Here is a 144,179-nt window from a genome sequence, read left to right on the forward strand (position 1 = left end):
ATAAATACGAATTAGAGGACAATGCAAAAGGTTCAACAGCACCAACATAGCTCATAATTCCAATTAGAACAAATCAGCAGGCAGGAGCAGATATCAACGCGGACGGACACAAAAAGGCGCGAAAATCAGATCGCCCCAGCAGTACAACAACAACAACAGCAGTACCACCAAAATCTACGCGGGATTATTAACCCACGTCAGGTTATAGTTATATATATATATAGTATATATATTTTGAGAGCCAAGTATCGTTACTCTTGGTACCAATTCGTACATACACTTACACATACATATATATATTCAAATTGCTCATAAGTACATACTTACAATATAACATAAAACTTTTGAGAGCCAAGCAGCGTTACTCTTGGTACCTATTCGTACATATACGTATATATATATATATTATATATATTCAAATTACATTACCCGCTCTGTTAAATATTCATTGCTAGTGCATTGCGAGCAAGCAAAAAACCCCGTAGGAAAAAATTCAAAAGACCCAGTAGGAAATTTTTTCGTTCATCGGAATTTCAAATATTATACATATATAAGACCCACACAAAAAAAAAATTTTTTTTTGGAAATTCGCCAGCATTGGGGAATTTACTTGTTAAAATTTAAATAAAGAAAAATTACTTGAAATTTATTATTTGTTTCATTTAAATTTCATAAATTGTTGAGATATAGACATACATATCTATATAACAAAGAAATAAATAAATTTTTTATCGAAAATGGAAGAATTTAAGTTCTGTATTTCGGATTTATTCGAATATACCGAAGAACATTACGAAACCCACCCCGAAGATGAATCCGTTTATACTCTGGAAATAAAAAGAATTGAACTCAACGCTATTTACGACAAGGCAAACAAGTCGTACGATGCCTTTCGTAGAACCCCAAAAAAACCCGGTGAGACTATTGACTTCTCAAAAGTTAAAGAAAAATTTAAAATAGTACATCAATTATATTTGAAATATTTGGGATCCATTAACCAAGTTATAGATGATCTTAAGACCCCAACCCCCACAATAAAAGAACGAGCTTCAGATGAAAACACATCGCGGGACATAGGATCTTAAATTCATCTACCCCCTTGTGACACGGACATATTTTATGGCGACCTGGCTCTCATTCAGAGACAAGTTTACGGCCATATATGTAAACAATCACAAAATTAGTAACGTGGGGAGACTGTTTCACCTGATTCAAAAACCCGAGGAGAAGCAAGAGCAATAGTTAAAAACGCACCATTAACAAATGATGGTTTCTTGATGGCATGGAGGGACCTGGTATCGCAATACGAAAACAAACGAGTTCTAGTCAACGCGCAATTAAAAAATTTTTTCAATTTACCCCAAGCAAATCAGGAAAGTGGAAGCGCTATTAAACACCTTCAGAGGACCGTCAACAATTGTCTTACAAATCTTCATAATGTATACATAGACACGACTAGTTGGGACCCAATCTTAATCTTCTTATGTGGATTGAAACTACCTAAAACTTTACTTCATCAATTTGAGGATACCCTAAAAGACAACTCTGAAATACCTTTCGACGCATTTCTCTCCCATAGATACAAATCTTTGGAAGCAGTAGGAAATCTAACTGACCTCGTTTCAGTTACCCAACCCAGTTTCCCAGTGGGCCTTATAGAAAAGGAAAAGACAGGAAATTTAATACCTTGCACGCGAACGTCTCTGGAACTTCGAAATTGAGTTTTTCACACGCTAGCGAAAACCCTGTAAGAGGCAGCATCATCTCAAAAAAATCCCCAGGACATTGAGAGTTCTAAATTGTGTAGAAGTCAACATTCCATTCGAGAATGCCCAAAGTTTTTACAAATGAATGTCGAGACCCGAATAAACGTAATAAAAAATAATGGTTACTGTTTTAATTGCCTTGCATTATCGCATAGCTTCAAGGATTGCAAGAGCAAATACTCATGCAGAACATGTAGAAAGAAACATAACACTCTTCTGCATAGGGGTGCCCCATTCCGCTCCCAATCCCTCCCGCAAGGATCAAGAGCCTCGAACCCGCCTCTTGACTCTACCAATAGTAGTACCTCCCAAACCCTTAATCCCAATACAAATCCGCAAGCCTACACAACCCTTTTACAGTCCACTGAAAATAAAACTCAAGACCCACACAACTCAAGTAGGAAGCAGGTTTTGCTAGGTACTGCCATAGTGCAAGTTTCTTATAAAGGGCAATTATATACAGCTCGAGCACTAATCGACTCTGGGTCAGAAGCTACGTTAATTTCCGAGAAGTTCCACAGAAAATTGAACATACCCACATTCAAGAAAAACGCACAAGTGACCGGATTGAACAACACAGTCTCCGCAACAGCTCCCAAAACTTGCGAACTCACCCTTCGTTCACCAACAAAAAGGGAATTTAAGATAACAACCCACGCGTTTATCTTAAAAACTTTAACCGATAAATTACCCACTCACTCACTTGATAGAATAATTTCTAATAAAGAATTCGGTTTTAGCTTAGCTGACCCTCACTTCTATAAACCCAGACCTGTCGACATCCTTATCGGAAGTGATCTGTACCCACAAATAATTCTCAGTGGCGTACAGAGAAATGTCCTCGGGTCATTACTAGCCCAAGAAACAGAATTCGGTTGGATTCTTTCCGGACCCACACCTGAAAAATCCATCTCACCCTCAATATTGTCATTTTTCAATAAGACGACCCCAGACAAGTTGCTCACACAATTTTGGGAAGTCGAAGAAGTTCCGAAAAAGCCTCTACCCTCAACTTCGGATATATTGTGTGAGCAAAATTATCAAAAAACAACCCGAAGACACTCAACTGGGCGCTACGTGGTAACATTACCCTTTAAAACCCCAGAAAAAATAGACTTGGGCAACTCAAGACATATAGCTTTAGCTCAGTTTCTAAGAAATAAAAAAATCCCTATCTAGAAAACCTAAAATAAAAACAGAATACGACAAGGCCATCAACGAGTACCTGGAACTCGGTCATATGACCAAAATAGAATATGACCTCGCAGAGAATACGAAAATATACTATCTACCTATCTATAATAATACTGCGACGCCACCTCAAATAGTAACAGCCTCAACGATGTACTACACACTGGACCTATTCTACAAGCAGACCTGGTAATCCTGGTGGTAAAGTGGCGTATGTTTCGAATCGTACTTGTTGAAAGAAAACACACCCCATTTCAAAGAATCTTATTTAGAAGATCGCCTAATGACCCCATAGAAGATTTTTACTACAAACTGTTACGTTTGGTATTAACTGTGCCCCATATTTAGCTATCCGTACCCTCCTCAAATTAGCGGATGATGTACAAGGAACCCACCCACTGGCAGCAGAGATACTTCGAAACGGAATGTACGTCGATGATGTACTTGCAGGAGCATATGACGTAGCAACTGCAAAGATGGCACGAGACGAACTTACTTCATCGTTGGATTCCGCAGGATTTGTTCTACGCAAATGGACATCGAATGACCCAAAAGTCTTATCTGGAATCTCACAAGAACACCTGTTACTTATTCAGTTTACCGGAATCCAATAGCACAAAAACACTGGGGATCAGATGGAATGCAAAAAAAAGATGCATTCTTTTTTCTCATCAACTCCATTCACGATAAGACATCGTTTACTAAAAGAGAAGTATTATCGATTATAGCAAAATTGTTCGACCCAGCTGGTTGGCTCAGTCCCGTTGTAGTCAAAGCCAAAATAATAATGCAACAAATATGGCTCGATAAATCCGATTGGGATGAAAGTTTAAAACCCTTAACTCTCCATGGCTGGAAAACCTTCATAAAGGATTACAAAACCCTAAATCTGATTGAAATTCCTCGATGGACCCACTTTTCGACATTCGCGATCATCAATTTCCACGAATTTTCTGACGCATCAGAAAAAGCTTACGCAGCAAACCTATACATCAGTGTTTCTACAAACACAAACACCTGAACAACTCTTTTGATATCCAAGACTCGTGTGTCCGCAATAAAAAGTATATCTTTACCAAGGCTAAAACTTTGCGGAGAGTTTCTTCTGGTGAACCTAGTGGATGTGACCCTACCCCAATTAAACATTATTCAGTACCGCACTCACCTTTGGACGGATTCTTCAATTGTCCTTTCTTGGCTAAGCAAACCCCCATGCTCATGGACCACCTTTGTATCCCATCGAGTTGCCACAATTGCAGAAAAAGTTGGAACCGAAAATTGACGTCACATCGAAAGCCAGGACAATCCGGCTCACCTCTGGAAATGGTTAACAATGACCTCTGGTGGCACGGACCCCAATGGCTAAAACTCGACCCGAAACATTGGCCAATTACCCGAAAATCAATCGATACAACACTGGAACTGCGGCCAATCAAGACTTTCGTCAACACAACACAAGAGGATATACTGGATAGATTTTCATCACTATCCAAAGCCATTCGAGTCATAGCATATTTATTCAGATTCTGCTCAAATGCGTCACCCAACAGATCACAACAGCCATACACCACGTTGGAAATAACTCCAGACGAGTTCAAAACTACCCGCATTAAGTTAATTATTTTAACCCAAAGAAAGCACTTCCAGGAGGAGTATGAAGCTTTAACTCAAAAAACCAGCATACACAGAAAAAGTACAATTTTGACCCTAAACCCTTTAATCGATCCCAAAGGAATAATGCGCATTATCATATAACAAGCGTCATCCGATTATACTACCCTATAGCAGTCGATTAACAAAACTACTCACCCAATTTACTCACTCAATTACCCTACATGGTGGCAACCAACTAGTTTTACGACTCATGCGTATGGAATTTTGAATACCGAAGCTTAAAACGCTCATCAAGTCCATTATCCATCAGTGCAAAATTTGCATCTTACACAAGAAGATAGAAACTACTCAAATAATGGCAGCTCTTCCAGCGGAACGTACCACCCTAACCCGCCCATTCGCAGCAACAGGAATCGACTTCGCCGGTCCCTATGACATAAAAAATTACACCGGCAGAGCGTGCTTGATCACAAAAGGTTATGTATGCGTATTTGTTTGTTTTACAACCAAAGCAATACACCTGGAGGCAGCAAGCAATCTCACCATCCAAGAATTAATGGCCGCATATGCACGATTCTTTTCTAGGCACGGATGTCCCGCCGATCTCTATTCTGACAATGGTACTAATTTCGTGGGAGCGTCTTAACTCTTAATCAAAGATCGACGAGAATTAATCACTAAAAACACAATTAACAACAAGTGAAGCACACCAAAACATCAACTGGCACTTTAATCCTCCAGGAGCTCCACACATAGGTGTCTCAGATTCAAAAATTCACTTTCGAAGAATTATCTACCTTTCTAACCCGAATCGAAAGCTGCTTGAATTCTCGACCTTTAAGGCCACTAAGTGAAGACCCCAGGAATATAGAACCTTTAACTCCAGGCCATTTCTTAATAGGTACCCCTTTATTAACCTCAGCAGAACCCAACTTAGAAGATACGCAGCTAAGCATCGCACATAGATGGCAAAAGTTAAAGATACTCCATCAACACTTCTGCAAACGATGGAAAGAAGAATATCTAAAAGAACTCCACAAACGGTATAAGTGGAAATACCCTCAACGCAATATAGAGGTAAATGATATGGTAGTTATACGCCAAGAAACTCTACCCCCAAATAAATGGAAACTTGGTCGCATTGAAAAAACCTATCTCGGTGCAGACAATAAGACCAGAGTAGTTGACATACGTACTTCTCAAGGAACAAATACCCGCCCAATAACCAAAATAGTCACTTTACCAAATAACTAATCTCATTTCTTAATAGTGACATGGATCCTCAAAATAGCATCAAATCAATCTGCAGCCGACAGAGCAGCCCAGCCTTGACCGTACGATCACTCAGCGTCACCCGAAGCATCACCCCACTCTTCGACAATGGGACCCTGGCTAGACGCATACATCGCTTTAAAGCGACCCTCTTCCCCATTCAAGAAGAAAAAGGAAGTACCCACCGCACGGCTCGGCGTACTATCACCGATTCATCAAAACGCGTACATAAACACGTCGCCTGTGGATTGTGCAAAAAAGATTACCGGCTGGCGACATATTCAAAATTTACTAAAATGAACATTCACGAAAAGTTGCTTGGCCAGATCGCACTCAACACAAAGATGCAAAAGCGCAAAACGATGCAACATGTGTAACGGGGTGCACCATTCAACCCTACATGGACACCCGAAGTTGTTCTTCAAAGAGAAAACCAAAACAACAAAGAGCGACGAACGACTGCACAAAGATCACGAGATTCCAACACTACTGGCCAAGCCGACCCTTATACCCACTGCCATGATAAAAATAAAACACGATGGCAAATGGAATAAAATACGTGCCCTAATTAACCCGACCCGAAAGGTGACAATTATTGCCTTGGAGCTAGTTCAGAGATTGAGGTTACCGAAAACGTACCTTGACTCTCACCGCATATGTAAAATCGTCATAGGGTCACTAACTGATCCCAACTGGCATGTCGAAGTCAACTGCCTTATGATGCAGGAATTACCGACCCGACCCTACAATCGTGATAGAGGTGGCGAAATCTTTAAGAGATTCGACCACTTAGTCCTAGCCGACCCTATGTTCCACATGGATGATAAAATCATGATGGAACTGGGAGCAGACATATACCCAAGGATAATGAAACCCGGATTATTCAACCCAGACAACAGCACCGTGATCGCACAAAACACCGCACTTGGTTGGTCTCTAACCAGTGCTTGATTAACCCAAAGCGAAATAGATCTAATAACTTTTTTATTCGCAGACCCTGCAAGGCGGCCGGGATGTTCATACCAAATGAACACTACCCTGCATTGTTGATATAAATACGAATTAGAGGACAATGCAAAAGGTTCAACAGCACCAACATAGCTCATAATTCCAATTAGAACAAATCAGCAGGCAGGAGCAGATATCAACGCGGACGGACACAAAAAGGCGCGAAAATCAGATCGCCCCAGCAGTAAAAAAACAATAAAAGCAGTTCCACCAAAATCTACGCGGGATTATCAATCCAAAATTTAATTTATAATTAGTTTATCTTATTTAAGTCTAACTTTTAAATAACACATAAATTGAATTATACATACAAGTATAACACTTAACAAACACACACATAATTATTGTACAATTAACCCACACAAATTGTCTATATTTCTACCCTATATACTCAAATTAATTAAAGTTACATTTTGTTGAATTTTAATTAATATTTTATTTTATTTGGCACACCGGCAAACTCAACGTCGAGTACCCCGACAATCTTGTTGGAACCAAAACGTCGAAGATAATCCAAGATTCTTTGCACATTGTTTCAAATTGTTTTTTAAAATGTTCAAATAACCCCACTTATCCATTGTGGATTAAATTAATTCAAGCTGACCCACCACTACCAGCCGCCATGCAACCCCACACCATAATTCCGCCACCTCCGTGTTTAACTGTACCAATAAAATTTTGCTTTTCAAGGGCAATTCCTGACTTGCGCCACACAATTTGTTAAACTAAAACTTGGCTCTCGCAAGCAAATGCCCTGTAATCTTAATTTCACAAATAAGCAGAAATACGAGTAACGTTACCGTTAGTGGATGTGTAGACGGTAAAAAGCGCATACTGACTGTGGATACGGGCGCATCACATTCCATAATTCGATCTGATATGTTTAAGAAAGAAGTGAGATCGGTAGCTGGGGCAAAGTTGCGTACTGCAACTGGAGAAGATGCCCTAGTTCTCGGAAAGGTAACGTGCGAGATCGTAATTGGAAAGACAGCCGAAGACGAAGTCATAATTGGAACAGACTTTCTAGCGAATCAAGGAATCGAAATTGACATGAAAAACAGGATTATGACTTATAGAAATATGGAAGTGCCACTTATGTGCGGTTACGATAATAAGTACAACGTTAGACGAGTGATAACAACAGAGAGCCAGCAGATTCCACCAACATCAGAAGCAGTTATTTGGGCAGAAATAGATGGAAACTATGGGTCAAACAAGTGATGGATTGTTGAGCCCACAAAAGAATCTACACCAAACTTACTTATAGGCAAAAGTGTGCTGGCTGTGACAAGGCAAGATAAACGTGTTCCAGTAAGAGTACTTAATGAGTGCATGTTACCAATCAAACTCTCCAAAGGAGCTGTATTAGGGCAGTGTCAAGATTGTGGCCGTGATAAATTGCGAAATAGGTCTTGAGGAATATTCCATGGACGAAAACGATATATCAAGTGAAATTAACACATGGGCCGAGGAACTAGAGGCAAACTATCAAACTACGGCTAAACAACTTCTTCTCAGATACTCTTCCATATTTGATAAAGACGATGCCAAACCAGAAAAAACCAAAGTTGTGAAATATTTTATTAACACAGGTGATGCAAGACCAATCCGCCAGGCTCCTCGGAGCATTCCTTTAGCAAAACGTGAAGTTGTAAGCCAGACCATACGTGAAATGAGCGAAAGCGACGTAATCGAACCATCAGAGAGTTCGTGGAGCTCACCTGTAGTACATGTGAAGAAGAAAGATGGCAACATGAGATTTTTTGTGGACTATAGAAGGTTGAATGATGTAGCGAAGAAAGACAGTTATCCACTACCTAGAATCGATGACACACTTGACTCGTTATCAGGCACAAAATGGTTCTCAACACTTGATGTAAAAAGTGGTTAATGGCAAGTGGAGGTAAACGAAGAAGAAAATAGAAAGACGGCTTTCAGCTTTGCAGATGGTCTATGGCAATTTACTTTGGATTATGTAACGCTCCTGCTACTTTTGAGAGACTTGTGGACCAGGTATTAAAAGGATTACATTGAATGACCTGTTTGGTATACCTCGACGATATCATCGTGTTGGGTAAAGGCTTCGATGAACACCTTAAGAACTTGGAAGAGGTTTTCCAACGGATAGCTAACGCTGGTCTGAAGCTGAGTCCAAAGAAGTGTTCCCTTTTCAAAAAGGAAGTAAGCTACTTAGGACACAAAGCGACAACGGAGGGCATTTGCACAGCTAATAAAAAGATCGAGGCAGTAAGAGATTGGCCCACTCCTAAAAATTTACAAGAATTGCGGAGTTTCCTTGGACTATGTACTTATTATAGACGATTCGTTCCAAATTTTGCCAGCGTAGCTAGTAGCCTCCATGAACTCACGAAAAAGAACAGAGTTTTTGAACGGAATAAAGAACAGGAAGTGGCTTTCCAAACTCTGAAGAAACGGTTAAGTACTGCGCCAATGTTGGCATACCCGGTCCCGTATTTTGGATACGGATGCTAGTGGATTTACAGTAGGAGGCGTTCTATCACAAGTCATTGATGGGCATGAGAAAGTGGTTGCGTATTACAGCCAGACCATAAGCAAGCCAGAGAGAAATTATTGTGTTACTCGGAGGGTATTACTGGCGTTGGTGAAGTGCATCAAACATTTTCATAAGTACCTTTATGGCCAGCGATTTCCGGTGAGGACAGATCATGCAGCATTAAAATGGCTTCTACAATTCAGGAACCCAGAAGGACAGTTGGCACAGATATGTTTTCCTAGTCATGGACTATTTCAGCAAATGGCCAGAGGTATACGCAATTCCTAACCAAGAGACAGCAACAGTAGCGGATGTATTCATCAACAATTGGGTATCAAGATATGGTGTTCCAATAGAATTACATTCTGACCAAGGGGAAAATTTTGAATCAGCTCTAATACAGGAGATATGCCAGAAGCTGGGTATCTGGAACACCCGTACAACTGTACTACATCCGCAGTCCGATGGCATGATAGAACGATTCAATCGAACTTTGGAAGAACATTTGAGGAAAGTTGTGGACAAGTATCAAAAAGATTGGGATACCCATATATCCTTGTTCCTGATGGCTTATCGGTCTGCTGTACATGAAACAACGGGGCAGACTCCAGCAAGGGTAATTTTTGGTAATGATCTTCGACTACCGATTGATTTAAAATTTGAAATTAACGCCAACGGAGGAAGGAATACTAAGGAATTCAATAGCATCCTAGAAGACGAGATGAGGGATATACATGCTATGATGATACAGCGCACCAAAACTATGAGCGAAAAGATGAAAGCAAAATATTACAAGGCAATAAACTCTGAGGGTTTTATTGAAGGCGATTTTTATATTTATTTTCGTTTTTCTTCAAATCAAGTTGAATATTTAAACTTATATTATTAATGTTATATTGTTAATGTAATTAATATTCATGAACCTGATTCATGTACCTGATTTTATGTATAAATCTTTACGAGTTATAATTGTTATGAAAAGTAGATTGTTTTAGAACTGTATATATTTTATGGGTGAATATAGGTCTCCTGGGGAACCGAACACCCCAGATATGGTGAGGAAAAGAAATAAATACATATTAATCTTTTGTTTCGAAAAAATTCTTGAAAGTTTTCATTATTATTTCCATTACAAATACATGTTCATAAACAAATTGTTAAACTACATCCTTTTATTTAAAACTCTGTGTGAAAAAAAGCCATATTCGATCAGGTGATCACGGGTGTTTCACAAACATAGGAAAACAGCTGAATCTTGGGTTACTTGTATGCTTATACAATGTATATGAGTCCCCTATGACGAATCGCGAGTCGCTTAGTTGAACTAGGAAAATTTTACAAGCCTACAAGGAATCAAGGAATCAGCTGTTTTCCTATGTTTGTGAAACAACCGTGATCACCTGATCTAATCCGCATTTTTTTGACACAGAGATGTAAATAAAAGGAATGTTTTGTAGTTTAACAACTTGTTTTTGAACATGTATTTGTAATGGAGAATATTAATGAAAACTTTCAAGAATATTTTCGAAACAAAAGATTAATATGTATTTATTTCTTTTTCTCACCATATCTGGGGTGTTCGGTTCCCCAGGAGACCTATATTCACCCATAAAATATATACAGTTCTAAAACAATCTACTTTTCATAACAATTATAACTCGTAAAGATTTATACATAAAATCAGGTTCATGAATATTAATTACATTAACAATATAACATTAATAATATAAGTTTAAATATTCAACTTGATTTGAAGAAAAACGAAAATAAATATAAAAAATTAGGTACAGTTCAGGAACAATAACAATAATCAAAACAATCTACTATACAATAAATAATATTTACAAAATATTCTTAATCAACGTTACACAATGATATATTTGATAAAACTATGTAAATTTAATCTTTAGGAATAAAAACAACCGAAAAATATTATATTTGAATATGTAATAAAAACATTCTTAAAGTTATAAATTTTAAAACATAACATGGCAACACACTATAGCAGATTTGTGTCATTTGGACGTTTTAGTAGCAAAATATTTGTTGGCACCCCATACCAAGTGGGACGTTTTTGCGTGTAGATTAGTGAAATCTTAAGATTTTTTGTTTGTAGATTTATACAATGCCATTGTATAATCCTAATGATAGCGCCAGATGTTATTTTATATGAAAAGTAAAATGGACATAATAAATAAAATAGGAACTAAATGGAGAGAGGCGGCAAGTTTAATTATTTTGGTGAAGGATCAAAGCATAAAAGATTTTGGTTGCGATTTTCGAGTAAGATATTGAACATTTTTTACAAATGAGCTTTTATTATTTTCTATATAAACAATTTTGAGGTGTTATTATTTAATCGTGCTGAAAAGTCAACATTCTATCCAAACTCTGCCGTTTTTCCCGGAGGTGTACATGAAATCGGCGATGCTTCGCTGTTGTGGCTCAATTATATAAAAAGCTTTGGCCAAAGTACAAACCGGGATTTATTTCAGTGTAACTCACCACGACCTGCTATATTTACTAATAAAATGAATGGTCAAATCCAAAGGTATATATTAATACGTTTTAAAATGTCTTGGTTTAATTTAGTTTTATTTGATAATCAGAGAATTTTCCTTGCGTATAACAGCTATACGAGAAACATTTGAGGAGACAGGAATACTTCTATGTAAAAAACGGCTTTCTGGTGTAAAAGAATTATCCCATAATTATAGCCACAGTTTTGAAGACTTTGACCGACTATATTGGCAGAATCTGGTACATAAGGACCATACCCAATTTTTTACGCTCTGCAAGACCTTAGAAGTGATCCCCGATTTATATTCTTTGTTCGAATGGACAGCATGGCTTACGCCAACAACATTTAAAAAAAGGTACTAAGGTTACAGTATTACTTCGAGGTCGGCTTTAGAATACCTTTTAAAAATTTAGTTCATAATATTTTGTAGAGGGTATTTTTTAAATTTATTTTGATTGCTTTCATTCGTTTGGATATGGCAGCTCTTATTATTTGTCACCATGGAACCCATTTGTTATTGTGGATATAACGAAAATTGTATAAACAATAAATTGCTTATTTAAAGCCAATATAAAAATAATTGATATAAAATAAATACTTAAAAACAATGTAGTGAAAATTAACTATAAATCGAGAAATTGCTAGATAATTGTCAAATTTTCGATTTAAAATGCAAACATCTCGAAAATTATAAGTTTCCGGTGGCTATAATTAAATATATTCTTCATCTTTTACCTTTTCTTTGAAACATTCAAACAAATTTTATCCCCATTCCATAACGTTACTTTATACCAGTTTTACGACTTTGAAGTCCACTCTGTTGAATTAAAGTTAAAGCAGTTCAACTTCAGATAAATCTAACTCTTTTAATATTACAAACATCAACTATTTTCAGTCAACGTGTCATTGGTGTTGGCAACCTAAGAAGTGAAGATTTGAAATAATTAAAACAGCTGAAATTTTCTAAACGAAAAACCAAAAAGGCCAGTTGTCACGCCATACATAGATCTACTGGTCCTTAGTAATGTCAGATGGAGGTTCTGTTTAACTAGAGGTGAAGTATTCGTCATATAGGATGTCAACGCTTTTTGCGAACTTAAAGAGCAACTTGATATCTAAGTTTGATACGTCTAGTCCTTTGAAATGCCAAGCACCTAGATTTTTAGACGATGGATGGTAATGGACAGAGGCATAGGAGGTGTTCCAGCGTCTCGCTCATGCCTGCTTCTCTGCACTTTTTGTATGTATCCTCGTTATTTATACCCCTCCGGCGCGCATGTGATGCCAGTAGGTTGTGACCTATCAAGAGGTCAACACCCGTCCGGCAGTCCTTTCAAGACCGTGTGAGTAAAAAGTATGCGAGCTTTCCTTCGGGGCTCATGCACATGATATTGGCGATTCTGCATTAAGGCATTCCGTCTCGCCCTTATCCACCTGTCAGCCCTTCCGGAAATTTCATTGCACGTCGTTTTTAGGCAATCTCCTCCGCTATTTCGAATCCCGGAATCCCTGTCTTTGCAGCCTTTTACCGACAGCCGGTACATCTACTGCCTCCCTGCTTCTAAGGACATTCTCTGACGTAATGTGATGTGAGATTATTGCCTTGATTGCCGCTTGGCTATCGATGTATATATTTATCCTTTTCATGTTGTAACATGCGTTGTTAGCTATCTCCGCCGCTTTCCTGACTGCAAAGACTTCCACGTGAAAGATATTGCAGGCTCCAGAAGCTTGAAGGGTTGCCTGAGATGCAGTTCCGAGCAATAGATTCCGGCTCTCACTCCATTTGTCGTGTGTATAGATGTTGTCAGTTCCGCAAATGAGTTGTATACTCCCACGCCATCCTTCCTATTTTATTGTGACCTGGAACCTCTCCCAAATAATGCGGGAGGGTATGTGAACAAATTTGTCCATCTGCCCCCTGCTTATTGAGCTATGCCCGAAGGTTCTTGTAGAGAAAAAAGCAGCCAATTTTGCAGCTGATTTTGCTGCATAGCTTCCCACTGCAATGTCGATTTATGGTAGGTTGAGTAGCCTTTCTAATGCAGCCGTTATGCAGAGAATAGCACTCCAACGGTTTTCTGTATGAAATTTTGCTAACATCGGTCCTACTCATTAAAGCACCGTAAAGCAAGATTAACTTGACTACCGTCGTGTAATGTCAATGGGTCTACGTAACCGGAACGAACCAGGACCGTCTTATTAATTTGGAGGATGTAGTTTTGGCTACCATCCACCTAGTTGGAGTTGGTGACCTTCAGCGCCCTCCAATCCTCCGTCGGCACATTAGGGTTCTGTCTCCTGAGGAGCTGCAGTGCATCCTCCGATATCACCATTCGAGGTATGAGAACCTTCGCCTTCGGAATGGAAGGAATGCAACTACAGTCCACTATTTCCATGACGGCGCCCTCCCACAGGCTTTGAAACTTCGCAGCTACTTTCTTTACCCATAGCAGTGAAGGGTTGTCCGTACATTTTTAGATCTTGCCCCAACAAGCCAGCCCGCACCATCGACTGTTGGTGTAGGCGAGCTGGGGTCTCCAAAGGCGACGAGCGCATTCAGTAGTTTCAGCTCTACCGCTTTCCATTTTTTTTCTGTTATGTGCGCAAGGGGGTTGCTTCTGTCAATAAGTGCCACGATTAAATGCCTCTTGGCTATCTCGCTGATAGTCGCTGCCGCCCTCGACGTAGAGCGTCAATTCCCACAACAGCCGGTTCTGCGATACCGGAATTGACCCGGATTTTATCCGGCCAAGGGCTGTTATTTCGACGATCTAACCCTGTTTGGATCGGTAAGTTTTAGATTAAGTTTGTCGTCACTGGAGCAACGCCTAGCAGCAGGGTTGCTCCGTATCCTCCTGACCCGTGCTGGCATCGAGTCCAACCCGGGCCCCGAGGTATTCTACTGCTGCGTATGCGCAAAAAGGCTCCATCCAAATTCCACCTCGGTTAGGTGCAATACATGCAATGGATGGAGCCATCTTAAGACCTGCTCGGGCCTTAAGACACACAGGGAGTGGACCACGAGTTACGTGGCCCCATGCTGTCAACGCAATAATGCGACATCTGCCTCAACGGCCGTGCAACCTGCACCATGTTCGCGCACTGCGCTGCCACTCCAGTCGAGTGGCCAAGATAGGACCTCCACGGTCCTAAGGAGCTCACAAAGACAGCACAACTCCCAATCTGAACCATCGACCGCAGGGACACTACCCTAGAATGTCAGGGAATAGCTGTCCGGTCAGGCGATGTCGAGCTCGAAATATTTAATATATACATCCCCCCAGTTACATGTTGCCCAACAGGATATCACCCGAATATAGATGCGCTACTTCGTGGTGAAAACCGTCTGGTGCTAGGCGACTTTAACGCGCATCACGATCTTTGGCATTCCTGCCTGTCAAACGATCGTAGGGGGATGGAGCTGGCGGAACAGATAGACGATTCGACATTCTGCACAATGAATGACGAAGCCCCCACCAGAATTATGGGCACCTGTAATAGCTCGCCAGATATTACCATCGCTAGCGGTGGTCTGATAAATAGTATAACCTGGCGACCTATGCTAACTCTTGCATCAGACCATCTGCCCATAATTATCTCGATCGAGAAACCTCCTGACTTTATTTCTGTGGATAACCGCACCTATGTTAACTTTAACAAAGCTAACTGGGTCGGCTTCACAGAATTTACTGAGAGCACCTTCAACGCACTATCCATTCCTACGGACGTCATCGTTGGCGAGCGTCAATTCCGCAAGGTGATCGCTGCTGCTACAGCTCGCTTCATACCGGCTGGAAGAATAGCGGAACTCCGCCCTAATTTCCCAGCCGAAGCAGCTGTATTAGCAAATGAGCGCGACACCTTACGCCATGCCGATCCCTGTGATTCCCAAATAAGGGATCTCAATTTGGAGATTCGGCAAATGGTAAACCATCATAAGCGGACAAAATGGATAGAGCACCTGAAGTCCTGCAACCTCTCCACCGGTGTGAGTAAGCTTTGGACTACTGTCAAGGCCCTGTCAAATCCGAGGAAACATGACGATCGGGTTGAAATCCAATTCGATGGCCATGCCTCCTCGGACCCGAAGAAGTGCGCGAGCTACTTTAGCCGGCAGTTTATACTGCACCCTTCGACCGACAAGGCCAAACGATGTGTTACCCGATGGTTGCGCAAAATGCCAAAAGACTGCGCACCACTTACTTTCACCGATGAGGAGGTTCAGAGTGTCATCAAAAAGGCGAAATCGTCTAAATCCATCGGCCCTGACGGAATAAACATGCTGATGTTAAAACATCTAGGCCCAACGGGAGTAAACTACCTCACCAAGGTCCTCAACCTGTCGATATCCACTCTTCAAATACCCGATGTGTGGAAAGTCGGAAGAGTGGTCCCACTACTGAAACCTGGGAAACCCGCCAACAAAGGGGAGTCTTATCGCCCGATAACTCTCCTTTCCCCAGTAGTGAAGACACTTGAGGCCTTGTTACTCCCGTCATTCACCCACCACCTGAGCCTAGCAGACCATCAGCATGGTTTCCGTAAAGTGCACAGTACCACCACAGCACTTAGCGTCATAAACGCCCAGATAGTTCATGGCCTGAACCAGAAGCCACCCTGCGAGAGGACGATCCTCGTAGCGTTGGACTTGTCAAAAGCTTTTGACACAGTCAATCACGCAACGCTACTTGAGGACCTGGAACAATCAACGCTCCCTCCAGGGCTGAAGCGGTGGACCATGAACTACCTGAGCGGTCGACACTCATCCGTACTATTTCGAGGTCAAAACTCCAAACTCAGGAAAATTAAACAGGGGGTTCCGCAGGGCGGTGTCCTCTCCCCGCTACTGTTTAATTTCTACATTTCGAAACTCCCCCAGCCACCAGCGGGAATTTCAATGACCTCGTACGCAGATGACTGTACGATATTGACGTCGGGCAAGGGAATCGATGGCATGTGTTCAAAAGTAAACGGCTACCTCTCCGATCTTTCTCGCTTCTTTTCTGCAAGGAACTTAACACTCTCCCCCACTAAATCCACAGCGACCATCTTCACCAATTGGACGAAGGAGTACAGACTGGACCTGAACATTTCAGTCGATGGCACAAAAATTCCGACAGTAAATAACCCTAAAATTTTAGGCGTCACTTTGGACAGTCTGTGCTCTTTCACTCCTCACACGACCGCGATAACTGCCAAAGTACAGAGCCGCAACAAAATCCTCAAGTCGCTTGCCGGCAGCTCATGGGGAAAGGACAAAGAAACGTTGTTGGCAACATACAAGGCAATCGGCCGGCCGGTCCTCAATTATGCAGCCGCAATATGGTCGCCTGGATGTAGTGACACGCAGAATAAGAAGCTCCAGACTTGTCAGAACACTGCACTCCGGACTATCACGGGGTGCCTCTTGATGTCCCCAATCGAACACCTACACAGCGAGGCCCGTATGCTTCCGGTTAAGGAACATAATGAGCTCCTCTCCAAGCAGTTTCTGCTGGGATGTTTTCGCAGAAACCACCCCTGCAGACGCCTGCTTGCAGCGGAGCAGCCTCCTAGGAACATCAAGAGGTCCTTCCTTGACTACGTCGACGACATCAGACAGCACGTCGACCAGACTTCGGACGCAACTAACTTCAGACAAGCACTGACCGCCATTCACAGTGGAGCCATTAACACCTTCACCGACTCCCTTTCAGTGAATGGCGTAATACGAGTCAAACCACCACCCATTGCAGACACAGAGCTCGAGTTGCCTCGCGAATCTAGAGTGACCCTCGCGCAACTTCGTTCTGGATACTGTAGCAGGTTAAACTCCTACCTATCCAGAATAGACCCCGACATACTAAACACATGTCCTGCATGCAATGAGTCTCCGCATGACACTAACCACCTCTTTGCATGCCCTACAAACCCCACTCATCTAACACCCCTTTCCCTATGGTCCGACCCCGTCGAAACAGCTCGTTTCCTGGGCCTTCCGTTAGATGACCTCGACGACAACGAATCTAGAATTTATCACCCAAACGGGGATTAGATAATCGTTATAACAACAACAACGTAGAGCGTCTCTCCCGATCGAGCCTGACAATTGGCTTAACAGCGGTCATTTAGCTGGACCCGCTGTTTCGCTATCAGCAGACCGTTGCCTTTGGCTGCAATTCCTCCCCGATCGGCTTTGCGGTTTGTTCGGATCCTTGGATGTGAGTTGCTGTCTCGACGCATAGTACGCTCAGCCTTCTTCCATTCTTGCTGTAGCCCAAGCTAACCTTTTCTCCTCCTCCTTCGTTCAGTTGGACTTGCAGCTAAGCCTTTCGTGAACTTTTACCGCCGCTTTATTGGTAGCAGAGCTTTCTCTTCCGTAATGTTGACGCTTTCGAGGTCTTGAGTCTTTATGGACTGTAGCACCTCTACGTTGCAAAGGGGGTTTGACAGTAGCACTACAACCGCTGTAAACTGCTCTCCTCACGGACAGAGCAAGTAAACTCACTGCGCCCGCCGGTGGTAGCAGCCACTTCCCGGTTTTTTCCTTGTCGACCTTCATGTTGAGTTTTGTTTTCAGGGAATCTCTACTCAATGAGTTTTATACCTACCGCCAGGCACCTGTTGTTGTTGTTGCACCTCATTAGCAATGACAAAAGTAGATATACAGAAGAGGAGAATGGATACGTACCCCTGGCTTAGCATTTTGTTTTTTCTAAATGAGACGAAGGAACCTTTTCACAAACGTGTGCGAAGAACTTTCGTGCTTCTTATAAGGAAATTATTAGCAACTCTCCATTTCCTTACTGAAGGTAGTTATCAAAACTGCAGTGCATTGTTGTAGGGATAGTAGATTGCATCGACTCCTTATGCTCTCCAGTTTCGAGATTTCTTGTAACCCTTTTTTTTATTTATCTGTACAAAATTACTGATTAAAAATAATTTGCTTAGCCGCTCTCCATTTTGCTTCAACCTAAATGCAGTTGGCTTAAATATTCGCACTGAAGTAGAATCATAAATGAAAACAATGCTTTAATAAACACTTTAAAATAAAGATATTAATACTAAAAATTTTATTTTAGATTTCAAACGTGTTTTTACTTAGTGGCGATGCAGAATATACCAGATGTGATCCTGGAAAGAAATGAAGCTGCAAGTTTTTCGGTTTGTTGTATGACTTAATTTAAGAACTATATGTAATTCTTACTTATTGTAGTGGAAAACACCAAAAGAATTCATTGAGGATTACTTTGACCAAAAGCTGTATCTTCCTCCACCGCAGTTATATGAATTATCAAGACTACTTAATTTCGCATGTTTAGATGAATTAGTAAATTTTGCGCGTGTTCGTTCTACGAAAGGAATTACCCTAATGCTTCCTGTCATTCAGAAATGTGCTGATGGTACCGTGAGCTTAATGCCAGGCGATGACCTATATAGCATTAATACAGATGAAACCAACCAAAAAAATACTGAAACAATAACAATTGACCAATATCGGAAGAGAGTAAAGAATTTGCATCGTATAGAATATTTCAATAATGGACGTGTTTTTATACAACATAATTGTTCACTGAATGATGGACATCTGCCACCAGTAAAAAGTAATATTTAATTGTTAGTGATAAATATGGTTGCAGTTAAAGTTAGTCAACTTGAAAATTTAATTCAAATTAGGCGTGTTCTATTTGACCAGCACGTTAAGCTATTGGCTTACTTTGTATGGACGACGTAGCCAACATTTTTAAATTGGGTTGTCAAAACCTATCTTAATTTGTATATTGAACTAGAATCATTCCTCGTTTTTTTTTTATTCACATTAGTAAAAATTTTGCAGAAAACCTTAGTTTGACAGATGAAAATGTAAACAAACCAAAATTTTAGATTTCCGTGGATGGGTATTAAGTTAAAATTAAGATAAAATAGGAACATTGTTTTCAGTTTTTTTTTCTATACCTCAAATGAACTTAATAAATATTTTTGCTTAGTATATTAATATTCTGTTTGCAAATTTAAAAATTCAAACTAATCTCTTCTCCATGTCACACATTTTGAAATAAACTGCTGACTGCTCACGCCCGGATTGCCAACACAATTCAGAAATATGGAAAATAATATTTGTCAACGATTTAGCTAATAGCTTCTGACGGTCAAATAAAGCACGGCTATTGTTTTTGTTTTTGTATTTGTATTTACTTAATAGAAAGCAAGGAAGAGGAATATCAGCTAACACTCATGTCCCCATGATCCGACCCCATCGAAACAGCACGTTCCTGGGCCTCTCGTTAGGTTATTTCGATAACAACTAGCTCGAGCTTTGCCACTCATACGAGAATTAGATAACCCTTACAATAAATATTGGCTAAAACTAAACAAATTTTCCCTTAATGATGGTTTAAAATAATTAAAAAAAAAAGTACGCTCCAATCCCCGTACGAGAACTATAAGGTAACATCTGTGCCTTTGCACAGTGGCTGCTTTCGTAAACGCAATATGCAAAGCATACAATATAACACAATGTTGGGGCCAAAACTGATATGCTGCGAACTTTCTAACACCAAGTAAGTCAAAGTTTTATTCACAATTAAATTGCGTTTGTTACAGATTCATAAGTTATTTTCGTTTAAATTAGGAGTCATTTTGTTTTACTAAATGAGATGAAAGAACGTTACCACAGACTTACTGCTGGAATGGTTGTTTCAAAACCTGCTTTTAAATATTATGAACACTATACTTGGGCGCTGTGGATAAAACACCAATGACTGAAGAGGAGCAAAACGCTTCAAAAATTTAATTTTACTCAAAAGGTATATTCATAGGAGTAGTAGATTGTAACGACTCTTAATGTTTGAAACACTTCCCACGGTCCCCTAGAGGCATGTTTTGAAAATCGGATCTGTTCGGATCCGAAATGAAAACTCGTACGATTTTGTTTTAGGTGTTCTACAATTCATTCGATTTCATCGACAAAACAAATAAAAAATAATTTGTTGGTTCAAAATTTAAAATAAATTGAAATTAAATAGATTTTGTGGGAGTTAGGCAGTGGATGAGGAGTTAATTAATTTAATTAGAAATGTAATTCGGGTATACGATAACAATTTATAGTCGTGTGATATACATGAGTTACTTGTGAACGACTTCTATAGATATATATATTTAGTCTTTTCCCTGTTTGCTGTTTCGGTAGATCGACGTCGTCGGGTTGCTCAGTAGCACTGCTCGCGGTAGTGTACGTGAATACGTTGCGTATATGTATGTGTGCGTATCACTATATTCCACACTCTCCCTCATTATTGCGGAATCTCACCCATGCCCAGCGCTCGAGTGAAGTATTCATGCCTGGCAAAGTTTTGGTAAATATGTCTGCTATCATTTCTTTAGTTTGCAGATGCACGACATGGACTTGTTTACCTCCTACTGATTCTCTGACGAATTGAAAGTACATTCGAGCGTGTTTGGTGCGCTCGTGGTGTCCCATCGATGTTGTCAATTGCACCGCGCCTAAATTATCACAGTAAATTAGACCGTTTGACAGATGAGATAATCCTATCTCGCCGAGTAGTCCTCTCAGGTACATGGACTCTTTTGTTGCTTCAGTCAGTGCTCTGAATTCAGGTTCTGTTGTTGACAGTCCAACTGATGGTTGCTTTTTTGCTTTCCAACTGATAGCCGCTCCTCCCAGCATGAATGCGTATCCACCATAGGATTGTGAGTTGTTGTCGTCTCTCCTCCATCCTGCGTCTGGGTAGCCAATTAATTTGTCGATTTTTTCGTTGAATACCAGTCCCTTGTCAGGTGATCCATTCAGGTATCTCAACACTCTCTTTGCTGCGCCCCAGTGTTGTTCAGTGGGTTTTTCATTGAATTGGCTCAGCAGGCTCACTGTGTGTGCAATGTCAGGTCTTGTTGCCACAGCCAAGTACATCAGGGAGCCTACGAGTTCTCTGTACTGTGGGTTCTTTGTGGGCTTGTTTGGATCTGTTGACGCTCTTAACTTCGATGTCGGGCTTGCCGGTGTACGACGAGAAGTGCAGCTCTTCGTACCGAATTTTTCTACCATTTCTCTTAACATATTGCTGTTGATTTAGACTTATCCGTCCAACTTGTTGCTCGAACTCAATTCTCAAGCAATATCGAGCTTCTCCCATGTCTTTTATTTTTAACTCTCGGTTAAATGCTATCTTGAAGTCTTGGATTATTTTTGGGTCGTTCGCTGTTGCCAGTGCATCGTCTACGTGAATACCGACAATTAATATCTTGCTACATTCTTGTCGTGTAAATAAGCATGGATCTGATATTGTTGGCTTTAAACCAAATTTAGCGAATATTGCACATAGTTTCTTGTACCATTTCCTTCCCGATTGTTTCAGCCCGTATAGTGATTTTTGAAGTTTACATACTTGATATCCTTTTGTCAAGTCCTTCAGCATTTCTACTGCTCGTTTTTGTATCTCTGAGTCGCGTCATTCATCTCTTGTGATATCTTGAAGAATTTCTCTCAGCTTTGACGGAGTTTCCATGTATAATTCTTCGTCAAGTTCAGCGTTCAAGTATGCTGTAACTACGTCCCATTGGTATATTTTTGATTTCATACCTGCTGCTAATGATGTGAGTAGTCGAATTGAACTCAACCTGATTGCTGGCACGATTGTTTCGTCGTAGTCGAATCCTGGTCGCTGCGTGAACCCTCTGGCTACTATTCTTGCCTTCCTGCGCTCTATTTTTCTATCAGCAGTCAGCTTGTTTTTCAATATTACCTTCTTCACTAGTTTCCAGGTGCCATGCTCCAGGTGGGAACGAATTTCATCGGTTAATGCACGCTTCCAGTGATTCGGCTTCGAGTGATTCGGCTCCATGGATTGCATCTTTTAGTTCTTCTCTCTGCTTTTCTCAATAATTTTTCCCGTGTCGTTTCTTCTTATTCTATAGACTTTTGCCGTGCGTGAATATCCGACTAGTTCGCCTTCAATATATTTTTCATCTAGTTTTCGTCGTCCAGGTCCTTTATCAAGTACAATGCCTTTGATCCGAATACTCTAAGGTGACGTAGGAGTGGTCTGGTACCAATCCACAGCACATACGGTGTCATCCGTTGGTGACTTCTGCTTGGGCTTCTGTTCCTCAAGTAGTTCGCGGTCAGGATAGCTTCACCCCAATACATTGTGGGCAATTCTGATTGGATTAACAAGCATCTGGCCATTTCGACGATCGTTCTGTTCATACGTTCAGCTACTCCATTTTGCTGAGGTGTTTCAATTCTTTGTATGCCTTCCTGCTTCAAGTAGTCGTCGAATGGTTTGTTGCAGTATTCTCGACCATTGTCTGATTTCAATTTCTTAATCTTCTTTCCTGTTTGACGTTCTGTGAAGTTTTTGTATTGTTTGAATGCTTGGAATACTAGATCTTTGCTTTTTAGTAAGTACAGCTCGCACCAGCCGCAGTAGTCGTCAATGAATGTTACAAAGTATCTGTTTCCATCTTCTAATTTAGTATTAAATGGTTGGCATAAGTCTGAGTGCACTATCTCGAGTAATTTTGTGCTCCTCTCAGTTCCTGGTTCGAAAGGTTTTCTTGTCATCTTTCCTCGATGACATATCAGAATGTGTTCTTCCAGAAGTTAATCTCTTGATTCCTGTTGCCTGTCCTCTTCACAACAACTGCGTCCATGTGTAGATGCCCCAGTCGCGCATGCCACAGCTGAGCATCTGTAGTACTCGTTTCTTGTGGTTTCACAGCTTCAGCTCTTTCATCAGGCTCTCGTAGGTAATAAAGGTTTCCAACTCGATCTGCTATCATTACTGTTTCTCCTTCTAGGTCCATAATAATAGCATCATCTTCCCTGAATAGTACCTCTCGATTGTTTCCAGTGAGTTTTGCCACAGAAATTAAATTAGTACGGAGATCTTTAACTAGTAGCGTATTACTTAAGTTTAACAAGCACCATCTGGTCGTCGTTGTCATGTTCCTTACCTCTTCAGGTTTTAATATCTCCATGTAGTTGCTTTCTACCTTCTCAACCTTTTTAACTGAGTTTTTACCTCGTTCTGGAAATTTTGCTGCCCAATGTCCTGTTTTACCGCATATGTATCATGGCTGTTTGGATTTTGCTTTATTTTTACCTGGGGTGTGGTATTTATGTCGTCGATCACCTGCATACAAAGCATTATCTTCGTTGTCAGCTTCCGTTGTCTTTCTGATTCTTTTTTCATCCAGAATTTTACCAATTAATGTTTCTGTATTGGGTAATTCATCTTTGGATCTTATTGCGCATCGAAAGTTCTCGAAGCTTGAAGGTAGTCCTTTGAGAATTAGTACAACTAACATATCACTTGATATTTCTACTTTCATATCTTCTAAGTGTTAGACGGCACTCACGAAGCTGTCCAGGCGTTCCCTGAAGTCGTCGTCCTCGTCGATTTTGAATGATGTGACGTCGGTCAGCAGCTCTATCTTCCTAACTGGACCTTTTGACGCATGTACTGACTGTAATTTGTCCCAGACTTCTTTAGATGTCTCACATTTGGACACTGTTTTAAGTTCAGCGTTTCCTATCGATAGTAGGATGTCCGCCTTTGCTTTTTCATCTTCTTTTCTCCACGATGAAATATCACGCTCTGTCGCAGCACTTCCTACAGGTCTTGTAATTTCATCGTTTACATATCCCCATCGATCATGCTTTACTAGAATTGATCTCATACGTATTTGCCAAACTTCGTAATTTTGCTTGTCTAGAATTTCAATTCTCGATGATCCGTTGTGTGCCATTTTTAGGTTATGTTTTTCCACGCGGTCAATTACGCGCCGACTTTTTTTCTTTTTCTTATTATTTTAATTTGCACTTTACTCGCTGCGTTAATCTACAATCACTGGGCCCATAACCAGTGGGAGTTAGGCAGTGGATGAGGAGTTAATTAATTTAATTAGAAATGTAATTCGGGTATACGATAACAGTTTATTGTACGTGTGATATACATGAGTTACTTGTGAACGACTACTATAGATATGTATATTTTGTCTTTTCCCTAGAGATCTTTCTAATCCCCTATTTGCATCGGAATTTACGGGACTTTCTTTTTTGCTTCAGGTGTGTTTCGAGCTATCGCTTAAGTAAGCACGTATTTTTAGAAATACTCAAGTTTTATGTGTTAAGTTTTGCGCTGACGGTTCATATCAAAACTTTTATCCGAAATGATTAATGTTTTTGGAAAATATTTTCTGTCCTAAGTGGATTAAGCTTCAAATGTCAGAAGTGGATTCCAGAAAAGCCAAACTTCACTTTGTGCAAATTGTATGCATTGATTTTACTCATATATGTAGCTCTGGTAAAACCCTTTTTTAACGAACATCTATTTTTTAACAAAAAGGTGTTTTTAGCATAAATACGATGATTTTACGAGTGAATTTTTATTATGTTTGTAACCTTCTAATTTTACGGCTTTTGATTTACAGATTTGTTATTCTGATATGGCAACACGAGTAGTATCGCCTCAGCGCATGCCGTGATGCTTTTGTATTCAGTACTACCAGTGCCAAATAATATTTCTCGCAGTAAGTAGCTGGTAATCGAGGTTCTTGGTTACTGGGAGGTTCTGGTTTCGGTATGGAACCATTCTAACTTACTCCATACAGAAAATCCAAGCCAGGATCACTAGAACACAAATTCAACCAGCAACACGCAAAGGCATCGTAGAGCGCGTTATGGGAATTCTAAAAAGTCGTTTTCGTTGTTTAAAAACTACTTTGAACTATACGCCATTAGAAATAAAAAAAAAAAACAAAGTATTGTAACGGACTTCTCGATAAATCGTCTACATTGTAACTCACTCTTGAGTTCGAACACTGAATTGTTAAATAAAAGTCCCAATTTAATGACTATACACTTATCTTTATTTCCAATTCCAGTAACTTAAGGCTTTACTACTTATTATCCGAGCTTACAACTTCTGGCTTATATCTAAATTTCTCTTAACACGACAACACTCTAACTAGAACTGTGTGTGCTGCACAGTCTGACAGCCCTTATATAGTAGATCTTTAACAACACTACGTCTCTAGAACATTCTGGGAACTTTGAATTCGCTCCATCTAAGTCTGATCGTCCCGATTAGACATATTTGTCGTACCAAACACAAATCATTTACGTCTTTCACCTCGTCTTTTAGGATGGTGTTAACTTCCTTAGCAGTCCTTCTCTAATTGGAGTTAATTCGATCCGTTTTTCCAGATACCCAGATCGAGATTCCATTCTTGATCAGAACGTAATTAAATTTAAACACCGAATCTCGTTACCCACTTGATGAATACGTCCGCTACTGATTCAGCCTCTTGATTAGGGAAATTCGTTGAACTGGTCCTTGACTACCAAAACATGACTATTTTCTAATTTATTGGTGGAAAATGGACCAATGCTTCATCTGACCATGACTCCTGGACATTGACTCTTTAGCTATAATGCACTCAGCATATTTTACTATCCTCTCTTTAGCTGATGGACGACAACCAGTCCAATAAATAGGGTGCGTTCGAGCTACGTAATAATTGCAGCAGTACAGCAACTGTGTTACATATTTACTGATATTCTACTGATGTGCAGACAAAAATTTAGTGTTGCCGATTATTTGCATAAATTGCGTGCAAAAAGTGACAGTAGAACGTGATGCTGTTGCAAGGGTTGCCAGAAATTCACGCAGAACGTGATACTTTGATAAATTTGCAACACTGCTGTCGTGATTGCCATCTCGAACGCACCTATACTTCGCTTCAATTTTCGAGGAAATAGCTGAAAATGAGGAAAGCAATAGTTTAAATATTATTGGTCAAAAGATAAGATTTAAATAAAATACATAGAAATTGTAGGTGTATAAGTAATGTAATGGCGCGTATTTATTTTGATAATTCAATTTCAAGCATTTTCATTGTAACTTTTTCGTGTTGCTCCATTCTTATGTGATGCCTTCTCTGTTCCTCTTAACTTTGAGCTTTTAGGTGATTTTGATCTGCTAAAAAATAATTTGGTTTATCAACGGTTCGGATAGCCGTCGAATATTGTTTGCTCCTTCTTCTTGATATGTCATCATTTTATGCAGGCACTCACTAATATCATGAAATATTGTGGACATTTTTCTATACAATTAGATTATGTTGTCATGCACGTTAGTAGGGAGTCTAGATTTTCGGGAACTTGTACTCGTTTTGATGCTCGTGGCATTTTTCCCCCGATTCGCTAACATTGAAACTTGTTTCTGCCCCAAAACTGCGAGAACCCCTCTTAAAGTTTAAAGAATAACGTTCATACATATATTTTGTTTATTTTTATTTTATTTTATTAAAAGTATATTTACATTGTAATAAAAGTTACCTGAACAAACCCCTGATTTTAATTTAAAATCGCTATCGTTTAACTTGGCGAATTTGAATCTAGAAAATTGTAACGATTCCGATTTGTAGAACAGGGTGACAAAACGATTTGCTGATATTCAAAAACCAAAACGAAACGATTTACAAAACATGTCACACTATTTGAAAACGGAAAATGTGAAAATATTGCCCGAAAACGATTTTTAGAACATGTCTTATAATTTTATTTTTTCGGGATTTTACTCCATGAACTTAACAAAATTTTCACCTTTCTATGAATTTGTACATAATAATTGTTTAAAATAGTTTGAAATTATAAACAAAATTGTTTTTTTTACCCATTTTCCATTTTCTATCAATATTTTTACTAGAAAAATTCCTTTTCGGATTTCTTTTTTTTTATAATTTTATAGGACATAGTAGAAATAGATTGCCTTTTTTTACACGACTCATTTTTTTTTTGTATCTTTCTATTAGAAATCGATCAATTTTGCTATCTAACTCGTCAGTGAGAGTATTAATAACAAATATTTCGCACATTTTTATGTTTGAAAATGCTATTTTTCAAATGCGCAGTATTTACAGTTTCATGTAAAGGAATTAGCCAGCATAAAAGCAGCAGTGCAAACTGCGCAGTTTTGCCAGTATTTACTGCATTACCGAAAAAGCTCATTCGTAATTGCCATTGCATTAATTTGCGCAAAGTAAAAAATTCATAAATTCATGACAACCACATTTCATGCTCATGAGCTGTTAAAATTCGCACGTTTTGCATTGAAAATATTCAAAATGGAAGGTTCGCCGATTAATTAAGTAAATTATATTAAAATATAAGTATGTTATTTATTAAATGTTAATTGTTATTTCATATTTTTTTTAAATTTAATTTTTATCTTTTTTTATTGTTTATTTATATTATTATAAGTTCAATATAGAGGGCATTTATAAACGTCAAATAAATCCATTGCATATTTTGGTAAAGCAGAGTTGTAATGCATAAATGCTTTGCGTGGTATGAGCATATGATTTAAAAAAGCTGTGAAAATTGCGTTTAGGAAAGCAACCGGTGTGTTCTGTGTGTCAGTTGGTAAAACGAGGGAGTATTATTACACCAGGAAGGTACAATCCCTGCTCCAGCTGAAACTTTTCCGACATGCACCGGCTTGCGCATCACACGTAAATAGAGTGTGTCTTTCGTTGCCCCATGCTAAAGGAGTTTGTCACCGTAACCCCCTTCATTGGGGTATTGGTCAAATAACATCATGATGCGACAATCTCCAATGCGTGTACGGCAGCAGCAATAACTTCTGAGTAGAAAAAAATAGTCGATTTAATAAAGCAGACCAATATGCGACTTCGGCCGTATGAATAATACCCTAAAATAATATAGCAGAACTTTTCGGTCAGGTGATTTTGACGACGACGTATTAAGAATAATTGGGACAAAATACTTGTATAAAGTAATCCATTTTGGAGTTCCCTTTACCCGTTTATTATCGTTCGAAAGAACATTCTTTGGCATTTATTTTTTGAAGATTATCTCTTTCAAATGTTGGCCGCAGCTACGTCTCAGATGGTCTGCCCGTTGAGTCCAATTTTCGATGACTCGTTCGAGCATTTCGACTTGTAACTGCCGAATGACATGCGTGATGTTTTGCTCCAAGGCCTAAATCGAAGCGGGATTGTCCGCATAGACTTCAGACTTTACATATCCCCATAGGAAAAAGTCTAAAGGTGTGAAATCACACGATCTTGGTGGCCAATCGAGCGGCCCAAAACGTGAAATTATCTGCTCACCGAAGTGTTATCTCAATAAATGTATTTATTTGTGCAATGTGTGGGAATTGGTGCCGTCTTGTTGGAACCAACTGTCGCCGAGATCACGAGCTTTAATTTTAGGCATCATTTTCGAAGAAATATGGGCCGATGATTCCACCGGCCCACAAACCACACCAAACCGTTGCTTTTTATAGATGAAATGGCAGCTCTGGAATCTCTTGAGGTTGCTCTTCGTGCCAAATGCGACAATTTTGGCTCCAAAACGGCGGTTTTTCTTGAAATTTTTCAAGAGCCCATAGAGAAAAACGATGTCGCTTGGGGGGTCAAGCGGCTTCAGTTCTTGCACTTTCTATTTAAGATACGTCAGTCCGAGTTACAGCGAACGGCGCCGAATCGACTCTTTACGGTCTTCGCTAAGAGTGGCTCCGGCCGCTATATTTTCTTCACTGCGTGCTGGATGTGGTCTATTCGGTCGAATATTATACAATAATGAATGCTGGGTCTCAAGATGGGTGATGGTGTTGCGAATAGTACGCTCCGTAGGCCGATTATGTTGACCATAAAGCGCGCGAAACTGAACGATTTTTAGACGTTGTTCAGGCCTAAGTTGTTGCCTAAAAAAACGTCTATGTTAAATTTTTGAAAAAACATTAAATATTTTTTTTACGATATCCCTGGACGGCGCTAAGAAAGGTCCTCCACTGCTGCAGCCATTTCGGACTTTTGTGTGAATGAAACTTAAATATAAAAAGTTCTCGTTAAACTAGAAGATATTATAGATCATTTTACCCCAAATTTTGATAGGTTTTGGGCGATTTTTCAGCAAATTCGTAAAATTTTGTTTCGAGAAAAACAGGTTTAAAGATAAACTGATGGAACTGATTGATCTGGGTGGCTACCCTGTATATGGCTGTAAATCAAAAACTATTTGAGATATCGATTTGAAATTTTAGTATTGTGAGGAACACGGTGCCAGAACAAAATAGACAAGCGATATTCGTAGTTACCAGAATGTTCAAGTGGCGAAGTTTAGTTAACGATGTACTATATAGGGGCTGCCGGATTGTGCAGCAGCCACAGTTCTAGTTAGAGTGCTGCTTAGTAAAGAATAATTCGGATATAAGTAAGCAGTTATAAGCTTGGATAATGAGTAGTAAATCGTTAAGTTGTTGGAATTTGAAATAAAGATAAGTTTATAGCCATTAAATTGGGACTTTTATGTAACAAGAACTCAAGAGTGAGTTACAAGGTAGGCGATTTATCGAGAAATCCGTCCCAATATAATGGAATACTATCAACAAGGATGACATGCTGCGAGATTCTCGTTTTCATTTATTTTTCCCCCATTATCTTTCCCTGATTATGAAGATTAGGAAATTTTTAACAGCTGATATCAAAAAAAGCGGGCTGCCAGAAATAAACTCGCTAAAATAGCTGACAAAAGCGAAACGAAATATCAAGAAACGACACAAATACTTTTGAATAACTTGCAACTAAATTTTTTTGCTATTCTTTGTAAATGGGAAATATTTGCATTTAACAATTGCGTCGCTTTTCAAATTCTTTGTAAATGGGAAATATTTGCATTTAAAAAGTTAATCCTAAAGTTATGATATTTTATTGTGAGTTGAATTTGTTTCTTTTTAATGATTGTTTTATTTATATTGTATTGTGGTGATTGATGTGCAGGAACGATGCGCACGCGGTGGCTGCCAGCAGGAGAAGAGGCCGTTAATCGTGTTGTATCGTCTTTTATAATAACAGCAGGCGTCCTCGAGCCTAACTGTTGACTATGTATTTGCTGTTCCGTTTTGTGTCGTATTCGTTTCAGCGTTCCTTGTAAGCCAGGATCAGCTGACTTGCTGACATGGTGTTGCCATGTTATATTGTTATATATAATATTATATTGTGGCTCATCCCACAAGTACTCCCCTTCTCGGAGTACGTTATCGAAATCATTGATAATTTAAAAAGGTGATCAGTAGTTCAGCGGAATCTGACGCGTCTCTTGGGTAACGGTGTAGGTGAGCTGAAATCGGATTCTGGTGGGCGGTATGATGACGACGAAAATCGAGATGTCCCAGATTCGGATGACTCCGGTGAAGTTGATGTAATAAGCGTTGTGTTGTTGTCATCGTCGTTGTTCTGCTCACTGTCGTTGAGCTTATCGTCAGGAAGGAGGTAGACAGGCTTTAGTCGATCGATCGAAACTGTAGTGTTGTCGCCTCTGACGTTTACGATGAAATGTTTCTCATGCCTTGAAATGACTCGGTGAGGTCCTTCATACGGTGAAGTGAATGCGTGGTGTGGAGCGTCGCGGCGAACAAAAACGTGTGAACATGTCGATAGTTCTTTAAAAATAAATGTTTTCCTCTGACCATGTCGGACGATAGGTTGAGGTGCGAGGTCTGCGAAGTAGTTTCTCAAACGTTCTGCCATATTGGATGGTGGCAAACCAGATAGTGGCGAAGGAGCGAGGAATTCACCTGGTAGACGAACTGGCTCTCCATAAACAAGATCGGCAGGAGTTGCGCCAAGATCTTCCTTCCAGGCAGCGCGAATTCCAAGAAGGACGATTGGTAGCATGTCGACCCATGAGTTATTTTCGTGACAACGAATCGCATCCTTCAAATGACGGTGAAGACGTTCCACCATTCCATTTGACTGTGGATGGAAAGTGGTGGTGTGTATGTGTTTACTGCCGAGGAGACGAGCGAGAGCGTTAAAAAGTTGACTCTCAAACTGTGTACCCTGGTCGGTCGTGATGCGTAACGGTACTCCGTAGCGGCATATCCATCCGGCGAAGAGTGTGCGAGCGACACATTCGGCCCCGATATTATCAATAGGAAATGCCTCTGGAAACCTGGTGAAACGGTCAATGATTGTCAAACAGTTACGATATCCTCTTGATGGTACGTATGGTCCAATGATGTCCACGTGAATATGTTCGAAACGTCTTGTGCGGCATGGAAAGTTTTGGATTGGTGATAAAACGTGGCGTGATACCTTATTTCGTTGGCAAGCTAGGCACGTTCGGGCCCACAAACGGCAATCGCGGTTAATGCTGGGCCAAACGTATCGTTGCGTTAACAATTTGGCGGAGGCTCGTGCTCCGGGATGACTAATGCTATGAAGAGCGTCGAATATTCTCTTCCTAAGCGCTGCAGGAACGTAGGGACGAATAAGGTCGCTAGAAACGTCGCAATAAATTGGTTTATTGCAGCCTGGAATGTTGACTGGTCGTAAGTTCAGTGAATCGTGCTGTTCCCTTCGTATACGTTGCTGAAGTTCCTCGTCTTCAGCTTGTGCTTGAGAAAGTTCGTTTGAGGATACTGCCGTTGATATTTCTTCGATGCGGGAAAGAGCATCTGCGACGATGTTGTCTTTGCCGGCTATATACTGGATATCGGTTGTAAACTGGCTGATGAAATCCAAGCGGTGGAATTGCCAAGGTGTCGCTCGATCAGGGTCCTGAGCAAAAGCATGTAGCAAAGGTTTGTGATCCGTGAATATCGTGACATGTCGTGCTTCGAAAATATAGCGAAATTTTCGTAAAGCTGCGTAGATAGCGTGAAGCTCACGGTCGTATGGACAGTGTTTCCTCAGAGCGGGTTGAAGCTTCTGGCTGAAGAAAGCCAATGGTTCCCAGTGTTGTCCACGTCTTTGTTGGAGAACGGCGCCGATAGCATACTCGGAGGCATCAGTAAATATTGCCCAAGGAAGCGTTGTGTCTGGGTATGCTAATATCGTTGCTTTGCGTAGCTCTTCTTTGCATCGGACGAACGCTGCTTCTCCTTCTGGTGTCCAGGGGACCGGATGAGAACCTTTTATTGAAACCCCTTGAGTGTACTCGTGCAGGGGTGCCTGAAACTTGGCAGCATTTTTAAGAAATTTACGATAGAAATTTATCATGCCGAGGAACTCACGCAGTTTTCGGATCGTTGTTGGACGAGGAAAGTTAACGATTGCGTCTACTTTACCTGGAAGAGGTAAGATTCCTGTTGCTGAGATGCGGTGTCCCAAAAAATCCACTTCAGACAGACCAAAACGGCACTTAGCGGTGTTAATTACGACACCATACTTAGTGAGCCGTTGGAAAAGCGAGCGAAGGTGACTGCGGTGTTCCGTAACATCCTTAGAAGCGATTAGGATGTCGTCTATGTATGGGAATACAAAGTCATCTAATCCCCGTGTTACTTCGTCGATAAATCGTTGGAATGTTTGCGCAGCATTCCGAAGTCCGAACGTCATGAACGGAAATTCGAAAAGACCAAACGGTGTTATAATTGCAGTTTTGTCGACATCTTCTTTGGTGACAGGTATTTGATTAAAAGCGCGCACGAGATCAATGGTTGAAAATATTGTTTTGCCGGTTAGATTGGCAGTAAAATCTTCAAGAACACGAACAGGATATCGGTCTGGCAATGTACGGGCGTTAAGTCGTCGATAATCTCCACAAGGTCGCCACTCACCAGACTTCTTTGGAACCAGATGGAGCGGAGATGACCAGGAGCTCTTCGAACGTTGAGCGATTCCTAATTGTAACATTTTTTCAAACTCTGTCTTAGCAATTTTGAGTTTGTCGGGAACAAGTCTTCGGGCCTTACAGGAAACAGGAGGTCCCGGCGTAGTAGATATGTGGTGCTGCGTCGTATGTTTCGTTGGCTGACAGATTCCTTCCGGCTTTGTCAGATTAGGGAACTCCACTAGAGTATCTGCCCATATAGGGTCGACGGGCAGTACTTTAATTTCCGAAATGATGTTGGATGCTGATAATTTACATGCGACTTTTAGTCCAGTGATCGAGTCGATAAGGCAGTTGTTCTTTAGGTCGGGTAAGATTCCGAAATGTGCTAAAAAGTCTGCGCCAATAATAGGTTTTGTTATGTCCGCCACTACGAAGCGCCATGTAAAATTTCGTCTGAGGCCAAGGTTTAGTGATAGAGTTATGAAACCGTACGTGTTTATCGTAGACCCATTTGCTGCTGTGAGATTATAGTTGATTTTTTCCGGCGACCAAGGTGCGAGAGACTTGGGAAACGTGCAGAGATCAGCGCCAGTATCCACCAGAAATTGGATTTTGGTGGCACGATCTGTTACGAAGAGGCGGTTTGATTCGAGTGAGGAGCCGTTAACCGCCACTAACGGTCCGACGGTAGGTTTCCCTGAAATGTGCAAGGTGACCGGCAACGTTTCGCTTTATTGCCGAAATTTTGATGATACCAACACGTGTCGTTGTTCGGTGCTGGAGAAGATGTGCGCGAACGAAAGCGATGACGAGAACGGGAACGAGATATGACTTGTCTCTTAAAACTGGAAGCTAGCTCATTAATGGAAGCTTCGAGACGAGAAATGCGCGATTCGACTGCTGATGTTGCTGCTGGTTCTTGGACCGAATTGATTTGTGCTGCTGGTAATGCGATATCGTGTATTTTGTCTGCAAGAGATGCGAGTTTATCGATATTCATGTCTGCTTGGGACGCAAGTATAGATTGGGTTGTCATCGGAAGTCTGCTGAGCCACTTAGTTCGTAGAATATTGTCAGGAACAGTGTTGTCAAGGCTTCTGAGATGTCGGAGAAATTGCGATGGTTTTCTATCACCCAAGGTTTCTCGATCGAGAAGCTGCTGTAGTCGTGCTTCTCGAGAGAGCGTAAGGCGTTCGACCAGTGTCCCTTTTAAGCGAGTGTAAGGCGTTTCTGTGGGAACATTCAAAAGAAGATCTTCCACTTCTGCGGCGGCCCTAGCGTCAAGATGTGAAGAAGCATAGTGGTATTGCGTAATTTCATCGAAAATTCCGGCGAGATGAAATTGTCCCTCAAGTTGGGCGAACCACAAGGCTGGTCGTTCGGAATTGAATAACGGACACCGTATAGAAACACGTTGGAGCGGCGTTATACTGTCGGCCACTTGCACGTCCACGCTATCTGGCATAGCGATTTTTGCTGAAGAAAATTAAATGATTGGAACGTTTTATGCGCTGCGCTCAAAGCTGTGAAGATTAGGAATGCGCGAAAACTCCAGCTGTCCTCCAATCGGTCGTATGCGTGGGCAGCCACGTGCGCGATTATGCACAAAAACCAATACACAAAGTGCACTATAATCGCAAATTTATGCACAAGTGTTGAAACTTGAAAACGAAATGCACTGTACACGAATTAATCAGCGAATTTTAAAATTATATTTACAAAATCGCGGAAAAATTATTAAATCACGTCGGGGTCACCAGTTGTGGTGATTGATGTGCAGGAACGATGCGCACGCGGTGGCTGCCAGCAGGAGAAGAGGCCGTTAATCGTGTTGTATCGTCTTTTATAATAACAGCAGGCGTCCTCGAGCCTAACTGTTGACTATGTATTTGCTGTTCCGTTTTGTGTCGTATTCGTTTCAGCGTTCCTTGTAAGCCAGGATCAGCTGACTTGCTGACATGGTGTTGCCATGTTATATTGTTATATATAATATTATATTGTGGCTCATCCCACAGTATATTATTTTATTATGTTATATGATTTAAAAAAAAATTATAATATGAATATACGTATTTGAGGCTGTATAGGCGTAATATATGTGGATCTACTCGGGAACCGAACACCTAAAAATAATATCGAAATGCAAAATGCACAAAAGTAATTTTTAAAATACCCAATCCATTTTCTTTCGCCAGTGGCATGATTTTCAAACAACGGTAACATTTTTCTCGGTGTTGAGTTGGGGTGAAAAAATTTCCTATAGTGTAAAGAAATTTTAAATTTTGCTGTGCTAAATGGACAGTTGAAGTTCAAAACAAACGCAATTGCGTCGTTTGAATGTTTGCCTTGTTATTTAAATTATTAAATATACTCGTAAAATGAATTAAATGAAAAGCAATATATGCTTGCTAATAACAATATTAATGAAATCAGAAAAAATTCATAGATTTCAAGATTTGCTATTAATTGAGAATATTAGGCAGCGTGCTAGGCTACTACGACCTACTTGCATGCGAAACACATATATACATATGTATATGTTCATATGTATATACAATGATAGTATTATATCTTTCTAAATACATTTACATAAAGTTCTTTTAATTAATCAAATAATTATTTGTAATATATTCTTTTTACTTAATTCTTTCATCTTAATTTTAATTTGCAATATTTCGGATAAATTACAAAAATTCAAAAGGAGCCAACAACTTTCCTTATTTAGAGTATCATTTCTGTATTGAATGGAATAAATACTAACATAAACAAATGAATAATTACGAATTAATAACATACTTGTTACGTATGCAGCGTCAAATCTTACCTAGCTCGGGAGCTGGGTAAAATTCTGACATTCGGATTCACCACGAAAAACGTCAAAATTTTACTTTTATCTGTCAGAATTTTAATTTTTCTACCGTTTGGCTCACAGCCTTATAGTATGTAGAAAATCGAGGAAAAGATCTTTTTAGCGAATCTTTTAAGAAAATAAGTGTAATTTATTATTTAATTATTTACGAACGCTGCTAACTGAATAATTTACCTTTAAAAAACCGTTCGAGCTACGTAACAATTGCAGCAGTATAGCAACTGTGTTGCATATTTGCTGATACTCTGCTGATGTGGAGGCAAAAATTTTGTGTTACAGATTATTTGCATAAATTGCGTGCAAGAAGTGACATTAGAAATTGATGTTGTTACAGTGTTGTCAGAAATTCACGCAGAACTTTAACAAATTTGCAACATTGCTGTTGTGATTGCCACCTCGAATTAATTAATATGTGTAATCGTAAAATTATGCTTAAATGATGGGTTTGTATAAAATAACAATCAGTAAATAATTTTTAAGATTATTTGAATATGTTAATATTAATCAACTTGAAAAACTGAGCGAACTCACAAAAATTTAGTAATTCAATTGTATTAAACATATGTAGCTATTACAAAAATGCAATAAACGAAATTATTTTACATTTTTTTTCTTTATTTTACGATTTATATGAAAAAAATGGTGCAATGCTGCCAAACACTTTGAACTGTGCTTATCCAAAATGTAAATTCAGGATTCCAAAAAATGTGAGTTAGGATTGTTATTTGCGTTTTAGAGTAGATTGGCTGCTGTAGCCCTCCGCGAATAATAATCCTGCTATAGTGTTCAACGCAAGCATAACAGAAACTATAATCCACTACTCTCCCTCAATAGGGGTTTAAGATACAAAACTGTTGGTTGATACAAGCCATCGAAGTGTGGAATTTGTGGTATGGATGTTTTTAAAAAGCGGCCGTGGTCCCAAATGAGGTTAACATGTCTCACAAACCACAGAGCTTATATCAACCAAACATACTCAGGACAAGTTTTTATAGTTTCTTCATATACAGTATGAAAATGGATAAAACCAGATGATCACCATTCGAACCTCCATATGACGGTTGTAATCATATCTACTAAAAGTCTGATAACTCACTAAGAAATCAGAAGCATTAAATATTTTAGTAAGGTTGTTACGGAGAGGACACATAGTTTGAAGTTCAGTCTCGCCCCCAGTTCTCCTAGCCGCAATATCCCCAATGTAGTAGGCCCTTACTTTAAACCGTTTGGGGTGGTGAATTGTGTGAAATTTTATTGAAATTAAGTAGACATGAATTAAATAGACTTGACTTTGGTCTAAATCTCATATCACTGATATAATGATTTCCAATCCTCTGGTTAACTTTTTACTCATATACCCAATATATTAAATTTAACGTCTTTATTTGAGTTTTCATCACATGCATATGTATGTACATACTTATATGTATATGTTTTGGGTGTCACGAAAACCAATTTTATCGGTTTCGTTATTAGAAACACAGCAAGACAGATTTTAAATATAAGTTAAGATATTAATTTATATTATTGTTACGAATTAATTTATCTTTATTTCTAAAGGGGAAAACATAATAATTAATTATCAATTTTATCAGTTTCGTTATGTTTAAATATGAAATGGGCATTGGTGGCAAAGTGCGTCACATATTCGGTGCTCCGCAATATAGGTAATATTTGTTAGTTTAAGTGTTAGTAAAAACATGTAATCTCAATTATTATAAGAACACATACATTCCACTCATTTAAAATAATTACTTTGTCCTCGGTAATATGTTCAAATATCCTTAAACATGTTTATCTTCTACAATGCCGAGACAATACAGAAGATATAAACAAACACAAAAGAAATCTATGCAAATTAATTTACCGGCGTTGACCGGTATACTTTTTTCTCATATCTATTTAAAGAGTCAATTACTTTTCTTGCGTTCTTCTTTGTTATAATTATTATTCTTATGTCTTCTTGTGAGGGCCATTATACATTTTGTTTACTTAATACTTTTTTTTACATAGTAATAGTTGTTTTATAATATGTGTTAATTCCGTTATTGTTTTAAATTTCTTGTTATTGTATTATATTATGTCATTTACTTTTTTGTTATTTTCATAAAGTCGTCATGGTCAGGTGTGCCTGAAATCCATTTCCAAACCGTTTCTATTTCATTAACCTTTCTTTTTATTATATTATATTATTGCCAATCATTAATTGTTTTAATAATGTTTCTATTATTCATATTTCTGAATTTATACTTGAGTCATCAACTAGTACTATTTCGGTATCAGTTTTGTATTTGGTATAACATTTTCAAATATTGATAAATTCGTCAAATGATATATTGAACCATATAAGTACTTCAAAAATTACTGCATCTTTTTCTTCAATAAGTATATAACTTTCTCTTGTATAGTCTACTATGTCCGGTTTGATAGTAGTAATATATAAAACATCAATGAAATTTGAATATATATCTTCATAGTGCCTATGAAATAGTAGATTTAAATTTTAATATTATCTTTATGGAGGATTCTATTTCTATTTGTAGTTAGAGTTAGTTTTTTATATTTATAATTTAATTTATTCCTTTCTCCATATATTTTTTCGTATATGGTTTCTCCTTTATGATAATGAAGCCATTTCTTGTTATGATACTGTAACATCTTTTCCTGAACATTCTTTAATGTGCCTTTTTAAACTTATGTGGATCTGTTTATTAAATAAAATATTACAAGGTATTTCGCCTCTTACTTAGTGTATAGTTTTATTTTATTGTTGAACCACTAAATTGATAGATTCGAAGTTACTTATTAAATTATTTTTTTTGCTTTAAGCATCTTGTAATTTCTATTAATGCTGAGTGACCTCTTTCTATTTGTCCATTACTAGTACTCTGACGTAGGGTACAATAATAAATTTGTATATTTAGCCGTTTCATTAAAGACTTGAACTGGTTTTTATTTAAGCCTGGGTCATTATTTATAACTATACTTGTAACATATGGAACTTTATCTTCTAGATTTAATTTATCTTCAATATGTCTCACAACTAGATATTTAGAGTAAGAAGAACTAAAGAAGTTTTAATTTTTGTGCGAAAAAGATATCGATGTGAAGTTCCTCTCCCTCTTTTTCTGGTATATTGGGGTTTTTTTCAGAAATGGCAAATGACAAAGGTTGATGGTCGGTGTGTATTTCCAAATCACTAATACCGTATAAATAATTACGTAATGGTTTTAAATCCCACATTATGGCAAACAATTCTTTCTTAATAGTTGCATAGTTTAATTCAGTGGAATTTAATGTTTTTGAAATAAATATGGTAAACCCATTATATTTATTTCAAAAATATATCCTGTGATAACACAGCACATAAAGCTAAATTTGATCCATCGGTAGTCAAGATACATTTTTTATTATAGTCAGGTTGTGTTAGTTCCATTTGTTGAGATAATTTTTCAACGTTTCATAAGCAGCTACCCTCTCTTGATCAAGGTGAATCATTTTCCTTTTTGAGATTTTCATTTTGCAAATGTTTTGTTAATGTTTCCTATATTAACCTGTTAATCCTAAAAATCCTCGCAATTAACGAAATATCTTTGGTATTGGGTTATTTTGTATGAATTCTATCTTTTTTGGATCCATTTTAATAAAATTTTTGGATATTACATATTCAAAAATTCCACCTCCTGTTGGTAAAATTTTGACTTTTCAGAAAATATTTTCATATTATATAATATTTGCTTCCTTTAATATTTTAATTACTCAAGTCAAATGTTTTTTGTGTTCCTCTAAACTTTTTGAAAAATTAAACCGTCGTAAACTCTTAATACGATATCTCTAGCTCGTTGAAAAATGCTTGATGCTTTTTTAGTCCATATGGCATTCGTAAAAATTCATATTTTCCATTGTTTATCGAGAATGTCGTTACCTCTATTTCATTCTCCTCTATATTTGGTAAACCCCAGACTCTAAATCGATTGTGGCAAATATATTTTGATTTTCCTAAATTTGTAAGTATTACTTCCGAGTTTGGCATTGGATATCTATCTATGGTTTAACGTTAATTTTTTGTTTTTTTATCTATTACTAATCTTAATTTCGGACTGCCGTTATCATTTATTCCCTTTTTTGCAACAACCCATACTAGAGAATTGTATGGACTTTTACTTTCCCAATTTTTTTGTTTTTGTAAAAAGTTTTGAATTTCGTTATTAACAAAATTATTTACAGACATTGGATAAGGATATTGTTTTAACCAATTGTTAAATCTAAATTGATTTCACTATGCAGTGTGAAAATTTCATTACTTATGTCATCCTGTAAATTTTTAATTAATTCTTCTTTTTTTACTTTCTCCGAAGGATATTTGTGAAGGTTTTGACCTTAAGTTATTTAAAAAATTTCTATTTCAGAAACATCTTTATCTTTGTTTTGTTTTAAATTTTTTTGTTTTTCCGACATTTATTTTCGTTGACACCTTAGGATTTTCTTGTCCCAAGGGGTTAAAATTTGGTTTCTTATTAATTTTATTTGTTTTTTTTTTTACTTTTTTTGTTTTGTTTTGCCGGTAAAAACTTGGGACTTTTTTGTCCAAAGGGGTTTCTTATAATTAGATCATTGAGAAAATATATTTTCCAGGTTTTATTATTATTGTAAATACATTTTCTACTTTTGGCACCGATTCTAATTAAGAAATCGCTATCTAGTTATCAATTTCATAAAATCGTGCTGAATATCAAACAGATGGATAGAATGGATTTGTTTAATATTACCTTAAACTATTTTGAAAATTTGAAATTCTTCGATTAGTTCGCGGGTGGTATCTGTTTTTTTTTTATTAAATTGCAGAGCAAATTGTGCTCGCATTTGATACGAATGCAGCTCTTGCTCTTTAGCAAGAGCATTGGGTAAATCTGTAGGGGATAAAGCGAAAAGTATTCGGTTTAGTGGATAGTTTAAACCAGTTATAAAAGTTATTAAAGCAGTTTCACGGTTCTTGATATTTAATTGTTTTGTAATTTCAGAGTTTGTCGCGTGCGTCATTATTGTTTTTGTTTATTAATAAAGTCAATTTCTGATTGACTTCATTATAATAGTCTATTAAGGATTTCGATCCTTGTCTCAAAACACTTATTTCCCGATCAATTACGTGAATGTTCCGCGATTCTTCAGAATGTGGTTTGCATCTCCTACAGTTTTATTTCGTAGGATTGTCAGTGCACCGAAATATCGTCTACTGCCTTCTATATAAAGGGTCATTGAAATTTTTGCACAGATTTACCAGAAAATTCTGACAAAGACATGAAAATATCTAATCTTTCGTTGTAAGTTATACAGTTCTTAATTGTTTGGGTTTTGTATTTTGTCACCTGTGTAGCATTTGTCAATGTACTAACTTGGTTCGTTAATTGAGCTATTTCAGCTCTTAGATTAGCCGTTTGCGCACCTACTAATCTAGTTATGTCCTCTGGGATGAAATTACTAACAGACATTTTAGAAAATTGATATACTATTTCGTCCACTTTAAAAATTCAATCGTGTTACACCTTACCCTTTTAATATATTTTGCTTTTTACACAGCACAAGTTGTAAGCGTTTCGAAGGTAAATACAGATAATGTAAATGAATAGAGAAGGAGCAAATGTTAAATGAAATCTTTTTGAGTACTAATTTGTAATTCAAGATGAGGGAACATCGAAAAATATTATATAACTTTGAAAAAGAAAAATACACCACGCAAAGTGCGAAATGCTATAAATAGACACAACGAATATTCCTATATGAAAAATCGTTGCGCATACCTAATTAGTTTTTTGTTTTCAATTTCTATGATATGACAAATTTATAATTAAATAACCTTTGATATGCAATTTTTCCAACTTTTGTATGTGCTTAAGCAACATACTTTTTTAACAAATGATAATAATAAAACTGTGGCTAAGCGGTCGCGTTTCCATTTATATATTGGCTTAGGTCGTAGGCGTGAAGGAGTTAAGCTTAATCCGAATACGAGCATATACGTTCGAATCGTAAAATACATAAAATTAAAATTTTATTTAATTTTTTTATTTTATTAATTGGAATTAATTAGCATATCTCAATTCAATTACTTAAATAGCATATTTTACTTCCTGATATAATTAAAATATATCAAAAAATATGTTCATATGTTTGGGTTTATTGCATATTCCCTTATTATGCGTATTTACACAAATGTGATAATCACACATACATTCTTAAATACACGTACGCTGATGCTTGCTTCTTCTTGCCCCGCACAAGCAATGACTTTTGCCTACACTTTTCGCGAGTTGAACGATCGCTGGCAAGGAGGGATTGGGGCGCACTGCCACATAATTATTTCAGATATACTTTTTATTCATCGAATTTAGTTTAAAAACGATTATAGGTATAAATATATGTGTATATATATATATATATATATATATATTATATTACGAAAATAATTCATAAATGCATCAGTATTTTTCAATACAAATTAAGCAACATAATAATATACTAGGAGTCCTCAGTTAGAACGCCTCTGTGTATGGTGGCAAGCCAACGAAATAACGGCGAGTTCGCCCAGACATTGTGTTGTTGAAAAAAACCAAATGACGACTTTGTCCACAAAGTGCACTTTTACATTGGGACTCAAAAGAGTCTCAAACCAGTTTATTGTGGGCGAGGGGACGACGAGGAAAGACGAAGGGACCGTGCCACTTGTGTTCGGGTGGCACGCTTTGTGTTCTTGTTCGTAACAGCTCGCTGCTACCCCTTTCAGCATTCCTTTTCACTTTCAAATCCTTTGAATAGTTGCAAGAGCGCTCGCTTTCAAATGAATTCGATTGCAAATTTGAATTCTGTTATCTATTTTTTGTATGTAATATGCAAATATGTATGCATAGAATAATAGAAATATTTTCAAAAATTGTAAATAAGGAGAAAATTAAGATATAGATTATGGAGTAAAGAAATTATGAAATTTTAATACTTAAAGATTAGGAAATTCCTATTATAAATTTGGCCTTGAAAATATTAGTAGCGGATATTCAATACATTCTTGTGGATTAGGGAATTCCCGTTTTAGTATTTCTTTGAAACTATTTAGCGGGTAGGTACTTGTATTATGCATATTGTTCTACCATATTCATGGTAATTCATTGCAAGCAAAATGTGTGACCATCATCTCAACATACAAATGAAATACGCAGCACGCAGTCATCGTAAAAGAGGAGTAGGGAAAGAATCAGCTGATCGATGTAAACAAAGCTACAGCTGAGAAGTGTCCATGGAGAATCGTCAAGTCCGCCTAGGGGTTGAGTTTCTACTGACAGCCAAGATGGCCGACTTTTAACCGGAAAATGGTCATCTTGCTATTTTCTTTTAATTTATAAAAAAGTTGTCCAAAAAATATTGGTTATATGTAAAACTTTAATATTTTTTCAAAATAAAATAAGTTTATTTTAATATATGTTCTTAAAGGAGCGGCTATTATTGGCAAATTTTAGAATAATAACGATATATATTTATGCCTTTTTTTAACTGTGGTAACTTAATATATATTCACCACAGAAAAATGTAAGGTGCAATAAGCAACCATGTCAAATAACAGGATGCAGAAAATGCTTATTCAACGAAACTGAGGGCAATGTTTATAAATTTGCAACACAATCTTCGTAAAATAATTAATATTTAATATTGTTCCTGATAAAACTGCTCACACAAGAATTTTAATCAATATGCAGTTGTGTATTAGTGCGTTTGACTAAAAGTTGTTAATAAATTCAAATGCCAGTATTGCTACTGAGCATTGCGTAACAGTGTTGCGCAAGCTAATTTTAAATTACTTTTTAAAAACCAAATATATCTACCGTATTTTATACTCTTATACCATGTTTTATACTATAAAGATATTGCAACTTCAACAAATAATTTATTTTAGGAGTCTATATATTTAAAAACTAAACATAGAACTATATAACAATATGGTAATTTATTTATGTAAAGAGTTATATGTAAAATATTGTACATATTATAATCGCTACATGCTGAAATACAGAGACAGCTACCTGATATGCCTACCGTATTATATACTATAAAGATATTGCAACTTCAAAAAATAATTTATTTTAGAAGTCTTAATATTTAAAAACTAAACTAAAAACTATATAATATTATAGCAATTTAGTATGTCAAAAGTTGTAATAAACTATTGTACCTAAATCCACCGTTAATTGCTGATATACAATATAAAACGTAAATAAGATTTGTGATTAAATAAATCTTACTTAAATTAAAGAAAATATCGGCACAGTAACTATTTCTTGATATAAGTCCAATGATAAAATTTGCTTTATTGTTTAAATGAATTATTATCACTTGTATGACAATGATAAGTTTTACTTTTTTGATTATAGAAATTCTTATTACTTATAATATCAAATTCTTTTACAATAGTTATTTCTTCCCGTCCGCTCATAGTTAAATTGAATTTTCAGTTTGTCCATTAATAAGTTATTTAAATTGCTTAAAAATATGCCGCATATTTACTTATATCAACATGGTATAATATCATATATTGTTAGCATTAAACATCAATTAATAACCAAAATTTAATATATTTATAAATAATTATTTAGGCGTTTTCTGCTATGCGCAACCCGTTTTAACTCCTCGCCACCCTAACTCACCATGGCCACCATGTTTGTTTTATTGTGAACGTACGCCTCAAAGGTGGCGAAACTATTGTGAATGGGACTTTCGCTACTCTCTTATACCATGACGCAGTGTTGCGCAGTCGAACCGCACAAATATTTACGAAAATTTTGTGAAAAGGAATGCAGAAAAACTAGACTCGATTTGCTGGACTCTTTTTGACCGTGTGAATGCACAGAGCGACACCAAAAGAGAATTTGAAAAAAAATGAGACTCTTTTGAGTCCCAATGTAAAAGCGCACAAACATACATATGTGTATACATACATACATACATATGAGCTCGCATACAAATTGACGCCGAATTTTGCGCCAGGGATAATATGGCATTAAATTAAAAAATTTATATAAAACTGACATGTATGTATATAAAATCATTAACTACTTCTATATACTCTAAGCACAGTCCATATAGTACTTTTATATGTTTACTTATTATCATTATTTCATAGTTTGTCGATTTAGCCCATTTTATCTAAATACGACGCTATGAAAATGCAGCCCAATCGGTAATCGCAATATTTCAAAAGAGCATAAGTCAACTTTCAATAGCAAATCACTGCAAAAAAGACAAACGAGACAACATAGCCGACCGACATTGTTGTAAAATTGTCGATTCAAACAAATTTTGTCAACCCCGCCACGATGCGCAAAGTTCGGCGTCAATATGTATGCGAGCTCATATGTATATCTGTATGTTTGTCGACAAAATCGTCATTAGGTTTTTTTCAACAACACAATGTCCGCGCGAACTCGCCGTTATTTCGTTGACTTGCCACCATACACAGAGGCGTGTCAAGTGAGGGCTCATAATATTTTAATATGTTGCTTAATGAGTATTGAAAAATACTGATGCATAAATGACTTATTTTCGTAATATAATAATAATATACGTAAAAATATAAATACACATAAATTCATACTTATAATCGTTTTTAAAATAAATTCGATTAATAAAGATATACATATCTGAAATAATTATGTGGCATTGCGTCGCTTACCCCTCCTTGCCAGCGATCGTTCAACTCGCGAAAAGTGTAGACAAAAGTCATTGCTTGTGCGGGGCAAGAAGAAGCAAGCATCAGCGTACGTGTATTTAAGAATGTATGTGTGATTATCACATATGTGTAAATACGCATAATAAGGAAATATTCAATAAACCTAAACATATGAACATATTTTCCTGATATATTTTAATTATATCAGGAAGTAAAATATGCTATTAAAGAAATTGAATTATGAAATAAAAAAAAAATTAAAAAATTAAATAAAATTTATTTTACATGAGTTTTAGGTTCGAACGTATAGGTTCGTATTCGGATTGTGCTTAACCCCTTTCCGCTTACGACCTCAGCCACCACAAAAGTGGAAACGCGGTCGCTTAGCCACTGTTTTATTGTTATCCTTTGCTCAATAAGCAATTACTCACGCAACGCACATACATAAGTTGGAAAAATTGCCTATTAAATGTTTATTTTATTATGAATTCTGGGGTTTTTACCGGTAATACAGATTTTTAATTCAGAAGGCTTTTCATACTTATAAATTTGTCATATCATACATATTGAAAACATAAATCTAAATAGGTATGCGCAACGATTTTTCATTTAGGAATATTCGTTGTGTCTATTTATAGCATTTCGCATATTGCGTGGTGTATTTTTCTTTTTCGAAGTTATATATTTCGATGTTCCCTCATCTGGAATTACAAATTAGTACTCAAAAAGATTTCATTTAACATTTGCTCCTTCTCTATTCATTTACGTTCTCTGTTTATATCTCATCGCAATGGAGTATACAATATTTTTGATTAGTACGTCATTAGCGAATACAAACAAACTAGATGGTTTGCTTACGTGAGAACATGCCACATAAAGTTGTCCGTGGGAAAAGCATGGACAAACAGACAACGTTTAGCTTTATGGGTTATTCATCACCACTGCGAATGTCAGTTTAAATTTACTGCGTTTTAATTCAATAGGGACATCTGTAAAAAGCATAGGTATTTGTGGTAGCAATATATTTTCACCTCGGGACTTGCCATTTAAAATGTCGTTAATGTTTTTCCTTAATTTTTTAATGACTAATCTTGTGTAATTAAAAAGCCATGGTGCATTCAAATTCCGAAGCAAAATAACCGGAGATCCAACCTTCAGTTGAAAATGGTGCAGTGGCATGCCCCCGCATATCCATTGAATTCAAAACCTCAATTGGATAATTCACAGCTTTGTTGTCATCGCAAACAACATCGTTCACAGATTTGTATGACACTAAGTCCCCTGGCAACTACTGTTGTATCTTTGAATTTAATCCATTGACATCCAAATTTTTAGTTGCCAAAATCGATCTTTTTAATTTCCTTTCCAATGCCATCTAATAAAGTTGCTAAATGCCAGATGATGCATCGGCCAATGCAATGCTATTTTTTGATCGTATCTCAACAAAAAGTAGCGAAATAAGGAAGTTCCTCCTGAAGCCTAAAAAAAAAAAAACAAGAAGAATTTTCCTTGCCCTGCCGAAACCACCAGGATAATGCGGTCGTAAATTGTTTTTTGTTTATCATTTAGTAGTGGAATATTGCGAGAAACTGTCACTGCCAATTCGAATGTATCATACTTCATTTCGCGATTTATATCTGAGCTCAGACCGAAATGACTGATTGGAAAATTCGCAATAAAAATGCAATGATTCGCATTCAATGCTCATTGTACATTGTGTCATTTAATGATATAGTTAGATCCTTGCACCTTCTTCGATGTCGGTACAATATATCGTGTGCAGTATAATGCTGCTTCAGCTAGAATACTCTCCCAATGATTGTCATCTTCTAGCAAGCTCAGTGCAAGGCATGCATTTTTATACGCCTTATCTTTATGCTGTTGTCCAGTTACATTAAATCTTTAAATGACAATGGTCTGGTGACATTAACCAACAACAGTCGCATATAAATGCACTCAGTCAGCCCTGGATTGTTTGTATATACCTACATGGCTCAAACTATTTGATTTGAATAAACCGGGTGTGCCTTGCTTGTGGGGTATCCATTTTTCAGATTGAGCCAATGTAAAATAGCGTGGTACTTCTGAATTCAGGAATATTTGTGCAAAGTCACCAAAAACGTCCTCACAATTCGGTGAGCGTAGTTTTAGGTGGATTTATAGCACCATCAAGTGCTTTTTCGTTCGTGAGAAATACATATTGGCCGTTTCCGATAGTTGATAGATCTAACATATATATAACTTTAAATTCGATTGCCATCTTGTGGATCTGTGAATGGAACAAATTAATAATATAAAAAATGGCGATAAAAACTCAGGGGTTGATCGTATAACGGTGAAATTGTGAATTGTATGTATTTTTCAATGCAGAACCGTTAAAAAATAATAACAAAAAATTTTGTTCAAAAAACAAAAAGAAAAGTATTATTTGAGGTTGACCACCCTTAACATTAAGTTAACATTAAGGGGTATGACAAAAAGATGTTGACCGATTCTCAGACCTACCCGATAAGCACACCAAATTTTATCAAAATCGATCCAGCCGTTTCGGACTAGTTTGACAACAAACACCGTGCCACGAGAATTTATATATTAGATTAATAATAGTTCAAAATTCATATATACATATAAAGAATGATATTTATTCGTAATGATGCATTTATTTATTCCATTCAATACAATAATTCTACTTTCAATAAGGAAAGTTCTTATCATCTCCGGAATTTTTGTTATTTAAGTAAGAAGTAAAGCAATATCTTAATGTACATATATTTTTGTAGAAAAGTCGAAAAAACATTTCAAACTAAAGATTGGATAAGCTGCGAATCTCAATAGAAGAGTTTGGTTCGCTTTAGAATATCTATATGAACATGCGTCGGGTTGTAATGGAAATATTTAAAAAACACCCCTACTCAACACAGATAATAATTTTACCGTTTGGCACACAGTCTAACTCAGTTTTGAATTATTTGGAAGGCTTTATGTTTTACTATAAGCCTAATTGGTTAAAAATATCGCGCTGCTGGCGAAAGATAAGAATAAGAAAGTGGAACAGTGTCATTGGCTCTATATCAACATTATATTTTATTGTCCATTTACCTCATAAGGCGCACATTTTGCGCGATTTTCAATTAAAATTTCATTGCTTGATTAAGTTTTACTTGCCGACTCGGCCAGTAAGACAAAAAATGTAATTTCATAACTTTGCGGTATGAACTGAATTTCTTCTTAAGTGTTTGGTTGTACTGAACTTTGGTTCATTTCAAATCGTACATATTTGAATGTGCAAACAAATACTTTAAATATTTAAAATAAGATGTTTATAAATTCCACCTTTATTGAATTTTTGTCATGTAATATTGTCTTCCCCTTGTCTTGTTTTTGATAATGAGATTTTAAACAGCGAATTTAAAATTTTTAGCTGTGATCGAAAAGAACAGAATCGGTGGAGGTGTTCTATTTGCCGTGCATTCCTCTATCCCATCTGAAAATGTTTTTATTTCAGGGACCGGATTTGAATTTAAATGTATTAGAGTCTACATTAAGAGTTGCTTTATTTATTTAACCCTATCTTATATACCACCCCATTCGGACTTATTTGTATACATGCAGCATGCTTCTTTAATAAATAGTGCTACCTTGATGCCAAATAATGTAGATTCAATAATTGTATTGGGTGATTTCAATTTACCGTGTGCTTCGTGGAAACCTTTCGATAACTATATCGTGCCGATTTGCAATCGGTCATGTTTTAATGAGTTTTTCGGTCTGAACCAAATTAATTTCATTCCGAATAAATTTGGTAAATGTTTAGATTTAGTATACGTTGATACCTCTTCAAAGTGTTCCGTTATTCAGAGTAATCCTCTTGTTCTACCAGAGGACTCATATCATCCTGCTTTGGAAATATCTGTCGAAAACTCAGGCAATGTACCGGATAATAATCATCAAACTTCGTGCTTCTGTACTCGGTTTAACTTTGCAAAAGTTAATTTTAACAAGTAAGGAAGGACTAAGTTCGGATGTAACCGAACATTTTATACTCTCGCAAAGACAAATGGTATACTCGTTTTAGATTTCTTTGTGGAGCTTGCCGCCTTGTTCTATATTGACCGATATTTTCGGTAAAAAGTCAGCTATAGCCACTGGGGTCCACATATTCATTACCTAGTAGCTTGTACAGTTTTGGTTCGATTTAGACAATTTTTGGTCAAAAGGTGGCATACTTCAAACGCATTATTCACGCAAAGTTTTACCCCGATACAATAATTTTTGCTTGATATGCATAGTGGAAAGTGACAGAATCAGATGGAATTGAAAATGGTGTTAAATGGGAAATAGGCGTGGTTGTAATCCGATTTCGCCCATTTTCGCACTATGACATAGAAATATGTTATGCATCGAATTTGGTTGAAATCGGTTAAGCAGATCACAAGATATGGGGTTTCACCTAAAAGTGGGCGGTGCCACGCCCATTGTCTAATTTTGAACGCGATTCCTATAAAGTTATCTCATACCATCCCAGTGATAAAATTTAATGGCGTGTTTAGTGCTTGATTTATTGCGCTTTTAGTAGTTTTTAACAGTACCGTTATATGGGGAGTGGGCGGAGTTGCCACCCGATTTCAACTATTTTTACACTGTCAATAGAGGTTCTAAAATTCATTTGCTCTCAGTGAATTTGGTTATTATAGCATTAGCGGTTTAGGAGATATGCACATTAAACCTAACAGTCTTATATCTTATTGCGGAGCTTAGTTATGGCAATTTATTTGTTTTTGATTAATGGCGTTTTGTGGGCGTGGCAGTGGTCCGATTACGCCCATCTGCAATACCAATCGTCTCACGGTACCAAGAAACATGTCTACCAAGTTTCATAAAGATATCTCAATTTGTACTCAAGTTAGAGCTTGCACGGACGGACAGACAGTCACCCGGATTTCAACTCGTCTCTTCATCCTGATCATATATATATATATAACCCTATATCTAACTCGATTAGTTTTAGGTGATACAAACAACCGTTAGGTGAACAAAACTATTATACTCTGTTGCAACAGGTTGCGAGAGTATAAAAAGTTAAATACAGAACTTTCTACAATAACATGGCCTAATTATAATGGTGACATTGAATTGAGTGTCTCTCATTTTAATAACATTATTACGAGATTATTTGAAAAGTATGTTGCAATAGTAATTGTTAATAAAAGTAAAAGTAGAAGTCTGTGGTTTTCGAAAGAGTTATATAAATTGAAAAACAGAAAAACTCGAGCCTTTAAACATTTAAAAAAAAACCGGTTCACTTGTCGACTATTCTAAATATTCGCTATTGCGGCGACAATATTTTGACCTAAACAAAAAATGTTTATAATAATTACATAAATAAAGTAAAAAAGAATATTGTAAGTAATCCAAAATCGTTTTTTGATTTCGTCAACTCCAAACGCAAGATTTCCAAATTTCCGTCCGCGATGAAATACAAATCTATCATTTCAAGTGACAATGATATTATATCCAATATGTTTGCAGAATTTTTCAAGTCAAGCTACTCTAATAATTCTTCCAAAACTTTTTCTTATCAGCTCGTGCTGTGTTCGAATACTTTAATTAACGCTCCAATTATTTCTGAAGAAGACGTCCTACTTAATTTAAATAAGTTAAAACCATCTTTTAGTTACGGCCCAGACATGATACCCTCATGCTTTCTAAAAAATAGTGCCAAATATATTTGTTTTTGACAAAGATATTTAATTACTCTCTTAAACACGGTATATTTCCTTCAATATGGAAACAATCATTTATAATTCCTATGCATAAAAGTGGATTTAGATCCAACATTGAAAACTATAGAGGCATCGCAAAACTATCAGTTGTACCTAAACTTTTTGAAGCTATCATCACTGATCATATAACCTTTTCGATTTCTCCGTTAATTTCCTCATCTCAGCATGGATTTCGAAAAAGTAAATCAATCGATTCTCATACATAAACTTGATCTGCTGGGCTTTCAGCCAAGATTCCTTCAATGGGTATCTTCCTATCTCTATAATAGAACACAACGAGTGATATTTGAGGATACACCTTCAGATACAATTAATGTTTATTCAGGTGTTCCGCAAGGTAGTCATCTTGGCCCGATTCTGTTCTTGTTGTTTATTAACGATATCTCTTCAGTAATAGAATTCTCAAAAATTTTATTATACGCTGACGACGTAAAGCTTTTTAAACCATACACTTCAACTGAGGAAAGGTGTCTGTTGCAACAGACTTAAACAATTTGGTTGCATGGTGTGATAGAAATGATTTGCCATTGAATTTCAATAAATGTAAGATGATGTGCTTTTCCCGTAGATCTGTGCACCACTCTTCTTATGTAATAAAACACCATATTCTAGAGAAAGTTGTTAACTATGTTGATTTGGGAGTTAATATGGACCCTAAGCTTATTTTTAGTCTTCATATTGATACCATGGTCCTGAAAGCAAAAGCTGTCCTCAGTTTTGTTAAACGTTGGTCTAAAGAATTTAGAGATCCATATATTACTAAAACACTTTATACAACTTTGGTTAGACTTATATTGGAATATGGCTCTATTGTATGGAACCCTAGCTACCAAATCCATTCTGACAAGTTAGAATCTGTTCAAAAATCTTTTCGCCTTAGCTCATTTCCGATGGGATTCTAGGGTAAGTCTACCTCTATACACTAGTCGTTTAAAACTTATTAATCTACCTACACTTTCTAGTCGTAGGGAAATGCTTGGCATAATATTCATAGTGGAAATTTTGAATGGAACAGTTTGCAGTACTTTTCTCCTGTCTGAAATTAAATTTAATATCCCGGTTCGCTTTTCGAGGCAGTTTAGACCTTTACTGCTAAAATCCTGTAGATCAAATTTTGAACTAAACGAGCCATTCCGCCGTATATGTCATGATTTTAATTCTCATTTCAGCACATTTGACTTTTCTGACTCACTTTTCAAAATTAAAAAGACTTTATTGTTTTCTCTTAATAAATGAAAATGTAACAATTTATTATATTGTAACTATAAATCTTAGCTGTTGAAATTTTTGTTTCGGTAGTTGAGCAGTTTTAGATCTCAACACTTAATAAACTCTCTTGCCTTTTCTGACTCGGCTAATTCCGCACGTATGCGGATTGCGCCCCTCGCGTCGGTTGGGCGGGAGGAGGGTAATCGTTGGGTTATTATTATTATTACTGTCCCATTAGTTTATACTTGTACGATACTAATAATCATTGTCAATTTTTTAGTAATTTTACATACAAATGTTCATATGAAATAATATTATTTCTTAATCTACAGTCAATCCCGGTTAATAACCACTACGCTTAAGTGCCAAAACATCCTTATCTGCCTATGTGTTACTGAATCTCAAGCCTTTTTTGTAATACATAGAAATTATTTTTTTAAGTACCACTCGCTTAAGTTACAAACATAACACTCGCTAATGTTCCACACAAATTTTGTACTTCATATAAAAAGTTATTTACAAATTTCTCCTCTCATGTACCACATCAAAAACCTTTATTTTATTTCTCACACTGTGGCAACGTGAATAATCAATTGCGTAGTATTTCTGTTTACATTGGGACTCTTTTGACCCTCTTATCGGTAAATTCTCTTTTGGTGTCGCTCTGTGCATTCACATGAGCAAAAAGAGTCCAGCTATTCAATCGAGTTTTCCTTTTCATAAAATTTTCAATTTTCGCAACACTTAAATGCATATTTCATTTGTATGTTTGGACGATGGTCTCACATTTTGCTAGCAATGAATTACCATGAATGTGGTAGAACAATATGCATAATACCTACCCGCTTAATAGTTTCAAAGAAATACTAATATTTTCAAGGTCAAATTTAAAACAGGAATTTCGTAATCTTTAAGTATTAAAAACCCATAATTTTTTATGCCATATTTTTTTCTATTATTATAAAACATCATTGAATTAGTTCTTGTTTCAAATAAAATGATATTCGAACTAAATTCTTTGCGGTTAAGCGGTATGTTATTAAAAATTAAAACTGAATTTTGAGTATCTTAATTTTCTCCTTATTTACAATTTTTTAAAATATTTCTATTATTCTATGCATACATATTTGCATATCACATACAATAAATAGATAACAGAATTCAAATTTCTGAACGAATTGTATAGATTCATTTGAAACCGAGCGCTCTTGCAACCATTTAAAGAATTTGAAAGTGAAAAGGAATGCTGAAAGGGTAGCAAGGAGCTGTTACAAAGTGTGCCATTTAACTAATATATAGTATGTACATACAATTAATAAGGATGACGAGACGAGATGAAATCTGGTTAGCTGTCTGTCCATACGCCCGTCTGTCTGTGTTAGCGCTAAGTTGAGTAAAAATTGAGATATTACGAAAAAACTTCGTAAACATGCTTCTTGGCACTATGACAAGATTAGTTTTGTAGACAAACGAAATCGGACCACTGCCACGTCCACAAAACGCCATTAATGGAAAACCATAAAATAAAGTATCAGTAATGATATTCACATTAATACATACATAAGTATATAAAACTGTAAAGAGGAGGTTCTGTGGTTTAAATTTTTATAGAAAGTGAGTGTAGTCCCGCCTCTAAAAGGCCAGTTTTAAATTCCATCTGATTCTTTAACTTCACGGTGTACAATTAAAGCACCAATGAGCGTATCGGGTCAAACTTTACACAAATAGTGCCCTTATCATCTGAAAATTGTCAAAATCGGGCCATAACTTTTCAAACCCCCAGATACCGAATATGTGAACTCCATCCATACTACATTGCTTACATTGTAAAGTTCTAGTGTTTGGTGACATATATCTGGTATTCGTTCGTAGTATGGTATTGTTACCACACATCCGTCACAGGCATTAAAAGTGTACTATCAGTTTATTGCTTGTATTTAGTTATTTTTTAATATTTGGCTTTAAAGTTCTTCATTTTAGGTTAAAATAATGTCGCAATGATAAAAAAATAATAAAGATCAAAACCGGCGGCATATTTTCAGGTATTGGAAAAATTTTATATTAAAAAAAGTACCGAAAAATTTCAATATTTGCTAATCTGCGAAATTATGACAATTCAGTTACCCAGTTTTGACACCAGGGTAGATTATTATCCGAAAAGATTCTCTCTGAATTTCAATAATATATCTCACATAATGATCGATATTTGAAGTAAAAAGTCAGCCATTTGAAATTATTCCAGTGAACCAACATTATCATATTCCTATTTTGGCCTTTACGGTTTGATAATTGTCTTCGCCCTGGAATTCAAACCGGGTTAAAAGCACTATTTTAACCGACTGCCATGTAACCTTAATAGGCTCTGCTCTTAAAATTCATTCTGTAAGTAATAATGCGCTATGAGCCCAATTTGCATTGAGAGTATTGAACGAATATACTAAACGTTAGAAATTGAACGCGTTTTTCTGTTATTTAAATTTTTTCAAGTACTTTGGAAAATGTTTTTGAACAGAGGTCAAGTAAGTATCAATTTTTAATTCCATGAGTGTGTATATGCGGTTGCGAATAAAAACAATTATAAAAAAAAAAATTAAATGAAGAGGTATAATAACTACCATTAAATAAGAAACACCGACCCTATTAAAAAATCGGGTAACTACTCATTTGTAAATTTGAGCCCAATGAATACAGCTAAAAAACGAAAATAAAATAAAGCACAGTGGAAATGCGAGCACATTCAGGAGGGTGGCTCAAGCATCTATATTGCCTCCATTGAGCAGGTGTTCGCATATGCCTTCACACACTGATGCATTGGCCTTCAATTACTGGTGATGTTTGGTGAGAGTGATTGGTGGTGGTAACAGTATGGTGTTGCGTAACTTTATAACTACCACGTACCAACTGCCTGCGTTTTGCACCCAGTCGTGAATGAGAATTCTGTGGTGAAGTGATTTAAATGCGTCCTTAATGGGATAAAATGTTGTCTGATTTGCGGTTTCGTAAACGTTTTAGTGTCTGATGCTGTGCTGTTCTTTTGTGCGCCAAATGATTGCCCTTTGCTTTCAAACATGCTACGCAAAGTTACACAACAGTGTATTAATTTACCAGTAACCGCATGGCCTCTGCCAAGATTTTAAACTGGTGTGATATTCACGGAAGCGTGTTTATCTAAAAATTTGAAGAATCTGTAGCGTAACATAGAAGGGAAAATCATGATTTTAAATTTATTAAGTGCCACCCTCTCGTTGACGTTAATGATGGTGATTTTATAGAAACATATGTATGTACATATGTATATGGTAGATAGTGCGTGATATGTCCATATTATGTAGATGCCTAGTTTGTGGAAAATAGTAGAAGCACTTGCTTCCCTTTCGAATTAGTTATAACAAAAGTATATATGATAAGTGATGCCATTGAAGTGTGTGAAATATTGTATTTATTGGTATTTATGAGTCCTTTAGTGGTGGCCTTAATACAATTAACTCCTTATTTTTTAACTTAAAGATTCAATGTCTACAAAATTATTAAATACAGTATCCAGGGTAACCGGTTTTCCAGAAGACTTTTGCATAAATTGTAATTCAGTAATGGTTTGCTTGATATTCTTTTAAAACTTTAAATTTTTGGTTTTTGTATACTTAAAGTTAATATAAGTTGAGATTTTTTTTGGGCGAGAATATATTAAAATATTTGTAAAGACATCGCAAGTAGCAAACTTAATTTAATAAACATATTAATTTGTTTGTAGAGAGATTGTCCTATAAGTAAACATAACCTTAGGAACGCTCACTTGTTGGTACTTGTTCACAGAAACGCTCTTTCAGAAGCGGGCTATCCAATAAACGGCCTTGAATATTCACACGAAATATTCCATTCGTATCGGAAGCTGGGGTTCTGAGGTCCTTCACAGAAAACTTAAACGCCGTTTGCTTTACGACAAAAAAACACCATGATTGGATACCGCAAGAAGACAATAATCCAAAATATAAGAATATGTGCTCAATGGAATCTAGAAGACCATATTGCTACTTTAGGCCATCACAGTCACAAGACGCCAATCCAATAGAAAACATTTAACGTCAACAAAAGACTTCATTCGGCTACTCCAAAATACCTGAAGGTCGCTCCTTGTGGAATATGCTAAAATTTAGTTGCAAGTTGCCATCAAATATGTCAGGCTATAAGAAACAACGTTGGAGATTGGAGCAAGTATTGAGTAAACGTTGGCTTTAATTAAACAATGTATTCTCTATAATTACAACATTTTTCCCAATAAACGCTACCTACTCTTTCGACAACGAAAACGTTATTTTTTGACTGCACTGTATATCATCAGTTTTAAGAAAGCGTGAAAATATTTTTTTAGACGAATGCCGTATGCTGCAGGAGATACAAATTGTAATACCGGACAATATACTCGTAGTGTTTCAGTCGATGGCAAACAAGATTTATTAAAGATTGCGTTAGAAATATGGCCATGACTGAAAAATAAAAACATACATATTTGACGAAAATCGTATATTTTATTATTGTGACATAATAAAGGACTTTCCACTCGTTTTTATAATCCTTCTGCCTCCTCCTTTAGACCCGGCAGGTCAAGTTTAGGAGCTGTCAGATGCGTCATTGAAAGTGTAGACGCCGCTCAGCGCAGATATCATAGGTACAAAAGAATAGTCTTGCTGGCGACCTTAGATGTCCAAAACGCCTTCAACAGCGCTAGATGGGTGGACACGATCGACGCTCTTGAAAGAAGCTTTAAAATCCCCGACTACCTCAGGGCGGTGGTGCGGAGATATCTTAGCATGAGAAAATTGTTGTACCAAACTAAAGAGGGATCACGACAGATAGCGGCTACGTCAGGAGCAGCCCAAGGATCCATTTTAGGCCCAGACTTGTGGAACATCAGCTACGACGCCATACTAAAACACGACATGCCAGACGAATCTTATTTAATTGGCTACGCGGACGACATCGCCGCAGTTATTACAGCCCAAGACACAGAATATGCACGAAGAAAGCTAAACCAGAACCATGATACGGACGCAACCAAGTCTTGACTTACATAACCTACAGCTTGCTATCGAAAAAACAGAGCTACTACTGATGATAAACAAGCGTATACCTCTCAAAATAAGTATGCAAACGACTACGGATATTCTAAAGGCACAAAAAGCGGTAAACTACCTAGGCGTCAGACTGGACCCCAGACTAACTTTCTGGGTACAAATCCAGCACGCCGCAGGAAAGGCAGCGAAAATAACCTCCCAACTCAGCAGACTAATGGCGAACATAGGGCGGCCCCGGTATTATCCCAATTGACCTCCTGGCATACCAAAAGATAGAGCTGTGGGAGCTAAAGAAAATATCTGGGAATAATAAGAGGGCAATCGCAAATAAAAAAGATACGATGGCAACGAAGATGAGAGAATGAGAGCCGCGGCAGATGGACTGCCAGACTCATAAAAGATGATGTGTGGACAAGCCGGTCACGGATACTTAAAAAAGTACCTCCACAGAATGGGAAAAGCCGAAGAGCCATCATGCCCATACAATGACGCGACAGAAGACGACGCTGAACACACATTCTTTGAATGTACGCGGAACGCACCGCCGTGGAAGACCGGGTTGGCCCAATAAACATGGACAATTTAATCAGCGTCATGCTGGAGAGCGAAGCAAACTGGGGGATCATCCAGAATTTCGCAGCAAATTTGCTATGCAGCAAAAAGCGGGACCTAGACGCAGGTGCGCAGATGTAAATGTCTCAATGAGAAAAATGGAACGCCACCCTGAAGTAATTCAAACGCGGTCCCAGGGTGGGCGACATTTCCTTAGAGGGGGGTTTTTAGTGACCTGCAAGCGGCACATGCTGATGTGGAAGGCATTTTTCACCTCCTCATCCGCAAAAAACAAAAAAAAAATAGTCTTTCTGCTGTAATAAAGTGACCAAATTGTTTGCTTGTCCTCCATACAATTATTAAAACTTCATATGAAATGTAACGTTTATTATATTTTTTTTTACTTTTATACACTGAAATGTTTTAACACATCGAAAAAGGTTAAAACTTATACATACATATGTGTCTATATTCATGTGTACATTAAGAGTATACTAAAAAATTCAATGTTAATAGTTTGACATATGTATATACGTTATGTTATTATGTTAACACCTTAGTTGATTGCTACAATTTGTCCACCAACTTCTGTGACAGGTTAGGTGACAGGATCAAATCAACAAAGAGTCACTAGCAGCATTGCGGAAAATACAAAGTAATGTTATTTGTAACAAATACCCCAGGGAACATTTCAATAACAATAACAAGAAAAAGCAATGAAAAAACCCTGTAACAACCTGTATGTATTTTAAGGGAATTTTTTTTTGTGTAGGTGTGTGTTATACATACATTTATACATACTTGCGTGAAATCTAACAAAACAAGTAGAGAAGGGCTAAATTTGGATGTGACCGAACATTTTATGCTCTCACAATTTGCAAAGATCAAAGCCGGGGAAATACTGTCAGGCTTTTGCAAAATTGTATATTAAATAAGTAAGGAAGGGCCGATTTCGGGTGTAACCGAACATTTTATACTCTTCCAAATTTGACACCGGCAACTTAAAAGCCCTATTGTACTATCTCGGGTGTAAAATTTTATGTCCTTGAAGCATTTAGTAATGGATTTATTGCCTTTTTTTTAGTTTTAAACAAAACCGTTCTTATAGGATTTGTCCTCAGCGAATTTGGTTATTGTAGCTTTAGTGGATTTTTAGATATTTTTAGATAGATTAATCCTATTATATGGCGAGGCTACTCCCATTTTTTCAAAATTTTGAGCCCACAGGTGTCCCTTGCTATTACGATCCCCTGTACCGAAGTACAGTTTTATATCTTAATTAGGAGCTTAGTTATGGAATTTTATCGGTTTTCGATTAATGGCGTTTTGTGGGCGTGGCAGTATTTGGATCACGTCCATATTCGAAACCGTCCTCAATTTTTTGCTAAGAAACACGTGTACCAAGTTTCATTAAGATATCTCACTTTTTATTCAAGTTATGCTTGCACGGATGGACGTACAGACCCTCACTCGGACTGCAACTCGTTTCGTAATTCTGATCATTTATATATACGTATACAACTCGATATCTATCTCGATTAGTTTTTAACAAAACCATTATACTCTGTAGCAACTTGTGGCAAGAGTATAATAACAAAAATCATTATAGGTAGTATATGGGAGTGGGGGTAGTATTAACTAGTATCTATTTTTGCCAATATTACATACTAATAACATGCCACGAAATAATAAAATGGATTCATTAAGGTATATAGGGGCTAAGTTAAATTTTCACCAAATTTTATCCATTTTAGGCCACTGTTATTAGAAAAACACGATTTCTTATTTTTATTGAGATAACTCACATATAATTTTTACATTCAGATATATCGCTATCAGGAAAGGATTCTCTCCGAATTTCAATTATTCATCTTATACTATGTTCGCACCGACACAAAACTCGTGTTTTCATAGACAAAAGAGGTTCTCATGCGAAAACTTGTGTTTTCATCCATACAAAATCTGTCAAACGAAAACACAGTTTTCGCTGAAAACGCCTTGAAAACTTACATTCCACTCATTATAATCGGTGCCTGCTCTAGTTTAATCGATATTATTAGATATATTAGCTCTAGTTTAGTCGATATTATTAGAAGACATATTTTGCCAGTCTTAAATGTCAGTTAACAATTTGCTTACATTCCATAATTGGCCTAAACGTACCCTACAAGAAACTGCTGATGGATTCACCAATACACTCACATTTGATATGTCAGTACTGTTAATTTACATTTGCATTTTTAAATTCAGAACTATCCACTAATTGGAGAAAGACGTACGCAGAGCTATTGAGAGGAGGAGATGCCAATCAAGTGACAATTTATTTTTATATATTCATATTTTATTATATTTTTTGTTGCATTCCTATTTATATTTAAATGTATTAATATAACTAATTTTCATTAAAAGTTTGAAATTTATTATAGAAATAAAAATTATATTATCTACTGCGCAAAATAATTTTTCACTTCTGATAGCGTTTCAGTCATAACTGACAATTTTCAGCTATGACGGATTTATGGTCCGCAATGACTCAGAAAAAACAAAACAAACAAACAAAAAGAAAACAAGGCTCTTAAGAAAATGATAGACACTTTGTTCTGCGCGCTGACAAAATTTTTTCAGATATGACTGTCATATTACCCATCAGATGACCATCACTGTTCTTGTAGGGTACATAACAAATGTAAACAAATAGATGTAAGAACTGTCAATGAAAACTCATCGAAAACACACAATGGCGGTCAGAACGACTTTGGTTCCACAATCCACAAATTGTGTTTTCAAGAGGATTTCAATTCGGTGCGAACATAGTATTACACATTGACCCAGATTTTCAGTAAAAAGTCGACTATAGGCACTGGGATACACATATTCGGTACCTAAGGACTTGGATGGTTTGATTTGAACAATTTTTGATCATAAAGTCACTATTCATGTAAAGTTTCATCCCGTTATATTAATTGGAACGTGAAAGAATCAGATGAAATTTAAAATTGTGTTATACGGGAAGTATGTGTGGTTGTAGTCCAATTTGCTTCATTTTTGCACTGTATCAAAAGAATATTAGAAGAGTTTTACGTACCTAATTTGGTTGAAATCGGTCAAGTAGGTCCCGAGATATGTGATTTCACCTAAAAGTGGGCGGTGCCACGCCTCTCGTGCAATTTAGCTCTAGCTCTTATACAGTCACCTTTTGCCATCCTGAATGTAAAATTTAATGTCTCTGACGCATTTAGTTATTGATTTATCACACTTTTATTAGTTTTTAACAAAACCGTTATTTTGGGAGTGGACGGGGTTATCATCCGATTTCACCTATTTTCACACTATCATAAGAGAGGTTGAAAAAATTTGTCATGTGCAAATTTGGATGATATAACTTTATTGCAAACAACCGTTAGGTGAACAAAACTATTACCTGTAAATTTTCCCGCGTGTGTTTTTAAAAAAAAGGATACCTTTAATTTCCTCCGGTTAATTGTTTTGGCTAAAAAAATAATCTGCCGTGCTGCACAAAAGGCGAAGTTTTAAAATACATACAAGAACTTTAAAGATATTTCTATTCAGATAACAAGTGTTTTTGAATTAGGAAATATGGAATAGTATGTTATTTCACGTAGATTGAACAATATACAAAATTACAGACTACTTCAATTAACATTTTAAAAATTATGTATATGAATTGTTTTTGTTCCTTAAGATTATTTTACTTTTTATAACAGTGATCTCTTAATATATAAATGCATTGTCTTGTTTTTGTTCCTTACATTTTTTTCTTAAAATAGTTAAAAAGTTGTTTAAAGTTAAAAATATTATTTAATTAAAATAACTACTTAATTTGATTAGGTTGTCTAGTTAAACGAGTTTTTTGTAATTAAACGAATTGTTCAATTAAACGGGTATCGGAATATGAAAGTTGTCAATCCTATAAATTCAAATATTAATTAATTAACATTTGAGTAGTTATCTAAGGTTTGAGTTTACAAAGTGAAAACGGATACATTTTGTATTTTAGCCTGGAAATAAAAATTGGGACAAACATTAGATATTTTTTTTTTTAATTTTATTTAATTATTACTTTTCTTCCATTCAAATTGAATATTTTGTTGATGTTCCCTTTATTTTAACCATCTCCTGACATCTTCGCGGCATGGAGCTAACAAGGTTAGTGCAAGTCGGTATTGAATACCACTTCATGGACTTTTTTCCATCATTCGTGCTATTTTTCCATTTTTGTTCACCGACTGATTTCTTCAGCACTCCCCAAAGGGGTTCTATATGATTGAGATCCGGCGACTGGGAGGGCCATTCCATAACGTCAACTTTATTGCGCTGAAACCACGGTTTTACCAGTTTCGAAGAATGTTTTGGGTCGTTGTGATGCATGAACTCCCATTTTAGTGGCATGTGCTCCTGTGCATTAAACACATTTTGTCTTGTATGCAATAAATCCGCCCAACACAAGCCGCCGAAAAGAATCCCCATAATATTATTGATCCGCCTCCGTGTTTAATTGCTTTTCGTGTACATCATCCAAATATATTAACTTTCGTTTCATCTGACCACAGACTTTATTCCAATTTCCACGAAGCATGTGCCTCTGAGCAAACTCAATTCTCTTTTTTACATTCTGTTTGCTTAAAAACGGAACTTTTCTTGCACTTCTTCCAGTTAGATCAGCTTCTCGAAGTCGGTTTCTAACTATGCGACTGGTTACTGATGCATTTAGTAATTTTTTCATATTTTCAGACAGTAAAAATTGATTTTTTTTGATTGCATTACCCACAAATGGTCAAACTGTGCCATGGTTTTGCGTTTCCGTCCTCTTTTTTAACTTTTTACGCGTGTTTTGAAGGCATTATAGACCATATTTTTGGAACATTCCATTATGTCCGCTATTTCACGAATAGTTTTACCCGATTTTCTTAATGTTATAATGTTTTTCTTTTCACTTTTCGTACAATGGTGGCTGCGCCACTTGTTATGTAATACAGTTAATTTCAACAAAACAATAAATAGGCTCTTAATTTCAGAAAATTTCGTTGCGATCTTTACTATTCTTCTGTGCAAATTAATAACGGGTGTTTAATTAAAGTACTTTTTGATAAGAACTTCTTAACTTCATTAGTGTGAGAAATCTGTGCTAAAAAATATGGGAGTAAAGGTGATATCCCTATTATTTGTTCCAAAACGTATTTATATTGCCTTGCCAAAACCTATTTAAATTTGTATATTGAACTAGAGGCATTCCTCGTTATTTTTCATTTACAATAGTTCAATTGTCGCAAAAAAAGTTGTTGGAAAACCCGATAAACCGTATTTTGACAGATAAACATGTAAACAAACCAGAATTACAGATTTCTGTGGATGAACATTTGTTTTCAACTTTATATATTCTAGATTTCAAATGAACACAATAATTAAATTTCTATAGTATTTTAGTATTCCGTTTACAAATTTAAAAATTCAAACTAACCTTTTCTCCATTCAGACATCAGCCCACATTGCCAACACATTTCGTTTTAAAGCGAAAAAATGAAATAAGCTAAATACAACGATTTAGCTATTAGCTTTTGACGGAATGGAATTAAAAATTGTGTTACACGATCAGTAGGCGTGGTTGAAGTTCGATTTCGCCCATTTTCATACTGTAATATAAGAATGTCAGAATAATATTATGCACACAATGAGATAGATATAGAGTCAAATAAGTCTGAAAATTAGTGAAATCGAATGAAAACCCCGGCCACTCCCATATAACGGTTTTGTTGAAAAGTACCAAAAGTGCGATAACTCACTAAATAAATGCTTCATAAATATTAAATTCTACATAGGAGCTGTATCAAAATTGGACAATGAGCGTGACATCGCCCACCTTAAGGTGAAATGCCAAATCTCTGCTCGACCAATTTCAACCGAATTCGGTACTTAACATTATCTTGGCATTCCTAGGTTACGGTGAACACATGCAAAGTTACAGGTCATTCTGTCAATTAATTTTTTGTTTGCAAGAAATTTAAAGTTGACATGTCAGATTATTTTTTTAATAGGGGAAAAACTGAATATCGCGCAGTGATTAGATTATTTTTTTTGGAAGGTTTAAAAGCAAAAAATTGATAATGCCATAGGCATCCCAGACGAACGGGTACTTCATATTTTACATGGAGAATTACACATGAAAAAGCTGTTTGGAAAGTTAGTGTCGCACACGTTACAATTCAATACAAAATGAATCGAAAACAAATTTCTCAGCATAATTTGGAGCGTTTTAAGCAGAATAAAACCGATTTCTTGCAACGTTTTATATTTTTGGATGAGACTTGGATCTACCACCATGATCCTAAATTGAAACAAGTACGTTTACCATGGCCTGAAACTGGTTGTTCATTTCCAAAGCAGGTGAAGTCACAACAATCAGCAAAGAAGCATCAGTTTTTTGGGATGTAAAAGGAATTTTGTTGATTGATTATCTGCAGAAAGGTAAAACAATCACCTCTGAATATTATTGCAGCCTTTTGAATCAGCTGGATGAAGGAATTCATCAGAAAAGACCTGGTTTGTAGCACAAAAATATAATTTTTCATCAAGACAATGCACCGGCTCACAAAGTGTTTTAACAATGAGAAAATTCAACGAATTAAAGTACGAATTGTTTGAGCATCCACCGTATTCACCAGATTTGGCTCCCAGCGACTACTACTTCTTCAGAAACGTGAAACAATTTCTTCGTGGAAAGCGTTTTTTGTCGAATGAAGAAGCTATTATAGCCGTAGACGGGTATTTTGCAGAGTTCCGGAAAGTTATTAAAGGGATGGCATAAAAATAGCCAAGACAATGACATATATGTTAGGACTCTAGGACCCCTAACGTAGTCGGAAGAAGACAAAATGAAACGATTGGAACTCTGCCCAAAGAGCCCAAGCAAGGGGAATCAGAGCAGCCCAGTGCAGCAGCAAGGCAATTCAGCGATGTGGCCAGGGACAGGGATGTAGGCTGTCATAGACGCCAACTCCACCTCATCAAGCACCATACAGGAGGGATGGGTGGAGATCGAAGTCAGATTGTCGAGTCTAGCTTTAGGCTATGTACTCGACAATTAGGTCTAAGAATAAAATCAGCAATTCTTAAGAGCTAGATGCAGAGGTGGAAAAGTTATAAAATATCTTAACCACCTCCTTCAATCAATCTACACCGTTCTCAAAAAGAGGAAGTCGCCTTTTGGGAAACTGGGACCTTAAAACCCTAAGAACTCAATTGAGGAAAACCTTCAATGAGAGTTACTTGTATACGACCAAAATCTGGCAACCGTATAAAGATATTTTGAAGCAATGCAAAAAAGCAGTCAGGAAAGTAAAGGCAGACTCTTGGCAGCCTTTCGATAGAGATCTACAAAGAATCAGCTAAACTGGGTAAGATACTGTCTAAGGAACACATCAATATATCTTATTTAAAGACAAAGGGTGGAACCTGGACCTCCTCTGCTAGAGAATCTCTTGGGGAACTCCTGGGAACACACTTCTCTGGTAGTCAGTAAATCGCTATAAAGATACAACATGATATAGTACGTGTAAATACGGCAGATCATTCCGATCACATAGTAAGTAAAAAGCAAATTATATACACAATAAACCGCTTCTTGCCATTAAAAGCAGTGGGTCTAGACGAGATTATTCCCATAATGATGCAGAAGCTAAAAAAACAGATGGTTTTAAGGCTAGAAAAGATATATGTATAAGGCCAGTATCTGACTATCTTAAATCCCAAGCAGTTGGAATAGAATCAATGTGGTGTTCCTCCCTAACCCTGGCAAAAGACACATGACAACGCAAAAGATGTTAGACCTATAAGCCTCACCTTTATGCTGAAGGTTTGCACAACATGCACGCGGTCAATCAACCGAAACTTCCCTACACGAAGTGATTAATGTAATCGAGAAGTTATTTCATCATAAACAGTATGCAATGGCGATCTTTCTTGAGATAGAAGGAGCCTTCAACAATATAGAAACTAGTACGATATCGAATCTCTATCACATAGCGGGATAGACGACATAGTTTGCAGACGGACACGATCGATGCTTATGAACAGAATGATTATAGTATCAAATGGTTCAGCGACACAAACAGCCTACATAAGCATAGACACTCCTCAAAGAGGTGTCCAAATACCTCAATTTAATCTTCCCTCATTCAGAGGTAAAACATATTTTCTGTCTTCCATGGCAAAATACTTTGGCGTTGAAATCGATACTAAACTTAATTGGAAAATTAACAAGCAAACGAATACTTAGCAGGACCTTAAAACAAAAATAGTCATGTGGATGTATACGGCCGTCCTATTCTAACTCATGGAACACTGGTTTGGTGGCCAGCATTAACAAAAATATAATATGGAAATTATATAAATGGAATACAAAGACCAGCCTATGCAGAGGTTACCGGGGTTATTAAGTCATATTCGACTGAGGAGCTTAATATGATCCTTCAACATGATTTGGAGAGCATGCGCAAAAAATAGGCCTGCCTCATAACAATATTTGCCGCTGCTACAAGATAGTAGATCTTCTTTCTCTGTGAATGCCCAGTTCTTTCACAAACACGATACAAAACACTCGGAACTCGTCAGGCACCAAACCATGAATGATTGTCCACAAAAGGCATAACGGACATAAGTAGTTTCATTGAGAGCACCAAATGGTATGAGCGCAACGATAAAACGGAATAGTAAAATATAAGGTCCCACGATAGTGCATCAATCGGCCTATGTGGGCAGCACTCCTACCTACCTATTTCTTAATTCAAGAAGCTTTCCAATTTCGTTGGACATTCTGATCTTGTAATCATGAAATGATAAAAGGGTATTGCTTTTAAATATAATATATGAAGACACTTTGCGTGGTCAGGAAATTTTAAATTTGTATACTTTCTGTATCTAAAGTTCTTCGATATTTTTTTCATATATATAATCCTGGACATGTGCATATTTAAAATGATAGCAATTCTGACATCTAATCATATTTACATTTTCAATTATAAAAGTCTTAAAAGCCATGAAATTCGTGTATGTATAAAAACGTTCTATATTCTTACATAAACATGTACATACCAAAATATTTATATGCTATTTTTATAATCGTCTATCTTTCAGTTCATTTATAAATTAATGTCTGTAGTAATAATTGCTTTCTTAGGCCACTCTCATAAATCAACTAAACAGTCACATCCCCATAAGAATATATATTTTACTGCGCTGTGAAAACATTTATATTATTACCTTGTTAAAATAATTCACCTTAAGCAGCTTTTCTTGACGGTGTCGTTGCTATCATAACTCACAAGTGCACAAGTGACCCCAATCAACCGAATTTCATCCTCTTTCTAAGTAATGTGAGTGTAAGTGTAAGTAATTTACTCCATAATTTATGCGCATCTTTTACTTCGTCGTTGGCAGTTTCCGTTTGCTTTGTCACATTTGAATTAATTATCTCTACAACCGAATTAGATTTATGGAAATCAATTGTTTGTTCTAGTGTGGACAATTTCATTTATGGGTTTATATTATAATTGATTCGTAAAAAGACTTAGCGAAATTAAAAGAAGCAAAATAAAATTTATGTTCACGTGATTTTCAGGCTCAGACTTTTCATAAGTATACATATGTAGACGATTTACTTTCACGATTTTGATATCTGGAAACGGATCTCAACAGCCGTAGAGTCATAATCACGGGTTCAATTTAGTTGATCTCAACGTTTAAGTCATTAATTCATTCATACATATGTAGTTATATACATTGGAGCGAGTCGAATTTTTTTCTATAAAATTGCGTATGCGTGAAATGTTCTACAGATCTTTGGGAACAACTTTTCTTAAGAGAATATGGGTTTAAAACCGGTTTCGAGTCAGAGATTTTTTAGGAGAAGATTAATTTTTCGAGATTATAAAAATTCCTTCGTTAGTTTTTGAGATATCTGAATGAAATTTAATATATGGGTGCATTTTCATATTCTATTGATCATTTGTCGGAATCGAATCTTAGCTTTTTAATTGAAGCTATTATTCCAGAACAAAATTTGAATAATTGGTTGTATGGAAGATATGTAATATAGTTGTCTGATTTTCTTTATTTTAAATGTCATTGTTAAGTACTTGTACAAGGTGCAAATCAAAAGTTTCAGGACTTTTATTAAAAAACGAATATTATTATTATTTTTTTTTTAATTTATTGGTCGTCTTCAAAATAGTCTCCTTCCGCCTGAATACAACGTTTTGCACGTTCAAGAAGGTTATCGAATGACTTTTTTAGGTCATTTGTCGGTATAGCGTTGAGGATGGCGGTCGTCGCCTTTTGGATGACATCAACGTTAGCATAGCGGTTTCTTTTCATGGCCAAATGTAGTTTTCCGAAAGGGTAGAAGTCGCACGGTGCCATATCAGGTGAATACGGGGAGTGGTTGATTCTTAAAATTTGATTTTTGGTCAAATAATCGGCCACATGCGTCGATCAATGAGACGGCGCATTATCGTGCCACAAACGCCAACTTCCATCTTCGCGATATTCGGACCGAATGCGATGAATACGTGCTACCAAACGCTTCAAAACTCCAAGGTAGAATACCGCATTAACGTTTTGGCCGGGTGGAACAAATTCTTTGTGGACAATACCCTTGGAATCATAAAAACATATCAGCATTGTCTTCACTTTTGACTTCTCCAGGCGCGATTTTAGGGTTTCGACTCATTTCTCAGTTATGTCCTCACGACCACTTTGAAAACGTTCAAACCACTCGTGAATACGGCTACGCTATAGACAATCATCGCCATAAACTTGTTTCATCATTTGATGAGTTTTGGTAAAAGTTTTACCAAGTTTAAAACAAAACTTAATGACCGACACTGTAATGTCACATGTAGTGCGATATCTCAGCTGTTATACAAGTCAGCTGTTATATAAATTTTATACGACAACACTGAAGAATACACAATTGAGGGATAACAATTTCAGACAGATGGCGCCACTAGAAGCCGTGTTGTTTAAAAAGTCCTGGAACTTTTGAATTTAACCTTGTATGTATTAGAAAACAGCTCTGCAAAATTACGTGCTCTTAGCTTTTTTATTAAAGGCAGGCAACCGGAAAATAAAATAACTGAATAATCAGTTGGCAATATCATCAATGTCAAAATGCACCTATGTATTAAATTTAATTCAGATAATTTAAAAACTGACGAAGAAGTTTTTATAATCCCAAAAAATGAAACTTCACCTAAAATATCGCTGGCTTGAAATTGGTTTTTGACCCATATTATCTTATGCAAAGTTGTTCAGAATAAACAATCAATAAGTGTAAATCAACTCGCTCTAATATACGTACATAAGCAAATAAGAAACAGAAAAACAAATGGTGTGTCTGAGTTCATATTTGAACCACTTACTTATCATATAAAATAAATAATCTATAGATAATAAAGATAGAGATACGTAAATGAAATTAGATATTCCGACTATAAATATATGTAATAAATTGTTATTTCGTAGAAATGTCTGTCATATAATAATATTTACCATGTATCTAGAATAATTATCAATAGTAAATTTTGCACAATTTAATTTGACCTAATGATAACCGCGTGTAATAAAGGAAAAATTTACAGTGAACAGAGCTACAAGGAGTTGAAGTAAAACAATATTCCTCACTGTATTAAAGTGTAAAGAGTCTCCGAGAGGCTGATTTAAATTTTATGAGTGGGAGAAATGCATACAATTTTGTGTCCAACTTTTGTGCTTAGTACTTAAAATGTGAAACTAAAATAACTATCTAAGTATTTAAAATAAGTGTTAATGTCAATATAGGTAGTTTAAGAACACAACATCATGGCTCATTTTAAATAGTATTTTTTAAATAATTAGTATAATTTTTCAAGAAAGTGAGGTAATTTAAGGTTTAATTTAAGTTTATGTTATAACTATTTTTATTATTATTATTAACATCGAATGTTCAATTTACTATAGTAAGTCTGCAAATGTATATTTAATTAAAATTCCCATCAAAAAAATTTTCTATAAAATTTTAATAAATTAAAATTTGTTGACTTAATTTCTGTCGCTGATAGACAATATATATATTTATTGTTACTTTAAGAGTGGAATATTTGGTTGTCGAAGGAGTTGATTTTTAACGATGTATTCCGTAAATTTTGTTAAGGTATCTAATGGAAAAATAACTTTCGCCGCTTGCCGAAGAAACATGTAGACTAACATTTTTATTCAGTAAATATAAAATAATTTCATGCGATACATTTCCACTATAAAAATAGGCTGGATATTTTATGAATTTGTCCTGTTGATAACTTGTTGCCATGAGCATTTTGAAATCAGCTAAAATCAATGGGTGTCAAGTCTTGTATCTTTTGCTCTAAAATAGTAGTTAAGAGTGACCTCTATTAACATTAAACTTTCCATATAATGTTTTAATTCCCATTGAACGCATCGCAAAATAATCATTTGCTTCACGAAATGTTCTTACCGGGACAAAGGACTTACCCTATCACAGAATATAATGTGAATTTGTTTTAAGATAGTATATATGCTCACTATTTTCGAACCATTACATATCGCAATATTGAGACTGATTTATAAGAAGAATTATTACATAATTTTGCATACCTAACTTTTTGCTTCTCGCATAGATTTTCAGTTCAGTTTAACAATATTATTTTATAGTACTAATTTTTATTATGATTTTGCAAAATTAAAATTGAAATTAAAGAAGTTACTTGCGAAGTACAGGTACGAAGCGAACAGATAGTATACCTATAATAATATATTTAGTTGACAGAAAGAAATACAATCATGGTAAAGAGGAGCAAAAGAGCAAAGCGATTGTTGTTCATATATCCTTTAAAATACAATAACAATTATATTTTCATAGATATTTGCAATTGAATTTAAAATGGGCGTTACCGTTTTCTCTACATCCCAGTAAGGCATGCTAAATATAAATCAGGATTATCTTTACAGTTTACGGCAAGGGGATGGCTCCTACTCGTGCTATGCGTTGCTAGCCGCTTTCATTTATAAATGTTTTGCCGTAAATGTGTAATTGCTTTCCACGTTGTTTGCTTTAGCTTCCAGGAGACCTGCGCAAATGTTTTCACCACCATTTAAGATGGTGCCGTTATGTGAGTATATTGTAATGATTGATTATATGTGCATGTGTGCAATTGAGGATGTTCTGACTTAATTTTTTCCCACTAATACTTTATATTATGTAACATGTCATATAATATACCAACCGAGTCTCATTCAAATTGAAAGTTCTCTAAAACGGCTGATGGATGTTAAATTCTATACACATATTAAAAAAAAAAAAAGAATAGAAGAGGGTTACACTTAACGAGAAAACAATATACCTATTTTTAAATAATTAAAAATTAATAGCTGTCTGGAGCTAAGTGGTAGAAATAATTATCTAAGTTTATAGCATTGGAACACTAAAATGTTGATTTGTAAATATGATCTAATGATGTTTAGAAACTCTCTTGCTAGCAATATATTTCTTTTATTAATGAAACGGTACAAATTAAGCAATAATTATTATAGTGAAAGTTATAATATAATAACACAATAGAGATTAAAAATCATCATATGCTTAACTGGACTTTGTTCAAAATATATATTTCATGATATATACCTCTATTACCCCTATTTTGACAATAAAATACCAAAATATACATTATGAGTGAATATCGACTACCCACCGCAGGCACTCGAGTTGTTTGTCTTTATTTTGTGTTAATATACATTTGGATGTATTGTCGAATACTATCAACCATATCAGGAAACTTATCTTGAGCAGTTACCTAGTCGGGATTTTGGCTGCATTCTCCCGAGTAGATAGACATGTTGCCGAATCTGGAAGTACCGCAAGAAGACCGTGCCATCGAGATCCGTATGTTCGTGTTCAAGAACCAATCGCGGCTGTTGCATCGTCAAGTCACTCAAATCCACGAGTTTCGACCCGCAACTTATCGGAACTTGGAGTTAGTAGACGCTTAATTCATTATGATTGTACAAAGTTCAAATTACAAGCCGGTTAAGCCCTCTAGATTTGCCTAGTCGCCTAGAATTATGTTAAAAAGTTATTGAAAAGGCCGAAGAAGACAATAACTTGATAAATTGCCTGTTTATGTCTGATGAGGTCCATTTTGATCTAAAGGGAAATGTAAACAAGCAAAATTGCAATATATGGAGTGAATCAAATCCAGAAATTATTCACGAGACGAAACTCCACCCAGTACGAGTCACGGTGTGGTGCGCAGTTTCATCAAATTGTATTGTCGGGCCATACTTCTTTGAAAAAAACGGTGTAACAGTTACTGGGCACCGTTATTTAAAGATGTTAAATGAATTTTTTTACACAGAACTGCGCCGAAGACGTATATCTTTTGATAGTGGTTCCGGCAAGATGGAGCAAATGTACAGATAATTGAGGCAATCCTGACTTCAGGTCGCAATGAATATTTTCTCATTAGATGCCGCATATGCGTGGCTGAACATGAAGGTCATTTACGATCCATAATTTATAAAAATATTTAATTAGATAAACTTTGCTATACAATTAAAAACAAAAGATAAATGTAATGTATTGATGAAAAGAAAAACTATTGTATTACGCTTTGTTTTTGTAGCACGTATCGTGCGCCAACTTGTATAATGACGTTATAGAATACTTTGGAATTTCGGCTATAGTTCGCTGAATGTTGTCTTCGAGCTCCTCGGGCGTTGCTGGTTGATTGGCGTAAACCTTAGATTTAACATACCCTCTGGGAACATAATCTAGAGGCGTTAAATAGCATGATCTTGACAGCCATTAGTCTGGGTATTTCTCGAAATTAACGAGTCCCCAAACTTTGCACGCAAAGTGTCCATGTTTACACGTGACTCATGTTTCACCGTCTTGTAGGAAATAGAGATCGTCCGCATCGATTTCTTCAAATTCCAGGAAAAAATTTAGCCTGCCTCATTTCGAAAGAAATAAGGCCCGATGATGCCGCAATCAAACGATCAATTTTTGGGGATGCAAACACACATGAAAATTTGACTCACCCCAATAGCCACAATTTTGTTTGTTGACTAAACTATTAAGCCAGAAATGGGCATTATCAGAGTAGATGATTTTTCGATGAAGGTTTTTTTTAAAGTATTTTTTCCGAGAACGTGAATTAGCGTAATAATTTTGGACAATTTCCAAGCGTTGTACCAAAGTGAAACGTGAGGTGATTGGTGGAGGCTTAGGTCATAAACTCACATACTACATATATTATATATTGTATGAGGTATATTAAAATCATTATAACTAACAAAAATCACTGTATTTATAATATTAGTGGGAAAAAAGCCGTAATTTTTATTACCGAACGACATATACTTAACCCGTGAGACTAAATTTAATATATTGGAAAGGTCATCCAGAGGGATGAAAAACGTCCCAATAAGAGGATAGGCCAAGATCTAGACCGATTTCGTTCATACTTAATTCTAAAGCTTATTTTCATAAAAACACATGTACACTTAATTTCATTAAACTACAATATTGTACAATATAACACATATTGATTGATAAAAATAAAGTCAACCCGCAGGACTCGTCTGTACCTATTACATATACTTATACACCTATTACATGTACGTAAGACCATAATACGAGATAAGAGAACACGTTTAAATGCGATTTTATTCAGGAAACTCACACATTGACACATATAATCGGCAATAAGCAAATAGAATAACGAAAATCAGTATATGTATGTTGTGTATAGGGAGTGAGGCAATTCATGGAGCGATTTCATCTACTTTCGGAATCAAACTATAGTATATCTAAGAAAATATGTAACTTAATTTGGTAAAGGATTACCGATTGACCACTGTATAAAGTCAAACGGAAGTTGTAAAATCAGTATATTAGATATAGGAAGTACTGTATACATAGATTAATTGAATTTTTAGCATCAAGCCACATTTCATGAGATAATAACATGGTGTCTGGTTCGACCATTTTTGGTAGGGAGATACGTGTGGTTGTAGTACAAATATCTTCCTTTTTTAAACTGTGACATTAGAATGTTTGTATAATTTTGTGCATAAAATTTGAATTTGAAAACGGTCGAGTAGATACTGGGGTACTGGATTTAATGTAAAAGTTGGTGGCGACAAGACAATTGTATAATTTTTATACGGATTCGTATGCAATTACCCTATATCATTATCCTATCATTACGGTAAAATTTAATGGTTCTGCAGTTTTCCCTTTGGACGTATCAAGAAATGCTAAAACTATGTTATGCATACATGTTTAATTTTAGAGAACTTTAATTTTGAAATGCGTCTCTTTGTATATGCGGTTTTTAGCTTCTCCATATCTAATTTTGATTCTTCGCAAGGCAAATTATTCATGATACAGGTTTAATCATTTGGAATTCCATAATAAGTGTGTGTAAATATTATACATTGAAATAAAAAGGGTGCAAGCACGTACAACATATACTTGTATGTATGTGTATATGAATGTGTATGGATACTTACATATATACACATATGTATATTCTAAAACATCTATAATACATTTAGAGTTTAAGGAATTTTTGTATAAAAGAAAGTGTATAAAAGTACGAGTTCGTGCAATTTCCCTACAAGAAACTGCTGATGGGTTCACTAATATTCACATATTTTATGCCAGTCGTGACGGACAGTTTACTTGTCAACAAACCGTCACTGTTATTGTTAAACGGAGAAATCTTCGAATTATATTGCTGACATGTGTAAGAATTAAATAGCTGAATGCTTTAGTACTGTCACCACTGACAGTCAAATGAATAGTAAAATGGCTGTCAATGGAAATGGTTGTCAAAAAATAAAACGTTTATCAATACTAATCATAATTTTTTAAGACTTATCTCTTTACGCAAAAGCGTTTTTACTGTTCTTCTTGCCACAAACGAAAAGTTTTGCACGCTTCTGTGCAAAACTCTTTAAGGTTTTGTGTTAGAAATAAAAACTCTTTAGGGCTTTGTGTTAAAAATATAAATTTTTACGAAAGAGAGGAGTTTTCAAATATGCATACATTAAATAAGTTTCAATTAAAACTATATATTTAGTTAATTTTCATTTACATTTTTAAATTCAGAAATATCCACTGTTTGGGACGTACGCAGAGCTATTGAGAGCAGGAGCTGGAATCAAGTGAAAATTTCTTTTCATATTTTATTATTAATATATATTTTTTCTTGCATTCCTTTTTATATTTATGTATATTGTTATAACTAATTTTAATTAAAAGTTTAAAATTATATACGCAAAAGAATTTTTCACTTGTGATAGATTTACAGTCATAACTGACAATTTTTGATGGTTTTATGATCAGCATTGACTCAGAAAAAGGTATGCGAGTGAGCAGTATAGGTATATAGCGAATCAATCCCGAATATTTGTTTGTTAAAGAGAGATGCAAAATCACACACATGCTTATGTTTACATCATTTTTTGCACAAGGCTCTTAAGGAAAAGATAGAAACTTTTTTCAGATGTGACTGTCATATTACCGGTTAGATGACTGTCACTGTTGTACGGTTGCTGATATCCCTATGGTGTGAGTAAATATGGATACGCGTGTATGTCTGTTTGTTTTTTGTGACTCATATTTACCGCTTCAAGTTAAGACATAATAAGTTTCTACAAATATCTGATAAAGTGCGTGCGTATATATCTGTAAAGAAAATTTAAAAGCGAAATATGACATCGTGAGAAAAGAAAGCAGAAAAGGGCTTAAGATATAATTCAAAAAAATACAAAGCAGAGAATGGCGAGTGTGACATGAATACTAAATAGCGAAGTCTTAAAAAAACTGCAGTAAAAGCAAAGTTATCAATCTTTTTATACTCTCGCAACATGTTGCTACAAGGTGTAATGGTTTTGTTCACCTAACGGTTTTTTGTATCACCTAAAACTAATCGAGATAGATATAGAGTTATGTATATCTAAAGGATCAGGATGAACTCCGAGTGGCTGTCTGTTGGTCCGTCCGTCTGTCCATAAAAGCGATAACTTGAGTAAAATTGAGATATCTTCACGAAATTTTGCACAAGTATTCGTAAGCAAAATTGGGAGGCCAGATGGGCGTAAATGGATCAAATGGGCTGAAAATATTTAAACATTGAGCATGTTTCCGCCACTAATAGGTTTAAACCAAATTTGCTCAGAACAAATTTTTTCAGCACCTGCTTTGACAGTTTAAAAATGGTATATAATCACGCGCACTTCCCATATAACATTTATATGGAAAACTTTTCGAAGTGAGACAAATTACTAAATAAATACGTTAGAAACATGTAACTTCTCAAATAATATGGTGCAGAAGGGATTTATAGGAGGCGGTGTATAGAGAATAGGCGTGGCACCGCCCACCTGAACATGAAATTGAATGTCTTAGGAAGTACTAACCATTTCAGCCAAATCCGGTGCATTTTTACAGTGTGAAAATAGGAGACATCGGAATACAATCACGCTGCTTTCCATATAGAAAAAATTTTAAATTCCATCTAATTCCTTCGTTTTACAGTAGTAGATAAATCAACTACCAATGATGTTATCGGAAGAAAATTTTATACAAGTAGTGCCCTTAAGATATGGCATCTAACGTCTCAAAATCGAAGCGAAATCGGACCATAACTTATCAGGTGAGTGGCTATGGCTGACTTTTTACTGAAAATAGACGGCAAACTCTGAGATAAGCATAGAGAACGTCTTTCCCTGTTATAATGTGTTCTGGTGCTATAAATGGGGAAAATATTGGTTCCCATAGTCCCCAAATACTTACTGAAGGTTTTCAAAATACCGGTTGACTTTACATTGGTTAATATGTTAGGTATCTTGATGAAACTCAAAGGACATATTTTTTTTCTAATAATTTGCTATTCATGTCAAAAATGGGTAAAATCGGTATACACCTAATATAAGGATATTCAAATATCCGGATAACTTTATACCATGTATATTCATCAACCTGTGAGTTAACTTACTAATCTAATGATATGTAATGCCAAAATTGGATAAAATTGGGTAATAATACTCCTTTACCCAATAACAAAATTTCAAACTTTCGGTTGGCTTTACACCGTATCGAGCAATATGTAAGATGTCTTAGGAACAAAAATATGCGAAATCGGTCACCGAATTACCCCAGCTCTCTTATAATATATGTATATGTATTAAGATTTGCGTCATTTAAGCAGACTCTATACCGATTATATCGATCAATGTGTGAGCCTAAACTATATCTCTATATCCGATATAGTGCTTTCCATTCATTTCATCTGATTTTAAAGCGTTTATGTCGGTCAATATATGGGATATTTAAATGATATTAAGTGGACAATTTTTGGAAAAAATAATGTAGTTTAGCATTGCATATTACTGACAAATTTGATTGCAATCCATTCAGTTACTTCAGATAATGTATATTCAATTCTTAGGTATAAGTATATTTTTATCAAAATACGAGACTGCGAAACAGAAATTAAATTTCTTCCTGAGAATATAAATTTTAGTATGCTATCTCTTTAAACTAGCTTTGAACTTGTTCAATTTTGACTGAACTCTGATAATTGACATCTCGAAGGACATTAACTAGTAAAAAATACAGAGCGTCAGGTGACTAGAGCTAGGCAATCACACTAGGGGTAGAGTAATTTATAACAAATTTATTTCACTGCAGGGAATACACAAACACCTGCAGACATACATATGGTATGTACATATATAAATACAAAGTCACATATATTTTCCCAGTCAGCATTTGGAATTCTTCTGCTATTTATTATACCTACATACATACGTTTAAATGGAGTAGATCAGGCTTTGGCGATGTTTCTACATTTAAATATTGGAAACAAATTCCAGTTTGCTAGTTATTTAGCGCAATAACAGTAACAAACATTATAAATGAATAAAAAATTATATAAATTTTTGCAATTACATAACTTTTTTTAGCTATTTGTACAGGGAAAGAGTTGAAAGTGCTTTTACGTATTTGAATTTTTATGGAAAAAATTAATAAGAATAGTTTCTCTTCTATTAATTTATCTAGATTATTTCTAGACACAACACAGTCGCTTTAAAATCGAAAGTGATGATATTTTTCCACATATTGAAAAATCACTTTTTTCACTTCTGCAGCTTGATTTAATACTCATAAACTAATGCGCGAGTTAATATCGTTTACACGATTTGAGTCGAAAGAAATATACTTTTGAGCTGCACCGGAATGTGTACTCTTTATTGATATTTTTAAGACTAACTTGTTACATAGATCTTACCGCTATTTATACTAACTAGTGTTACTTATTACTAGTTGATAGTTTCTTTACATATAACATATTGTTTGTTTAAATACATTTGCATTGTTCTTAGATAAGGTTGTTTTGTTTAATGTTGTTTTCATACACTCTGTTCATTCAGAGATAAGGTTGTTTTGATGTTTGTTTGTTAGGAACGTTTACCTTAACTCGCGTCTGAGATAACTTTTCTTTCGTCAGTGCTTCCTCTGATATTAATTGCTCGCCAAGAATAATCGATTGGGAGTAATAAAAATAAGGCTAATGGTAATTGGGTAATTAGTATTCATAGTAAAGAATGTTTGCCTCTAGTAATATGTATGCCCACACCTTTTTCGTTAGCACAGGTTATCCGTCTTTAGCATTTAATTCATCATTGATTTTCTGGAAGGCCCAAAATTGACCACTTTAAGGAAATAACTAGTGAATCGTCCAATTGGCGCTTATGAGTGGTGAACGAAGATGCCAAAGAAATAAAAATAACGATATTTCAAAATAAGTATGTACATTACATACATATATTTATCTTTAAAGTGATGTTCTGTCAGTTTGTACATATGTATGTATGAATACTTTTGCTTTAAACGGGCATATAGTATGAGCGATGATAAAATTTTTTAAAAATGGCATTACTGAATAGATATTAAGTCTTCAAAGACATTTAAATTTTTAAGAGAATGGAAAATAAACAATTGACCTGCAAAAAATATATAAAAACATAATCGCCATGAACGCAAGCTTGGGTTGTAAGAGATTTTGTGGCAAATTGAATAAATTTATTTAATTTGAAAAGACGAGTGCACGTATATACTCTTTGAGGATAGTAACGAATTTGTCAAAAAATTACGCTTGACAGAATTCAATGATCAGACAATTTTCAAAGCTTAACAATTAGAATTGTAAAGAAAAATTGGGGGGATGTAGAAAGCCATCACATTTGATTGACAGCAGTAATTTAGTGAAAGCGCTACAGACAATGGAATATTACGCCCCTCATATTACGCCAGTCAATAGCACGGTTTTCACATACCTTATTTTTATTGCTTTTAAACCCAAAATGAGAACAAGAAAAAAAAGTTCTGCATTTGCTTTTACGTACAAAAAATGGAAAAATTCAAAAAAAAAATTTTATAAATAAGTAATTTATTAAGAGATACCGATCATTTATTAAGATTCATTCTTACAATGGACATTTTGAGAATAGACTCCAAATGTTAAAAAATTAACAGTTGTAGTTTTCCTGTCATTTTCCGTAGAAGCTGGCATTGGTAACGTCTCTCTAATTTCATTATATCTTTATATATCCGAATAAACTTCCGTTATATCTTTAAATTTGTCTAATTTTATTAATTAAGTACATATCTCCTAAACTACTAGAGCCACACTGCCCACATGAAAACACATATCTCTGGACCTATTGGACCAATTTTCACCAAATCCGGTAGGTAATATTATCCTGACGATCCTAACTGTTCAACCGAATATGTGGACCCTAGTGCGTTTGGCTGACTTTTTGCCGAAAATATCGGTCGATCTGGGAGATATGTTAATGAAATTCGGAGAAAATGTTTCTTTGATAATAATATATTCTTTTGTTAAAAATGGATTGAATCGGGTCAATACTTCCTTTAGCCCCCATATACATAATATAAAGATTTTCGAACTTCCGCCTGACTTTATACCACTTACGTATATCGGCCAATTTGGAAGTTATTTTAATCGAATTTAGAGAACATATTTTTCTAATAACAGTTTATCTTAACATAGATAACATCGGGCGAAAACTTGCCTTAGCCTTCATTTAACTGATATTCAGGATTTTGAAACATCCGGCTGACTTTACTTTATAAATATGTTTATATTTATATATTTATGAAATTTTTTGAAAATAAGTTCAAAAGCACTCCTATACAATGTCAAACAATAGCACGGGCTAAGCTCGGATGTAACCGAACATTTTATACTCTCGCAGAGTCAAATGGTACACTCGTTTTAGATTTATTTGTGGATCTTGCCGCCTTGTTCTATGTTGATCGATATTTTCGGTAAAAAGTCAACTATAGGCACTAGCGTCCACATATTCAGTACCTAGGGACTTGAACAGTTATGGTTCAATTTAGATCATTTTTGGTCACAAGGTGGCATACTTTAAACGTATTATTCACGCAAAGTTTTACGGCGATATAATCATTGTTGCTTGATTTGCATACTGGAAATTGAAAAAATCAGATGGAATTTAAAATGATGTTATATCGGAAATAGGCGTGGTTATGTTCCGATTTCGCCCATTTTCGTATTATAACATAGAAATATGAGAAGAATATTATGTACCCAATTTGATTGAAATCGGTTAAGCAGATCCCAAGATATGGGTTTTCACCTAAAAGTGGGCGATGCCACGCCCACTATCTAATTTTGAACGTGGTTTGGTTTCTATAAAATCATCTTATACCATCCCAGCGATAAAATTTAATGTCTCTGACTTGTTTAGTGCTTGATTTATCGCGCTTTTAACAGTACCGTTATATGCGGAGTAGGCGGTGTTGTCACTCGATTTCACCCATTTTCACACCCTCGATAGAGATACTAAAAGCATTTGTTCCGAGTGAATTTTGTTATTATAGCTACAGTGGTATAGGAGATACGCACATTAAACTTATTAAGAGGCGGGACCACGCCCACTTAAAAAAAATTTAAACTACAGATGCCCCTCCCTAATGTTATCCTGTATACCAAATAAGAGTCTTGTATCTTGTTGTGGAGCTTTGTTATGGCAACTTATTTGTTTTTGATTAAATTCATTTTGTGGTCGTGGCAGTGGTCCGATTTTGTCCATCTGCAAATACCAACCGTCTTACGGTACCAAGAAACATGTGCACCAAGTTTCATAAAGATATCTAAATTTTTACTCAAGTTACAGCTTGAACAGACGGACGGACGGGCGGACGGACATACAGTCACCCGGATTCCAACTCGTCTCTTCATCCTGACCATTTATATATACATAACCCTATATTTAACTCGATTAGTTTTAGGTGATACAAACAACCGTTAGGTGAACAAAACTATTATACTTTGTAGCAATAAGAGAGTATAATATATATGTAATGGGCGAAATCGGACTACAACCACGCTTCCTTCCCATGTAACACCATTTTCAATTCCATCTGATTCTTTCACTTTCCACTATGCAAATCAGGTAACAATGATTATATCGGGGTAAAACTTTGCGTGAATAATGCAATTAAAGTATGCCACCTTGCGGCCAAAAATTGTCTAAATCGAACCAAAACTCTTCAAACCCCTAAGTACTAAATATGTGGACCCCAGTGCCTATAGTTGACCTTCTACCGAAAATATCAGTCAATCCACAAAGAAATCTCAAACGAGTATACCATTTGACTATAAGAGTATAAAATGTTCGGTTACATCCGAACTTAGCCCTTCCTTACTTGTTTAATATGAAGTTTTCCCAAACCCTGAAGGTTTTGATCCTTGCTAGTTGGAGGAGTATAAAATGTTCGGTTAAATGCGAACTTAGCCCTTCCTTGCTTGTTTTTATTTGAGAGTATACAAGGATTCCAGCTTTTATTATCGTCACTGAAAAGTTCTCGGCACTGCAAACTTTATTACTCTTTTTTCAAAATAGTTAATAATTATTATTAAAAAGAAGAAATAAACTCACCATCCAGAATATACACTGGCCAAAGAAAGTATTCGACATATGAATGTTTTTATTTATTTTTGAAATATTCCTTACTATAAACTAATAAATGACCAAAAATCAGTGTTTTTTATAATTTATTTAGTTTGTAACTTGATGCCTTTTATGTTTAAATTACCCCGAAAATTAAAGCAAAAAAAATATTCGACAATTGCACAAAAGAGCGAATTCCAATGATTAACGGTAAAAAGTAACGATCGGTTTAAATATTTTGCTTAACATTGTTTTGCAGCAATCAATTTAAAAGCGATATTTAAATAAGTGAAGTATTAAACATGGGTCGTAAAAAGAAAGAAGTGTCTGAAGAAATAAAAAATTTGATCGTAAAGTATTTTAAAAGTGGATTAACCGAAAGTAAAATAGCTGAATTAGTTGATAGGCCACGTACAACTATTCATTATATAATATTATAAAAAAATGGAGAGATAAGAATCGGTTGAAAATCATCCAAGGTGTGGTCGACCTAAGGTCTTTTGTAAATCATACGGACGGTTTTCTCCAAAAGTGTTAAAGAAAGCCTAAATATAGATATGACACCCAAAACCATTCGAAATTATTTGAAAATGAATGACTACAGGGCAAGATTTGCGAACAAAAAGCCACATATCTCTAAAAAAAATAGATTGGAAAGATTAAGCTTTTCAAAAACGTACATAAACAAGACCGCTGAATTTTGGAGTAATGTGATCTTTGCAGATGAGAGCAAATGCAATCTTTTTGGATGTGATGGCAAAGTAATTGTATACAGGAAACCCAATACAGAGCTGGAAGAGTAAAATACAGTGGCGACTGTGAAACACGGAGGTGGAGGCGTTGTGATTTGGGGGTGTATGTCGCCAGCAGGAGTAGGAAAATGGAACCTATTCGCCAAATCATGGACCACATACAATATATTGGTATTTCGAAGAGAAACTTGCGAACTAGTGCAAAAAATTTCGGAATCGGAGCGACTTTCCAGTTTTACGCGAAGCATTCTGCATTATATACAAAGCTTTGGCTTTTAAACACTTGCCCTGGAGTAATTAAAATTCATGCTCAAAGTCCAGATCTAAATCCCATAGAGCATATATGGAATCATTTAGAAAGAAGACTAAGACAGCGCCATTTTACAAACAAAACCCAAATGGAATAGATACTAATGGAAGAGTGGTACAGTATAGACGCATCTATAACAATAAAGTTGGTCGAATCAATACCAAGACTTTCAAAAGAAGTAGTCCGAAGAAAACGAAGAGTTACGCGTTATTAAAAAGTGAATTTTTGTTTTTTAACTTGGATTTTACATCAATTTTCGAATATTTTTTTTGCTTTTATTTTTGAAGTAATTCAGTTTTTTGCTATTTTGGTTAGTTTTAAAAAACACTGGTTTTTGGTATTTTATTAGTTTATACAATGGAATATTTCAAAAATAAATTAAAAAATGCATTTGTTGACTACTTTCTTTGGCCAGTGTACATATCTGCATCAGTTATGATACACGTGGAGCACATTTTTTGTCCCGACTTTTTCTTTTTCATTTTAATAAAATCTCAATCTTCGCACTGTCGGTAGGGGTGCTAAAAAGATTTGTTATGAATATGGTTATTATAGCTTTAGCGGCTTAACAGATATGTACATTAAACCTATTAGAGGGCGGGGCTATGAACACTTTTTCAAAAATGCGATTCCTTATACCAAATAACATCCTTATATTTTATAATTGAGCTTTGTCATATCGATTAATGGCGTTTTGTGGATGTGGCAATGGTACGATTACTCCCATCTACAGTACCAACCTTCTTACGGCGCCAAGAAATATGTGTACCAAGTTTCATCCAGATATTTCAATTTTCGCTTAACCCACCAGGATAATTGTCTCGTCCTTTCATCCTGAGCATTTAATTCTTATATAACACTATATCTATCTGTAAGTTTTAGGTGATACAACTAACCGTTAGGTGAAGAAAACTATTACAAACCGTAGCAACACCTATTGATCGATTTAATGGACTGCTTCAATACAGTCAGACTTCTGAGTTTTGTTTTGTATACCTTTTGCTTGTCATAACCCCATAAAAAAAGTTTGTTGCAGTCGGGTCAGGTGACCTGGTGGGCCAGCGGAAAGTGGAGTTCCTTGATATTAATTTGTTTTCAAATTTTCTTTGGAGCTCCGCTGTAACCGGTCTGGCTATGTGTGCAGTTGCTCCATTTTACTGGAACCGAACACTATTGAAAGATATACGTCTTCGGCGCAGTTCTGGGTAAAAAAACTCATTCAACATCTTTAAATAACGGGGCCCAGTTATTGCTACTGTTACAACGTTTTCTTCAAAGAAGTATGGCCCGACAATACAACTTAATGGAACTGCGCACCACACCGTGACTCGTTCTGGGTGGAGTTTCGTCTCGTGTATAATTTCTGGATTTGATTTGATATATTGCAAGTTTGCTTGTTAACCTTTCCGTTTATATAAAAATGGGCCTCATCAGACATAAACAGATAATTTATAAAGTTATTGTCTTCTTTGGCCAGGCGAATAGGGAAATCTTGAGGTTTTAACCGGCTTGTTATTTGAACACTGTACGGAAACTGGTTAAAGTCATCATGAATTATCCGTTGTAATGATCGTCTACTAATTCCAAGTTGCGAGTCGAAACTCTTGGACGGAAATTACGGATTGCAAAGCATGGTACCGCTGCACTATCCCAACCCTCTTTTTGGTATCCCAAGCATTCATTATACCCTGAAAAGGGTATATTAAGTTTGCCACGAAGTTTGTAACACCCAGAAAGAAACGTCGGGGACCCTATAAAATATATACATAAATGATCAGTATGACGAGCTGAGTTGATTTAGCCATGTCCGTCTGCCTGTCCGTCTGTCTGTATATATACAAACTAGTCCCTTAGTTTTTAAGCTATCGATCTGAAACTTTGCACCTGTCCTTTTCTCACTAAGAAGCTGCTCATTTGTCGGAACGGCCGATATCAGACCACTATAGCATATAACTGCCATACAAACTGAATAATCAGAATAAAGTAATTGTATGGGAACATTTTTTTTTGACGAGGGGTCTTCACGAAATTTGGCATGGGTTATTATCTAGGCCAATAATGTAATCTCCAAAGAAATTTTATAGATCGGTTCACTGTAGTATATAGCTGCCATACAAACTGAACGATCGGTATCATGTGCTTGCATGGTAAATTTTTTCATTTGACAAGATATTCTTACAAACTTTGGCATGGTTATTGTCTAAGGTAATAATGAAATTTCCGAAAAAATTGTTCAGATCGGACACTATAGTATATAGTTTGCCATACAAACTGACCGATATAAATAAATTTTTGTATGGAGGTAAGTAGAAAATAATGTTAAGAATATATACATAAGAGCAAGGAACAAAAATATTATTTAGTTACCCATAAAATAAATAAATCCCTAATTTTTCAAGATATATTCATATTTATTAATAATAATTGAGAACTAACTATGTAAACATAATTATCTAGTTTTAAATCCCTGATTAACTGCTGGGTCGGTACAAAACAAAACCTAGGTAGAAGAGTAGGTAGGAAATTAACATACTTCCAAGAACAGTTAGAATGCATAACCTAGGTAAAAAAAAACCTCTTCAATGCACCTTTTGTAATTAACGCCTTAATATTCCTACGAAAGTTGCTTGATGACACCAAGAAGGACACAAGAGTTTACAGACGTGAAGTCGGGCTCTAAGATATTCAATAAATAGTGCGCGACATATCGGATCACTTCAGTTTACGCGAGCAGCTTAAACTTTAAACAACGCAAACAACTTTCAAAATCAACGAAAAAAATCCTTTTTTAAATAATACGCATTCTTTTAATTATATTATTATTACTTAATTTATTAATATTTTAGTATATTTTTTATTTCTGTAATATTTTTTTACAATAATAATTTTTGAAAATGCCAAGAGTATCTAGACATTCGCAGGAACAAAAACGTCGCAATGCTCTGAATCGATGCCGACGACAATATAGTCAAAATTTGGAAAATAATAGACAGAGGAACGCTGACTACAAGTAAATTGCAGAACTACGCAGCTCAAACTTGGAGTATCGCAATGAGGAAAGAACTTATGACAGTTTTGCACATTCCACTAGACGACAGAATTTACTTCACAGAGCTACAGAACAGGAGCGTGACACGATCAGTCATTCAAATAGACGTTTGATTTTGGAAGAGCAGGTACGCAACACCGCGGAACACTCAAACAGACGAATGAATCCTGAATATAGAACAGCGGAGCAGGAGCGCGACACAGTAGGACATTCGAACAGGCGCTTGAATCTGGAATATAGCGCTGAAGAGCAGGAACGCAACACCGCAGAATACTCAATTAGACGAATGAATCCTGAATATAGAGAAGCGGAGCAGGAGCGGGACACAATGGAACGTTCTGTACGGCGCCAGAATCCAATAATAAGCGAAGAAGAAAGGCAACGAGATGCATCATTGAGGAGAAGTCGCCGAGAAGATCCTATAAGACGAAGTCGTGAGCAAATTTTAAATTTTTCTCAAAGAAGAGCGACCCGCCAACAAACCATGCAACAACTTGCAAACGAGCAGCAATCAACGTTGGAAAGAGTACAATTGCATAGATCGGATCCCGCAAATCGTCAGTTAGAATACGAAAGGCAAATCAGGAGGAATATAAGAAGACGTCGTGAACTTTCTCCTGATGCACAGCTAGAAGAACAAGAACGTCAACGCCGAGCTGCCAATATCTTTGATATGTACGCATTGTTGATAAAGAAAGTACCCACAGAAATAAGGGTGGGCTGCGGTGGTACTTGGTTCCCTCACCAAGTGAAAAAACTAGAAAAGCGTCAGACATCAACAAAATTTACGCACTCAGAAAAGTGTCATCAAAATTTCCATCTTCGAACCAAAAGTACAACTTTTGCAACACTAGTATGTGTTAGGAAAGTTAGGAAAGAAAGGAGTTAGGTTGTCGGATTGTTAGGAAAGGCAAAATACCAAATATCTGTCACTCGGATGGATTGGAGTTTCCGGATATTCCGGAATGCCTTCAGGATTTAACGTGTCTGGAGGAAAGACTGATATCACCAAGGATCCCATTTATGCGCATCATCTCCCTAGGATATGAACGAGAATGTTCTATTCGTGGAGCAGTGGTGTATATTCCGATTTCTGTTGTAGAGACAGTCACCATGCTGCCACGAAGATTTTATAACAGCCATAGTTTTAAGTGCACTTGAAACGTCGATTGGAATATGAGTAAAATTTTATGACGGGGACAGTGCGACCAGGAGGTGCGATATTGGAGGCGCTAAACTATCTGCTGCGTACAGAGCTCTACGTCAAGCATAATATACAAATGTCAAGTGATTGGCTAGCAAATGCTAGAAACGAGGAAACTGTGCCATTTATAGTGGATCCTGCAGATCACGCAGAAGTAAGAGACCTGCTAAATGCCCGTCAGGAAAATGTACCGCTTGAAATGGAAAAGGGATTAAATCCAGGTGGTTAGGAGACTTTAATGGACAATGAACCCGTTGAAAATAGATCCATTGAACGGATTGCAATGACACCAGGACAAGGTCTAGGGACGTTACAGCCGACAACGATGCACAGGAGTTGTCGTATCCAACGATTTACTGCGGAAAGAAGAGGACATCCACAACAACTTACAGTAAAATTGCACGATCTGAAATTCAACGCTATGATCGGCGTTATGTGCGCGTGGACGTGCTCCTGTATATTTATAAGTTCTACAAGTTAGAGCGCTTAAAAAATGCAATTTCCACTTGCCTGCGTAAAAAGTTTGGATATAACTGTTGCAAATGTAAGGGTATAAAATTTTGTCAGCAACCTTATCCAGCATGATGATGGCTATCATGTACTCAAAGAACTTCGATGCTCACCTGCACATCGCAACCATCATTTTGGTTTGCCAACATTTTTTATTACAATGTCTGCTGCAGAAACAAAATGGCCTGAGCTGTTGGTCATATTGAAGAAACTGGTAGATAAAGTAGATATTTCGGAAGGAGAAGCTATTGCTCTATCAAGCTTGGAAAGGCGAGGCTGATAAGAACAGATCCAGTTACATGTTCCAGATATTTCGACAATCGATTCCGCCACATGCTAAAATTATTACAAAACGGACTGTTTGGAGAGCATTTAGTAGTACGTTACTATTACAGAATTGAATTCCACACAGGGGATCACCACATTGTCATGGCATGTACTGGCTAAGTGACGCACCACAATTGGAAAGTGATGGAGTCATCAACACAAATGAAGTTGAAACATTCATCGACCGACAAATCACAACCGATGGGGATGATTTGGACGGACTGGAATTCATTAATTATCAAAAACACAGACATGGTCGAGCTTGCCTAAGAGACCTACATGGAAAGCAAGTGTGCCGATTCAACATGCCATATCCGCCGATGCCGCGGTCAGAAATACTTTTCCCCTTGGAGAATGAGGAATGTTTTGAGCAACACAAAGTTCAATTCCAAAAAATACAGGAACTATTAATTTAACGGATCTCCCAGAGGAAGAAATAACATGGTTGACTTACTTCGAAAATTTTTTGGCGGATGAGCGAATCAACACTGATTATGAAGGATACAAGCTTGCTCTCCGCTCATCTGTAAAAAAGCCACACATTTTCCTAAAGAGAAAATTTTCAGACCGACTTCTAAATGTCTATAATAAAAATATCCTTAAATTGCATAGAGCAAATATGGATATTCAATTCATTCTGGATGCATACGCTTGCTGCAGCTATATCATTAGTTATATAAATAAATCCTATAGAGGAGTATGAACACTACTGAGACAAGCCATGGAGGAAATAAATGCAGGGAATTTCTCCATTAAAAGAAAATTGCAGCACATCGGAAACAAATTTGTAAACGGATCGGAAATATCGGCTCAAGAAGCAGCTTATAATATTTTAGGACTGCATCTATCAGAAGCCAGTAATGGGGAAATATTTATATATACATCACATCCAAACAACCGAGTAAGGATTATAGCGCCCAGACAAGAATTGAATGCCTTACAGGAGGACTCTATGGATATATATGTGCCGAGTGTACTGGAGCACTACTCTCAAAAACGCGATCAATTGGAAGAAGTATGTTCAGATTTTGCAAAACAAGCAGAAATGTTTCTGATAATAACGAAGACTACAACGAAGTAGAAAACGAGGATGACACGACAGCTGCACTTCCAATGACATTAAAGGATGGATCGGGATTTTTAAGGAAAAGGAAGCAAGCCCTTATTCTTCGCTGGAAACGTTTTAGCGTTGAAACTTCAAGAGCCGATTCCTTCAGAGAAACCGCCATGAGTTTCACCCATGTAGAAATGAGGAAACACACCTATTGAATAATGACGTCGAAAGTGTTTGCAATGCACACAAGGAGCAAATTGAGCAGAATAACTTTTGCCTCACAACTTTTAGATCCCAAATTCAGAGCTCTAGCCGTTTCAGAGCAAACAGGAGACATTAATGTTTTTCAAGATCACAACAATAGGCGGAAGAGGCGGTTCGATTAATTAAACTCCCACCTTTAATATTAGAAGACGATTTACTGGCAATGATGCGGTCACTTAACAGCAAACATAGGGAATACTTTGCTCATGTAATGCACAATGTCAGTAAAAAGGAAATATTCTTCGAATATGTCGGAGGCATTGCTGGAGTGGGCAAGAGCCGGCTTATAACGACTATATATCAGTCGTTGACATTCGAGCTAATAGTGTACCAGAAACCAACCCCGAAACAGCCAAGGTGTTACTCTGCGCACCCACTGGCAAAGCAACATTTGGAATTGGAGGCCTAACCCTTCATTCGGGTTTTTCACTCCCCGTCAACCAGTCTTCCGGAGATCTTCGGCCACTGAATAGCGACACATTATAAACACTATTCATGCCAATTCATAGATAATAGGCTTATTATAATTGATGAAATTTCAATGGTTGGAGCAAAGATGTTTGCATATTTAGATTCTAGGCTAAAGCAAATTTTCTGGAGCACCGCTTACTTTGGAGGCATACCAATGATCGTGTTTGGTGACTTAAAGCAGCTGCTGCCAGTAGGAGATCGATGGATATTTGCTCCGAATAGGAATAATCATTACAGTACAATTACAGAAACCCCGCTTTGGGATCAATTTCGGTACTTTGAGCTCACTGAAATAATGCGCCAGCGTGAAGATCAAGCATTTGCCATCGCTTTAAATAACATGGCAGAGGGAAATTGACACGCGCTGACATCCAATTAATAAAAAGCAGGGAAAAGACCTCTAATGAGATACCGAATGAAGCCATCCATCTATTTTATTCAAATGTTGGAGCAAATGATTTCAATGTAACTAAAATGGCGAACACGATGACCGAGGAGTTCATTCCGACTGCGAAGGATACAATTAAGTCAAGTTGCCTAACAAAACGCAGCAGGGCAAACATTTTAGAAGCTGTGAAGTCTTTTAAGCCATAGGAAATGCAAGGAATGCTTTATACATTGCAGCTCAAGACTTCGCTCCAATATATGTTGACAGTCAACATAAGCATAAGTCATGGTCTCGTCAATGGTGCTACGGGGGAACTAATGTAGGTTGATTCCGAATTATATGGATCTGAAAGTTCAGTGGTGCGACTATGGATAAAATTCGCAGAATCAAGAGTTGGAACCTTTGCACGTTGCAAGCAGACTCACAGGCGCAATGCAGCTTGGACACCAATGATCAGCGTGGTCCGATCATTCCAATTCAAGCGAAATGAGCAAATAACCATAGAACGTAGACAGTTCCCCGTCATTCCAGCTGAAGCCATCACGATACATAAAAGTCAAGGTGGAACGTACACACAAGTTGCTGTTCATCTAGAGGGTAGAGTAAGGAGATCAGCTTTATATGTAGGATGTAGCGGAGCCACAAGTGCCAATGGATTATATATAATCGGGACATTTTCTCAGCCGAACCCATTTGGACTGCAGGATCCAATTAAAACTCAACTTCAACAAGACAGAAAGAGCATTGATGACATGCTACAGATATTTGGCTGAGAAATCGGAACAACGTCTCGATATTTACAATATTATCAAAATGTAAGGAGCCTAAACAAGCATATTGATGATAGCAGATCAGACAAGCTGATTTGTTCTGCTGATATTCTGGGCTTTGCCGAGACCTGGGCCTTACCTCAAGAATAATTCCCAATAGAAGGCTACAATGTTATGTTGATGGAGAAACAAGGTCATCCCGACGACACCCTGCCAACGCCCTTATAATATACTACAAGATAGGTAACCAGATCTATCAGAAGGATCATTTTTAAGGAACGACACCGGTTCAACAAACGTTTACCAACTGTTAAACGTAAACAATTCAACAGTTTCCATATCAATTGTGTACAGGAACTCCCGCTATAGACTTCGGGAATTTAGAAACAAAGTGAAAAATAATATCCATCAGTTAACTGAACAGTGTAATGAACCGTCAGTAGTCCTTGGTGACTTTAACATATGTCGCCTAACAGCAACTGACGATTTGGAGGCTCGATTTCAACAGTTAGGATTTCAATCTTCATTGGCTAAAGTCGTCACAACAAAACAAGAAACAGCAATAGATTGGGTATGGACAAACATGGATCCTGCAATGACCTTACGTATAACATATGAAACACCATATAGTGATCATGACGGAATATTTTTAAGCTTTAGAAAATAGATATATTATATATATAGATATATGTTAGATTCAATGTTATTAAATATAAGTTTGTAATATAAAATAAAGTGTAAGTCATAGATGCCATTATTGTAACTTACATGTTATATAGAAAAGTGTTATAGAATAATAAATATTATTATATGTTATATATTTTCTATTTTCTATAAATATAACAATTTGTTTTTGTTTTCCATTAATTTAGTATGAATACTAGCATTAATTCGAATAGAAGATTGTTTATATTAAACAACCTGGTTAGAAAGAAAATGTTTTTCGTTGGATGCATACCGTTGGCCGGTTACGTTTTCAAATGTAGTCATACATATAGTAGTTACTAAAAGAAATGCACCTGTGAAGGCAGCGCCGAAGGTAGCGTTTTTTTTGTTTTTAAATATTTAGATAATAACCTGCAGAAAAAAAAAAGTAAGGTGATTGCTCACACAGAAAAAAAGTTATTACGGTTTGTTTTTGTAGCACGATTCGTGCTCCATCCTGTATTTTTGCGCTGCGATATCTACAACCAATCTGCAAATAACACGACAGTTTTGATGCATTAAAGTGCTCGACTTAAGTTTCTGATTTACATTAAGGGAATGTGGATAATACTAATAATAATGGCAATATAGGGTTCGTTAAATAGACCCCTATAACTCAGAAAGGTATCATACTCTTGGAGGTGTTGAGTGCATGGGGGTCGAAGTTAAATAATTTTTTACCGTCATTATATGTTTGTATATATACTGCATCTCGAAATTTGAAACATATAAATAAATATCCTGTGTACAATTGCAATACCTGAGGGACATAGAGTAAAGTAAAATAATTGACAGTTGTAATATAAATGAAGTAGAAGATTTAATATTTTATTTAAAGTTTTTATGCTGCAATAACCCATGTCACTCTCCTAGGGTAAAACAAGTAACGGTGCCAATTTTATGCCTTTTAAACATTTAATTTATAAAATTTATTACACAACAGAATAAGTAAGTGTGTTCCTGTTTAGAGACCATGAATCCACACAACCTCATAAACCTCCTTCTCATTTGTACTTCAAATTGTGTGCTGCACGTGCCGGTGATTGAACTTGACTGCGAAAGTGTGAAAAATTGTCAAGAACCATAATTTTGTACACATTTTACATTAGCTGCATTTCATGTGTTCACATGCCTATGTGCGTAATTTCTATCAATCGTGAGTGTAGTGTGTGAGTGTTGTAGGCAGGGACTGGGGATTATTAAGCGAAAAATTTTGATAAGTGAAAAAAATTTGTAAATCCGTGCGGAAAGTAATATAATTTGTAATCGCACCAGTACTGGAATAAGGTTTCATTGTAAATTTATATATATATTTTTTTAAGAATTTAGAAGTCTTAGGAAATTCTACATAGCTACAATGTTCGATTTATTCTTTAGAAACTAGTTGACTACAACTTTGAGATGGGAACCAAAAGCTGTTTTTATCTGAGGCTTAAAGTATGGTGTTATGAGTTGTTTGTATTTTTAAATAACACTGAATTGTAAGTATTATTCGTGGGTATAAAAGCCATATGCTAAAGGTTAAGACGTCTTAATTCAAAACTTTTAATAAAAACATCATTGACACATTGAGCGAAAATACATACATATGTGCATGCGTGTATGTGTACATCAATCTGTATATACTTTTAACATATTTGGGGTGTTCTTAGTCGAGTGAGTTGAGGGCTCGAATAGCGACCAAGGCCAATAAAATTATGTCAAAAAAGGTACTTCTGTATTTTAAAACCTTTATTAAAAAAACAAGAACAGCATTTAGCAATCTTCCTCAGTTCCATTATACTGTCATCCAAAGAAATAAACGGTATTTTCCGCCATCAGGAAGCAATATTTTATCAAATCCAATATGTTGTGAGCAAAATGACAGAGGTAGCGTCACTTAGAAATCAATAACTTGAAAACGATAGAATGAAATATCATGAAATTTTGACAGTACTCTAGTAAAGTTAGTACGCTAAAACGAGAGTGGGGTTTTTTTACCTTTTTTGTGGTTTAAACTAACCGAAATTCATAGTTAACTCACTGTCTATGTAATTTGTTCAGTTAATTGGAAACGTTAGTCAAATTTACAATAAATGTATCTTTATTCATTCAGAAATTGTTGTTGTCATGTTAACAATTATAACATCAGTATTATACTAATCAAGTCAAAAGTTAGTGACTAGTAAAATTTTTGATTTTCGTGATTATACAACTAAAAAGTTATTAAGTCAGGAATTAGATTATTTAGATTATTCCTTACTGAAGTTATTGTTGCAACATGTTGTTGCAGAGTATAATAGTTTTGTTCACCTAACGGTTGTTTGTAACACCCAAAACTAATCGAGATAGATATGGGGTTATATACATACATATAAAGGGTCCGAATGACGAGACGAGTTGAAATCCGGGTGAATGTCTGTCTGTCTGTTTGTGGGTACTCATGTTCCTTTGTACCATAAGATGGCATTGTAAATGGGCATAATCGAACCATTGTCACGCCCACAAAACGCCATTAATCAAAAACCTATAAAGAGCAATAACTAATTTATGCAATAAGATACAAGGCTGTTATTTAGTACAACGAATTGCGCTAGGAAGGGTAATCTATGGTTGAAATTGGGCGTGGCCCCGCCCCTATCTTTACATTCCTATATATCAGTGCGAAAATGGGTGAAATCGGACTACAACCACGCCTACTTCCAATACAACACACTTTTAAATTCCATCTGATTCTTTCACTTTAGAGTATGCAAATCAAGCACCAATGAATGTATCGGTATAAAACTTTGCACGAATTCTGCTTTTGAGGTATACCATCTTATGACCAAAAATTTTTCAATCTGTGAGATATATTATAGAAACTCAGAGGGAATCCTTATCTGATAATAATATGCCCGTATGATTAAAATTGTTGAATTGGTACAATAATTCCTTTAGTCCCCATATACTTAGTAGAAAAATTTTCGAACTTCCGGCTGACTTTATACTGCAGTTATCGGTCAATATGTGAGTTATTTTAATGAAATTGAAAGATCGTGTTTTTCTAATAACAAAGTATCTTTGTGCATAAAATTGATAAAATCTTGCCCTAGCCGCCATATATGGTATGATGGTATGTGAGGTACCTTAATGAAACTCAGGCATGATATATTTCTGTTACTAATATGTAGTATCTCTATTTCCCATATACCGAATATAAGATTTGCAAACTTCCGGTCGGCTTTATACCGCATACATCGGTCAATAAGTAAGATTTCTTAACACAATTACCTGAAAGTATAATATACCTGAGCAATGTCAAAAGTTAATGAAATCAGCTCAGTTCTTTAATGCCAATAATATACCCTATATAATGATTTCCGAGTTGCCACTCGTCTTTAAACCGTTTAGGTTGGTCTAAATGTGGGATATTTTAATAAATTTAAGTGGCCAACCTTTCTTAATTAAATTAAAGGTCTAAACCTAATATCCCCAATATAATGAATTTCGATCCTCTGGTGAAGTTTTTCACATCAAATCAATATAGTTCTATTAAACTCAGCATTTTCGGTTGAGTTCCATCTGATTCTTTCACTTTAGAATATGCAAATCAATCACCAATGAATGTATCGGAATAAGATTTTACAGAATCGCACTACAACTGTTTAAGCCCCAGATACTACATATGTGGACCCCGGTTCCTACAGCGAACATTTAACCGAAAACAGCGGCCACTCTCTGAGATAAGTTACTGAAATTTGGAGCAAATCTTTTCCTGATGTCTGTATGTCATAAAGGGGTTAAATCGGCTGAAGGTCTAGTCGCCATATTCCTAATACAAAGATTTTCGAACTTCCGGTTTACTTTACACCGCATATATCTGCCAATATGTGAGTTATCTTATAATAAAATCGGGTGAAAACTTTCCCTAGCTCACATATAACTTATTTCACGATTTTCGAACATCCGGTTGACTTTATTCCTTATATGGTATTTTGGTGGTGGTATGTGAGGTACCTTAATGAAACTCAGGGAGCATATTATTAGTATGTGGCATGATAATAGTATGTGATATTGCGAAAAAAATAGATAAAATCGGGTTAACACATCCCTTAGACTCCATTTACCTAATAAACAATTTTTAAACTTACGGTTGGCCTTATATGTACCATATACATGTATGTATGTACGAATTACCCCCACTCCCATATTCTACATACAAGTATAATGATTTTCGTTAATATAAGAAACCCTATGACGAGTATGTCGTTCAGTGTGTGAGTTATATATATATTTATAAGATTGCTTGAAAATATGTTCCCAAGTATACCCGAACAATGTTCAAATTAATGCAATCAGTCCCTTTCTCTGCAGCCAATATAGCATATAGGTATGTATGATGATTTACGACTTTAAGCTGTACAGGTTGATCAAAATGTGTGATATCTTAATGAAATTAAGAGAACAAGTTTTTTGAAGCTATCATCACTGACCATATAACCTTTTCGATTTCTCCGTTAATTTCCTCATCTCAGCATGGATTTCGTAAAGGGAATTCGACTATAACAAACCTGCTTGAATTTGTAAACCATGTATCATTGGGTTTTAGGGAACATAAGCATACGGATGTTATATACACAGACTTTAGCAAAGCTTTCGATAAAGTAAATCTCTCGATTCTCATACATAAACTTGATCTGCTGGGCTTTCAGCCAAGATTCCTTCAATGGGTATCTTCCTATCTTTATAATAGAACGCAACGAGTGATATTTGAGGATACACCTTCAGATATATTTCTTCAGGTGTTCCGCAAGGTAGTCATCTTGGCCCGATTCTGTTCTTGTTGTTTATTAACGATATCTCTTCAGTAATAGAATTCTCAAAAATTGTATTATACGCTGACGACGTAAATCATACACTTCAACTGAGGAAAGGTGTCTGTTGCAAACAGACTTAAACAACTTAGTTGCATGATGTGATAGAAATGATTTGACATTGAATTTCAATAAATGTAAGATGATGTGTTTTTCCCGTAAATCTGTGCACCACTCTTCTTATGTAATAAAACACCATATTCTAGAGCAAGTTTTTAACTATGTTGACTTGGGAGTTAATATGGACCCTAAGCTTATTTTTAGTCTTCATATTGATACCATGGTCTTGAAAGCAAAAGCTGTCCTAAGTTTTGTTAAACGTTGGTCTAAGGAATTTAGAGATCCATATATTACTAAAACACTTTATACAACTTTGGTTAGACCTATATTGGAATATGGCTCTGTTGTATGGAACCCTAGCTACCAAATCCATTCTGACAAGTTAGAATCTGTTCAAAAACAATTGTTACTTTTTGCGTTAGCGCATTTCTGATGGGATTCTAGGGTAAGTTTACCTCCATACACTAGTCGTTTAAAACTTATTAATCTACCTATACTTTCTAGTCGTAGGGAAATGCTTGGCATAATATTCTTAGTGAAAATTTTGAATGGAACAGTTTGCAGTTCTTTTCTCCTGTCTGAAATTAAATTTAATATCCCGGTTCGCTTTTCGAGGCAGCTTAGACCTTTACTACTAAAATCCTGTAGATCAAATTTTGAACTAAACGAGCCATTCCGCCGTATATATCATGATTTTAATTCTCATTCCAGCACATTTGACTTATCTGACTCACTTTTCAAAATTAAAAAGACTTTATTGTTTTCTCTTAATAAATGTAAATGTAACAATTTATTATATTGTAACTATAAATCTTAGCTGTTGAAATTTTTGTTTCTGTAGCTCAGCAGTTTTAGATCTCAACACTTAAAAAACTCTCTTGCCTTTTCTGACTCGGCTAATTCCGCACGTATGCGGATTGCGCCCCTCGCGTCGGTTGGGCGGGAGGAGGGTAATCGTTGGGTTTTTATTAAGTGTCCTTGAAAATTATGTGGTATACTGCTGAATATGAAAGAAATTGGAATCATATCCCTAATATAAAGAATTTTTATTCTCTGGTTGACGTTTTCCACATAAACTCAATATATTAAATGTAGCCTCTTCGGTTAAGTTTATATCACATATGTAGTTCTCATTTAAGGATAACTTTAATATAAAATATATTAATGAAACTAAGTGAGTATATGACCCCCAATATAAATGAATAAGAAACCAAATTTGATTGTTATCCATTCACGATTCACTTCAAATTCGAAGGATGAATGGTGAATTTATTCGCAACATTTTTATACTCTCGCAACCTGTTGCTACAGAGTATAATAGTTTTGTTCGCCTAACGGTTGTTTGTATCACCTAAAACTAATCGAGTTAGATATAGGGTTATATATATATAAATGATCGGGATGAAAAGACGAGTTGAAATCCGGGTGACTGTCTGTCCGTCCGTCCGTCTGCCCGTCCGTGCAAGCTCTAACTTGAGTAAAACTTGAGATATCTTTATGAAACTTGGTAGACATATTTCTTGGTACCGTGAGACGGTTGGTATTGCAGATGGGCGTAATCGGACCACTGCCACGCCCACAAAACGCCATTAATCAAAAACAAATAAATTGCCATAACTAAGCTCCGCAATAAGATACAAGACTGTTATTTGGTATACAGGATCACATTAGGGAAGGGCATCTGCAGTTAAAATTTTTTTTTTTTTAAAGTGGGCGTGGTCCCGCCTATAATAGGTTTAATGTGCATTTCTCCTAAACCGCTAATGCTATAATAACAAAATTCACTGGAAGCAAATGTTTTAAGCACTTCATAGTTGAAATTGCCCACTTCCCATATAACGGTACTGTTAAAAACTACTAAAAGCGCGATAAATCAAGCACTAAACACGCCAGAGACATTAATTTTTATCTCTGGGATGGTATGAGATGACTTTATGTTAACCGCGTTCAAAATTAGACAGTGGGCGTGGCACAGCTCACTTTTAGGTGAAAACCCATATCTTGAGATCTGCTTAACCAATTTCAACAAAATTCGGTACATAACGTTATTTACATATTTCTATGTTATAGTGCGAAAATGGGCGAAATCGGATTACAACCACGCCTATTTCCCATATAACACCATTTTCAATTCCATCTAATTCTTTCACTTTCCACTATGCATATCAGGCAACAATGATTATATCGGGGTAAAACTTTGCGTGAATAATACGTTTAAAGTATGCCACCTTGTGGCCAAAAATTGTCTAAATCGAACCAAAACTGTTCAAGCCACTAAGCACTAAATATGTGGACCCCAGTGCCTATAGTTGACCTTCTACCGAAAATATCAGCCAGTCCACAAAGAAATCTCAAACGAGTATACCATTTCACTTTGCGAGAGTATAAAATGTTCGGTTACATCCGAACTTAGCCCTTCCTTACTTGTTTAATATAAACTTTTGCCAGCACCTATATACTCATATAAGTATTTTACCGGCTTTGATCGTTACAAGAGTAAGAGTATAAAATGTTCGGTTATTTCCAAACTTAGCCCTTTCTTATTTGTTTCTTTTTTATTTTGATAGTGAATATTACTTCTTAATGCTATTTTTCAGTAATAGACAATAGAGCGTTTGAACAGAAGCTATAAACAACGAATTTCAAGTATTATTAACTTCATAAGCACTCACAGTGCATCTAAAAATGCAAAATTTAAAACTCACATAGCTTATGAAGGAAATCAAAAATGCGTATAGGCTAAATACTTACTTGCGGAATGACATTTGGGAATACAGATTGAACGGCTTTTTTCAATATCTATAGAGATATCGATGTTTCGAGCGAAGAAATTTTGAACATCACGGCTTCACAGCCCAGAAGACTGGATATCGTTTTAATTGACGTGGGTATTATGTTAAACAAACACTTCTCTGTTAGAAAACCACAGTATTTCGATGAAGTAGTTATAGCTTCAAGAAAATATTTTTAGTCACATAAGTCCATACTTCCTTCTGTTGTTTTATAATGGAACCTCTGCAACAGAATTTTGTATTTTCTGAAATACATATATAATTTATTTCATATTTATTTTGATATGTTTTAAAGTAATAGCAATATACCGATAAATCTTCAAATTGCCTAAAGGAATCTGTAACAAATTCTATCAGCGCAGCATTCAAGTACACATTATATGTTATTTTATACACTGATTAACTAATATGAGCTATTTACATAAATATTAATAACCATTGACAACTACAACTGTTGATATAATAGTTCAATCAACCGAATTCTGTATGCATAAAAACAAACTATAAAGCACAATGAACTTTTTAAAACACTTACAGCGAAATATTGATAACAAGCACATTTAATTTTCTGAGGGCATTGGCCTTTTACTATTTCAATATATTGCCTTCTACTTTCGTTGAAAGTGTAATTTTACACGTTTCACAGAGAAATTGCGAAACAGATTAACAACCTTCATATATACTACATAGTACACATGCATATACCATACGTAGTCATATGAATATTTCAATACAATCAGCAATCCACCTACATACATAGGTACATATGTATATAATAAGGTATACAAAAACTATTAATACATAACCACTTTTCCAAGTGTAATAATAAAAAAGCGTTCAAATAAAAGCAGTTGCGTTAAATAAAAGCTGATTTGGTAAATTAAATAATCCCTGACACAAAAATAAATATGGAATAGCATAATTAGTTTTTATAAGCTTCCCAAAAAAAATTAAAGTCTCAAATTTCATTTACATATAAGTAATAATAAATTTACAATATATTAATTGCGATAACAATTGGAACTAATATTTTTTGGCAGAATTTTGGTTGCGAATGAGGTGTAAAATATGACGCTAATTAGCCAAATTTTCTATATACACCATTTAGTATTTATTCCTTCCATGTACCGACAATATAAGAATGGTAAAAGTGTGATTCATTTTTAAACCCCACCTCTCCAAGTAACTAACGACTTGCGCTATTACACCTATCGGAATGAGTAGACATATGGCATAATTGATAATTAGAACTCTAGATCTTATATTGGCCATCTAGTATTTCGAAACAATGATAAGGCAATAATAAAAGTTGAGTACATATGCAATACAATTTCAGGGTTCATAATACCTTACGTTATAAAGGATAAAACTAATAATTTACAATAAATAATAATCAAAGAGCAATTAATAAGTAAATGTAATTCAACGGATGTTATATACATACATATAATCAAATCAGAGATGCGAATTTTTTAATTCAAAAATTTTAGATTAAAAATTACACTTAAAGATTGGAATCATAATTTTTAATCCATGAGGTTGTGACTTTTTTATTTTTAATCCCGAAATAGGAATTAAAAAATTAAAATTTAATTTTTAATCCAAATACTTGGGATTAAAGAGTAAATTAAAAATTTTGTTATACTCTTGCAACATGCTACAGAGTAAAATAGTTTTGTTGTGCGTATCATCTAAAACTAATTGAGATAGATATAGGGTTATGTATATATAAATGATCAGGATGACGAGACGTGTTGCAATCCGGATGTCTGTCTGTCCGTGCATCCGTGCACGCTGTTACTTGAGTAAAAATTAAGATATTGCTGATGTGTTGATACACATGTTCCTTCGTACCATAAGAAGTTTGGTATTGTAATCGAAACACTGCCAAATAAGATGTATATCTGTAATTTGCTACAGAGGATTGTATTGGGCAGGGGTATCTATGGTTGACAAATTTGTCTAAAGTGGGCGCGGCCGCCTCCTAATAAGTTAATTGTATATTTCTCCTAAACCATTAAAGCTATTTAATCCAAATTTGCACAGAATAAATATTTTTGACACACTTTAGCCAGTGTTGAAAATGGATGAAAATCGGATGAAAACCCCGCCCACTACCTATTTAACAGTTTGGTTAAAACTACTAAAATGATGATACCCGGGATGGCAGAAGGGGGTTTTAAAGGAACCGTTGTCAAAATTAGAGGAGGGGCGAATTTAGGCGAAATCATATATCTCCGGAAATACTTGATCAATTTCAACAAAATTTTGTACATAAAATTATTTAAAAATCCCATCTTACAATGAGAAAATTAGCGAAATCGGACTACAACCATGGCTACTTCCTATCTAGTACAAATTTAAATTCGATATGACTCTTTCACTTTCCAATATACAAATCAAGTACCAATGAATATATTAGGACAAGACTTTGCACAAATAGTGATTTTGAAGTATCCCATCTCAAGTCTGAAAATTGTCAAAATCGGACCATCACTTTTCAAGCCCCCAGTTACGGAATATAGGCATCCCAGTGCCTGGTGCTAACCTTTTACCGAAAATAATAGTCAGTCTGTGACATATTTTATATCAACTCGGAGAGAGTCTATTTCTGGTAATTGTATGCAAGTATGTCAAAAATGGATTGAATCGGGTCAATATTTTCCTTAGCCATCACATACCTTATCGAAATATTTTCGAAATTCCGGTTTACTTCAAACCGCATATATCGGCGAATATGTGAGCTATTTCAAGAATATTAATTTACATAACAAATCACATATGGTATGTGAGGTACCTTAATGAAACTCAGAGATCTTTTTTTCTGTTAATAATATGTAGTAATGTCAAAAATGGATAAAATCGGGTCAACCCAGCCCAAGCCCAATTTCTCATATATCTCTTCCGATTAGCCTTATGCCATATATCTTAGCAAAATTAACCGAACGTATAATATTGGATATACTATAGTACAACGTATAACATTTATAATATATATTTATATTTTTATTGTTATATATATATAATATTAGTTTAATGCCGAAAATATGCGAACCTACATTTCAATGTGTGTCTTACATATTTATAAAATTGCTTGAAAATATGATTTCAAGTATACGTCAGCAATGTCAAAATTAATTTAATCCCTTTCTCTGTCTCCAATATAGCCTGTATAATAATTTTCGACTTTCCAGGTTGACCGATATTTTCGGTAAACAGTTCACAATAGGAATCGAGGTCCACATCTTCGGTATCTGGCGCCTAAACAGTTGTAGTTGTATTTTTACAATTTTTGGTCAATAGGTGACACACTATTCGTGCAAAGTTTTATGCCGATATATTAATTGGTGCTTGATTTGTACACTGTAAAGTGAAAGAATCAGATTTCAAAATAAAGTTATATGGAAAGTAAGCGTGGTTGTAACCAATTTTCGCTCTGTAACATAGTAATCAGGTGATGCACTGAATTGGGTTGAAATTGGTCGAGAAATAGGTCTCTTACCATTCCGGATATAAAATTTAATGTCTGTAACGCAGTTAGTTCTTCATTTATCGCACTTTTCATAGTTTTTAACCAAACCATTACATGGAGAGTGGGCATTATTATTTTCCGATTTCATCCATTTGCACCTTGTAGGAGGGGACCTGCTCTGAGACAATTTGGTTGATTTGGTCCAAGTCGTTTGGGAGATATATACCTACATTAAACCTATTCGTGGTCAGGGTGACGCCCACTTTTTCAAACATTTTAAAACCACAGATGTCCTTTCCTAAAGCGACTCTTGTATTTTGTTGTGGAGCTTAGTTACTACAATATCAACCTCCCTTGGGTGCCAAGGAACACGTGTCCTAAGTTTCTTCAAGATATCCTAATTTTTATTCAAGTTATCGCTTGCACGGACGCACGGACAGACAGAGAGTCATTCGGATTTCAATTCGTCTTATCATCCTGATCATTTATATATATATACATATATGGTGATACAAACAACCGTTAGGTGAACAAACCGGCTATGGCTAAATGACCACTCAATCCCCCCGCACCGTAAGACACTGTCACGCGGATTTTTACAAAAAACTGTGTTAAGAAACACAATAAATAATTATAGTGGTGACAAAGAAACAGAAACACATAAAAAAAAAACAAATTAAGTTAACAAAAGATATGCATATAACAACAAAGTGCAGTGCAGTGGTACAACTAAAAAGTAACAAAATTTTGCACTAAGGCAAAAAATTTCAAAAATGGTGCAGTGACTCAAAAAGAAAAAAAAAAAAGTGAATATATATAAATATATATACATATATACATATTTATATAAATTATTAAAGAAATATACATATATACATATGTATATAAATTATTAAAGAATAACAACATACGATAAATGCATATAGGCCCAGTGCAGTGAAATAAAAGTATACATTGATATAAAAACAAAATATTATATATATATACTTATATACAAATATATAAATGTAAAAATGTAGAGAACACACAAAACTCACCAAAGTTACAGTGCTAATATACATGTATATATATATATGTATATATCAACAAACAAATAAGCATTTTCAACAAACAAAAAACCACACAACCGGGCGCGAAACCTAAGCACAAAACATAAATAAGAAGAAACGGGCGCGAATTTTTAAACAAAAAACAACAATACACCATACCTGTAAGCAGCTAGAGGGGAAGCATAGGAATTGGCACAAAACGCACAGGCATATATATGTACAAACCTTATGCCCTACAAAGTGAGCGTATTTATTTCATTTACTTATCGTATCTTATGCGCATATGTATGTAAAGATTGCAGTTTTATATATTATTATTGCCCAATTAATAGCTTACCTTCGTGTATTCTGATGTGTTTGAAACAAAAAGAAACAAAAAACCAATTCAAGTATATACTTGCACATTAATCCAGCAATACCCCTTATGCTTAATAAAGCAATAAGCAGGATTGCATTCAATAAGTAAGCAACGGCAAAATATCAAACCTAAAACAAACAGAGAAAGAAATAAAAACACAACAAACCAACATACATATATGCATATCGAATTAACGCTTACATATTACATCTATATATACCGATAAATATATATTTTTATTAAACATATATATATATATATATATATATACAAAAATATATTTACAAAGTGCATAAGGGATAATACCTGCATATTATTCACTTCGCTTTCGCGCTCTCTTCGCAGTGCGAACATACATATTTATACATACAGCATATAATCTATGCCTATGCTTATATACCCTATATACATTGCGTCAAATACACATTGAAAATTTACAATATAAAAAGTTGTAAAATTACATGAAAAATAAAACAATAAACTTTGTGGTAAAATTAACACTACTAGATATTAAAAAATTAAAAATTATAAATAATTTATTAAAAACAAAAATACACATATTTTCAAAGTCCACATTGGCATACACTCCGCAATACCCCTTGCAGCAAGCAAGCAGGATTGCGTACAAAATTTTTCAGCACAAATAATTCGTGCTTACTAGTACATAGGTACAAAGTGCATTGATCTCTTCAACGAGCTCTCAATTGCACAAGTACATATATACATAACTACAAGTCCACGCATTAGGGTATACCTACATACCCCTAAATAAGGACATCAAAAAATAAAAAATAAAATAGCAAAACAATTTATTCAATAAATTGTTAAATTAAATAAAAAATAAATACGAACCGGTATCTATAACAACTGAATCCCGGTATTTCAGTTATTTATTTCAAATTAAGAACGCTAATTAACAAAAAAAATTTTACGGTTATATAATACATATATACGAAAATTAATCTTAATTTTGTTCAAAGTGGAAAACTCTATTCACTAAAAAGAGCTTTCGTTCAAACATTTCTATATACGAAGAAATTTCCTGAATTATCCATCAGTCGACACTGAGGAATTTTGAATTTATTTCATACAATTTTTAAATGAGCTCAGACTCAAAAGAATCAAAAACATCTCAATTGTTAAAAGTACCAAAGATGATTTCAGATGATAAAAGTCCATATATACCTGCAGAAGCTACACGCTCAAAGCAAGGTGCTACAAAGCAAAAGAGGGGTAAAGACATTTCTTACACTAAATTCATTTCCGAAAGTGACAGTTTAATAAGATACTGCACTAGATTCTCATCTTCGCCGAGTCAGGACAATTCTGAATCGGTATTAGAAATCAAAAAGGAAAATCTTGATAATTTCTGGACACGTCTCCAAGCTGCATATGACGCAATAGTAGACTCTGCCGACTCAGATCTACCTGAAAATTTTAAATCCTCGGCTTACGCCAAGTACGAAAACTGCTTAGACCAGTTTGAAGAAACAAAAGCAATGATTTCGGATCAATTAAAATTAATTACAGCCATAGCACCTGCTCCACATCAGAGAGTAGAGCTGCCACAAATTCAATGTCAAGAGTCACATTCAGGCATCCATCTCAAGGTGCCCACATGTGATACCGAAGTCTTTCATGGTGGTTATGAACAATGGCCGTCCTTCCGGGACATGTTTACAGCCGTTTACATAAACCACCCAAAAATAACAAATGCACAAAAATTGTATCACCTCCGATACAAAACAAAAGGTCAAGCAGGCGTCATAGTCAAACAGTTCGCACTAAATGACGATAATTTCAATCTGGCTTGGGAAGCTCTAAAAGCGAGATACGAAAATGAAAGAATATTGGTCGATAAACAAGTAACGATACTAATGAACTTGCCTAAAATTCAGAAAGAAACAAGTGATGAATTTATTAGACTACAATCCACTGTTTCTAATTGTTTGTCGGTTTTTTCGACACAAAATATTCCCACAGACAGCTGGGACCCTATTCTGGTAAATATATGCACCGCGGCATTACCAGAATCATCGCAATCGCTCTCATCTCGGAAAAAATACCCAACGTGGCAGCAAATGAAAGAATTTCTAACTACCCAATATGAAATAGCAGAAAGGGTAGACAAAAAACTAGTTAGAACTAAAAAACGACCTCAATAGAAGCTTTAATAGACCCCAAACCAGTAGCAATACCCATTTAAATAGAAGTTTTTTTAAAAATCAATCGTTCACGTCCGAACAGTATAAACAAACGTCATGCGAACTGTGTACAGGAGGGCATAAACTTAAATCTTGCGATAAATTCAAAAAATTAAATATTGTCGATAGGAACAATTTTGTGAGAACAAAAAGACTTTGTACAAATTGCCTATCACATGCACATACACTTAAAGAGTGCGAAAGCAAATTTAATTGCGTTTATTGTCATAAACGACATCATTCAATGCTGCATTACAACACATTTTCCAGCTCACCCCCAAACAGCGCAAATATGAAAAGTGCCAAGGTTTAGTTGCAACAGCAAATCCCGAAGTGCGAAATCACGAAAATTGCCAAGAAGCATCATGCTGCTCAAAGGCATTAAAAACCCAAACGCTACACAGCGAAATTCAAAGTAGAGTACTACTACCCACAGCAGTCGTCTCCATCGAACACCGAGGAGAGCTGTTTAAACTTAAAGCCTTAATAGACCAAGGATCACAACGATCTTTCATAGCGTCTAGGGCTCAAAATAGGCTACAACTGCCAACAAAACTAGCCAATTTTGAAATCGCGGGAATGGGCGGAAGAGTTGTCCAAAACTCAAATAAAATCTGCCCCATTACCCTAATTTCCCCCCAAACGGATAAGCACATACAAGCAGAAGCTATAGTCTTACCGCAACTTACAAATATGCTTCCAAGCTATCACATAAATAGCAAGCATTGGCAAAAGGTTTCACACCTAAAGTTAGCAGATCCCAACTGCAACACTCCCGCTCAAATAGACCTTCTATTAGGCAGCGATCTCATACCACAGATAATACTCGAAGGTATTGAGAAAATTTCAAATACCCTATTGGCACAAAACACCATTTTTGGTTGGATCCTAAGTGGACTAGTTACGGAACCAGTTACCACTATGACCACTCAAGTTGAGGAGATTTCCTCAATTCACAATTGAAAAAATTTTGGGAGTTAGAAGAGCTCCCCTCCATATCAATCACCATCAGTATTGTGAATACTTTTACAAAGCCACAACTACTAGATCAGATAATGGTCGGTACTTCGTACGACTACCACTAAAACAACAATTTCCCAACACAATCGCCTTAGGTCACTCTCGCACCTCTGCAATACAGCAGTTTCAAAGTATGGAAAAAAACCTACTTAAAAAAGGCGAACTCAAACCAGTATGTGATGGTGTATTGGAAGAATATCTCCATTTAGACCACATGGAGGAAGTAAGTCCATGCGAAAAAATCATCAACGGCAAATACCACTCATTTTACTTGCCGCATCATGCAGTGGTAAAGCCAGACAAAAAAACAACTAAAGTAAGAGTTGTTTTTAATGCATCAAGATCTACTAGCTCGGGGAATTCCCTAAATGATATTACGTATTTAACGGAGACGTCGAAAAAATGTGTAGGCAAATAGTCGTACATAACGACGATCAAGATTTTCAGCGAATTATTTCCCGAAAATCTCCCAATAGTCCACTACGCGACTATAAACTTAAAAGAGTTACCTTTGGCGTCAACTTTGCTCCATATTTAGCCATTCGAACACTCTACGAACTGGCAGAAAACACAAAGTCAGAATTTCCTCTGGCAACCAAAGTGTTTAAAACTCAAACGTATGTAGACGATATCCTGTCTGGAAGTCATACTCTTTCACAAGCATACGAGTCACTAGCTCAAGTGACACAAGCCCTCAAAACCGCAAGGTTTCCGTTAAAAAAGATAACGGCGAGCCACCCTAATATCTTAAAGGACATACCTAATGGAAATTTGTTAGATACTAATTTCCTCGAAAAGGAAAGTACAACAAAAACTCTGGGGATCCAATGGAATGTGATATCTGACCAGTTTTCATACACTACAGAGTCAATATCAGCATTATCCGCCATAACTAAACGTCAAATTTTATCCTCTGTGGCAAAACTTTTCGACCCCGCAGGATGGCTTTCGCCAATTATGATACAAGCCAAAATCCTAATACAAGAATTATGGTTAGATGGAACCGACTGGGACGAACAAGTAAAACCACTTCGTTTAGAAAAGTGGTCCCAGTTTGCGAGCAATCTAAACGATATCTCACAGATACAAATCCCACGATGGGTAAATTATGCCCCAGAGCACAAAGTCGAACTACACGGCTTCTGTGACGCTTCTGAAAAGGCATATTGCGCAACTATATATGTTCGCACACAAAACGACACGACCACATGCCACTTACTAGTAGCAAAAGCAAAAGTGGCTCCTTTAAAAACAATAAGTCTGCCACGACTTGAATTATGTGGAGCGCTTCTACTAGCCAAACTCGTGTCCATCGAACAAACGCATTTAAACATGGCACAATATAAATTATATCTATGTTCCGATTCCGAAATTGTACTAGCCTGGTTAGAAAAACCACCACATGCATGGAAGACGTATATTTCCAACCGAACGTCTCAAATACTTGACCTAGGAGGATCAGCCACTTGACGACATGTAGCCAGTGCTGACAATCCTGCTGATATAGGTATAAGAGGATGCAAACCCTTGCATCTTGCCACCACCACCCTCTGGTGGAATGGCTCCCGATGGTTAACAGAATCTCCCGATTCTTGGCCACAATCGCCCATGCGCAATATAATTGCCCCAGACTCTTTTCACACAACAGTGGATGATACTGACATCCTCGAACGATTTTCATCATATCACCGAGCACTCAGGGTAATCGCTTACATGCCCAAGTTTATAGAGCGAATCAAAATTAAACTTAAGGGAGTAACTTCATTACACTCCCAATGCGATACAGTGACGCACCTAGACTTACAAAAAGCAAAGGTCGCTCTTATCGCATCTACGCAAGCGCGCTACTTCAGCCGCGATATATCACTTTTGAGAGAATCAAAACCTATTGACAAGAGAAGTCCCCTCTTAGTTCTAAACCCATTCCTCGACACGAAAGGTCTTCTTCGTGTGAATGGTCGGCTTGCCAATTCAAGCCTAACGTATAACGAACGCCATCCCATAATTGTTCCAGAGAAGTCTCGACTTGCCACACTACTCATCAATTATATCCACATATTAATGCTTCATGCCGAACATCGCCTCATGCAACATATGGTCCGCCAGGAATTTTACATTCCCCGACTTAAGCCCCAAATAAAGAAGTACATTTTCAGCAGGGGCACCTTGAGCTTTGTACTAATCTGACAAAGGAGGCTTTTCTTGCGGCATTTGCTCGCTTCGTCGGCCGACGCGGCTTTCCATCGAAGATCATGAGCGATAATGGTAAAACATTTATCGGCGCTCAAAGAGCCACGGAAAAACAATTTGTGGACTTATGGATTTATCAAACAAGTCTCACCTGAGATTGTACAAAAGTACGCGCCCCAAGGCATTAATTGGCAATTCATCCCCCCTCCTCATATGGGTGGTTTATGGGAATCAGCTGTAAAAAGCTTCAAATCCCACTTCAAAAAAGTAGCTGAAAATTACAAATTTAATTACGAAGAATTCACGACATTATTAATTCGAATTGAAGCCGTTCTCAATTCACGGCCTCTTACAATCCTTTCGCAAGATCCCTCCGATTTCACAGCCTTAACTCCAGGGCACTTTCTCAAAGGAACACCCATTCTGGCCATACCCGAGCCAGGCGTGGAGTCGCTATCCTTATTAAATCGCTGGGACAGAACTAAAATTCTCCATCACGACTTCAGCCGTCGATGGAAAGAAGAATACATAAAGGATCTCCCTAAACGATACCGTTGGAAGACTCCTGAACAAGCACCAAAACTTGGAGATTGTGTCATCATCCATGATGATTGTCTACCCCCTACCGAATGGCAGCTTGGGCGCATAGAAAAGCTACATTACGGCTCCGACGGTCACATACGAGTGGTTGATCTTCGTACACAAGGCGGAATGCTAACCAGACCGCTCGTAAAGCTATGCTTTCTCTCAACCGCCGATAATTGCGACACAGCAAATCGCAAACAATCAACCGATACTACCGCAATACAATAAAATAATCAAATCTAGAAACAAAAAACCGAAAAACTCGTTAATAACCGTTAAAAATAACAAATAACTAATAAAAAATGGTCGATCAATACGATGACCCATTCATGCCACATAACGTGGCACGATCATCCATATCCTTTATATGACAAATCTGCATAATTAAACAACTCTTTCATACAGATTAACATGGATGTGGATACGCCAACTACTCCCACGCCAACTGTGCGGTCGGCTACCAACGTGCCACGCACGGGGCCTACCCCAACGCCCCGATCTGCAGCTGCAGCTGCCCCTGCAAGCGCACCTGCAACGACACCGATGTCAGCACCAGTTCCTCGCGGTGGCACGCGACCTTCACCAACGCTATCATCGCCGCCTTCAGATGCACCTCGTATACGATGTCCCATTTGTCGGCGCCCACATCGCCTGCAACATTGTGGGATTTTCAGAAGTATGCGACCATTGCAACGACAGCAAGTTGCCCAGGCACACGGGCACTGTCTAAACTGCCTATCGCACACGCATGGGACTCAAGAGTGTGTGTCCACGGGTCTGTGCCAAATTTGCAGCAGACCACATCACACACTACTTCATCGCATCTCGAGGCGCGACGTTGGTCGGCCACCTACTCTGCGAAGCCGCACAACAGGACCTCGACCCTCAACTCGTGCGGTACACCCGCGGAATGTAACCCCACGGCGTCGACAGCCTAGACCGCAACCACGTCGTTCCAATGGTCTGAGCAGCGTTGTGGAAACGTTACAACAGCTGCAGCGACTACTAGGCTAATAATTTGCCTAGGGGGGCCGGGATGGCTAAATGACCACTCAATCCCCCCGCACCGTAAGAAACTGTCACACTACACCAATTCACATCCACATCACCACACCTACTTACCATACATTCCACACCTACATACCATACATTCTACATCACTACACCATGCACCAACACGCACACAAATACAACTTAACACCGATCACACCCCCATGAAGACATCAACAGATATATAAGGGACTAAAAGAAGGATCCTGCTTCCCTTTTTTCATCGACTCGCTAGCGATCAGTTCTTTGAGTACCCGCCTAAATCGCTTCTCTTTCTTTTTTAATTATTATTTGCTAACGGTGAGTGAAGGTAAAATTAACTTATTAGTTACTTTAATAGGCTAAATAAATACTTTGAAAGCAGCGGCCAGAAATTTTTAAAATTAACTATTTTAGAAAAACCTTACTAGAATTTTGTATCATTGTATGCAATCTATTTGTACGTACATTATTATGCTTATGTACATAAATATATGGTGTGTACATATGAATTGACTCATACTTAATAAAAGAATTTGATTTAATTTATTATTACTACTAAAGTAAAGGAGTCAACGTGAACGATTTACACAAACGTTTTCCCTGCTCCAACTCAAACATTGTGCTGTTTTTAAAATACAATACATACATACAACGAATAAATGTACATGAAATATATATAAACATCTCTATAGTCCAGGCAAATATTGAAACTACACTACAATTCGGGAAGTAGGAAAAAATAATAAAATTCAAGGCATCAATAAATGCTACTAAGATACATTGCAATCGGAAGTAGGAAATCTCCTTGGGATAGAAAATTACGACAATGGTATCATTGATGTACATACGTACGTACACATACAGAACTATGAGATTGTCAAGCAGGGGGCTTTTCTCTATAATGTCCATGAAACCGTAAAAAACAGAATGCTACCCATCTATAAAAAGAGTGCCACATAAAACGCCTTGCAAGTTAGACAATACAATGACCCAATGGGTAAAATACAAGATAACGTCAAATGCCAACAACACATTGAATGGCATGTCAGAGCTTGGTTGCGGGTAGTTAACAGTAGTAGACGTTATTGTGCCATCATAACCTGGCCTTTTCGGTATGCGGCTATTCGGATGTGAAGCGTTTCACTAATCTACTTATTGCCGCACAAATTGCTAGTGGATTATCTGAGTGAAATATTCTGATGAATACTATAGCTACTTATGATTCGATTTGACCGCTGCATTCCAATGAGCTTCTTTCCATCAACCATTATGGTATGCTGATATAAATTGTTGGTATCTTACACATGTGAGTTGTACAATGAAACGGAATAGGAAAAATGTCCACATATAATACATACATATATATGTAGTTATAAACTATTTTACGACTAGGGCAAAAAAACAAGGCTAACTGGTCACCTGACTGCCGTTTTCCTTACAAGCAACTGGCATTTTTACGTCATTTTTCAGATTTAGGCATCTACCAGTCTCGTAACCGTTCACACAGACGACAAAAAGTTTCCACTTGTGTAAGAAGAAAAACTATTCGTCAAATAAAATAAACCATTAGAAATAATCTATAATTAGCATAAGTCAGATATTTTTCTGTCAAATTGGATTACAGACACCAATTCAGTTTTAAATTGATCTACCACTATCGATGTCAACATAATCTTCCCACATTTCCGGTGTTGCTGAAGAATCTGAATTTTGGTTTCGTGACGCAAAGATAAAATAATGTCATCTTCTTCGTCGAATTCATGTTCTGATATTTGAATAGGTAATCAACATAATCTTCCCACATTTCCGGGGTTGCTAAAGAATCTGAATTTTGGTTTCGTGACGCAAAGATAAAATAATGCCATCTTCTTCGTCGAATTCATGTTCTGATATTTGAATAGGTAAACCGTCGTGGCGTTCAATGAATCCTGCATGTTTGAAACAGTTAAAAATGGTACTTTGTGACATTTTATTCCAGGCATCATTAACCATCAGAATTGTATCAAGCACCGTTATTTTTGTAGAAGTGTTGTTTTCATTAGCATCAAGACAATTAATCATTTTGAGCACAAGGTTCTTCCTAAAATTCGTTTTGAGTGATCGTATTATTCCCTGATCCATTGGCTGTAGTACTGATGTTGTATTCGGCGGAAGGAAAGCAAGTGTTATAGAATTTAAATCAGTAACATTTGGATGCACCGGGCAATTATCAACCAGCAATAGAATCTTTTTCTTCTTCTTCACCAAATCACGATCCCAATCACGAAGCCATTTTTAAAAAAGTTCTGACGTCATCCAAGTTTTACGATTGTCAGCATAATCAACAGATAATGATTTGACACTTCTAAAACATCTTGGTTTTTGTGACTTTCCAATAATGAGCAATTTCTTCTTCTCTGTGCCACTCATATTCGTTGCTACCATGACAGTTATTCTATCTTTCGACAACTTACCTCCTCTACAATTTTCACCTTTAAATTTTAAATTGTATCCGGCATTAATTTGTAAAACATACCAGTTTCATCAGCATTAAATATCTCATCATCAGAAAATTGTCTTCGTAAATTCGGCCACACAGATATTAACCAGTTTGTTGTTGATCAACAGACGAAGATCCAGCTTGCAGAACAATTGAAGTCGAGAATATATAATATATAGAAAAATGCGTGGCAAAACGATTTGTAGCATAGGGTCACTGACAGGTATTCCTTTGTTTCACATGTTTTTAAACCACTGAATTAATGCTTGATTATCTTACGCCTCTTCGGTTTCAATTCATTAGAATTGAACGATTGCTTAATACGGTTCTTGTTTTTAAAAATCATTGAAATTGTCGAATGACCCACGCCAAATTCTTTTGCGAAACATGAGTTAGATTCTCCTTTTTCTAGTCTGCATATTATTGCACCTTTCTCCTCAATTGTAAATGCTTTACGTCGTTGAGATGAAATTTTTTTCACAGTAACAAACGATAATTAATGCGTGACCTTCAAGCGTCAATTACTCAATGAGATTCTAAATAAAAACGAGCCATTTGCCGATCGTCGTCGGGAATCAACGATCATTACTAGAGGTGTAAAGAATCAAGTCGGTCATTATAACCGTACATAATTTATTAAAAATGGGTCATATAACCGGTTGGTCAATATAAGCGGAGTCGTAATAAACGGATTCTACTGTATATGATTACGAGTTTACTATGTGCACATACTTATTGTATATACATACATATACCAGCGGTTCGATAATGACTTAGCTTCACCACCCGTTTGCTCACTATCAAAATTTCAAACAAATCGGAATAGTAATTTTTTTCTGACCGGGTGTGGAGGAGGTCGTGTCAGCGGATTTTAGAAAGCTGAAAAAAGAGTCGGTGTGCGATTCTATCCCTTTTTGTTTTGAAGGTCAAAGTGTCAAAAATTGGTTTCATGAATTTTAACATGGCCGCACAGTGATTTTTAATAAGCCATTCCCAGGTGTCCGAAAATAACTTCCACGGAGGATAACTTCAAAAAATTCGACGATCTCCTATTGGTAGACGGCCGATTGAAGGTGCGTTAAAGTAGAAACAGTATGCATTTCAAAAGAATACGTGGGTAATATTTATTTTGCATGAAATATTGTACATAAGTAAACTGTTGCGTTTGCTGGTTCAATTATCTCGAGTAGAAAGGCCAAGAATTGTTGAAAAATAAATCGCGATGTTTGCAACATGGTGCTACAGAGTATAATAGTTTGCTCACTTAACGGTTGTTAGTATCACCTAAATACACAACAAGTTATATATAGGGTTATACATAAATAAATTATAAGGATGACGAGATGAGTAGACTGCCATGTCAAAAAACGCCATTAATCGAAAACCTATAAAATGCCATTAATAAGCACTAAACTAAGGTATAAAACTCTAATTGGGAACTGCATTGGGGAGGGACATCTATCATAGGAAAACGTGTTCGTGACCCCGCCTTCTAATAAGTTTAATGTTAATGTATATATCTCCTAAACCTTTCGAGCTATATGACCCAAAGTTCCACAGAATAAATATGGTTTACACACTTTTGATAGTGTGAAAATGGATGAAATCGGGTTATCATCCTCCCACTTCCTATATAACGGTTTTTTTAAGAACTACTAAAAGTGCGTGACATCGCCCACAATTAGTTGAAATCACATATCTCTGAAACTACTTTACTAATTTCATACATACTAATGTGTACCTATGTATCAAGGACTATTTTAACATTCTCATGTTACAGTGCAAAAATAGGTGAAATCGGGCTACAACACGCCTACTTCCAATATAGTGCAATTTTAAATTCCATATGATTTTACACTTTCCAGTTCACAAATCCATCAAAAGATGATATACCTTGTGTACATTTGTCCCATTTAAGTCAAATATGCGCCGTTTTGTTCGTAAACTTGTTGCCAACGAGATGCCAACTTCATTATACCCCTCTCGTAGAAGGCTGCGTCCCTATTGGCAAAAAACTCGGAGAGCCAATTTTCACAGGCCTCTCTTGAGGCCAACTTCTCACCATTAAGCGCGTTCGCCATGGTGCGCTATATGGTGGGTGCTCCCGGAGCTTCTGGCGCCTCACCAAAGACGTGTGTGTCCTGGCGTTGTCCTGATGGAACACAATTCGGCCTCTGTTGATCCAAGATGGCCTCTTCTGGATGAGTGCTGCCTTCAAGCGGTCCAGTTCAGTTGTTGACAGTAGAGGGCCGAATTAAGCGTTTGGCCATAAGGGAACAGCCCGAGATTTAACCACGACCGTTTGCCGTTTACTCGATGTTGTCGTAAGTGACCCATTTTTCATAGCCAGTCACAATCCGCTTCAGAAACGGGTCCATTTTGTTGCGATTCAGCAGCGATTCGCAGATGGAAATTCGGTCCATCATGTTTTTTTGCGTTAGGTCGTGTGGCACCCAAACATCGAGCTTCTTTTTGAATCCAAGGTTATGCAAATGATTCCAAACTGTTTTTTAGCTTATCTTTAGTTCCTCAGAAATTAAATAAGTGCTCACGTGACGGTCTGTTTCCACTATTTCCATGATTTTATCGCAATTTCCGACGGCAGACCTCCCGACGCGTGGTGCATCTTTGACATCGAAATTACCGGAACGGAACCTAGCAAACCACTTTTGTGCTACACGTTCGTTTACAGTATCGAGACCATAAACTGAATTAATTTTTTCAGCCGCTTTGGCTGCTTTTCCGCCTTGATCGAAGTAAAATTGTAAAATATAGCGAATTTTCTCTTTGCTGGTGTCCATCTTCGACGAGCGTTCACAACGTACTGAGTCAATCAATCGAAAAACTGTCAAAGACAAACTTTTAGCGCGAATAAACACGTTATCAGCGCCGTATAGTATGACATGATGCGACACGTAACATTAGTACTATGGAAAATAACGCCATCTCTTAGATAAAAACCGTACGACCTTTTTACTTGACCTAATATATAGGGACACAACTTTTCACAAATAGTGCTTTTAAGGTATAGCATCTCGAGTCTAAAAATTTTAATAATCGGACCATAAATGTTTAAGCCCTCAGTTACCGAATATGGGATTCCAGTGCCTGGTCCATGCTCATTACCAGAAATAGTGGTCAATGGATTGAATCGGAACCTTATCGAAACATTTTCGAACCCTGTTTACTTCATATCGCATACATCGGTCAATATATGAGCTATTTTAATAAAATTAAAAGGATGTATTTTTCTTATAATAGCGCATTCACATGATTTTCAAACATCCTGTTGATTTTACTCCACATATGTTGGTAATGGTATGTCAGGTACCTTAATGAAACTTAGAGAGCATTTTATTCTGTTAATAGTGTGTTGTATTGCCAAAAATAAATACTATAAACTCGGCTCTATACTACCCCAATCTCTCATATACCTAACATAAGATTTTCAAATTTCCAGTTGGCCTTATGAGGTTAGGGGTAGTCAGAGGCATGAAAAAATGAGAATTTACAGTAGTTTTATTTTTGCTATTAAATCATGTTATTTTACAAAATAGATAGAAAATCGGATAGGAAAAGTTTGTTTTATAAATAGATAATCCTGTTCCTGATCGTAACTTTTTTTTCATAAATTAACAAAATGGCGGCCTCAGGAAATTGTTTTCTAGATTTTTGGGAAAAAAATAAAATTAAAAAAAAAAATCTTTCAATCAGGCCCGAGTTTATTATTTATTCTTAAATCTGTATAAATTTCAATAAAATCCACTGAGCGGTTTTCGAGTTACAGTTGTCACCAGTTCGAAAAACATAGTTTTGAGAAAATCGCATTTAGTGTCTCTTGCAGCTGCCGCTAGCTACCTGCTCCCGAGCGCTTTGAAGTACCCGAGCAATGTTTGTTATTTGTGGAATAACTCAAAAAGCAATTATCGGATCAAAATTTTCAGAGAATATTTTCAAGATATTACATTTAACGAAAATGCAAAAACAAAATAACAAATTGATTTCTTTTAAATTCTGACTACCCTTAACCCCTTATGCCATATATACTATACCAATATGTAAGATATCCTGCCTAGCTTCCATATAACAAAGTTTTAAATTCCAACTGATTTTCTTACTTTCCAGTATATAGGTAAATCAAACAATAATAAAGTTATCAGCATAAAACTTTGCACGATTTAATATAAAGTTTTGTCAACACCTGAAGTTATAATTAAAGTAGTATTGAATGTAGTAAAAAAATACCTGAAGTATTAATCAAGCACCAATGAAGATATCGGAATAGAGCTCAGTGCTTAAATCTGACTTTATATACCTAAACTTTTTCTGCTATGACTGTCATATTACCCGTCAGATTACTGTCACTGTTCTTGTAGGGATCTGACGGTAATATGCACAGCTGAAAAAAATTGTCAGTGCGCAGAACAAAGTTTCTATTATTTTCTTAAGAGCCTTATGCAAAAACTGATGTAAACAAACGTACGTGTGTGAGTTTGCATCTCCCTTTAACAAATGGGTATTCGGAATTGATTCACTATATATCTATGCTGCTCACTGTCATGCCTTTTCCTTTTTTTAAATTTTTTTCCACAAATCCATCAAAGCTGAAAATTGTCAGTTATGACTATAAATCTATCACAACTGATACATTCTTTTGCGCAGTAGGTAATATAATTTTTATTTCTTTAATAAATTTTAAACGTTTAATCAAAATTATTTATAATATATAAATATAAAAAGGAATCAACAAAAATAATAATTATATAATAAAATATGAAAAGAAAATTTCACTTGATTCTTTCTCCTCCTCTCAATAGCTTTGTGTACGTCTTTCCCCAATCAGTGGATATTTCTGAATTTAAAAATGCAAATGGAAATTAGATAAATATATAGTATTTGATACTTATTTAACTTACGTATGTAGGTATATTATATTTGAAAACTTCTCTTTTTTATAAAAATGTATATTTTTAACAACAAACCCAAAAGAGTTTTGCACAGAAGCGTGCAACCCTTTTCGTTTGCGTCAAATTCAAAATTTTTCTGCGCAGTTGTTGAGAAACTTATATGGAATTTTATTTGTCCCTTTTTGACAGGGTTGCTTTAGCGCAAAGAGATAAGTGTTGATAAACGTTTTTTTTTTTTGACAATCATCAACATTGATAGTCAGACTGTCAGTGGTGACAGCACAAAAGGATTCAGCTATTTCATTCTTACACATGGAAGTAATATAATTCGAAGATGTCACTGTTTAACAGTAATAGTGATGGTCAGTTGACAAGTAAACTGTCCGCCACGACTGACATAAAAATGTAAGTGTATTGATGAATCCATCAGCAGTTTCTTGTATGGATATTGTAGCAAATTATGTGTTGTTTTGCTCTCAGTCTTAGACAGATGTACATGCATTTTGATACGTATGCTTGGCCGATTCATTTCGCAGGCTTATAGCTGCAAATTGGTACATACGTATGTACATACAACACTTCGAAGTCGTTCGGGTATTAATATAATATATTAAAATAGTAATGGATGGATACAGTTATTTAGACTACTGTACGACTTCATGGCAGCAGGCTTGAAGTTGTCGCTGTCGCTAGATTAAAACCATTTCTAATTTTGCCGACTACAATGGGCAGCTGTAGTGTTGCCAATAATATGTGAAATGTAAAATTATTCAAAGCTCTAACACGTCTAACGTTGTCTTACCAACAAAAGCATAAAATAGCTTTGATATATAATTTGTAATAACAATTGATAATTTAAAACAAATAGAGTTCACTTTGAACAAAATATTTAAATTTCAATGAAGCAAAAGGTTTTAGTACGGCAATTGTGTACATCAGCTGTTTGATATGTCGCTGCGGTCTTCAGAATGTTAAAGAAGCTGGCTTCAAGACGACATTTGCTGCCAAGAAAATTCCGCTGTCGCTACGTCCTATCATGCAGTCCTCTTTGTGTTCAAAAGACTTAGTGACCGACGTTTCCGTATCAAACGAAATTTGTCGAAAGTTATGCCCGTAGTGCCAACGTAGAAATCAGTTGTTTTCTTTTGTTTTCATTTGATCATTGTTGCCATTACTTAATTTAGATGCTTTTGCTTTTGCACATAGAAGTGGTGGTGAGTGTTCATTTACATTCCACTTTCATAAGATATGTCGTATCAGCTGATATGGTCTACGGTTTTGTGTCGGTGACTAACTGATGCATTCGAGTACAGAAGATTACGACAACAGCATACGTCATCGACTCAAGAATTATAGAATACAAGATTACGCCAACCGCCATCTTGTGACGTAATTCTTTTGAGATAAGAAGAAGAAGCGTAGAACAGTATGTAAATTGTAAACAAAAACGTAAACACTTTTGTTAATTCGAGAACTAGACTTAATTTATTGTTGTACTTTGTTCATAGTAAAAAAGTTTTAGTGAAATGAATAGAATAATGTTGCTGGAAAATATTTTGGTAATTTTATAATAATATTTTATCAATTCACAATATAATTGCCAATTAAGTGAATGATTAAAAGGGATTAAAACTAGTATCAAAGGATTATGGATAACTACAACAAATGACGATTTACGAATTTATCATGCTCGGAGAGCTGCAACAGAAATGACATATTTAAAAGACGAATTGCGAAGACTTTCGTTGAATCGTTTGAAAACTGTTGATAAACAAATGCTTGATGTTATTCGCCAAAGGAAAGGATTATCAATATAAACCCTTTTAACCGATATTCGGTTAGACAATGACGAGAACGTTAGCATATCAAACTTCACAGTGTCGTCAAATATAAAGGACCGAATATTCGAGCAAAAGGTGTTGGGATCTTTTATAATGAATGCGATACATTAAAAGTTTTCAGCTGAGTAAATGTAAAATATCAAATGGAAATGTGATTATATCGCAGCGATTTACCTACATATCTCCTAACCAAAAAAAAAAATTGAGGATAGCATGTTTTTTCATACAGAGTTCGTTGGTTATGTCCACTTATGGCGCTGCTGTTTTCCTTGGTTGGGGTGATGATCACATACCATTGATTATCGGTGGTGACTTTAATGTAAATTTTGCGGAGGGTGTGTCCTTGCCACTATTTCACTTTCTTCGTGAAAAATTTGGTTTAGAAATGAATAACGATCGGAAAATTGCCTCGACTAAATCAGGAAGCGTGCACTATTTTCTAGAAGTCTACACTATTTAGAAGCACGAACATATATTTCATATTAGATACCATAAAGGCATAAAATCTGCTATACCTACACCTGCTCCGACAGAAGATAATGTACAAATTTCACTTCCTTCGTTAAAAATTTCGTTTAGAAATGAATAACGATCGGAAAATTGCCTCGACTAAATCAGGAAGGATGCTCTATTCTCTAGAAATCTACACTATTTAGAAGCACGAACATATATTTCATACTTTAGATACCATAAAGGCATAAAATCCGCTATACCCACACCTGCTCCGACAGAAGATAATGTACAAATTTCACTTTCTTCGTGAAAAATTTCGTTTAGATATGAATAACAGCCGCAAAATTGCCCCTACTAAATCAGGAACAACGATTAATGCTCTATTCTCCAGAAATGTACTGTATTTAGAATCACGAACATATGTTTCATAGTTTATTTACCCTTAAGCGATAATATCCGCTATACCTAAACGTCCTGTGTTAGAAAATAATGTACAAATTGTAAAAATAAATTAAATATTAAATTTGTATATCACATCTTATTATTTCGATTATTCCTGTAATATGTATAATAAAACTCTTTTTCTGTTTTTTTCTCTCACTCCCACTCTCAATGAATCGGTAAAGATGTATTCACATCCATCATGTGTACTGTGCTGCACGCGAGTTTTTGTTATATGAAGGGATATACTCAAGCAACTTTATTAGGAACAATATTGAACTATGTAAAACTAGAGATTTGATATACAAGTACATACCTAGTTATGCCTATACCTATCAGTGGCGGATCTACATTTGATACCCATAATCCCCCCCAAAACTGGAAGGAAAATGTTTTCTGTACAAAAAAAAATATCAACAAGAATGAAAGAATCAATCTAATGGTTTTTATCATTGAGAAACAAATAATTGTTATTATTATACCAAATAAAAAGTGATAAAAGTTGCTAAACTGTTCAATAAAAATAAAAACAAAAAAATATACGTGTGGCACTTGCGGACTGCCGCGGTTGAGCTATTGCATAATATTTTTTATCAACTTATGCAATTATAATAATTTATTAATTTTTTTTCTTTGATATTAATTCAAGTTTTTTCTTTAATATTAATTCAAGTTACACTTTTAGAGCGTGAAGAAAATGAGCATTAAGTAAATGAGAAGTCAATATTGTTTAAATAATTTTAATTATCTTACAATTCATGTAGGTAATTCAGGAATTTGTATCATTGAAACTATACGTGTATGGTAACTGAAATAAGAAACACAGGTTTGAGACTTGATATCCTCTAAATATCTGGAAGATACCGTGTCAATGGTGGTCCCATATTTTGTTGTGGATTCTTGTAGATCATTATTCATTTTCAAATTAAATTTTTCCGAAAGAAAAGTTGTCAACCGCTCTGATTTTTTATCAGCGAAGTTTATGTTGAATTTGCCAGCCAAGATGAATGGAAATTTATTACCATTGATAATCCGATTGAAATACCTAATTTCAATTGTTCAATTCAAACGAGATACTGTTCCAAAAGGTGGGGTAGCTATTTACCAAATTAATAATAATGTTACTCATATTACGAATATTGAATAATATATTTTTTATTATTTAATTTTTGTTAAATTCTATATTTTCTTATCAGCCATTGAAAACATTGTATCTTAAACATAATTATTTTTAAATCACCCATCAAACATTTTGCGCATACTTTGTGATCGTGTTAGGTTTATTTTCATTACGGACTTTTTGGATTCAGTCCCCACGCTCAAAGCCCGCCATAGGAGCTATGCAACAGATTAAAAAAAAAATTTCCTTTTAATTTTAAAATGATTTGTGAATTACTTTAAACATGAATTTTCGTGCACTTTATTCATTGTGTTTATATTTACAAATGTTAAGAGAAATTTTTGGAATCTTTACTTGTTGTACCCTGCTTGTACCCTATTGTCTTGAAATTAGTTATAACCTAAAATCATTATACATTTCAGTTAGAAAACCTTCAGACTGTCGATTCTTTTTGAATAGTTGTTCCAGAACGAGTGAAATTTAACAATACAAATTTGGTAAGACATCGATAAGCAGAAAATACCGGTTACCTGTAGAAATAAAATATAGTCGGATGGCAAGTTGCTAGCGGTTCATTGAGTGTACTGCGGGGTTCGCATATACATATGTACATAAGTACATATGTAGAATACCATATGTATGTTCGTGCTTACAGTATATGCTTTCGATCTACAAAGGAAATTGAGTATATCCTAAAGTTCTGTGTTGACTTAAATAATGGCGTGATTGGCGTTTTGTCACTGTTAAACGATGAGTTTCTAAAAAAAAATTACCGCTGCCCTGCCGGTACTTCAACAATCCCGCAGGGCGCTGGCATGCATGGATGATGCCCACAGGGGCGTAACGTCGTTGATTCATAAACACGTCGTGTTATGTGATTAAATCAAAGGCGAGGATGAGAATGGCTCGTGCCTTAAGTACTCGCTTCAAATATACGGACAGAAGATATTTGTATGCAGCATCTAGCTGAAGCGTATTTGTGACAAGATGATTACGACGTCTTAATAAAAAGCAGAAGATTTTATGACACCGGACATATCTCCCATTTTCTTACTTTTTATTTTAGATGGACTTCAGACACGCCCGCTACAGTGTGTGTAAGCACTTGAGGGAATGCACAACGAACACTGATATGTATGTGGTGAATAAGCTGTAAGAATACATTGTGGATATAAGAATAATAATCAGATCGATGTCCACGTACATCGTGAGTTCGCACCCTGATTAACTCGGTTAGACATGTGTACAAGCGTACAAACTTACATATGTATTCCGTATGATGGTTATTTTTAGGCGATTGACAAATAATAAAGGAAATGGGAAAAACTGGAATGATAAAAAAGAAGCTTATTAACGACGTCAGTGACGATGACATGCAGTAGAGTGGCGCACCACCAATTTGTTCTCTCACGTTCCGTAAACGTTTGAGTGTTTTATGATTTTTTATGGGAAACTTTTAGTTCTCAGTGTCAACCCAATTGACTTCGGCACTGTCAGGATATCTTTAATTTAATCGACCTCTTTTATCGCGGTATCCAATAATAAAGCTGTACGTGATACATATTTGCTTCATCTACGAATTGTGTTGAAAAAATAATGGAAATTTAAATTTTTTGAAAAATATATGTATTTATTTATCTACATTAGTGCTGTCGCCTTCAATATATAATATATATAAATCGATATTAGGCACTTATGGCAGTGCTTCTTCCAATCGTCCTAACACTTCTTAAACATTTTTAATGTCATCTATGCTTGTAAAACGACGGTCCTTTAATGCTCTCTTTTTTTTTTGGAAACAGAAAAAAGTCACACGGAGTCATTTCCTAGCTCATAAAAACACGTCTAAACTAAAAATAAAATTACAATTGGACTCTCCAAAGACGCCAAGTTTTAATTTTAAAATTTCCGTTGTTTTTCGAACACACTATACATAGTTATAACTGGGTTGGTTTTACAGACACATTTTTCTCCAACATAGTTTTAATATTGATGTCACTTCGTAAATTCTTCAGAATTTGAATTAAAATAATTTTTCGCGCTCTGATTTTATGATAGTAGCGGACTCTGTGAATCGATCTATTAACTTACTAATACTTCGCACTTGCAACTTTTCTTATAATTTTTCTCAAGCAAATGACCGTAAACTAAGCTCAGAAATCCTGGTTATTTTCGGTACTGACTCGTAAGCAACATGAAAGTGAAAATAAGAATATGTCATCTCCATCACAATTAAATCATAAACACTTATGTATTTTGTCAAGAAAAGCGGCTAAATGCAGACAAAAACTTTCACTTGATCTTCGAACACGTTGAAGAAGGATGTACTCAACTAGACACACAAATCAAGGCAAAGAAAACGAATGACCCCAAATATTCTATCGCACTGCATTTTACATTTCTTTTTTCAACACCTACTTTTATTGCTCACTTGAAGAGGAAGTTTATAGACCATAAATCAATTTTAGATAATGTTTGTGAATTTGAAAGCAAATTATGATTAACGAAGAAAAACCTGAATCATTGTTTGCGTTCTATGTTATGACAAAGTATGAGGAACCGGCGATTTTCAGTCAAGCATTTTTGAAACGCTCTCGATGCGTTAGACATTGTAAACAAAACATCTTTCCCAAAAGTTTTTAAGATAAGGCTTTCGGTGGATCCGGCACTGCTAAACATGCTTTTTTGTTTTTTTTAATCCTTTTCAATCCCCTTTTCCTAAACTCGAGTATTAGTGAGTAACGAAGCAACTGTGGTGTTTAAGTACAATTTCCTATATAAAATATTATATGTAAAAATCTATTTAAAATTGTGACTCTTTTATTGCTGTTTCCTGTTTTATTTTTCTGTTTAGTTGGTATGACGTCTATCAAACATATTCAATATCCTTATAGTCATTCAACAAGCAACATCATGTTTTTTCATTGTGTTGAAAATGTCAAATTTTGTACCGGTAAGTGATGATTTGCGGAAAGCATTAATTTTTTGTTTCTATTTGAAAAAAAGTGCTGCAGAGGCGCATCGAATGTTGTCGAGGCATATGGTAGTTATGTTATATCAGAAGCAACATGCAAAAGATGGTTTCAACGGTTAAGATATAATGATTTTGATGTGAGAAATGCAGAACGTGAAAGACCACCAAAACTGGTTGAAGACGCCGAACTGCAAGCAATATTGGATGAAGATGATACTTTGAGTCAAAAGCAAATGGCAGCCATGTTAAATGTTGCACAACGAACAATTTTAGGCTGTTTGAAAGCTATGCTAAAGGTCAAAAAGTGTGGAAAATGGGTGCTACATGAATTGTATGAACGACAAATGGAAAACCGAAAAAAAACACTTGTGAAATTTTGCTTCAAATATACGAAATCAAATCAGTTTTGCATCATTGTCTCTGGCGATGAAAAATGGATTTATTTTAAGAATCCTAAACGGAGAAAATCATGGTTTAATCCGGGACAGCCATCAACATCGACTGCAAAAACAGATCGAATCGGTAAGAAGGCAATGCTGTGTGTTTGGTGGGATCAGAAGAGTGTGGTATACCATGAGCTTCTAAAACCTGGTAAAACTGTTAATACTAATCGCCACAGACAAGAATTGATCAATTTGAATCATGCATTGATCGAAAAACGACCAGAATGGTTCAGAAGACACGGCAAAGTAATTTTGTTACACGGATACAATTAATCAAAGTACATGGCTGGGAGCTGCTTCCGATTATCATTTACTTTCAATAGATGGGACACGCATTGACTGAGCAGCACTTCGATTCCTACGCAGAAGTTGAAAATTGGGTGTCTGATTGGTTTGCTTCGAAAGACGAACATTTCTATTGGCAAATTGCCAGAATGGTGGCCAAAATATGTAAAAAGCAATGGTCATTACTTGAATAAATTTTTCTTACTTTGCCATTAAAAATTAGTGTTTCATTTTCTCACAAAAAAAAAAAAAAAAAACGTTCGTACATGTATGCATCTTCCGATTTTTTCGATTATTGGAAATCATTCCTTATTTTTATGTGCATAAAAGGTGATCCATTTCGAGGTACTTTTCTGAAGAAAAAAACACAGAAAGTTTAAATTTAATGGGGAATGTTCATTATCATTCGAAAAAACATTCTTTGGCATTTATTCTTTCAAAATTATGTCTTTAAAATGTTGGCCGCGGCTTCGTCTCCGATGGTCCATCCGTTGAGACCAATTTTCGATGACTCGTTTTGCCATTTCGACTGGTAACTGGCGAATGATACGCGTGATGTTTTGCTCAAAGGTTTCAATCGAAACGAGATTGTCCGCATAGGCTTTAGACTTTACATATCCCCACAGGAAAAAGTCTAACGGCGTTATATCATACGATCTTCCATTGATTGATGCAATGAGTGGGAAGTGGCGCCGTCTTGTTGAAACCACATGTCACCGAGATCACGAGCTTTAATATTAGGCATAAAATAGTCGATTATCATGGCGTGATAATGGTCATCATTGACTGTTACTCAGTGGCATCATTTTTGAAGGAATATGGACCGATAATTTCACAGGGCTTCAAACTACACCAAACCGTTGTTTTTTGTAGATGAAATCGCTGCTCTTGAATTTCTTCAGGTTGCTCTTCGTCCCATATGATGCAATTTTGCTTGTTTACATACCCATTGAGCCAGAAATGGGCCTCATCGCATGTCGGATTTTCTTGCAACCTTTCAAGAGCCCATAGGTCGAGAGCTTGTGCAAGAACTATATAACTACTATAACTATATTTTGTACGCTTTCAATTTAAGATCTCGACGTATAATGTGCCAAGTCGTTCCATACGTCAGTCCAAGTTGCTGCGAACGGCGCCGACTCTTCACGGCATTCATGTACACTTTCAGCTACGGCCGCTATATTTTCTTCACTGCGTGCTAGACGTGGTCTATTCGGTCGAATATTATACAATAATGAATGCTGGGTCTCAAGATGGTTGATAGTGTTGCGAATAGTACGCTTAGTAGGCCGATTATGTTGACCATAAATTGAGCGAAGCGCGCGGAACACATTTCTTACAGAACGTAAATTTTCGTAATAAAGTTGAATAATTTGTAAATCTTGTTCAGGCGTAAGTCTTTCTATGATGAAATGCCAAACAATACTGAACAAAAATAACAAGACAACTTGACACGACTTACGCGTGAAAAAGGTACCTGTACTTGGATCATCCGTTATTTCTCTTAGCCGCTACTGTAGTTAGTAACACTGAGACGCATCGATATACACATACAACAATGGTTTCACGTAAATTTATTGATGCTCAGGAAATTTCTTGGTGGCGCAAAAGTGTAAAGACAAATCTTCGAGTGACTATTATTAACTCGGGAAGAATAAGAAGCAAAAAATATTTGAGTGATGTGGCGAAATCTCATTAAGCTCACAAATCACAATTTTCTAAGGGTAGGTCAGATGAAACTTTACAAAAGACATAAATACATATGTATGTATGTACTTGCATATATCAATAGTTATTGATGGATTGCACATGAACGAATAAATATTTCTAATCTGCCATTCCACAAACAAGTGTATGGAAAATATGTAAATATAAAGTATATAAACTTACATACATACATGACCTTTACTTATATTGTAGTAAGAGTATTTTTATTCACACATAGCCCTACAATTACAATGATTAGTAATATTGAACAGCGTTTCATTATAACAATTAGAGGAAGTAGAGGTAATGATTTCGCTTATGTTTTAGACGATATGAGATATATAGCGTATTTTGACATATTGAAATTCACATTTAGTTTAAGGGTTTCATACTCAACTAGAACTCGTAGTTATAGTAAAAGTACACATGAGTTGCATATTTGATTAGGTGTATTATACCATTTCACCCTCTTAAAATTCCTGCTGTTTACGGGAGTATTTAATTTCCAGTTCCACACGGACTTGTCTACCTTACTTACTTCACATATAAATTGTGCCTACACCAAAGTTTTTTCGTAACTCTTAAGTTTTGAGTCTAAATTTTAATTATGCAGGTCATCCAATTTCGGCCTTTATATTTATCATAACTTGCTTCATTGGGCGAAGGTGCTCAAATCTCGTGCAAACTATACACACATACATACGCTGTTACGTATACATATAGCCGTATACATACTATACTACTATAATATATATTGTAAATACAATATATGACATGCATGCGGGAGTGTGCCGAGTACAGCTGGTATTTCGATGCACATACATACATGTGACTTTATGAGAATCTTAAATGTTGTAAGTGTGCCCACCTTAAAAATAAAAAATATTCCACATTTTTTAACACTTAAATTTGTTTACAAGCCTACATATACGATTAGTAACTGGATACATAGCAAATAAGGAAGGGCTAAGATCGAGTGTAACCGAACAGTTTATACTTTCATCATTATTTTCAAATATCAAAGCCAGGGGCATAGTATCAGTTGTTGTTTATATTAAACAAATCATTAAGGGCTAAAGGAAAGTATCGCTGTTATTTCATCCATTTATGGCAAGAGGATACACTGTTCATAGAAAAATATTATTTCTGAATTTCATTAAGAACCGGAAGTTCGAAAATATCTGTGTATGTTAAGTATTGTACCTATATGGGGGCTAAGGAAAGTGTTGACCCGATTTTACCCATTATTGGCACAAGTTATACAAGTAGTTGGACTTTGGAAATATTTGCGCATAAGAGGAAATACCTTGAGGACACTATTTATGAAAAGATATGTATATTCTGATATTATCATTGATGTTTGATTTGTATAATGCTGAGTGAAAGAATCAGATGGAATTTAAAAGATTGTTATATGGGAAGTGAGCGTGGTTGCCATCCGATTTCGCCCATTTTCATAGTGTATAATAGGAATGTTTGGGTAACCTCACACACAAAATTTGAAATCGGTCAAGTAGTTCCTGAGATAGAGGATTTCACCTAAAAGTGGCCGGTGCCACACCCATTGTCCAATTTTTGCACCTGCTTTTATAAACCCTTTCTTACCATTATCGTTGTGAAATTTAATGCTTGTGGCGCATATATGCAGTGAGTTTTCGCACTTTTAGGGGTTTTCAACATAACCGTTACATGGGGAGCGGGAGTGGTTATTATCTTATTTTACACATTTCATGTATGCAATGGTTCGATTTGACCAATTTGCAATACCAACCTCCATTTGATGCTAAGGAATACGTGTATCAAGTTTCATTACATTATTTAAATTTTTACCCAAGTTGTCGCTTGCACGGACAGACGGTCAGACAGACGGTTACTCGGAATTCAACTTGTCTCATCATTTTGATCATTTATATATTATATAATATTTATATATTATATGACTTGATATCTATCTCGATTAGTCTTAGGTGATTCAAACAACTGTTAGGTGACAAAATTGTTATACTCTGTAGTACTATGTTGGGAGAGTATAAAATTCATTGTATAAATCTACATGTAACAAGTAAGGAAGGGCTAAGTTCGGATGTAACCGAACTATTTATACTCTTGCAAAGTCAAATCGTATACTCGTTTGTGGATTGACCGATATTTTCGGTAGGAGGTCAATTATAGGCACTGTGGTCCACATATTCAGTACCTAGGGGCTTGAACAGTTATTTCCATAGTGGAAAGTGAAAGGTTCAGATGGAATTTAAAATGGTGTTACATGGGAAGTAGGCGTGGTTGAAATCCGATTTCGCCCATTTTCGCACTATGATATAGAAATATAAAAAGAACGTTATGCACCGAATTTGGTTGAAATCGGTTAAGCAGATCTCAAGATATGGGTTTTCACCTAAAAGTGGGCTGTGCCACGCCCACTGTCTAATTTTGAACGCGGTTCCTATAAAGTCATCTCATACCATCAGAGAGATAAAATTAATATCTCTGGCCTGTTTAGTGCTTGATTTATCGCGCTTTTAGTAGTTTTTAACAGTACCGTTATATGGGGAGTGGGCGGAGTTGCCACCCGATTTCACCCATTTTCACACTGTAGGTAGAAGTAATAAAAAAATTTGCTTCCAGTGAATTTTGTTATAGCATTAGCAGTTTAGGAGATATGCACATTAAACCTATTAGGAGCGGGACCACATCCACTTAAAAAAAAATGTTAACTGCAGATGCCCCTCCCTATTTTGATCCTGTATACCAAATAAGAATCTTGTATCTTTTTGTGGAGCTTAGTTATGGCAATTTATTTGTTTTTGAATAATGGCGTTTTGTGGGCGTCTGATTACGCCCATCTGCAATACCAACGGTTTCACGGTACCAAGAAACATGTCTACCAAGTTTCATAAAGATATCTAAATTTTTACTCAAGTTAGAGCTTGCACGGACGGACGGACGGACGGACAGACAGTCACCCAGATTTCAACTCGTCTCTTCATCCTGATCATTTATATATATAACCCTATATCTAACTCGATAGATAAAGAGTTATATACCATACAATATATAAAAAATCGTAAATGGATAAAAATCAATTTTGTATATTTTCAACTTTTATTATGTGTTTTATAATTAATTAGTTTTAAAGATATACAGTAGGACCTCGCTTTGCGTCGAAGATACGTTCCACAATATCACGACTGGAATTGAAACAACGTAAAGTGAATTACTATTTTCTATTGGAAATCATATAAACTTCAAAGGTAGGTATATTAATACCGTATTTTTCATTCAGTCCTTAAATGTTAAAAAAAGAAGAATATTTAAATAACAGAACATATGTAAAACTTTATTAATTGATTTAAAAACATAAGAAATACTAGAAATTTCATAAAAAATTACAAATAGATACAAAATATAAATAAATTATAGTATTATTCAGTAACGACGCAATTTCGAAAAATCGCATAGCGAAACGACGAAAAGCGAGATCCAAATATTGCTTGCAAATGTAGATGTCCACAGTAAGCACGATTTTACAATAATGCGTGCATTTCGACGTCGCCGTATTGCACGCATGGTTTGAAAATCAAACTTGTTTGATTTCGCCCGTAGAATAATGCAAGAAGTACCATAGTGAAAATGGCAGTTAAAATTTCGGAAATTCAAAAGAGAAGTGTTTTGTGGAATAAAAACCATTGTCATAAAAAAGACAAGCAAAGTGCGAATGGAACGAAGTTGTTAAAAATATTGGTATTCCAAGTAAGTAACCAATCTTGAATTACAATTAAGCAATGTTGCATATTTATATTTTATTGACTGAACAGTACTTGCAAAAAATATTACGTTTAATTTCTGCCTCACGTGGTGGGTGTTTGTTGTTTCTGGAAATTTTTAAGCATTTGAATAACTACTTGTATTTCTCAATTATGTATATTCATCAAAATTATTGTACGTTTTCTTTTTTTTTTTGTTAATTATGACGTTGCGTAAAATGCATTTATTTATTTGAACATCTTTTGGAACATTAGTTTTGATTGCTTTCAACAAAATTCTAAATCTTCTAAATCATTCTCGCCCTCGACAAACGATAATTAAGATTTGAAGCACTGGTATGGGAATGGCCCCATTAGGTATGTTCGTAAAGGAAATACTTCACCGCCTACAACCATAAATGGAGACTGAAGATCAGAGTTGGGTAGTAGCTTATCACTTAGAAAAGCTAAATAATCATTATTAATACATTTATTAATAGCTGAATATGCGAGAACTTCTGCGTCGCTGTCCTTCCCGTACGCTCCAACATCGATCATTAAAAAGCGATAAAGCACTATTGAAAAACAATTTTTGTAGTTATAATACATACTTCCTAAATTCACACTTGAGACTAATGGGCTATCCGTCAATACTTCCCAAACAATTGGGGAAATTCCACTTTTGAAACACTTTCAAAATGCTCGATACCATTCATATGTATCTTTTGACGATAGAAACCATAGATGATTTTGATATCCTAAATGAGAAGCAATTTATTTAAGTGATATTCCTGTTGATAAATACCTGAAATTGTAATTTATAATATTTTTTTTTGTATTTTCAGAAGAGGATGCTAGAGAGGACTGGCAAAATTTGCGAGACCAGTTCAGTAAAGAATTTAAAAAAATTCAAAAAGGAAAATCGGGGGCTTCAAACAACAATATATACTGGAAAGTTGCAGTGTTTCAAAAGCTTGCTTTTCTTAAATATACACTGATCCCGGACCAACTTGAACTGAAATACGATCTTCCACTAAGCCTTCGTCTGTTCGTCCAAGGAGAAATAGGATTCATCAAGATGCAAATGATGTGGGGAATAGGCTTTTAAATATTGAAATCAAAAAACTAGCTTTGCTCGAAGCATCAGAAAATTAAAATTCCCTTTTTTTGAGATTACTTCATTCATTTTCGAAAAAATTAAATCCGATTCGACAGCTTCGAGTAAGGACTAAATTTCAAGATATATAGTTACAGAAAATGGTAGCAGCTGAAAGTTAACAAATTCACGTACCTTCCACGACTATGTCATCTATTTTTTCTGACATATCAGCATCCCATTCAACTGTCTACAGCGTTTATCAACAACCGATTCCAAATAAATGTGTTATTACTCGAGCCTACATCTGAATGGACAATTCAAAATGTTGATACAAAACTAAACAAGTAAGGAAGGGCTATGGGTGGAACCGAACATTTTATACTCTTGCAACTTGCAAAGGTCAAAGCAAAGAAAATACCCTCAGGCGAAACCATTCAACATTCATAATTCGACGAAATCCTCGATGAATTACAATCAAATTTGTATTTTATTAAGTTATATTAAAGGTCATATACTCATTTAGTTTTATTACTATACTTTACTCCAGCGTCAGCGTAAATTGTAATAAAATTATCTTCAAATGAGATATATGGGATATAAACTCAACTGAAGAAGCTAAATTTAATATAATGAGTTGGACAAAAGTGTAGACTAATTTCATTCATATTCCCACACAATTTTTAAGAAAACTTCTTCATTTAATTATTATTTTATTAAAGTATCACACATTTTGTCAGGTGGAAATTCGGAAATTATTATACAGGCTATATTGAAGACAGAGAAAGGGATGGGCTGATTGAATTAATTTTGATATATCTGAGATATACTTGAGATCATATTTTCAAACAATTTTATAAATATATTAGACACACATTAAACGGCATGTTCGGCATAAGGTTTGTTAGAATATCGAAAATATTTGGGAGTTGGGGTATTCGTAGACTAAATTCGCATATTTTCGGAATTAATTTATAATTATATATATAAATAATAATAATTGTTTAAATGAGTTTAAACTCCCTCCTCCAAGTGCACCACTCTACTCGGGAAAAACTGACACACCCTAATGAAACACACCACACCTGTGGTGAAAGGCACTATAATTTTACGTCCTAGGAAAAAATTAAAACAGTTTTGTGAAAAAAAACCAAAAGAGTGCAGTGGAGTTAAAACAAAAGGGCAGTGACTCGAAAAATATAATATATTCACACATATAGCCAAAATTACCAAAAATATGTAAAAACTAAAAAAGAGCAAAAGCACTACAGAAGAGCTAGAACAAAAAGTTTAAATTGTGAAAACATATACAAAAATTATACAAACCTACCATTATATGTTACATACATATGGATATGTAATTAAAACAAACAAAAACCCACACAAGCGGGCGCGGAACCTAAAACAAAAAAAAAAAAAATAAATATAAAAAAAACAATAAACTAAAAGCATACATAAATTGAGCGCAAAACTAAAGCACCATACAACAAAACCTAAACAAAAATACATATTCGGGCGCGAACAAATTTATCCACAAAAATACAAACAACAAAATCTACAGGAATATCCGCTGGACACATTGCAGAGAGAAGCATAGGAATTTTACCACTCGCACATACATACATACATATCTACAAACAAAACATACTTACTATATGTAAATATGTATGCTTTCTGACTAAAAAACTCTTAACAAAAAGCCGTTTTAACAACATATAGAACGGTTACCAAAGTGTCATACTTTCGGGCTTAATTTATAAGAAAAACCGAAAACAGTTTGGTACAATATTGTATGTCCAAATATATATAATATGTTAATAATTATTGTTTGCCTAAAAGCTTACCTTTGTGTTTTCAAACACACATATTCCACCAACATAAAAAACAAAAACATAATTCAAGTATTTACTTGTAAATATTTTCCGGCAATACCCCTTATTTTTAACAAACCAGTAAGCAGGATTGCCTAAAAAAAGTAAGCAAAGGCACAAACATATAACAAAAATTAAAAGACAAAGGAAGAGAAACAAAATAAATACAAACATACATATTTACATACTTATTAAACCAAATTACATATTTACATACACATGCAAGTGCATATACGGGAAAACATCGTGTTTTACCAAATCTATTTTCGCGCTCTCTTTACGTCGCTTAAATATATATGCAAATTTTTAAAAACTTACGGCAAAGAATCTGCCTATCTTTCTACACCCTACATTGGGTATTATTGAACTACAGAATTAAATTTTAAATCTTGCAAAAGAGGTGATTAAATGATTTGGTAAATAAAACACCAAATATTAAAATATACATTTGTTACAACGCAAACAAAAAAAACAAAAAAAACCATACATAAAATATTCTTTTAACAAGAACTTAAGTACATACGCATATGTACATATATTCAAGCAAAACCTCTTGTTCTTGTTAAAACACAAGCAAGCAGGATTGCGAACCAAACAAAAACGCATTGATCTCTCTAAGGAGCTCTCAATTGCACACAAACAAAAATAATATTTAAATATTATATATACATATTAAAACATATAAATTATATTTGTACATATTTTCAAAGTCCACATTGGCATACACCCCGCAATACCCCTTGTAACAAACAAGCAGGATTGCGTACATAAAAAACTAAAAGCACATTGATCTCTTCAACGAGCTCTCAATTGCATTAGAAAATATACATACATACGCACAAACAATCAGTACATACTTATATACAAAGTGTAAAGTATTATTAAATTAAAAGTGCCATATGCTCACAAATATATATTTAAAATAATATACAAATTAAAAAATTATTTCTCAAGTAAATATTTATCTAGTCCGAAAAAAATTGTATATACGTAAAATAGTATTCGGTATTAATTATCATTTATTGCTGCATTTAAATCAGTTTACACTGAGAAAATTTTAATTAACTTTGACACATATAGTAATAAATAACATAACAAAAATGGTTAATAACGACAAAAATCAAACTACACCTGCAGGAGCTACACGCTCAAAACAGGTTGCCAAATTCATTTCCGAGAGTGACAGATTAACACGATACTGCACTCGATTTTCATCTTCACCGATTCAACGAACGATACGAAAACTGCTTAGGCCAGTACGAAAAAACAAAAGCTATGATTTCTAATCAATTAAAGCTAATAAAAACGATGGCACCTACTCCACATCCGAGAGTAGAGCTGCCACAAATTCAAAGTCAAGAGGCAAGTTCAGGCATCCATTTAGAGGTGCCCGCATGTGACACAGAAATATTTTATGGAGGTTATGAAGAATGGCCGTCCTTCCGGGACATGTTCACTGTCGTATACATCAACCATCCAAAATTATCAAAAGCGCAAAAATTGTATCACCTCCGATATAAAACTAAAGGTCAAGCAGGCGCAATAGTTAAACAGTTCGCACTAAATGACGACAATTTCAATTTGGCTTGGGAAGCTCTAAAAGCAAGATATGAAAATGAAAGAATATTGGTCGATGAACAAGTAACGACACTAATAAACTTGCCTAAAATTCAGAAAGAAACAAGTGATGAATTTATTAGACTACAATCCACTGTTTCTAATTGTTTGTCGGTTTTATCGACACAAAATATTCCCACAAACAGCTGGACCCTATACTGGTAAACATATGCACCGCCGCATTACCAGAAAAATCGATACTTTTGGGGGAGCAATCGCTCTCATCACGAAAGAAATGCCCCACGTGGCAACAAATGAAAGACTTTCTAACTACCCAGTACGAAATCGCTGAAAGGGTAGATAAAAAAATAATTAAAACAAAAATTGTTCAACACGACCTAAAAAGAAGCTTCAATAGACTCCAATCTAGTAGCAAAAACAAATTAAACAGAAGTTTTTACAAAACGCAATCGTTCACATCCGAACAGAATAAACTTGCGTAATGCGAACTATGCACAAGAGGGCATAAACTACAATCTTGCGAGATATTTAAAAAATTAAAAATTCACGAAAGAAACAATTTTATAAGATCAAAAAGAGTATGTACAAATTGCTTGTCACATACGCATACTCATAAAAATTGTGAAAGCATATTCAATTGCATCTACTGTCGTAAAATTTTTGGAGTTAGAAGAACTTCCCCCCATTTCAATTACAACCCCAGAAGATCAGTATTGTGAAGACTTCTACAAAGCCACAACTACTCGATCAAATAATGGTCGGCACGTCGTAAGACTACCGCTAAAGCCACAATTTTCCAACTCTCCACGATATGGCAGAAAAATAAAATAAAATCAGAATTTCCTTTGACATCCCCAATATTAAAAACACATACATATATAACCTTTCGACCCCGCAGGATGGCTTTCGCCAATAATGATGCAAAAATCATGAGCTATGTGGTATTGCCAAATTAGTATCCACGTACACATATATATTCCATCGCACGTACACTCGTCCATGCGCGGCATAATTCTCCTACAAAAACGGACACAGTACACAATATTGGATGATACTAACATCCTTGAACGATTTTATCGTTCTCCCGAGTCCATCAGAGTAGTATAATAAATTCTCAAATTTATAGAACAACACAAAAATAAAATTAAGGGATCACCATACTCCCAAGGTGATACAGCGATGCTCCTAGATTTGCAAAAAGCAAACGTCGCATTTATCTAAGCGCTCCTCATATGAGTAGTATATGGGAATCACCTATAAAAAGCTATCCTCCTACTTCAAAAAAGTAGATGTATATTGCAAATACAAATATATTGAATTTACCACATTACTAACTTGAAAAGAAACCGTTCTCAATTCACGGCCAATCACTGTACTCTCGCAAGTACCCCTCTAATTTCTTTGTCCTAACATCAGGGCATTTTCTCAAAGGAGCACCCATTCTGGCCATATCTGAGCCAGGCGTGGAGTCGCTAACCTTAATAAACCGATGGTAAAGAAATTTTAAACAAATAATAAAATTATAAAAGAAACAACCGCAAATACAAGTACCGCAAGTACGAAAAGCAACTACAACCTCATATACCCGCAAAATAAAGTTGCTTACCTTAAAGCACTTACATTCCCATCAAAATGTATACAAAATATGTTCTTAAAACCAAAGCCATTTTATACGCACAGGATATGGATGTACCACTACTTCATCCCCGTGCCCTCAGGTACTTCATCAGCAGTACGCCGAAATACATTCCACAGCACATACGTGTAATACTAGGCTAAATATTCGCCTAGGGGGCCCAGGATGTTTAAATGAGTTTAAACTCCCTCCTCCAAGTGCACCACTCTACTCGGGAAAAACTGACACACACTAATGAAACACACCCCACCTGTGAACACTCAAGGAATTTCACCCCACACAACGACACCACCACACTCTGCCTCTGAGAACAACATTCACGAAGACACCTAACCAAAAGGACGGGATCATCGCTAAATCTATTCGTTAGCACACTGCGTCGCGTAAACAACACATTCGTTTCGTTTTATTAACACATCAAGTGCGTTATAATTCGCTTCGATCCTGTAACCGTCAACTACCATCATTTCGTTCGACATCAGTTCTACACGGCTATATTTATCACGGCTATATATATAAAGTTAGAATCTTTTGTAGCAATAAATAAATTACCACTTATTTCGGATCATAAAGAAATCTGCTTTTCATTTGTCACATTAACCGCGAGTGTAAGTGCCACATCAAAACTTTACAGTGGTATGCGCTTACCTATTTAATCAATAATAATATATATATTATAAATATAATAATACGTTCGGTTAATTTTGCTAAGATATATGGCATCTGGCTAACCGGAAAAGATATATAATATAAGAGATTGGGGTAACATTGACCCGATTTTATCCATTTTTGGCATTACTATATATTATTAACAGAAAAAGATGCCCTCACATACCATCACCAACATATGTGGAGTAAAATCAATATAATGTTGGGCAAGTTTTCGCCCGATTTTACTAATTTTTGGCATAAAGACAAAGCATTATAAGGAAAATAAAGCTCGCATATTCGCCGATATATGCGGTATGAAGTAAACCGGAAGTTCGAAAATACTTCGATAAGATATATCAGGGCTAAGGAAAATATTGACCCGATTCAATCCGTTTTACATACTTGCATACCATTATCAGAAAGGGACTCTCTCTGAATAGCAATAATATATTATATCTCACAGTTTGAATATTATTATTTCCGGAAAAAGTTAGCACCGGGCACTGGGATTCCCATATACCGTAGCTAAAGACTTGAACAGTTATGGTCCCATTTTGACAATTTTCAGACTTGAGATGGTATACCTCAAAAGCACTATTTGTGCAACGTCTTGTCCTAATGCTTGATTTTTTTATTGGAAAGTGAAACTCATATGGAATTTAAAATTGTGCTACAAGTAGATAAGAAATAGGCGTGTTTGTAGACCGATTTCGCTAACTTTCTCATTGTAAAATGGGATTGTTAAAATAATTTTATGTAAAAAATTTTGTTGAAATTGATCAAGTATTTCCGAAGATATTTGAATTCGCCTAAATATGGGCAGTGCCATGCCCATCGTCCAATTTAAAACACCCTTGTGCCATCCCGAATGTAAAATCAAATGTCTCTGACGTATTTAGTTAATGATTTATCGCACTTTTAGTAGTTTTTAACAAAACCGTTATGTAGGGAGTGGGAGTGGCTATCATTCGATTTCATCCATTTTCACACTGTCAAAAGGGTGAAAAAACATTTATTCTGCGCAAATTTGGGTTAATATTATATAGCTTGAATGGTTTGGGAGAAATTTCCGCTTAATGGCGTTTCATGGGCGTGGCAGTGGTCCGAGTACAATACCAAACTTCTTATGGTGCCAAAGAACATGTGTACCAAGTTTCAACAATATATCTTAATTTTTAATCAAGTTACAGCTTGTACAGGCAGACGAACGGACGGACAGTCAGACAGTCACCCGGATTTCAACTCGTCTCTTCATCCTGATCATTTATATATACATAACCCTATATCTAACTCGATTAGTTTTAGGTGATACAAACAACCGTTAGGTGAACAAAACTATTATACTCTGTAGCAACATGTTGCGAGAGTATAAAAAAATAATAAATTTATGAAAATCATTCTTTTAGATCTAACTAAAATAAGATTTAAGAATTATTGATATAAAGCGAACCGGAACTTTTAAAATCTTATATTAGGTATATGAAAGATGGGGGTAGTATTGAACCGCTTTATCCATTTTTGCTATTACCAGATATTACACTGGACACGGCGTAAGTGTATTTTACTTCCCGCCAGCGAAAATTATATTAAAAACATCATTAATTAAGACATATCTGTCATAAAACGTAGAAAACAACAACCAGAGAATCCGAATTCTCGAAAACGTATTTTCAAACAATTTAAATATAATAATAAATTTACTCGTACATATAACTCATACACTGACCGTAGTTATTTTTGTCATTACTACATATTTTTTACAGAAAAAGACTACATATTTTTTACAGAAAAAGATGCTCTCGGACAGTGAAGGAATCAGATGGAATTTAAAACTGTGTTATATGTAAAGTCGACGTCGTTTTTATCTGATTTCGGCGATTTTCGCACTGTAATGTAGGAATGTCTGGATAATATTATATTACTTACCGAATTCGATTGGTTTGGGTGTAATGTGTATGTCTGCAATTTAGGGATGTCGAAAATATTTGCCTTGAGCGAATTTCGTTAATAATGCATGAATGGTTAACGGTATAAAATAAATTTATTAAAGGGCTGGGTCCTGACCACTTTTTAATACTTTTTTCAAACATAGATGTCTCTGCTTAATGCAATTCGTTGTACCAAATAACAGTCTTATATCTTATAGTGGAGCTTAATTATGGTACTTTATGTGTTTTCGATTATTGGCGTTTGTTGGTCGTAGCAATAGTTCGATTCCGCCCATTCCGCAATAATATGCCTCCTTCGGTACCAAGGAATATGTGTACCAAGTTTCATCAAGATATCTTAATATTTATTAAAATTTTCGCTTGCACGAATGGACAAATGGATTGATGGACAGTCACGCGGATTTCAACTCGTCTCGTCATCTTGATAATTTATATACGAGATTTGTTCCAAAAGTATCGCGAATTTTGTATTTCTTAAGAAAGTGTTTATTTATTCATGTTTATCTATTTGGTCCCATTCGAAATAAATATCCCTAGATATAATGCAATTATGAAGTTTTTCAATTCACAAAGTTTTATATGTGCAACTTCCCAGACATCGTCAAGAAACCCTCGACATAGCTGCGATTCTTTTAATAAACAAAGCCTTGCATTCGCAAGGAAGATGCTCTACAGTCTCTTCTTATAATTGTTACATGGTAGCCCGAGTCTGCTGGCATGGCTGCCAATAAGACAGTGACTCCTAGAGCTCTTATATCATTCATTTTGAATTTTAACATTTGGTGTCCTGTAATCCATTGCAGGTTTATCGTGGTCCACTAATATATAAAGACAATTTTTTGCTATCTTCGCTGAAACCTAAGAGATTTTATTGATTCAAAAGCCGCTCTCTGTCTTTGTAAAGAAATATATTTCTTGTTGTAAGCAACCGCTATGTCAGAAGAAGAAGGCTTTCTTTAATTGCTGTGATCTCCGCTGGGAAGACGCTGCAGTAGTCTGGTAGTCGAAAGGCAATTCTGGTATTTAATTTTGCTGAAAAGACACCATCTCCCCCTGAGGTGCGCTAGGTATACTTAATCTGCTTTCGATATTATGTTATTTAACGGCTCCCAGCTAGGCTGATCATCGGCACAGGTCGCATGACACCTTGATCAGTGACTAGTCAGTTAGGTCGCATCTTCTAGGACCTTCCTTCTACGAATGAATTATCGATGAAGGTTTTGGTTAATAGTAAAGAGATAACCATTATGACCGGTCAGATAAATGTGTCTTTGGCTTTTGTATATGTACAGCAGATGATACATAGACATCAAAAATAAGTTTAAAAAATTCTGAAAAATATTGCACCATAAATTTTGTTGTCGCATCATTGAGTTTGAATAACCCCTCCATAAAAGCCCGTGTTGAACTAACAGAACACGCTTTCCCTTATGTGTATATTTATTTAGTCCTACCACACATACTCGCCCAATGTAAACATCATAAAAATATGCCAAACACGTGTATTCGAGTTAATCAAAGTATAAGGTAGAAGCAGGATTGCAGGTTCTTTTAACTACCCTCAATGATGCGGCAAGCCACAGCAAATCACCTTCACAACAACATGATCAACACAGCTGACCACAATGTAATTATGCATATACGCTTTGTTTACGGGATACTATTTAGTTTATTTATTTAGTTAGCACAATGAAGGACTTGACCTTTCTGCGCATCTCTGTTCCTTTTATTATACTCTTGCAACATGTTGCTACAAAGCATAAGAGTTTTGTTCGAGTAATATATAGGGATATATACATATATTATATATAAATGATGACGAGACGAGCTGAAATCCAAGTGAGTATCTGTCCGTCCGTCTGTCCGTGCAAGCTGTAACTTGAGTAAAAATTTAGATATCGTAATGAAACACGTATTCCTTGGTAAAAAAGTAAGGACGATTTCTTTGATGGTCGGAATCGGTGTGTCACGCCCACAAACGCCATTAACCGAAAACATATAAAATGTCATAACTAAGCACAAAATTGAAATATAAAACTGTAATTTCCTATAGGAGATTGTAGTAGCAAGCGGCAACTGTGGGCTAAAAACTTTGAAAAATTGAGCGTGGGGCTGCCCTCTAAGAAAAATCCACATATCGGGACTCTTTCGACTAATTTTAGCCAAACTCGATATGTAATATTATTCCGATATTTTAACACCACAGTGTAAAAATAGGCGAAATCAGACAAAAACCACGTCTACTTCCAATATAACACAATTTTAAATTCCATTTTGATTTCCAGTATACAAATCAAGAACCAAGCAATGCAACGGGATAAAACTTTGCCCGAATAATGCTCTTAGATTAGGCCAGCTTATAACCAAAAATTCTCAAAATCGGACTACAACTGTTCAAGCCCCCAGGTATCGAATATGTGGACTCTAGTTCCTACAGCGAACATACCATCGAAAATATTAGTCAATCTGTGAGATTGAAATTTGAAATCCTTTACTGATAATACTTTGCCCATATGTTAAATATAGGTAGAATCGATCAACACTTCCATTAGCTCCCCTTAGTGTTAATATGAATTTTATGAAGCCAACGCCTGCAAGTAAGTTCCTGTGTTTTATCCTTGCAAGTTGCAAGAGCGTAAAATGTTCGGTTACACCCGAAATTAGCAATTCCTTACTTGTTTTAGGTATGTTCATATTAAATAATTTTTGCTCCATATACTTACATATGTACATATGTGGATGTTCTAAGCAAATGTAAGATGGCAATTAAAAAAACCTATTGGTTTAAGAAATTATTAAAATTTTGGGCTTTCGGAGCATCGTCTAAGTTTTCACACTCGGGTT

At 35.8% G+C, this 144,179-nt stretch overlaps 3 protein-coding genes, 1 long non-coding RNA gene and 2 pseudogenes across 12 annotated transcripts; 4 read left to right on the top strand and 2 right to left on the bottom strand.

Annotated features, from left to right (window-relative positions):
- Positions 1 to 6,147: 6,147 nt before the first annotated feature.
- On the top strand, positions 6,148 to 6,794 carry LOC138856106 (uncharacterized). Its single transcript, XM_070106526.1, has one exon. The coding sequence runs from the start codon at positions 6,213 to 6,215 to the stop codon at positions 6,792 to 6,794; it is 582 nt and encodes a 193-aa protein (XP_069962627.1). The 5' UTR covers positions 6,148 to 6,212.
- A 4,593-nt stretch (positions 6,795 to 11,387) lies between these two features.
- LOC106622716 (acyl-coenzyme A diphosphatase NUDT19) lies at positions 11,388 to 20,048 on the top strand. Of its 3 annotated transcripts, none has more exons than XM_014241982.3 (5): positions 11,388 to 11,649; positions 11,712 to 11,917; positions 11,999 to 12,242; positions 18,952 to 19,033; positions 19,086 to 20,048. In XM_014241982.3, the coding sequence occupies exons 2-5, from the start codon at positions 11,902 to 11,904 to the stop codon at positions 19,482 to 19,484; spliced, it is 741 nt and encodes a 246-aa protein (XP_014097457.1). In that variant the 5' UTR covers positions 11,388 to 11,649; positions 11,712 to 11,901; the 3' UTR covers positions 19,485 to 20,048. The 3 variants fall into 3 exon arrangements, with proteins under 3 accessions (XP_014097457.1, XP_014097455.1, XP_069962818.1); XM_014241980.3 differs by having other exon boundaries at positions 11,391 to 11,649; positions 11,976 to 12,242; XM_070106717.1 differs by lacking the exon at positions 11,999 to 12,242 and having other exon boundaries at positions 11,391 to 11,649.
- Positions 20,049 to 25,736: 5,688 nt separating this feature from the next.
- LOC138856254 (uncharacterized) lies at positions 25,737 to 100,662 on the bottom strand. 7 transcript variants are annotated; one of them, XR_011395395.1, is made up of 5 exons: positions 72,856 to 79,007; positions 72,536 to 72,795; positions 67,950 to 68,160; positions 64,153 to 64,324; positions 25,737 to 26,651 (listed from the first exon to the last, which is right to left on the bottom strand). It is a non-coding gene; the product is annotated as an uncharacterized lncRNA (long non-coding RNA). The 7 variants fall into 7 exon arrangements; XR_011395397.1 differs by lacking the exon at positions 64,153 to 64,324; XR_011395394.1 differs by lacking the exons at positions 25,737 to 26,651; positions 64,153 to 64,324; positions 67,950 to 68,160 and adding exons at positions 100,211 to 100,496; positions 100,561 to 100,662 and having other exon boundaries at positions 72,405 to 72,795; positions 72,856 to 76,437.
- A 10,818-nt stretch (positions 100,663 to 111,480) lies between these two features.
- On the top strand, positions 111,481 to 113,227 carry LOC138856107 (uncharacterized; annotated as a pseudogene).
- A 572-nt stretch (positions 113,228 to 113,799) lies between these two features.
- On the bottom strand, positions 113,800 to 114,585 carry LOC138856108 (tigger transposable element-derived protein 4-like). Its single transcript, XM_070106527.1, is given in 2 exon segments — positions 113,800 to 113,886; positions 114,007 to 114,585. Coding segments are annotated over 2 exon segments (666 nt in total).
- Positions 114,586 to 132,382: 17,797 nt separating this feature from the next.
- LOC118681192 (uncharacterized) lies at positions 132,383 to 134,175 on the top strand (annotated as a pseudogene).
- Positions 134,176 to 144,179: the final 10,004 nt, after the last annotated feature.

The sequence above is a fragment of the Bactrocera oleae genome, chromosome 3, assembly GCF_042242935.1.
Source record: "Bactrocera oleae isolate idBacOlea1 chromosome 3, idBacOlea1, whole genome shotgun sequence".
Taxonomy (NCBI): domain Eukaryota; kingdom Metazoa; phylum Arthropoda; class Insecta; order Diptera; family Tephritidae; genus Bactrocera; species Bactrocera oleae.

Bases quoted from the DNA above. Each gene is read 5' to 3' on its own strand.
- LOC138856106 (XM_070106526.1), top strand. From the start codon at position 6,213: ATGTGTAACGGGGTGCACCATTCAACCCTACATGGACACCCGAAGTTG.
- LOC106622716 (XM_014241980.3), top strand. From the start codon at position 11,524: ATGTTATTTTATATGAAAAGTAAAATGGACATAATAAATAAAATAGGA. The intron at 11,918-11,975 runs GTATATATTAAT...TTTGATAATCAG, and splicing joins ATGAATGGTCAAATCCAAAG to AGAATTTTCCTTGCGTATAA. The intron at 12,243-18,951 runs GTACTAAGGTTA...ATTTTATTTTAG, and splicing joins CCAACAACATTTAAAAAAAG to ATTTCAAACGTGTTTTTACT.